The sequence below is a fragment of the Pongo pygmaeus genome, chromosome 23 (genome assembly GCF_028885625.2).
Source record: "Pongo pygmaeus isolate AG05252 chromosome 23, NHGRI_mPonPyg2-v2.0_pri, whole genome shotgun sequence".
Lineage (NCBI taxonomy): Eukaryota > Metazoa > Chordata > Mammalia > Primates > Hominidae > Pongo > Pongo pygmaeus.
Window position 1 is genome coordinate 61,676,935 of NC_085931.1, and position 132,016 is coordinate 61,808,950.

At 54.9% G+C, this 132,016-nt stretch overlaps 9 protein-coding genes and 2 long non-coding RNA genes across 44 annotated transcripts; 5 read left to right on the top strand and 6 right to left on the bottom strand.

Annotated features, from left to right (window-relative positions):
* Window positions 1–5,123: 5,123 nt before the first annotated feature.
* LMF2 (lipase maturation factor 2) lies at window positions 5,124–9,779 on the bottom strand. Its single transcript, XM_054468983.2, has 14 exons — window positions 9,608–9,779; window positions 8,816–9,069; window positions 8,669–8,697; window positions 8,316–8,533; window positions 8,066–8,244; window positions 7,705–7,846; window positions 7,418–7,552; window positions 7,244–7,349; window positions 7,072–7,168; window positions 6,817–6,999; window positions 6,577–6,745; window positions 6,357–6,468; window positions 5,943–6,039; window positions 5,124–5,846 (listed from the first exon to the last, which is right to left on the bottom strand). The coding sequence occupies exons 1-14, from the start codon at window positions 9,699–9,701 to the stop codon at window positions 5,538–5,540; spliced, it is 2,124 nt and encodes a 707-aa protein (XP_054324958.2). The 5' UTR covers window positions 9,702–9,779; the 3' UTR covers window positions 5,124–5,537.
* Window positions 9,780–9,932: 153 nt separating this feature from the next.
* On the top strand, window positions 9,933–24,900 carry NCAPH2 (non-SMC condensin II complex subunit H2). 5 transcript variants are annotated; one of them, XM_054468985.2, is made up of 20 exons: window positions 9,933–10,443; window positions 17,617–17,718; window positions 18,595–18,650; window positions 18,745–18,829; window positions 18,909–18,977; window positions 19,141–19,220; window positions 19,301–19,446; window positions 19,819–19,902; window positions 20,367–20,497; window positions 22,166–22,237; window positions 22,971–23,037; window positions 23,169–23,276; window positions 23,414–23,467; window positions 23,609–23,679; window positions 23,771–23,843; window positions 23,926–23,997; window positions 24,099–24,148; window positions 24,249–24,350; window positions 24,445–24,594; window positions 24,663–24,900. In XM_054468985.2, the coding sequence occupies exons 1-20, from the start codon at window positions 10,336–10,338 to the stop codon at window positions 24,801–24,803; spliced, it is 1,821 nt and encodes a 606-aa protein (XP_054324960.2). In that variant the 5' UTR covers window positions 9,933–10,335; the 3' UTR covers window positions 24,804–24,900. The 5 variants fall into 5 exon arrangements, with proteins under 5 accessions (XP_054324960.2, XP_054324961.2, XP_054324962.2 ...); XM_054468986.2 differs by having other exon boundaries at window positions 23,929–23,997; XM_054468987.2 differs by having other exon boundaries at window positions 10,209–10,443; window positions 18,625–18,650.
* A 98-nt stretch (window positions 24,901–24,998) lies between these two features.
* Window positions 24,999–31,667, bottom strand: LOC129022772 (thymidine phosphorylase). 5 transcript variants are annotated; one of them, XM_063662729.1, is made up of 9 exons: window positions 31,104–31,656; window positions 30,744–30,946; window positions 29,966–30,064; window positions 29,022–29,151; window positions 28,601–28,719; window positions 28,023–28,185; window positions 27,688–27,918; window positions 27,190–27,583; window positions 24,999–25,854 (listed from the first exon to the last, which is right to left on the bottom strand). In XM_063662729.1, the coding sequence occupies exons 1-9, from the start codon at window positions 31,315–31,317 to the stop codon at window positions 25,041–25,043; spliced, it is 2,367 nt and encodes a 788-aa protein (XP_063518799.1). In that variant the 5' UTR covers window positions 31,318–31,656; the 3' UTR covers window positions 24,999–25,040. The 5 variants fall into 5 exon arrangements, with proteins under 5 accessions (XP_063518799.1, XP_063518800.1, XP_054324974.1 ...); XM_054468989.2 differs by lacking the exon at window positions 24,999–25,854 and having other exon boundaries at window positions 27,194–27,360; window positions 27,443–27,583; window positions 31,104–31,667; XM_063662730.1 differs by lacking the exons at window positions 27,190–27,583; window positions 28,601–28,719; window positions 29,022–29,151; ... (1 more) ...; window positions 30,744–30,946; window positions 31,104–31,656 and having other exon boundaries at window positions 28,023–28,179.
* A 355-nt stretch (window positions 31,668–32,022) lies between these two features.
* Window positions 32,023–34,204, bottom strand: CIMAP1B (ciliary microtubule associated protein 1B). 11 transcript variants are annotated; one of them, XM_054468992.2, is made up of 7 exons: window positions 34,079–34,204; window positions 33,571–33,713; window positions 33,172–33,375; window positions 32,793–32,897; window positions 32,539–32,660; window positions 32,314–32,454; window positions 32,023–32,162 (listed from the first exon to the last, which is right to left on the bottom strand). In XM_054468992.2, the coding sequence occupies exons 2-7, from the start codon at window positions 33,677–33,679 to the stop codon at window positions 32,082–32,084; spliced, it is 762 nt and encodes a 253-aa protein (XP_054324967.1). In that variant the 5' UTR covers window positions 33,680–33,713; window positions 34,079–34,204; the 3' UTR covers window positions 32,023–32,081. The 11 variants fall into 11 exon arrangements, with proteins under 11 accessions (XP_054324967.1, XP_054324968.1, XP_054324970.1 ...); XM_054468993.2 differs by having other exon boundaries at window positions 33,981–34,152; XM_054468995.2 differs by lacking the exon at window positions 33,172–33,375.
* LOC134739239 (uncharacterized) lies at window positions 32,502–50,695 on the top strand. 3 transcript variants are annotated; one of them, XR_010125845.1, is made up of 6 exons: window positions 32,502–32,589; window positions 41,488–41,769; window positions 44,585–44,668; window positions 47,153–47,385; window positions 48,144–48,331; window positions 50,256–50,695. It is a non-coding gene; the product is annotated as an uncharacterized LOC134739239 (long non-coding RNA). The 3 variants fall into 3 exon arrangements; XR_010125844.1 differs by lacking the exon at window positions 50,256–50,695 and adding an exon at window positions 42,153–42,269 and having other exon boundaries at window positions 48,144–50,055; XR_010125843.1 differs by lacking the exon at window positions 50,256–50,695 and having other exon boundaries at window positions 48,144–50,055.
* A 2,785-nt stretch (window positions 50,696–53,480) lies between these two features.
* On the top strand, window positions 53,481–57,309 carry KLHDC7B (kelch domain containing 7B). The gene has a single exon (XM_054468984.2). The coding sequence runs from the start codon at window positions 53,481–53,483 to the stop codon at window positions 57,144–57,146; it is 3,666 nt and encodes a 1,221-aa protein (XP_054324959.2). The 3' UTR covers window positions 57,147–57,309.
* Window positions 57,310–58,309: 1,000 nt separating this feature from the next.
* On the bottom strand, window positions 58,310–72,777 carry SYCE3 (synaptonemal complex central element protein 3). Of its 3 annotated transcripts, none has more exons than XM_054469002.2 (3): window positions 72,686–72,777; window positions 62,601–62,709; window positions 58,310–58,600 (listed from the first exon to the last, which is right to left on the bottom strand). In XM_054469002.2, the coding sequence occupies exons 2-3, from the start codon at window positions 62,707–62,709 to the stop codon at window positions 58,443–58,445; spliced, it is 267 nt and encodes an 88-aa protein (XP_054324977.1). In that variant the 5' UTR covers window positions 72,686–72,777; the 3' UTR covers window positions 58,310–58,442. The 3 variants fall into 3 exon arrangements, with proteins under 3 accessions (XP_054324977.1, XP_054324976.1, XP_063518808.1); XM_054469001.2 differs by lacking the exon at window positions 72,686–72,777 and adding an exon at window positions 68,833–68,956; XM_063662738.1 differs by lacking the exon at window positions 72,686–72,777 and adding an exon at window positions 62,840–62,912.
* A 6,340-nt stretch (window positions 72,778–79,117) lies between these two features.
* On the bottom strand, window positions 79,118–88,703 carry CPT1B (carnitine palmitoyltransferase 1B). Of its 4 annotated transcripts, none has more exons than XM_054469639.2 (19): window positions 88,594–88,703; window positions 87,821–87,980; window positions 87,347–87,486; window positions 86,879–87,056; window positions 86,558–86,659; window positions 86,220–86,357; window positions 86,057–86,134; window positions 84,516–84,623; window positions 84,358–84,442; window positions 83,540–83,735; window positions 82,872–83,057; window positions 82,216–82,321; window positions 82,019–82,135; window positions 81,388–81,552; window positions 81,171–81,305; window positions 80,904–81,056; window positions 80,303–80,416; window positions 79,610–79,702; window positions 79,118–79,455 (listed from the first exon to the last, which is right to left on the bottom strand). In XM_054469639.2, the coding sequence occupies exons 2-19, from the start codon at window positions 87,959–87,961 to the stop codon at window positions 79,372–79,374; spliced, it is 2,319 nt and encodes a 772-aa protein (XP_054325614.1). In that variant the 5' UTR covers window positions 87,962–87,980; window positions 88,594–88,703; the 3' UTR covers window positions 79,118–79,371. The 4 variants fall into 4 exon arrangements, with proteins under 4 accessions (XP_054325614.1, XP_054325615.1, XP_054325618.1 ...); XM_054469640.2 differs by lacking the exon at window positions 88,594–88,703 and adding an exon at window positions 88,432–88,583; XM_054469643.2 differs by lacking the exon at window positions 86,220–86,357.
* Window positions 88,704–89,007: 304 nt separating this feature from the next.
* Window positions 89,008–93,256, bottom strand: CHKB (choline kinase beta). 3 transcript variants are annotated; one of them, XM_054469645.2, is made up of 11 exons: window positions 92,600–93,256; window positions 92,291–92,399; window positions 91,787–91,900; window positions 91,458–91,591; window positions 90,587–90,682; window positions 90,380–90,438; window positions 90,212–90,293; window positions 89,996–90,104; window positions 89,749–89,852; window positions 89,473–89,554; window positions 89,008–89,302 (listed from the first exon to the last, which is right to left on the bottom strand). In XM_054469645.2, exons 1-11 carry the CDS (start codon window positions 92,821–92,823, stop codon window positions 89,228–89,230), a joined length of 1,188 nt encoding a protein of 395 aa, XP_054325620.1. In that variant the 5' UTR covers window positions 92,824–93,256; the 3' UTR covers window positions 89,008–89,227. The 3 variants fall into 3 exon arrangements, with proteins under 3 accessions (XP_054325620.1, XP_063519152.1, XP_063519151.1); XM_063663082.1 differs by lacking the exon at window positions 89,473–89,554; XM_063663081.1 differs by lacking the exon at window positions 89,473–89,554 and having other exon boundaries at window positions 90,212–90,438.
* Window positions 92,748–106,639, top strand: LOC129023121 (uncharacterized). Of its 4 annotated transcripts, XR_010125920.1 has the most exons (8): window positions 92,748–93,168; window positions 93,643–95,953; window positions 96,568–96,677; window positions 96,882–96,991; window positions 97,310–97,495; window positions 97,997–98,162; window positions 102,393–102,556; window positions 105,099–106,639. It is a non-coding gene; the product is annotated as an uncharacterized LOC129023121 (long non-coding RNA). The 4 variants fall into 4 exon arrangements; XR_008496677.2 differs by having other exon boundaries at window positions 93,643–96,677; XR_010125919.1 differs by lacking the exon at window positions 102,393–102,556.
* Window positions 106,640–110,459: 3,820 nt separating this feature from the next.
* On the top strand, window positions 110,460–121,948 carry MAPK8IP2 (mitogen-activated protein kinase 8 interacting protein 2). Of its 4 annotated transcripts, none has more exons than XM_054470049.2 (12): window positions 110,460–110,717; window positions 111,609–111,714; window positions 113,305–113,580; window positions 113,712–113,805; window positions 113,924–115,150; window positions 115,456–115,531; window positions 115,650–115,822; window positions 115,913–116,022; window positions 116,794–116,901; window positions 117,185–117,255; window positions 120,612–120,710; window positions 121,108–121,948. In XM_054470049.2, exons 1-12 carry the CDS (start codon window positions 110,653–110,655, stop codon window positions 121,178–121,180), a joined length of 2,478 nt encoding a protein of 825 aa, XP_054326024.2. In that variant the 5' UTR covers window positions 110,460–110,652; the 3' UTR covers window positions 121,181–121,948. The 4 variants fall into 4 exon arrangements, with proteins under 4 accessions (XP_054326024.2, XP_054326025.2, XP_054326026.2 ...); XM_054470050.2 differs by having other exon boundaries at window positions 110,461–110,717; window positions 113,927–115,150; XM_054470051.2 differs by having other exon boundaries at window positions 110,462–110,717; window positions 114,059–115,150.
* The last annotated feature ends 10,068 nt before the right edge of the window (window positions 121,949–132,016 follow it).

Below are 132,016 nucleotides of genomic sequence, written 5' to 3' on the forward strand. Positions count from 1 at the left end.
TTCTGGTCTCTGTTCCTGCTTTTCCTGCTGGGCGGGCCACATGGCTAGAATCATCTCACCAGCCAGGGCCTCTGCCCGTGGTTCCTGTGCAGCTCTGGAGAGCTGCTCTTCCCGTCCAAAGGTGTGCGATCCCCTACAGTCCACAGTTCCCAGTTCTCCCCTCCACGTGCATGGGAGCAGTACACCCCAATCTCATCTCTTTTTTTGTTTAAGAAACCAGGTCTTGCTCTGTTGCCACGCTGGGAGTGCAGTGGTGCAATTAGAGCTCACTGCAGCCTCCAACTCCTGGCTCAAGTGATCCTCCTGCCTCAGACCCTTGAGTAGCTGGGACTACAGGTTCAGGCCACCACATTTGGCTACATTTTAAAATGTTTTTTGTAGAGAGAAGCTCTTGTATGTTGCCCAGGTGGTCTTGAACTCCTGGCCTCAAGTGATCCTTCTGTGGCTTCCCAAAGTGCTAGGATTACAGGAGTGACCGCTGTGCCCGGTCGTCTCACCTTTTGACATGGAGCTCCAGCCTTGGGAGGCAGATGCTGAACCGTGTCCACAGCGCCCCCTTCTGGAAATTCCCCACAAGCCATGGTTTTGGACAGCTCCAATGTCTGGGACTATGGGATTTCAGGCAGAAGTCTCTGCAAAGAGCTGTACCTGTCTTCATTCCTTCCTAGATATTAATTCACTTCCAGACACACACTGAGCAGCTACTATGAGCTATTACGGTGCTAGCTCTGCAGACAGACCTGCAGTGAAGACAGACGCCAACCCCACCCTCACACAGCCAATCCTATGCTAGTTGGTTCTGTAGAACCACCACTGGGTTTCCAGTTGGTCTGGGTTATCTGATGAACTCAGAGACTTTCCCTGTCTTCTGGACACTCCACAACAGTCCAATCACCTGCGGGGACCCTGACCTCTGCAAACCTCCGTGGGGTGGTTCCTTGGTTGGCCGTCCTCCTCTGATGGCCCCGCCTCCCTGCCGAGCCCTGGGATCCTCCTCCCTGGCTCCTGCCTCCTCTCTCATAGGATCTCATTTGTTCTGACACATTTATTCTCAAGCTCAGTAGTTACTCTTGAATATCGTTTATAGAGGTGTGTTTCCTTGAAGTAAATATCCAACCATGTGTTATATAATGGGTAAAAATAACTAAAGTAGAAATGTGCATATATGAATCAGCACAAAATAACTAAAAAAAATCCCATCTCCAAAATCACTGACTATTGACAAATTCTGGACCTACTTCCCCGTTTTTTTTTTTTTTTTTTTTTTTGAGATGGAGTCTTGCTCTGTCGCCCAGGCTGGAGTGCAGTGGCGTCTCGGCTCACTGCAAGCTCCACCTCCTGGGTTCACGCCATTCTCCTGCCTCAGCCTCCCAAGTAGCTGGGACTACAGGCGCCTGCCGCCACGCCTGGCTAATTTTTTCTATTTTTTTTTGGTAGAGACGGGGTTTCACCATGTTAGCCAGGATGGTCTCGATCTCCTGACCTCGTGATCCGCCTGCCTCAGCCTCCCAACGTGCTGGGATTACAGGCGTGAGCCACCGCACCCGGCCTATATTTATTTTTTCTTGAGATGGAGTCTTGCTCTGTTGCCCAGGCTGGAGTGGTGTGGCACGACCTTGGCTCACAGCAACCTTTGCCTCCCAGGTTCAAGCGATTTTCCTGCCTTAGCCTCCTGAGTAGCTAGGATTACAGGCACACACTACCATATCCGGCTAATTTTTTTGTACTTTTAGTAGAGACGGTCTTGCCATGTTGGCCAGGCTGGTCTTGAACTCCTGACCTCAGGTGATTTGTCTGCCTTGGCCTCCCAAAGTGGTGGGATTACAGGTGTGAGCCACCGTGCCTGGCCCAGACTCTCTTTTTAAAATTACGATTGTATTACATAACTATTTCTTCTCAATAGTTGTTATACACGAAGGCAGTACCTCATTCCCCTAATGGACCTTACTTAGCTATCACCTCATAAACAGTTTCCAGCTAATGAGTATAATATATAGAGCAGCCACAAATGTCTCTATGCAAATTTTTCTTTTTTTCTTTTTTAGATGGAGTTTCACTCGTTGCCCAGGCTGGAGTGCAATGGCACGATCTTGGCTCACCACAACCTCCGCCTCCTGGGTTCAAGCGATTCTCCTGCCTCAGCCTCCTGAGTAGCTGGGATTACAGGCGCCTGCTGCCACGCCCAGCTAATTTTTGTATTTTTAGTAGAGACACAGTCTCGCCATGTTGGCCAGGCTGGTCTTGAACTCCTGACCTTGGGAGATACACCCGCCTCGGCCTCCCAAAGTACTGGGATTACAGGTGTGAGCCACCATGCCTGGCCTAAAAATTTATTTTTGACCAATGCAAGTGGTTTTATTCTTTTTTTTTTTTTTGCATTTTACTAGTCCCAGCCTGTGCGTGTTTCCTCCCAGTGCGCAGCCTATATGGTTCTTTGACCAAACGGTGTCTTAGTCACTGCATCTGTTAGAGACTCAGCTTCTCATCAAATCAGTTCTATATAGGCTGGGCACGGTGGCTCACACCTGTAATCCCAGCACTTTGGCAGGATGGTGGGGGGTGGATCACTTGAGGTCAGGAGTTCAAGGCAAGCCTGGCCAACATGGCGAACCCTGTTTCTACTAAAAATACAAAAATTAGCCAGGTGTGGTAGCGCACACCTGTAATCCCACACAAAAGCTTGCATATCCAATGTTCACAGCAGCACTATTCACGTAAGAAAGGCGGAAGCCATGCAAGCGTCCATCGATACATGAATGAATAAGGACAGGGAAAACGTGGCCCCTCCGTACCCTGGACTGAATCAGCCCTAAAGGAACACAACGCTCATACGTGCTATGATGTGGATGTGCCTTGAAAACATCGTGCTGAGTGAAAGAAGACAGGCACAAAGGTCCCACGTTACTGATCCAATTTACAGGAAATGTCCAGAGTAGGTAAATCCACAGAAACAGAAGATAGATGAATAGTTGCTTAGGGCTTGGCAGGGAGGGGTCGGAGGGCAACAGCTAAAGGGTTCAGGGTTTCTTCTGGAGGAGATGAAAGGTTCTAAAATGGCCTCTGGCCGAGGCGCCATGGCTCACGCCTATAATCCCAGCACTTTGGGAGGCCGAAGTGGGCAGATCTCCTGAGGTCAGGAGTTTGAGACCAGCCTGGCCAACATGGTGAAAACCCATCTCTACTAAAACTACAAAAATTAGCTGGGTGTGGTGGTGCACCCCTGTAATCCCAGCTACTTTCGAGGTTGAGGCAGGAGAATTGCTTGAACCCAGGAGGTGGAAGTTGCAGTGAGCCGAGATTGTGCCACTGCACTCCAGCCTGGGTGACAGAGTGAGACTCTGTCTCTAAATAAATAAATAAAATGGACTCTGGCGATAGACGTGCAACTCTGTGAATAAACTGAAAGCCACTGAATTGCGCACTTGAACTGGTGAATTGTGTAGCATGTGACTTACCAAGACAGCTGCTACACAAAACAAAACACAGAAGACTTTCATCAAGTGAGCTGGAAAGCTTAGGAACATCAAGCCGGGCGTGGTGGCTCACACCTGTAATCCCAGCACTTTGGGAGGCCGAGGCGGGCGGATCACGAGGTCAGGAGATCGAGACCATCCTGGCTAACACAGTGAAACCCCGTCTCTACTAAAAAAATACAAAAAATTAGCCAAGTGTGGTGGCGGGTGCCTGTAGTCCCAGCTACTCGGGAGGCTGAGGCAGGAGAATGGCGTGAACCCGGGAGGCAGAGGTTGCAGTGAGCCGAGATCGCGCCACTGCACTTCAGCCTGGGTGACAGAGCAAGACTCCGTCTCAAAAAAAAAAAAAAAAAAAAAAAGGCTTAGGTAGGAACACCAGCTTGGGCAACATGGGGAGTGTGGGTGGTGATGGCAGCCTGAGGCAGGAGGATCATTTGAGCTCAGGAGTCTGAGGCTGCAGTGAGCCACAACTGCACCACTGTGCTCCAGCCTGGGCAACACAGAGTGAGACCCTGTCTAGAAAGCCAAGAAGCCTAGGAACAGGTATTTTAGTTTTAAACATATTACTTTTTTTTTTTGAGATGGAGTCTCACTCTGTTGTCTAGGCTGAAGTGCAGTGGCATGATCTTGGCTCCCTGCAACCTCTGCCTCCCAGGTTCAAGCGATTTTCCTGCCTCAGCTGTGGAGTAGCTGGCATTACAGGCACCCGCCACCATGCCCGGCTAATTTTTGTATTTTTAGTAGAGATCGGGTTTCACCATGTTGGCCAGGCTGGTCTCGTACTCCTGACCTCAGGTGATCCACCCACCTCGGCCACTCAAAGTGCTGGGATTACAGGCGTGAGCCACAGTGCCCAGCCTATTATTAAGCCATGGCTGACTTCTCGATTGTTTATTCCACGTATACGAGCCCCTTGAAGACATCTGAGAGTTCACGCCACAGGCTGTGTTTGAGCACGGGGCTCTATCTGGGTGGGCCAGATGGAGGTCAGCGACGTGAGGGAGCTGGGTACACTGGGAGCTGCCCAGGGGTCTGGCGGGAGAGCAGGAGGCAGGGGCTGTACCAAGGACGGGCCAGAGGCAGAGGAAGCTGTGCTGCGAGTTTCCAGGGTGGGCGGTGACCTCTGATTGATAACCTGACCCCAAATGGAAACCTGGACGGTGCCCTGACTGCTGTCTCTGCTGCTGTCCCCTTCCCAGGATGGAGGCTGGGGGCATCAGATGCACCTTTCCTCCTCCGTCCTAACTCAGGGCCTCCAGCTACCCTCCCCCCGGCCTCACTCTGCAGAGGAGCCTCTGCTAACCTGCCCACCTCATCTCTCCTTCACCCCTTGCCCACTCTGGCCCTTCCGTCCTTTCCTGAGGCCAGGAAGTGGGAGCTTGAGGGAAGTGAGGAACCGGCTCCACCACCGACCTTGGAGTGTGGAGCTGACAGGTCCACCGGGCTGTGCCAGGCCTGAGGTTCCTCTGTGATCAGGCAGTAGGCAACACCAAGCCAGCCTCTTCAGAGAGAATGCCAAGGACGGGGCAGGAGGGTGCCCGGGGAGCCACGCCGTGGGGGAGCCCGACGGTGCTCTGGGCGGCCCACTGCCTGGGGCAGGGGAGACAATCCCATCCTCAGGCCTCCTGGGAAAGCAGCACCAGGCACACAGCCAAGCACAAAAGACGCCTTTATTGGTGCCCAGATCTAAAGGGCAGGATGGGATGGTGTGAAGATGACGTGGAAGATGATGGTGCTTCCCCTCTGACACGGGGGCTAGGGTGGGGGGCTCTAGACTCAGACCCCCACAGCCCAGGGCAGGGGAAGGGTCTTGAGCTAGGTCGTGTTTCCCTCCTGGGCCAATCACAGAGGCAATAGTGGGAGTCCTGGGGAGGGGCGTGGCTGGCGTGGGGGTGGGGCCTGGAGCCCTCAATGCAGCACCCTGCAAACCCCAGGGGCAGCCCCCCAACCTGTGCCTGGCCCTGCAGGGTCAGCTAAGGCACAGAGGCTGGGTCCTGTCCTGCCGGAGGCCAGAGTAGTCCCGGGCACCTGGCCCTCTCAGGACGTGCAGCTGGGAGAACACAGCTACTTCTTTCGCCGGGTGGTCCGCAAACTGCTGGAGCAGGGGTTGGGGGCTGGGGTGGCCTGTTCGGAGGCAGCTCCAGAGTCTTTCTGGGGGGCTGGCCTGCGCTTCTCCCCGCTGGCTCGTGCCAAGAGGGAGGACTGGAGAGAACAGGTTGCTAGCAGGGCCTGCACAACTCTGACAGCCCCCACGGCCACGAGGAGCCCCCAGAGCAGGGTGGGGGCCTCCAGGGGAGACAGCTGAGTGCGAGTCCAGTGGAGGGCCTGGGCCAGGGTGCTGTTGGTGCTGTGGGTGCGAGGTGGGCTCTTGTCCTGTGGAAGGGAGGTTGGGGAAGTGCTTACTGGGTCCGCCCTGGGAGGCTGGGGTCACCCCTGCCACCTTCCCCAGCCTGGCTGACACCCCCTTACCTGTAGCCCAAACTGCCTGAGCAGCGTCTCCAGCGTGGGGTCCCCCAGGGACACGGATGGGAAGAACTCTTCCACCCACTGGCGCCGCCACCACTGGCTGGAGCGGGACCTGATGTTCAGAGGCTGGCGGCACCCCGGGCTCCACACCCCCACCCCCCGGTGCCCGGCCTTACCCCTGATCCTCAGGCTCCACACTCTACCCGGTGCCCAGCCTTACCCCCTGCTCCTCAGGCTCCACACCCCCCCCCCGCCGGTGCCCGGCCTTACCCCTGCACCCTGGGCTCCACACCCCACCTGATGCCCGGCCTTATCCCTGCTCCTCAGGCTCCACACCCCCTCCCTCGGTGCCCCTGCCTTACCCCTGCTCCCCAGGCTCCACACACCCCGCCTCCCCGCCCCGGTGCCTGGCCTTACCGCTGCTCCCCAGGCTGGGAGAACCAGTACTTGTAGCGCTGGGCTCGGACATAGGTGGGCGGCTGCTTGTGGAAGGGATACCTGGCCACTTGGCTCTGGACGAGGCGGATCACTGCAGCGAGAAGGGTCAGCATAGCCCCCGCAGTACCCTCCCTGCCCCTCCCCTCCTCACCCTGCCCCTCCCCACCCGGGCTCCACCCCTCCCCAGCCTGCTCCGCACCTGGCTCCTTGCCCTGCAGCAGGCGCAAGACCAGGCTCGTGAACCACGGGCTGTGCGTGTGCGGGCCCAGGGCTGCAAACCACATCTGCCAGTCCAGGCGTGGCTGGTGGGGCGCCACAACCGGGGGCGGCCGGCTCAGGTTCCCAGGCTTGTACATAAACTCGATCTCCTGCCAGGCAGGCCGAGGTCAGCTGGGCCCACTGACCTGGGCCCCACCCTGCCCGCCCTGGGAGGGCTCACCGTCCAGTGGTGGCCGTCGTAGCTGCCCTCCAGCACCACCTCAGGCCGCCCACCAAGCCCGGTCATGCGGCGGAAGAGGCCATAGGAGTTGGCCAGCTGCAGGTGCTCCACGGCGCCAAACAGGCGGTGGGCCCCGGTCCAGAGGCGCCCGTGGGTCCCGGGCTCCACGTAGGAGTACGGCACCTGGAGGCAGGTGGGAGGTTCTCAGGGCTGCCCTGCCCCCGGCCCGTCCCCCAGCCCTGCAGCGCTACCCACCAGGCTGATCAGGAACAAGGCCACGGTCGCAGTGCCCACAAGGGACAGTTGGACTACAGCGCTGAGCTTCTGTAGCCAGCCCCGCACCTGGGTCCACCTGTGGGCAGGGACCCAAGGTCATCAGGCCGGCCCTGCACACCTGTGCCCCCTCCCTGCTTCCTGGGCCATGTACCTCCAGAGGGCACTCAGCAGCTCCCAGACCAGGGAGGCCACGCCCAGCCACACGGTGGGCAGCGTCAGTGTCTTCAGCCACTGAGAAAACTGGTGGAAGGTGAAAGCTGGTGGAGGAGGGGGGTGTGAGGACTGGTCCGCCCCTGCCCTCTGGCCCCCACAAGTCGGCACTCACTGGTTCTGGAGTGGATGGTGTGCTGCTGCCAGTCAACCTCCAGGCCAAAGTAGTGCACAGTGCCATAGGCCAGAAGCCCGTAGACGGCTAGTTCCAGCAGCAGCGACAGGGTGGCCAGCAGAGCCTTGGGCCAGGCTGTGGGGCAGGACAGTCATGGGTCAGCAGAGGGTCCCCAACCAGGGGACTGGGGTGCAGCTAGAGTGGGAGTCCTGTGGGGATCTTGGAGGGGAGAACCCCTTGGAGGGCAGGGGGCTGGGGACATCGGGCCCAGGACAAGTGACACGCACAGGTGGCAGTCTTCTTGCGGCTGCCGTGGCCAGGCTCAGCAGCCAGGTGTTGGTCGTCCAGCAGTGCAGTGGTAAGCACCAGCGTCATCAGGTTGAAGAAGTTGTAGTTGCCGGTGATGATAATCAAGACCTGCAGCAGCACCTGGGGGCGGCCCGCTCTCAGTGCTCCCGGAGACTGACTCCTGGCCCCATGGCGGGCACCCACCTCCACCCTGCGGGGTGCATCCCTCTGCTACAAGGCCTTCCCAACAGCGGTTGCCAGCTGTCCCCGGGAGCCACCCTGTCCCTAACAGGGCACGCTGAGCAGCGCTGAAGGCCGAGCCCTGTCTGCCTCTCTCTGACAGCTGCGGCCCTCACCCACCTGCGAGTAGAAGGCAGCCAAGCGCAGGCGTCGAATGGGGGCGAAGAACAGGGGCGGCACGGCGATCTCAATCAGGAAGGTGGCCACCACGCTGAGCTTGTGCAGCCAGACGGGCAAGTGGTGTGCGAACCAGGCGGCGGGCGTGGGCAGGCACTGGGTCTCGTAGTGGTAGGTGAGGGCTGCAGGCAAGGGCAGGAGTCAGGGCTGGCCGAGCCCCTAGACTACCCCAGGTCCAGGCCGGGCCCCTCACCAGTGAGCCCCCACCATGCGGGGCAGCGGCTGGTCAGCTTGACTACGCCTGAGGCGAACATGAGGCGGAACAGCAGCCAGCGCACCAGCCAGAAGGGGAGGTCTTCGTGGGGCAGGGCTCCTGCCTGCCTGCCCTGGGGGGCCTCCTTGCGGTGGGAGGCTGGCCTCAGCGGGGCCACCAGCACGGCCAGGAAGCCAGTCTCTAGCAGCAGAGAGTCCCTATAGGGAGAGCAAATAGCACCAAGAGCCCCTCCCCACACAGCTGCTTCCCTCGGAGAGTCCTCCCAGAAGGGGCAGAGCCCTTCCCCACCCCCCACCCAGCCTCCCACAGCCCCAGGCCCAGCCATCACTCACCACTGGAAATACAGGAACACCTGGCCCACCTGCAGAGAGAAGGGCTGTTAGGGAGCGGGTGTGTCTGTGGACTCAGGTAAGGCGGGGGGGGTGGGGGGGGGTGGCGGGGGATGGGGATGGAGTGAGCTGGTCACAGGTCCCACTTGCCTGGCAGGCCGACAGGTAGGCGGCCCAAAGCAGCAGGTAGATGACGGGGTGGCGCAGTGGGCTCAGCAGCAGGGCCCCCAGGGCCAGTACTGCGCCCAGCAGGCTCAGCAGCTCCAGGCCCTGGGCCGTGTCCAGCCCCAGTCTCGGCGCTTCCCACAGCAGCGTCGGGGTCTCCCACAGCTGCTGCCAGCGCCCCTTGCCCTGAGGCCGCAGCGTCCTCCTTGCAGGTAGGATGCCCTCGGGGCCATACAGGCCTGTGGGAGGGCACGTCATGGCCAGACCTTGGACAGCCCTTGCAGACTAGACTACCTGAGTCAGGGCCTGCAGACCCCCCAGCCTAGGCCAGAGCATGCGGATACCTCCATCCCTAGGTCAGAGGCCGCAGTCCCTCCAGAGCCCGTCCCCCAGGTCAGGACCTGTCAAAACCCCGTCCCAGGGCTAGAGGCCTGCTCAACTAGCTGAGTCAGGGCCTCCCACCCAGCAGAGCCCACTGCCCTCTTCCAGGTCTCAGCCCGATCTCCTACCTGCCCCACCAGGTCTGGGAGGAAGCCTCCCTCCCGCCTCAGAGTTCTGTCTCCTACCCCAGGTCAGAGTCCAGAGCCTTACGGGAAATGGATCACCGCACATCTTCCCACCCCCACAGCGGCATGCAGGACACGAACCGCCGCCCCCTACCCCACGCCAAGGCCTGGCCCTCACTCCCAACCCCAGACTGCGTGAGTGCCGGACACAGAAAAGAGGACATAAGGTCCCGCGCCGAGGCTGGGGGTGTCCCACCCTGGGTGCCTTCACCTGGGATCTGCGTGTAGAGGGAAGCGAAGGCAAACATGAAGACGACCGCCACGCCCTGGAGGAAGAGCTGCCGCGGGAGCCGGGAGCCCGCCATGTCCGCTACGCGTCCCGCTAGAGCAGGGCCCGCCCTCCGCGTCCGCCCGCCCGCTGCAGCTCCAGGCCCCGCCCCGCCTCGCCCGCGGCAGCCCCAGGCCCCGCCTCCTCACGGCCCCGCCCACCCAGCCCGCGGCAGCCCCAAGCCCCGCCTCCTCACGGCCCCGCCCGCCCAGCCCGCGGCAGCCCCAAGCCCCGCCTCCTCCGCCCGCCCGCGGCACCTGCAGGCCCCGCCCCTCCCCGCCCCGCCGGCGGCAGCCCCAGATCCCGCCTCCTCACCGCCCCGCCCGCCCGACCCGCTGCAGCCCCAGGCCCCGTCCCGCCCCGCCCCGCCCGACCCACGGCGGCCCCAAAAGCCCTCCCGTCCAAACTGGTGGCAGCCCAAAGCTCCGCCCATCGCCCGCAGGCTTCGACCCCGCCCCGCGACTCTTCCGGTGCGCTCCCGCCGCGCGGCACGGGGGTTTGCCTCTCCGGCTTTGGCCCACGTTACGTCATAGACATGCGCGCGACGCCGCGCCTACGCATTTTCCTGGGCGGGAACAGCAAAATGGCGCCAGAACTAGTGGCGGGCTGAGGACGCCGTACCCCTCGCAAGGCAGCCCTGCGGTCCCTTTGCCGCCCGTTCCCTCCCGGACATGGAGGACGTGGAGGCGCGCTTCGCCCACCTTTTGCAGCCCATCCGCGACCTCACCAAGAACTGGGAGGTAGACGTGGCGGCCCAGCTGGGCGAGTATCTGGAGGAGGTGAGGGCAGCGGGGGAGTGACGCGGGGTGGGCCGGCGGGTGGGGCTGCGGGGCGGGGGCTCCGGCCCGGGGCTGTGGGCGCCCCACTGCCACCACGCCTATGGCCATCTGGCGCTCTGGCCGCGCTGGTCCTCGGGCTCCCTGCTTCTTTTCAAACTCCATCTCTGCCTCCCCAAATCATCCCTTGTTGGATTAGCGTGGACCTGTCATTGCAGGTCTCTACCCGTCAGCGAGCCGTGAATGATTGAGTGGGTGGTGACCAGCCGTTTCTCTAACGTAGTGGAATAGACTAGAAAGCATTGTTGCTTTTGTTGCAGTTATTGCGAGCATGCTTGTGTGTTTGAGAGGTCTGGATCACGATGTCAGAGGGATTTTTTATCTTGGATTTTCAAACCAATTATCAAGCTATTGCCATGCTGCATCCTGTTAGCAATTAGTGTTTCTTCCATGTTTCACAGCCCTGTCTAGATCTCTGTTAAGCTGTCTGCTCCATATCTGCGCTTCATTTTTACTCCTCAGCCCAGCTCAGTCTGGCGTCCACGACACTTAAATGTTTCTTGTCTTGATCAGCAGTGATCTCCATCCTACCAAATCCAAGGGACATGCTCAAATCAGCATTTGTTGGACTGGCCACTCCTTCCTTTTTGAAACATGCTGGTAGGATTTTTTTTGCCTATTTCATTGCCTGCTTTTTCTCTTCTATCCACTCTGTAAGTGTTGAGTTCCTCAGGACAGGGCCTGGGTCATCTTCTGATGCATTTTCTCTGAAGTGTCATTTATTTCTATGATTTTAAGTATTGCCCGTATTAGGACAACTACCAGATCTGCAGCTCCATCCCAGATCTTTTCTCCAAATCTACTTTACATATCCAGCTGCTCTCTTGGCATCTACTGAGTGTCACGTAAACATCTCATTTAACATATTTAAAGTGGAACTCTTCATTTTTCTGCTTAAACCCCAGCCTTTCCCATCTTGGAAAATGACACCACTGTTCAACCAAAGGTAAAAGCTAAATGTGGCTATAGTGAAGCTCCACGCTTAACATCCAGTTCACCCATGAATTCCATCAGTTATACCACCAGAATATCACTTGAATTCATCTGTTCTCCATTTTATTTGGTCTAGGCCTCCATTGTCTCTGGCCTGGATTTGTGTAAAACCTTCCTATTTGGGTTCCCTTATCCCTGTTTTTGTCCCGTCCAATTCGTGCTCCAACCAGCAGCAAGTGTGACCCTTAAAAATTAAAATCCGGCCACAGCACTGTTTTCTGCGTAAAACCCCTCAGTGGCTTTCCATTATGCTCAGAATAAAACCCAAATTTCCTCCTCTGAACCTGGCTCTGCTCCCCATTTTAGCCTTATTTTGGGCTGTTTTGTATCTTGTTCTTTTTTTTTTTTTTTTTGAGACGGAGTCTTGCTCTGTCACCCAGGCTGGAGTGCAGTGGCGCTATCTCGGCTCACTGCAAGCTCCGCCTCCTGGGTTCATGCCATTCTCCTGCCTCAGCCTCCTGAGTAGCTGGGACTACAGGCGCCCGCCACTACGCCCGGCTAATTTTTTGTATTTTTAGTAGAGACGGGGTTTCACCGTGTTAGCCAGGATGGTCTCGATCTCCTGACCTCGTGATCCGCCCGCCTCGGTCTCCCAAAGTGCTGAGATTACAGGCGTGAGCCACCGCGCCCGGCCGTATCTTGTTCTTTTGAACCAGTCAACCTATGGCCCTCCATGCTTTTTCTTGGTGGAAGGTCTTCATGCTTTCTGCCCCCACTCGGGAATGTTCTTTTTTGTTTTTATTTATTTATTTATTTATTTTGAGACGGAGTCTCGCTCTGAGACGGAAGTGCAGTGGCGCGATCTCAGCTCACTGCAAGCTCCGCCTCCAGGGTTCACGCCATTCTGCCTCAGCCTCTGGAGTAGCTGGGACTACAGGCACCTGACTCCACGCCCAGCTTATTGTTTAATATTTTTAGTAGAGACAGGGTTTCACCGTGTTAGCCAGGATGGTCTCTATCTCCTGACCTCGTGATCCACCTGGCTCGGCCTCCCAAAGTGCTGGGATTACAGGCGTGAGCCACCGCGCCCGGCCTCTTTTTTGTTTTTAAATAAAGAGAGACTTCATATGGTAAGGAAAAGGAGAAAAAAAATCAGAGAGGAAGATCTTACTATGTTGCCCAGGCTGATCTCAAACTGCTGTGCTCAAGCAGTCCTCCTGCCTCAGCTTCTCAGGTAGCTGGGACTATAGCTGTGCACCACCACGCCTGGCTGGGAATATTCTTTTAATGACTGAGTCTGTTTTCTTTTCTTTTCTTTTCTTTTTTTGAGATGGAGTCTTGCTCTGTTGCCCAGGCTGGAGTACAGTGGCAGACTCTTGGCTTACTGCAACCTCCGCTTCCCAGGTTCAAGCAATTCTCCTGCCTCAGCCTCCCAAGTAGCTGGGATTACAGGCATGCCCCACCACGTTCAGCTAATTTTTGTATTTTTAGTAGAGATGGGTTTCGCCACATTGGCCAGGCTGGTCTCAAACTCCTGACCTTAGGTGATCCACCCAGCTCTGCCTCTTTCCAAAGTGCTGGGATTACAGGCGCCCGCCACCACGCCCGGCTAATTTTTTTTTTTTTTTTTTTTTTTTGAGACAGGGTCTTGCTCTGTGGCCCAAGTTGTGAGTGCAGTGGCGCGATCTCGGCTCACTGCAAGCTCTGTCTCCTGGGTTCACGCCATTCTCCTGCTTCAGCCTCCTCAGTAGTTGGGTTTACAGGTGCCCACCACCACGCCCGGCTAATTTTTTTGTATTTTTTAGTAGAGACAGGGTTTCACTGCGTTAGCCAGGATGGTCTCGATCTCCTGACCTTGTGATCCGCCCACCTCGGCCTCCCAAAGTGCTGGGATTACAGGCGTCAGCCACCGTGCCTGGCCCCAGCTAATTTTTGTATTTTTAGTAGCGATGGGGTTTCACCATGTTGGCCAGGCTGGTCTTGAACTCTTGACCTCGTGATCCGCCCACCTCATCCTTCCAGAGTGCTGGGATTGCAGGTGTGAGCCACTGTGCCTGGCCACAAGCCATTCTTCAACTCATTTACCTGTTTGTGGCCTGTCTCCACCCTAGAATGTGAGTTCTGCCAGGGCAGGGACCATGCTTATGCCCTCTTTTGTCTGCTTAGTAGAGTGCCTGGCACATAGGTGTGGACGTTAAAGTGTTTGTTAAATGCACATGAGATCTGATGACCAAACTTCTCGGCTCTCATGCATAGTTGGCTGAGAAAATACAGGGAACTGTGCTGGGCAGAGCTCCTGTGAATTCAGGTTTTCACATCAAGCAGGGTCCGTGGGGACACCTGTTCACTTCGTAAATCTCCTTCCTGGCTTGGTCAGCTCCCTTCCTGCTTTCTTATGTCTGCTCTTCCAAACCTCTGCTGCTTGAAGTCCTGATTTCCTGGTTTCTAGTATTATCTTTTTCCTTCTTTCATTTTCCACACACTACCATGATGTTCTTTTTCTTTTTTTTGTCTTTTTTTTTTTTTTTTTTAAGATAGGTTCTTGCCCTGTTGCCCAGGCTAGAGTGCAGTGGTGCAGTCATGGCTTACTGCAGCCTCGACCTCCCAGGCTCAAGTCATCCTCCCATCTCCCAAGTAGCTGGGACTGCAGGCACGTGCCACCGCACCCGGCTAATTTTTTGTGTTTTTGGTAGAGATGGGGTGTCACTGTGTTGCCCAGGCTGTTCTCAAACTCCCAAGCTCAAGCGATCCACCTGCCTTGGCCTCCCAGAGTGCTGGGATTATAGGTGTGAGCCATTGCACTGGCCACAATGTTCTTCTAATACTGTCAGGATCCTACCCTCTTCTATCCATTTATTTATTCATTGTTGTTAGTTGTGAATTGTGTGCCAAGAACCATGTTAAACTTTGAAAAAATAGTGCCAAGCAAAGCAAATGATAATCCCCACTATGGTAGGACTTCCACTGTCATGGGAAGACAGGTCCAAGAGAGTAACAACATGGAGGTGTAATAAATATGCATTTGGTGTTTACTTGTGTTAAGCACCTGTTTTATGTGCTTTACACATATAAATGCAGAGTCCTCACAAAAACCCTGTTAGTAGAGGCATTAGAGATGCACCCTGAATGATAGTGGTTAGTGGCAGATCAGAATCTACCCTCCACCGCTGCACGTGACTGTGTAGTCACAAACTGATGGCCAGGCGTGGTGGCTCACGCCTGTAATCCTAGCACTTTGGGAGGCCGAGGCAGACGGATCATTTGAGGTCAGGAGTTCGAGATGAGCCTGACCAACATGGTGAAAACCTGTCTCTACTAAAAGTACAAAAAAAATTAGCCGGGTATGGTGGTGCACGCCTGTAGTCCCAGTTACTTGGGAGGCTGAGGCAGGAAAATCACTTGAACCTGGGAGGCAGGGGTTGCAGTGAGCCGAGATTGCGCCACTGCACTCCAGCCTGGACGACAGAGCGAGACTCTGTCTCAAAAACAAAAACAAAAACCGACCAACTAACCAACCAAAAAAAAAACACCAGAAACTTACAAGGGATTTGAAAGAAAATGTATGGTCCTTTGGAGAGTTTGGGGGACTTTGTTTGGGATGAAAGCAGTTACTTAATTTTGGTGAGCTAAAGAATGTTTAGCTCCAGGTGGAGAAAACCTGGTGTTGGAAGGATTGGAGTTTTTACAAAAATTAGCCGGCCGCCTATAATCCCAGCTACTGAGGAAGCTTAGGCAGGGAGAATTACTTGAACCCAGGAGGCAGAGGTTGCAGTGAGCTGAGATTGCACCCCTGCATTCCAGCTTGGGCGACAGAGTGAGACTCCGTCTCAAACAAAACAAAACAAAACGGAAGGTTCCGAATTGGGAGCACAGAGCAGAGGAGGGCAGGCGGCTGGAGAGGGAGGCTGGCCAGCATTGGAGGCCTCCCTCTGGCTCCGTTTAGGATTTTAGGTTTCTCCTGCCATTCTTAGGAAAAACCCAAAATCCTAAACAGAGGCACTGAGCAGGGTGTGGAGAGTGGACGGGAGGGGAGCAAAGGGCAGGAGGAGCCGTGTCAGTGCAGAGGCGAAAGGGGAGGTGGTGGGGCCAGAATGGGGGTGACTGTGGAGAGGAACCCCTGGGTTTCTGGGCAGGTGGGTTGGGGGGTATCTGGAGTTCAGTGTGGATGCATTCAGTATGAATCTTGGTGAAGACATCCAAGCGATGTTAGAAGAAGGCAGCTGAACATGTGGGTTTGGGCTCAGATGGCAGGTCCAACCTGGGGAGGTGAGAAGACAAGTGAAGCCTGGTGGTGTCTTGGGAGCGGGCAAGCCTGCCAGGCTGAGGGTCACTGGAGAGAAGGGCCACCTCTGCAGCTCGGCTTCCGGGCTGCCATCTCCTCCACGTTCCCTTCTTTCTGGCCCAGCTCTTCAGGTCCTGAAAACCCCCAGGGTCCTCACACTCTGTAGACGGCCATGCTGCTGTTTCCTCTCCCTTTCTCCCAGATCTGACAAACACCCTTTATCCTTCAAGAGCTAATGGAAGTGACTCCCCTTGGGGATGGCCTCCCAGCCTCTCCCCCTCCTTCATGCTACCATGGTGCCTGAAATCTTGCCTCTCCCCAGCACGTGCCGTGCTTTGGCCATGTTTAGATCATGCTCATTTTCCTGAAGAGATGTGTCCAGTCTCTGCTAGCTGCCTACACGTTCCCTCCATCTGTCTGGTGAGCCTCTGCGTTTTTCAGGCTTAGCTTTGACATTATCTACGCATGTGTTCATCAAATATTTACTGGACACCAGTGTCAGGCACTGAACAGAAGGCTGGAATTACACTAATGCTGCTCACACAGTTCACTAAGGGACACGATCACACTCATGGAGCGGCACGGAGGCCCCAGGAATGGAGGGGCTCTGAAAAAGAGTTTGCATGGGGACAGCTGGGGGTCTGTGTTCCAGGCAGATGGAAATGCAAAATTGAAGAGCTGAAAAGACACCTAGGGGCTTCAAAGTGTCGTTTGTGGCTGGGCACGGTGGTGCATGCCTGTGATCCCAGTGCTTTGGGAGGCTGAGGCAGGAGGATCGCTGGAGTTTGAGACCAACCTGGGCAACATAGAGAAGCCCTGTCTCTACAAAAACTTTTTTTTTTTTGAGATGGAGTCTGGCTCTGTCACTCAGGCTGGAGTGCAGTGGCGCCATCTCGGCTCAATGCAAGCTCCGCCTCCCGGGTTCACGCCATTCTCCTGCCTCAGCCTCCCGAGTAGCTGGGACTACAGGTGTCCGCCACCACGCCCGGCTAATTTTTTGTATTTTTAGTAGAGACGGGGTTTCACCATGTTAGCCAGGATGGTCTCAATCTCCTGACCTCGTGATCCACCCGCCTTGGCCTCCCAAAGTGCTGAGATTACAGGTGTGAGCCACCGTACCCGGCCTTGTTTTTTTTTTTTTTTTTTAAAGTGTCATTTGCTGAGAAGGAATACAGGAGATGAGCCAGCGTTGGGGAAGATCTTGGGTTAAGTATGGAAGTAAAGTGTTTGGGGACATTTGAACGTACTCTGCAGACAGTTATGAATGCAGCCCCAGAGCTAAGGAGAGAGCTGGTCGGGATGGGTTTGGGGCTCATTGGCTCATGATTGGCAGCTTGGGCATGGGATGAAGGAATGTGTATGGCGGGGGGTGTGTGGGAAGAAGAGAGGCTGAGGTTGGAGTGCCTGGCACACTGACGTTTAAGGGGTGACAGAGGAGCTGGGGCTCTGGGAGGCTGAGGGGGGCAGAGGAAGGATGACGACTCACCTGTAACTGTTTCCTGAGTTCTCTGCTCAGAGGATGGAGACCTCAGCATTTTGTCTCTGCCTTTCCTTCCCCTGAGGTTCCCTGTTCTTCTCTGCGTCAGGGGTCTTCCTGCTGGAGTCTGTCAGCCTCCGGCGCCTTGTGGAGGGAGCCGCTGTGCTGCCCTGGTTGTTTGTAGACAGTGTGCCCTGGGGACCTTCCACTTCCAAAACAGGTTTTTGTTATAGGAAGTAGGGGGAAACACAGAGACCTGTCTCTCCCCCGAAATACCAGGGACAACCGGTGAGCCCACAGCAGAGCTAGAGCTGCCCGTCTCGGGAGGTGCTGGGCAGAGACCAAAGATGGGTGGGGCTGCCCTGGAGGAAGCGAGTGCAGACTGGGCCTTGGATTCCCCCTGCCCTTGTGTTGTTTCTTGCAGCTGGATCAGATCTGTATTTCTTTTGATGAAGGCAAGACTACAATGAACTTCATTGAGGCAGCGTTGTTGATCCAGGGCTCTGCTTGTGTCTACAGTAAGAAGGTAGGCCGTGCTTGACGCTGGTTTTGGCATTTTGGTGGCCAGTGGGACTGTAGTCAGCTCTCCTTCTGGGGCAAGCGCAGTGGTCGTCCCGTCTGTGACCTACCTCCCTCTCTCCTCAGGTCGCAGCCAATTCCTCAGCACCTTCCAACACCAAGAACGATTTTTAATTGAAAATCACACAGCCAGGCAGGGAGGGTCTTGTGTGCTGTTGGGCTCTGTTGTCTCGGGGGAATGACACCTGCTGTGTGCACTTGGGCACAGCCCAGGGTGCCAAATGCACCCACCTTCCACTTCCCCGTCCCCTACTTGTGGGTACTTCATTGTCAGCACCTAGAAAATCCACAACCACCACCCTCATGGTGGGGCCTCTGTTCTGTGGAGGAGAAGGACAGGAAGTGAGTGAAGGGCTCTGTCCTGCAGGCCCCGTGGCGGCAGGAGCTGGGACAGGGTGGGGCCAGGACAGGAGCAGGGGCTGGGGTGATGCTGGCGGGAGCACATGGGCGGAGGAGCAGCAGGGTGCAGGCCATCAGCAGAGTGGGTGCCAAGCACGAGCGGCCTCGCCACCAAGGGCCGTGTGAGGCACACTTGTGGGTACCACAGTACCGTCAAGGTCACACGTTGAGAAGGCCACGCTCGCGGCTGCGTGGACCATAGCGGGCAGAGGAGAGATGTGGGTGGCCTCAGCTGGTAAAGTAATTCTCATGAGATTCCTGGTTTGATTTGAGAATTATTTTTGGAACCAAAATTGGTGGTTTCTTGTACTGGAGGTTTGGTGGTGGTGGCCAGGCCTCGTGGAGGGCACCGATGGATAGCTGGGAAGGCCTTGGGGGTGGGCCCCTCCTTTCTGGGTCCTCACTGCCTGCATCTGGTCACCAGGTGGAATACCTCTACTCACTTGTCTACCAGGCCCTTGATTTCATCTCTGGAAAGAGGTGAGTTGTGCAGCCACTCACTGTGCTGCCCTGCGTGTGGCCAGGGAGGCCCCTGCAGCTCCTGGAATGCCCATGGGATGTGCCTCTCTCTCAGGCGGGCCAAGCAGCTCTCATCGGTGCAGGAGGACAGGGCCAATGGGGTTGCCAGCTCTGGGGTCCCCCAGGAGGCAGAGAATGAGGTGAGTTTCTTGGGCATGTGGCCCCCGCCCACTGTGTGTTTGCCTGGGCTCCGCCCCCACGAGCTCTGTCTCCCTCCAGTTCCTGTCGCTGGATGACTTCCCTGACTCCCGGACTAATGTGGATCTCAAGAATGATCAGGCGCCCAGTGTGAGTCCTGGCCTGGCCCCTTTTAGGTTGGGGTGAGGTCAGCACTTTCCCTGGGGCTGTGTTGAGCTGATGGGGTGTGGGAAGGTGTCATTGCCCCATGTGGGTTCTGTTCTCCGCTGGAGTGGAAGGGTGCCTGGCTCACCCACCCTCGGCCTCCATGCAGGAGGTCCTCCTCATCCCCCTGCTGCCCATGGCCCTGGTAGCCCCTGATGAAATGGAGAAGAACAACAATCCCCTGTACAGGTAGGGATCTGAGCCCAGCGACAGAGAGGGAGGCCTGCCTGGGAAGGGTTTCTACAGCAGGCGTGTTTTCGCCAGCACAGCCGTCAGGGTGAGGTCCTGGCCAGCCGGAAGGATTTCAGGATGAACACGTGCGTTCCCCACCCCAGAGGGGCCTTCATGTTGGAGCCAGAGGGCATGTCCCCCATGGAGCCAGCGGGCATTTCCCCCATGCCAGGGACCCAGAAGGGTGAGGGCTTGGATGCGGGGGGCTTGGTGGGAAGGAAGGAAGGGAGGGTCTTCTGGTTGGACTCGTGGGGTGCCCTGTGCTTGCCACCTCTGGTCTTGGGAGCTCCCTGTCTCTGGGTGCCCGCTCTAGTCTAGACAGGTTGGCTGGTGCTCATCCCACCCGTCTGCTGTGCCTTGATTCCAAGTTAACATGGTCTCAGTGCCAGAGACCTGGTGCCTGGCTCAGGGCCCTGCTGTCTTCCCCCAGCCCAAGGCCTGGAGTCTGCTGGGCTCTGCCCTTCTGCTGGCCCCTTGGAGAGGCTTGTTGAACACCGGGCAGGGACCACCTTGGAGAGGGGCTGGGCTGACCTTGTCCAATCCCTGTCTCTCCCAGACGCCGGGAGGACTGAGGAGCAGCCAATGGAAGTTTCCGTGTGCAGGAGCCCTGTCCCAGCACTCGGCTTCTCCCAGGAGCCAGGTGAGAAGAGAGCTCCCCGGTGGGACTGGCAGGGCAGTCAAAGAGGGGACCAGGGAGGCAGCACCCAGTGGACACGGCTCCAAGGGGCTGCTCTCAGCTGCCAGCCTCATGCCCCTTCTGTGGCCCATGGGAATAAGGCCTCGCCCCGGGGAAGCAGCCACAGTCCCCGGCCTTACCTGAGCCTCAGCCCGTCTTGGTTCACTGACTGCCCTCTGACCGCCCTCCTGGGTCTCCTCTCTGGGCAGATGTGGATGGCTGCATTTAAAGAGGAACATTTGCTAAGAAATAAAATGAACCAAGCAGAGCACAGAGCACGGGAGCACGATGAGGACGGCGCGAGGCACCTGCCGAATCCTCTGGGCTCCATGACTAAAGCTGAGGGAGGAAGTGGCCATCAGGGTCCCTTTGGTGCCGTCTGGTCTCGACACTCCTTGGAGCTGATCACTCTCTTGCTCCCTGCCCAGGCCCCTCTCCAGAAGGCCCGATGCCCCTGGGCGGGGGTGAGGACGAGGATGCAGAGGAGACAGTAGAGCTTCCTGAGGCCTCGGCCCCCAAGGCCGCTCTGGAACCCGAGGAGCCCAGGAGCCCGCAGCAGGTGGGACCCACATGGAGGCCTGCAGAGCCTGAGCTGTGAACGGGCAACCCTGGCTCTGGGGCCCAGTCGCCTTGCACAAGGAGGACAGTGCTATGGCCTTGGCCCCAGGCCATTGGTCTGGGGCAGAAGCCCACCCGTCTTGCAGCCCGTCCTGCAACCAGCCCTTTTGAACAGCAGCTTCTGTGTTCCTCCCCTCTCTGAGCAGAACTGATGCTCCTCAGAGTAGTGAGCTGGCGTCCAAGGGTTTGAGCCCTGTCGAGCTCACAGCGACCTGGGATGGCCGCTGGTTGCCAAGGCGCCTCTCTGCAGTCGGGCTGGTAGGAGGGGGTGTCTGGAGGCCATTGCTGCCTCCCTTAGCCCCAGGGTCAACTGTACCCAGCCTAGAGCCAAGAAATCCTTCCTTTATATTCATTAAAACAAAATCAACCTGATGCATACAGAGGAAATGTTAACGTTTCTTCACTCTAGTTGGTAGATGACGTGGATATTTGTCATATTCTATTCATTTTTACTAGTTTTGAGGAAGAGTACCCCGTGACCACTGTTTGTGTGTTTTTTTGTTTGTTTTTTGAGATAGAGTCTCGCTCTGTTGCCCAGGCTGGAGTGAGTGGCGCGATCTTGGCTCACTGCAAGCTCCGCCTCCCGGGTTCACGCCATTCTCCTGCTGCAGCCTCCCGAGTAGCTGGGACTACAGGTGCCCGCCACCATGCCTGGCTAATTTTTTGTATTTTTAGTAGAGACGGGGTTTCACCGTGTTGGCCAGGATGGTCTCGATCTCCTGACCTCATGATCTGCCCGTCTCGGCCTCCCAAAGCGCTGGGATTACAGGTGTGAGCCACCACGCCCAGCCCACTGTTTGTGTTTTAAAGTTTTTCTTAGGGTTTTTGTTTTAATGCCCACAGAGAGTACTAGCAGGGTTTATTTTTACCTTATCTTATTTTTTTTTTTTTTTGAGACAGGGTCTTGCTCTGTTGCCCAGGCTAGAGTGCAGTGGCCTGATCTTGGCTCACTGCAGCCTTGACTCTCTCTAGGCTCAGGTGATCCTTCCACCTCAGCCTCCCGAGTAGCTGGGACTATAGGTGTGTACCACCACGCCTGGCTAATTTTTGTATTTTTTGTGGAGACAGGGTCTCACTGCATTTTTTGTGGAGACAGGGTCTCAAGACAAGCCCAGGCTGGTCTTGAACTCCTGGGCTCAAGTGATCCGCCCGCCTTGGCCTCCCAAAGCACTGGGATTATAGGCGTGAGCCACTGTGTCCGGCCCCTGTAGGTTTTTGTTTGTGTTTTTTTTGGACGGAGTCTTGTTCTTTTGCCCAGGCTGGAGTGCAGTGGTGTGATCTCGGCTCACTGCAACCTCTGCCTCAGCGATTCTCCTGCCTCAACCTCCCGAGTAGGTGGGATTACAGGTGTGTGCCACCACACCCGGCTAATTTTTTTTGTATTTTTAGTAGAGGCAGGGTTTCACCGTGTTGGCCAGGCTGGTCTAAAACTCTTGACCTCAGGTGATCTGCCCGCCTTGGCCTCCCAAAGCGCTGGGATTACAGGCGTGAGCCACCATGCCCGGCCCTTGTAGGGTTCTTGATGTTGACCCAAGGTGGAGTTCCTGGGGTACCCAGAGCCTTGAGTGGAGAAAGGGGAGAAGTGAGGACCCTGTGACTGTCTTTGCAGAGTGCTGGCCTGCCCAGGAGGTACATGCTGCGGGAGCGAGAGGGGGCCCCAGAGCCTGCATCCTGCGTGAAGGTAGGAGTGTTGGGGCCCTGACCCCCAGCAGGGAGGGATGGGCAGATTCGAGGACTGGCTGCCTGCCCATCATGCTCTTGCTCCTGCTGGCCTGTGGTGTTCCCAGCCTGTGGCCCTTTGCACTTGCTCTCTTAAAGACCCCCTCATGTGACTCTGGTCTCCCACCCTCCCTCGAGTGTTCCCCTCTGTGATCCAGGATTTGAGTGTGGTCGCCTCTGCCCCAGGCTGTCACTGCACTTGTTGCCTGGGCTTTGGGAAGGTGGCTGTGCACCCTCTACTCTTCCTCTGGGAGGGCGGCTGTGTACCCCTTACTCCTCTGGGAGGGTGGCTGTGTACCCTCTTTTCCTCTGGGAGGGTGGCTGTGTACCCTCTACTCCTTTGGGAGGGCGGCTGTGCACCCCCTACTCCTTTGGGAGGGCGGCTGTGCACCCCCTACTCCTTTGGGAGGGCGGCTGTGTACCCCCTATCCCTCCTTTGGGAGGGCGGCTGTGTACCCCGTCCCTCCTTTGGGAGGGTGGCTGTGTACCCCCTACTCCTCCTTTGGGAGGGCGGCTGTGCACCCCCTACTCCTCCTTTGGGAGGGCGGCTGTGCACCCCCTACTCCTCCTTTGGGAGGGCGGCTGTGCACCCCCTACTCCTCCTTTGGGAGGGCGGCTGTGCATCCCCTATTCCTTTGGGAGGGATGGCTGTGCACCCCCTACTTCTCCAGCGTCGTCTTGTGCTCTGTGCCCAGGAGACTCCAGACCCCTGGCAGAGCCTGGACCCCTTTGACTCCCTGGAGTCTAAGCCCTTCAAGAAAGGTAATTAGGCGGAAGGTACCTTCACTCAGGTACCCCTGGCTGGGTTTCCCAGGGCATGAGGTAGGGGGGTGGGTGTGGGCTTTGCACCCTGATCCCCCAGCGGCTCTAAGACAGTCCCTGTTTGCCCCCAGGTAGGCCTTACTCTGTGCCCCCCTGTGTGGAGGAGGCTCTGGGACAGAAGCGCAAGAGGAAGGGCGCTGCCAAGTTGCAGGACTTCCACCAGTGGTACCTGGCTGCCTGTGAGTGGGTGTGGTGTGCACTCCGGACCCCTGGGAGCTGGGGGCTGGGCCAGGGCAAGTGGAGGAGGATCAGTGCCCTTTTCCCAATGCTGTGGGCAGCTCTTGGCCTGGCTGGTGCTGAGCACGTTCTTTCACAGATGCTGACCATGCTGACAGCAGGAGGCTTCGGCGAAAGGGTCCGTCCTTTGCAGGTGAGGCTGAAGTCCTCAGGGAAGACAGTTTTACTCTCCTTCCCCTACCTCTACCCCCACCTGGTGTCACCCAAAGCCTTGGGTGGACTGGCACGGGGCCTGGGAAGGACGAGGGAGCCCTCACCAGGCCTTTGTCTGCAGACATGGAGGTCCTGTACTGGACACACGTGAAGGAGCAGTTGGAAACTCTCCGGAAGCTGCAGAGGAGGGAGGCAAGTCCTAGCTGGTCAGCTGTGATCTAGGACTCTGTGGCAGCCCTGATGGGAGGTGACAGTGCCCCTCACAGATGCTTTCTCTGGACAGGTGGCTGAGCAGTGGCTGCGGCCTACAGAGGAGGACCACCTGGAGGATTCCCTGGAAGACCTGGGGGCAGCAGGTGGGTGCCTGCCAGGGGGTGGGATGGGGCTCGGCACCTGCTGACTAGCTGCCTGTGTGCTGTTCACTCTCCCACCTCCCAGCAGATGACTTTCTAGAGCCTGAGGAGTATGTGGAACCCGAGGGAGTAGACCCCAGGGAAGCTGCTGGCCTTGGTAGGTGGGCAGCGGGCTAGGAGTGCTGAGGGGCCACTGGAGCTGGGGACAGGGGAGTGTGTGGCCCCTCAGCAGCCCAGCTCACAGCTACCCCTTCCCAGACGCAGTGCCGATGTCCCTGAGCTACGAGGAGCTGGTTCGAAGGAATGTGGTAGGCCTGGATTAGAGGGGTACGGGGAGGGGAGGGGGATAGGTGAGAGGCGCCCAGGCCCCTGCTTGGGAGGCAGTAGCTCCTGCTGATCCTCCCCTAGGAGCTCTTCATCGCCACCTCTCAGAAGTTTGTCCAGGAGACAGAGCTGAGCCAGCGCATCAAGGACTGGGAGGACACAGTGCAGCCTCTGCTCCAGGAGCAGGTGAGGCGGGGCCGCTGAGAACCAGAGCTGTGTGCCGCAGGTCTGTCCAGGGCCTTGCCTGTCTCCGCAGCCAACTTGCCCCTCCCCTGTGCAGGAGCAGCATGTGCCCTTTGACATCCACACCTATGGGGACCAGTTGGTCTCACGGTTCCCCCAGCTCAATGAGTGGTGTCCCTTTGCGGAGCTGGTGGCTGGGCAGCCGGCCTTCGAGGTGTGCCGTTCCATGCTGGCCTCCCTGCAGCTGGTGAGTAGCCCGGGATACGTGGGAGGGGGAGACGGTCCCCAGACCCTGCTGATGCGCCCCCCCTGCAGGCCAATGACTACACGGTGGAGATTACCCAGCAGCCCGGGCTGGAGACAGCTGTGGACACCATGTCCCTGAGACTGCTCACGCACCAGCGAGCCCACAAGCGCTTCCAGACCTACGCGGCCCCCTCCATGGCGCAGCCCTGAGTGGGGAGCACCAAGGCAGGGGTGGGGGAATGTGTACTGAGGAGCCGTGCGTCTGTTCCTGGCTGGCCCGGCCTAATAAAGCAGTGTTGCCATCTCATCTTCCCCCTAAAAACCCTTCTATGTACACCTGTTCTGCGCAGAGAAGAAGGCTACCTGGCCTCCCTGGGCTGTTGGTACAGATCACACACGCACAGATTAAACGCACCCATTTAATGATGGGGCCCAGGCTGCAGCGGCTCAAGACAGGACACTGCGGAAAGCCGCCATGTGCCGCCGCACACTGTCTGAGATCTGCTCAGCCGACCTGCTCCGGCCGTAGTAATCCGTGAAGAGGCCGTCAGGGTTGAGCAGGTAGATGGCAATGGAGTGGTCCACGATGTAGTCCTGGTCCTCATCCTTGGGGCCGGCACTGTAGTACACGCGGTAGCTGTGACTAGCCTGGGCAACCTGTTCGGTGGAGCCAGTCAGACCCAACAGTCTTGGGTGGAAGTCCTGGACATAGCGGGCCATGGCTTCAACGTCGTCCCGCTCGGGGTCCACAGTGACAAAGACGGGCTGCACTGGCGGCAAACCAGGCTCTGCTTCTAGCTGCCGCACCACCTGCACCAGCTTCTCCAGCTCGTCTGGGCAGATGTCAGGGCAGTGAGTGAAGCCAAAGTACATCAGCACCCACTGGCCCCGGAAGTCAGCCTTGCAGCGAGCCTGGCCTCTGTGATCCAGCAGGTGGAAGTCGCCCTGGCCTACAGCTGCCTGGCGCAGGGCTTCTGTTCGCTTTTGCTGCTGCAGCCTCTCCTTCTCAGCCCTCAGGGCCAGCCAGGCCCCACTGAGTCCAGCCCCGAACAGGGCTGTGATCAGCAGCCGGGTTCGAAGCCCAGGGCCCTGGGGCTGGCCCTGCCCACCTGTCTCTGCAGGGCCCTTCCTTGACAAAAGCCAGGACCTCAGATGCAGGGCCTGGCCTCCCAGCGTCCCAGGGAGGACTGGGGGCTTGAGCTGAGAGAGCCTGTGCCAAGCTGTGGGGCTCCGAGTCAGCAGCAGCATGGATCTGATGCTCCTGGAAACAAGCACAGGCGTCAGGAGCCAGAAGGGAAGGCCCAGGACAGTGCCTGGGCTGCCCTGCGACTGGAGACCAGCCACCCATTCGAAGGACCCAGCCCACATTCAGGCTTAACAGGTGTTTGCGGCTGCTCACCTGAGTTCAGAACTCCACCTCCACCAAACATCCACACCTGGGCAACCACACCTGTCACTCCTGTTCTCTACCTGGGATCACCAGCTTGTCACCACACCCTGCCCTGCACCTGCATCTCAGCAAGGTGAACCTCTTGCTGACTGAAAGCATTCCAAGTGCATGCCTTGCCTGGACTCCTAACCACGTTATCTATTTGCAATAAACCCATTTCTTAAAAGGAGGTGGGTAACTCTCTGGCTTGCAATCCCCGAGAGCAACCGATTCCTCCAACACTTTTCTGTTACCTCGAACCACTTCAACCAACCGTGGCCTTCCTCCACACTCCCAGCAGAAAACCTGCACGACCTACCGCCGGATCTCGGACTCTGCCCGCCGGTTGTGTTTAACCTCTCCTGGCAGAAACGCACGACACTTCTACCGGCCACAAAACCCCACCCTCCTCACATTCAGGCTTCCCAGCAGCTCCTCCGGGCTCACAGCTGACGCCCTGCCTTTGCGTTGGTGACCTTTGCGCCTTTCCCACGGGCCCCCCCAGAAAGTTTGCTAGGTGGAGGTCTCAGGACTCCCCGTCACTGCCCCCCTCCTGCTGAGGGCACCCTCCCGAGGGCTCACTGCACCCTCCGCCCGGACGGTTCTGGGTTTGTGCCCTCCCCACCAAGGCCAGCGCCCTCGTGGCCAGAAAGGTCCCAGGACCACCCGAAGCGCCGCGCGAGAGCGTTATAACTGTGCTTGGCCGCGAGAACACCGGTGCCTGCTGGGAGCCTCCCCCGGGCGCCCCAGCCTCGCTCCGGCCTCCAGCGCGCCCTGGGGTGTGCCCCGCCAGCCCCGCGCAGTAGCCGGAGCTGGGAAACTACCCCGGAGTCCAGCGAGTCCCCAGGGCTACCTCCTCCCCTCCCGGCCCCGGCGTCCGCACCTCGCGGCGGGGCCGCGCGTCAGTGCACCAGGCCCGAAAGGAAGCGCCGACCTCCAGCTCCCTGCGCTCCGCCCCGCCGGCTCAGGGAAAGTGGACGCCACACGCTCGCAGCCAGGGCGCAGGCGTCCCCGAAGCTGCGCATGCGCAGACGGGCGCAGCCCCTGACAGGCTTTCAGCGCGTGCGCGGAAGGCGGAGCCCGCCGGAGATCACGTGTTCGCCGAGACGGCCTCGCCTCCGCGGCTCTCTATCCCTCCCTTCCCGCCCCGGCGCGCCAGGCACTGACAAGGTTTCGCGGCAAGGGAGCTTTATTGCTGCGGCGGCAGAACGAGCTCTGCGAAGGGCGAGGGGGCGGCGAATGGCGCGCGGTCGGAGAGTATGAGCGCCTCCTGCAGGGCGCGGCGCTGCGGGCCGCTGAGCGCGGGGCCGTCCCGGTGCACGCGGAGCCAGGGCGTCCCTGCAGAGCGAGGGGCGGTCAGAGGCCGCGCGGCCGGAGCTGGGCGGGGGTGCGGGGCCAGCAGGGCGGGGGCGGCGCTCACCACGGCGCAGCCTCTGACCCACGTCGACCAGCAGCTCGGCGCCGACCCCCAGGCGGAGCGGCTCCCCAGCGCGGCTGCGCCCGGCCCCGAGCTCGTGCAGCACCAGCGCCAGCGGCAGCGCCCGGACCAGCTCCACGGTGCCTGCGGGGAGAGGGGCTAAGAGGCGCGGGCTCGGGAAGGGGCGGGGGCTCAGGAAGGGAAGGGGATGGCGGAGGCGGAATGACGGGGACTCCCCCGACGCTCACCATCTGCGGGCGCCAGCAGCTCCTCCTGCTCCCGGGCGCGAGGCAGCAGCTGCCGGCGCTCTGCGGGGCTTCCGGAGCACAGGGCTCGGGCCAGACCGGGATCCACGCCCTGCGCCGCCAGCATCCGCTCGAAGCGGCCAAGGGCCGAGCCGTCGTCCAGCGCCGCGGCCACCCGGGCAGCGCCCTGGGCCTGAGTCCCCGCGTGTCCGCTGAGCCAGAGCAGGGCGCCCCCTGCGGGCGGGAACGGGGCTTAGGCGCGGCCGGGTCGGGGCGGCCCTAGCGGGAAGTCCCCCCCCCGCCCCCGCCTCCGCTCCCCTGCACCCCGTCCCCCTCACCGAGCGTGGTGACCAGGTCCCTTAAGTCTGGCGGGCCTGCGCCGTCCATGCAGAGCAGCGCCTCCTCCACCTCCAGGGCGTGGCCCACGCAGCGGCCCAGGGGCTTGTCCATGGCGGTCAGCGCTGCCGCGACCCGAAGCCCTAGGCTGGCTCCCACACCAACCTGCGGAGAGGAGGCTCAGCGTGGACCCCCCATGGCGGGGCCTCCTGCAGCCGGTTCTTTGTCGAGCTCCAGACCCTGGTTGCCAGCCGCCCAGGATGAAGTCAGGGAAGGGTTGGGGTGGGGAACAGAGAACAGTGAAGTGCGACACCTCGCCATGGGGCCAGGAGGAACTTGTACTTGGTCTGGGTGAGGGACGCCACAGAGGGCTTCCCCAGGCCCAGGCCGGGCTAGCCTGGACCTCTAAAGTCACAGCAGGTTGGGGAGCCGTGAAGGAGGGAGCGACTTCGAGCAGGAGAGGGTGGGAGTGGGCTTAGGCAGGACTGCTGAGTGCAGGGAGGCAGTGGGGACGGGAGGGGTGAAGGGTAGGCTGGGCCCGCATCAAGACGCTTGCCCAGGGAGAGGCCACACCGCTCACCAGCGTCTTTGCCAGCTCCCGGGCCTGCTCCTGGTTGGGGAAGACGGCGGCCCCTCCGAACTTAACGTCCACCACCAGAGCGGACAGTCCCTCCACGAGCTTCTTACTGAGGATGGAGGCTTTGGGGGAGGCAGAGGAGGTTGGAGACAATGGAGAACCTGGAGCTTCCTGAGAGAGTTCGGGGATGCCGACTTTGGGGTCAGGGGCCCTGAGCATTGAGGGTCAAGTCCCTTATTATGGGGGTGGCAGCACCTGGTGGGTTGAGTATCAGGCCACCCCACATGGTGGTGGTCAGACATCTTGTGATGGGGGTAGCGGGGCACACGGTCAGGTGACAGGTAACTCCTAACGAGAGGCCCCTGACTGAGTTTGGAGGTCAGGGGTCTGTAACATGCAGAAGCAGGCCATGGAGTCAGGTCACCTGTGATGAGTGGCAGGCTGTCCACGGTGGCTGTCACATCTCTGGCTGCATATAGGATTCCGTCTGCAGGGACCAGCTGCTCACTCTGACCCACGATACAGCAACCCGCCTGCTCCAGCAGCACTTGCATCTGGTCAGACATCCCCTATCCTCAGTGACTTCTGGTAAATGACTTAGCAGCCTTTTTTTTTTTTTTTTTTTTTCTGAGAAGAGTCTTGCTCTGTTGCCCAGGCTGGAGTGCAGTTGGCACAATTTCGGCTCATTGCGACCTCTGCCTGCTGGGCTTAAGTGATCCTCCCACCTCAGCTTCCCAGTAGCTGGGACTACAGGTGTGCACCACCACACGTGGCTTTTTTTTTTCTTCTTTTTTTTTTTTTGTAGAGATCAAGTTTCACTATATTACTCAGGCTGATCTCCAACTGGGCTCAAGCGATCCTCCCTCCTCTGCCTCCCAGAGTGCTGGGACAGGGTCTCACTCTGTTCCCCAGGCTGGAGTGCAGTGGCATCGTCACAGCTCACTGCAGCCTAGACCTCCCAGCCTCAAGTGATCCTCCTACCTCAGCCTCCTGAGTAGCTGGAACCACATGCGTGCACCACCACACGCAGCTAATTATTTTGTAGAGACGGGGTTTTGCCATGTTATCCAGGCTGGTTTTGAACTCCTGGGTTCAAGGGATCTGCCCTCCTCGGCCTCCCCAAGTGCTAGGACTACAGGTGTGAGCCACCGTGCCCCGCCAGCCATCTATGATTTTGACCAACTTCCCTTTTTATGATCCTGATCAAAGTTCCACTGATGATTTCGGCCCAGGTCCAGTGACTCATGAGTAACCTTGACCAGTATCCTCATTAGTGACCCTAATGATCCACCAGTGATCCTTTAGTGATTCTGGCCAGGGTCTCCATGATCAACCTGGATCAATGACTGATCCGTGGCTCCCCCGTACCTGCTCTGGGCTCTGGATGACATTGAATCCAGGAATAGACTCCAGCTTATCCAAGGTGCCTCCTGTGTGCCCCAGACCACGTCCGCTGATCATTGGCACCTGGTGGTCAGGGATGCTGAGTACCCTGCACAGTACCCCTCCCCCACCTCCATGCGTCCCTTCACCTTCCCTGGCTAGGAGTGCAGCTGTATTTAGAAAGTATTTAAGCAGCTGTAGGGGCGCCCAGCTGGTGAGGGAATGGAAAGGAAGTTTTCTTGTTTGAGAAGTGTCAGTAGGGGAGGAGGTTGGTACCCGTCCCTGGGGAAACAAGGCTTGGGGCAGAGGGAGAGAAGTTGTCATCTCCTCCCTTGGGGGAGCTGTCTGGGGATCCAAGGGGAAAGGGGTCTGAATTCCATCAGTGGCTCTTTTTCCTGCTCCAAGGGGCCTGGTCTGGAGCCGGGGGGACCCAAGGGGAAAGGGGTCTGAATTCCATCAGTGGCTCTTTTTCCTGCTCCAAGGGGCCTGGTCTGGAGCCCGGGGGACCCAAGGGGAAAGGGGTCTGAATTCCATCAGTGGCTCTTTTTCCTGCTCCAAGTGGCCTGGTCTGGAGCCGGAGGGCCCCAAGCTCTGTGCTGGGGAGTGGGATGGGGAGAACTGTGCTGGGGAGCAGGGTGGGGAGAAGCCTGGGTACAGTCTTGGAGGCACTGGGCCAGGCTGGAGGTTGGGAGCTGCCTGTGGATGGACTGGTTGCTGCATGTGCGGTCATAGGCTCCCGTCTGGAAAGGAGGTGGTCTCTAACCTTGCAGCCACATGCTGCCAGGGCAGGTGCGAGGACCAGGCTGACCTTGTCACCCACACCGCCTGTGGAGTGCTTGTCCACAAGCTGTTGGCGCCAGGCCTCTGGCCACTCCAGCTGCTGCCCCGACTGGGCCAGGGCCTGGGTCAGCACCGAGGTCTCCTCCAGATCCATGCCCCGAAGTCGGATGGCCATCAGCATGGCCCCTGGTATGTGAGGGTACACGTGAGGATGGCAGCCTACAGCGGTGGGGCACCCTGGGGCTGGTGCTGGTAGTGGGGCACCGTCGCACCCCCAGGGACCCAAAGTCTCTCGGGCTGACCTCCCAGTCGGGGTCAGGAACGCCCAAACCTCCCCACGCACCGATCTGTGCGCCCTGCGCGCTCCCGTTCACCACAGCGGCCACGAAGCCTCTGATGTCCGCTTCGCTCAGGCGGCCTCCGTCTCGCTTCATGCGGATCAGCTCCGGGAGCTGCTTGGGCTCGGGCGAAGGGTCGGGAAGTCCCTGGCTCCCCTCCCCAGAGAAGTCACCTGGCGCGGGTGGGGCCCCGGTTCCCGGAGTCATCGAGGCCGCCATCGCTCCGGGCCTGCGGGGATGCCTGACACGTCCGGGGTCTGCGGCCTCCCGGCGTCGGTGTCTGAGCCACGTGCTCCTGTCCCGACCCCTTTCCCGTGTTTCTCCGGTGTCCGCCCCTCGGTCCCGTGTCTGTGTCGCCCTTGTCCGTGTCTGGCTCCCGCTTCCCCGCCTCGCGACTTCAGCCCCGCCCGTACCTGCTCTGGGCGGCTGCACTCGCCCGCCTGCTCCGGATCCCAGCCCAGGTACCCGGCCTCGCCCGCGGGTCGGGACCGTGGGGTTCGCGCACAGCGGTCCACTGCGGGCGGCGGGGCGGCGGCGCCCCAGGACAGCAGGCGGGTGGGGCCGCCTGGAGGGCGGGGCTCGGCAGTCGCCGCCCCCGGGAAGCCTTGCACGCCGCGCCCTGGCCCATCCCCCGGTGCCCCGGACACGCGGGACTTCCGGGCCGTCGGGGCCCGGGGCCGTCGGCGGGGGTGGTCACTGGCCGGTCCCGCCCGCCGTGAGTCTCGGGCGTCTGTGGCTCCCGAGAGTCCCCCTCCCGCCCTCGGTGGGGTCTAGATGTTCGGACGCGGCGCAGCCCTGGGGTCCCGGCCTCGCCCGACGCTCGGGCCCCGCCCGCTGGGTTCGGAGTTGGGACACGGCCCCAGCCCTGGCTCCACCCCTGGCCTCGCGCCAGGACGCGCAGAGAGAGAGAGAGAGAGAGGCGGACACGATGCGGACTCGCAGACTTTAAGCAAACAAGTGTGGGGCCGCTCCCGCCTGGCGGGTCAGTTGTCCGCGTCGGTTACCAGCGGGGCCAGGTAGTCCGAGTGCCGGATCCCGAAACTCCAGCCGCCGGGCTTCCGGTGCTGCGGGCCCGGAGACACCGCTGACCTCGCGGGGCCGGCGTCCTCTCCGCGCCGGGACCCCTGGACCCCCGGGGACTCTGATCCCGTCACTCCGACCTCAGGCCCTCCCCACTCTCCTGACTCTGACCCTTGACCCTGGGCTCCAGGCCACCTGATCCACGTTGTAGGCCGCGGGCCCTGGCTTCCGAGTGTTGTCTTGGGGGAGCGAAGTCCGCGCCAGAATCGTGAACTGGGGGGCCCGGGACTTGTAGACCCCTGGACTCACGACGTGGTAGGCGCAGGGGCCCGGGGTCTGCGGGAGGGCACAGGGTGCTGGCTGCCGCCTCCACTGCCGCGGACCAGGGACCCCCTGCGTCCGCCCCGGCCCCTTCCCCACCTTGCTGAGGTCCTCGAAGAAACTGCCAGCCGCTCTGCGGCCGTAGATGGAGTAAGTTGGGGCGGAGACTTTGCCGATGACGCGCGGACCCAAGAGCGAGGGCACAGTATAGGCCGCGGGACCTGGGGAGGAGGCAGGGCTCGGGGGTGGTGGGTCTCCGCGGACAGGCGCGGGGTGGTCCCAGCTCCCGGAGGGCGGTCCCCGGTCTCGAGTGGGAAGGCCCACGGTTCTGGGATGGGCCGTTCTGGCCTCACCTGGGCTCTGCTGCTCCTCCCGGACACCCCAGTTTCGGGGAGCAATGGTGTGCCGAGGCGCACTGGGGTACGTCGCGTTCCCCGCTCGCTCCGGGAAGTACCTGCCTGCGGGGTGGTTCAAGGGTGTGGGGGGCTGGAACTGCGTGGGGGCCTGGTGGGTACCCGAGATGGGGTCCTGGGACTAGGGGGGAGTCTGAGCCACGATTTGTCAAAGCCCCGTGGGGTTCGGGGTTTGAGATTTGAGATCCGGATATGGGGGTACCGAATATGTGGTGTTAGGGTATCCGAGGGGGACTCGGGGCTCAGGTGGGGGGTTCCCAGCTGGGCCTCCCTGGAGGCAGTTCGGCGTTGGGGTGGCCAGGGGCCCGAGGGTCCTGACCAGGTCCCGGAGTGAGGAAGGGCGCTGAGCGGCGCGGGCGGCCGTAGATGGAGTAAGCGGGGGCGCCGTCGGGGCCGCGCACGGTCATGCGGGCGGGCACCAGGTGGCCGGGCCCGGGGCCGCACGTCGTCTGCTGCGTGGGGAAGCGCGCGCCGAAGGTGAAGGCGGGGGCGCGGGGCCGCGACGGGTCATGCAGGACGTAGCCTGGGAGCATCCGAGTCAGCGTCTGGCCGGGCCCAGCCCCAAGCCCCGTCTGGAACACGGACCCTCCCCCGGCACAGACCCCCTCTCCCCTCTAGCAGGCACGGTTCAGCCCCAAGCGCAGACCTCCCTGGTCTCTTCCCCTTCCCTCCCCCAGGCGCCGTCCCACCCCTCGATCCCGGGGCCTGCCCCTTCTACCGGTGTTGGACGGCAGCTTGTATTTGGGCCCGGGGCCTCCGTAGTGCGCCGCGATGGGGCCGCGGGGCCGGTGTGGCCGCCAAAGGCCCACCCAGGCGTCCGAGCCCATAGCGCGGGTAGGGGGCGCTTACGGCTCGCAGCACCTGCGGACAGAAGGCGGTGGCCGCGGCCCCTGCACCCCAAATTCTTGGGGAGCGCACTTTCCCACTACCCTGGGATTAGCGCGGGGCGGGGCGGGGCCTGGACCGTATCCCTGGCACCAGCAAAACAAACGCGAGCTTCTTTCCCGCGTCTGCGGAGCGTGGGGCCGGGAGCGGATCCAGGGCCATCACCCGGACTCCAGGCGGGTTAGGCAGGGAGGTGAACTCGCGGGGGCCAAGTCTAGACCCAGACTTGGTGAAGGGAATCACCTGGGGGTGGGGTGGGGGCAGGAGATTTTCATGCTGTTGGGAAAGGGTGCCCCGGGAAGGGCCTGCGTGGGGGATCCGGTGCCCCGAGGTGCACTGACCTGTTGTGGTAGCTCCTGGCGTGGGAAAACAAAGCGACGTGGCTGGACACCGCCGCTCCGCCCCGCCCACCTCCCAGACCCCATTGTGGCCCTTTCCCGCTTCCTGGCAACCGCATTGACTGCCTACCGCCCCCCCCCCAACCTGGCTCCGCCTCCCCCCTCCCCACCACCCAGTGCCGCCGCTGGGCCTCTCTGTGGGTTCTGTGGCACGGGTGGGATAGTAGGCTGGGCCACCCAGAACGCTGGCTTCACCCTTACCCGTTTCAGTATACGCATTCTGGAATAGGACAAATCTGCAGACAAAAGCAAGGATGGGAATAAAGGAATTGAATAATGCAAAGCACACACTCCATTTAATTATGTGTAGAGAGAGGATTTCTTATCTATTAAGTCCATGAAATATTCGCAAAAAACAATCATGTATTGGGCCACAAAATAATCACACAAAGTGATAAAAAGATGTGACACATGATTACAATAGAATACAATTCTAGGCAAACAAAATGTAAAAAAAGAAGAAGAAAACTCAGCCTGGGCAATACAGTGAGACCCATCTCGACAAAAAACTTTAAAAATTAGCTGGGTGTGATGATGTACACCTGTAGTCCCAGCTACGGGGTCGGTGGCTGAGCGGGGAGGATCTGTTGAGTCTGGGAGTTGGATCCTGCAGTGAGCAGTGATCCCACCACTAGACTCAGGCCTGGGTGACAGAGTGAGACCTTGTCTCAAAAAAAAAAAAAAAAAAGGGAGAGAGAGAACAGGAAGCAGGAGCAAACAAATATTTTGAAATTGACAAATCTTTTAAAAAAAACCCTGGATCAAAACTTGTCAGACATAATCTGAAGTTACAAACTGTAGCAGCAAGAGCCGCAGACAAAACTCCTCAGACACCAAGTTAAAGAAGGAAGGGGTTTATTCGGCTGGGGGCATCGGCAAGACTCCTGTCTCAAGAGCTGAGCTCCCTGAGTGAGCAGGGAGCTCACTGTCCCTTTTAAGGGCTCACAAGTCTAAGGGGGTGCGCGTGAGAGGATCATGATCGCTTGAGCAAGCAGGGGGTATGTGACTGGGGGCTGCATGCACGGGTCATCAGAACGGACCGGATTGAACAGGGATTTTCACAGTGCTTTTCCATACAATGTCTGGAATCTGTAGATAACGTAACCGGTGAGGTCAGGGGTCAGTCTTTAACTACCAGGCCCAAGGTGTGGCGCGGGGCTCTCTGCCTGTGGATTTTATTTCTGTCTTTTAGTTTTTACTTTTTCTTTCTTTGGAGGCAGAAATTGGGCATAAGACAATATGAGGGGTGGTCTCCTCCCTTAAAACTACATATCAAACACTACCAAGGTAGATTCCCTTCCTACCAAACTCCTATAGGAGGCAGCTAAAGCTGTGTTCTTGTGGGCGGAGGATTACCCAGGTGCCGAGGCAAGAGACTGAAGGCACAAACTGTTTCAGTATAATAAAGAAAATAGTTAGAGTAAGAATAGTTATAATACAAATTAGATATAGAGATGATCATGGACATTATCAATCATTAGTATAGACATTAGTCATTAACTTTTAATATTACTCTTTGTTGCATTACTAATATAACCTAGGAATAACCGGCGGGTATAGAGTCAGGTGCTGAAGGGACATTGTGAGAAGTGACCTAGAAGGCAAGAGGTGAGCCCTCTGTCACACCCGCATAAGGGCCGCTTGAGGGCTCCTTGGTCAAGCGGTAACGCCAGTGCCTGGGAAGCACCCGTTACTTAGCAGACCGCGAAAGGCAGTCTCCTTTCTTTGAAGGAGTCAGGGAACACTCTGCTCCACCAGCTTCTTGTGGGAGGCTGGATATTATCCAGGCCTGCCCACAGTCATCCGGAGGCCTAACCCCCTCCCTGTGGTGCTTCAGTGGTCACACTCCTTGTCCACTTTCATGCTCCTCCCGTACTCCTGGTTCCTCTTTGAAGTTCACAGTAGATAGCGGTAGAAGAAATAGTTAAAGTATTTGATCTTTCTTACAAATGCATAGAAGAAAACACTGACGTCTGCTGCCTTACCTCTCTGCTTCGGCTACCTAAAAGGGAAGGGGCCCCTGTCCTGTGATCACATGAGTTGCTTCACCTTGTCAATCACTTAGAAGATTCACCCTCCTTACCCTGTCCCCTTGTCTTGTATGCAATAAATATCAGCCGTTTGGGGCCACTACCAGTCTCCTCCTCTTGATGGTAGTGGTCCCTGGGGCCCAGCTGTTTTCTCTTTATCTCTGTCTTGTGTCTTTATTTATTACAATCTCTCGTCTCTGCACACAAGGAGAACACCCACTAAGCCCTGTAGGGCTGGACCCTACATGTTCTGAGGAAAATTTATAGTCATTTTAAAATGACTTCATTATGGCCGGGCGCGGTGGCTCACACCTGTAATCCCAGCACTTTGGGAGGCCGAGGCGGGCGGATCATGAGGTCAGGAGATCGAGACCATCCTGGCTAACATGATGGAACCCCGTCTCTAGTAAAAATACAAAAGAAATTAGCCGGGCCTAGTGGCGGGCGCCCGTAGTCCCAGCTACTCAGGAGGCTGAGGCAGGAGAATGGCGTGAACCCAGGAGGCGGAGCTTGCAGTGAGCGGAGATCGCACCACTGCATTCCAGCCTGGGCGACGGCAAGACTCTGTCTCAAAAAAAAAAAAAAAAAAAGACTCATTATTATTATTTTAGACAGAGTCTCACTCTGTCACCCAGGCTGGAGTGCTGTGGAGCATCTCAGCTCACTGCAACCTCTGCCTCCCAGGCTCAAACGATCTTCCTTTGTCAGCCTCCCAAGTAGCTGGGACCACAGACATGCACCACCACACTCGGCTAATTGTTTTGTATTTTTGGGAGAGACGGGGTTTCACCATGTTGCCCAGGCCGGCCTTGAACACCTGGGCTCAAAAGATCCGCCGGCCTTGGCTCCCTAAAGTGCTGGGATTGCAGAAGTGAGCCACCCAGCCTCGTGACTACATTATTAATGAAGAAACAATTCAAGAAGCTTAGTATATATCTTACAAATGGAAAAAAAAAAAAAACATAAAGGAATGAAACAGGAACTAACACAAAGTAGTAGATAAAATATAATAACTATATATGTATATTTTTGAGACAGAGTCTCACTCTGTCGCCAGGCTGGAGTGCAGTGGCACAATCTCGGCTCACTGCAACCTCCGCCTCCTGGGTTCAAGCGATTCTTCTGCTTTATCTTCCCGAGTAGCTGGGATTACAGGTGCCCGCCACCATGTCCAGCTAATTTTTGTATTTTTAGTAGAGATGGGGTTTCACCATGTTGGCCAGGATGGTCTCAATCTCTTGACCTTGTGATCTGCCCGCCTCGGCCTCCCGAAGTGCTGGGATTACAGGCGTGAGCCACTGTGCCCAGCCACTCAGAGAGTTTTGTAATGGTTCTTTTCATAGGCATGTGCGCATGAAGGCCCCCACCCCTTCTTAACCTCTTATTTTGTTTGGGTTCGACACAAGTGACTCCATCTTGATATTGGCAATTTTTACGTTTCCTCTAAAAATACAAAAATTAGCTGGGCATGGTGGCAAGTGCCTGTAATCCCAGCTACTTGGGAGGCTGAGGCAGGAGAATCACTTGAACCCGGGAGGCGGAGGTTGCAGTAAGCTGAGACCGTGCCATTGCACTCCAGCCTGGGTGACAAAGTGAGACTCAGTCTCAAAAAAAAAAAAAAAAAATTCTCTGAAGACATCACTGATCAGTTATCCTGTGGTTAGGTTTTGATTGTCCCTTCCTGTCCAGGTTGACTTGGTGCCTCCTGTGCTTAGGTTTTGATTGTCCCTTCCTGTCCAGGCTGACTTGGTGGTTAGGTTTTGATTGTCCCTTCCTGTCCAGGTTGACTTGGTGGTTAGGTTTTGATTGTCCCTTCCTGTCCAGGCTGACTTGGTGGTTAGGTTTTGATTGTCCCTTCCTGTCCAGGTTGACTTAGTGCCTCCTGTGCTTAGGTTTTGATTATCCCTTCCTGTCCAGGCTGACTTGGTGGTTAGGTTTTGATTGTCCCTTCCTGTCCAGGTTGACTTGGTGCCTCCTGTGCTTAGGTTTTGATTGTCCCTTCCTGTCCAGGTTGACTTGGTGCCTCCTGTGCTTAGGTTTTGATTATCCCTTCCTGTCCAGGCTGACTTGGTGGTTAGGTTTTGATTGTTCCTTCCTGTGCAGGCTGACTTGGTGGTTAGGTTTTGATTGTCCCTTCCTGTCCAGGCTGACTTGGTGGTTAGGTTTTGATTGTCCCTTCCTGTCCAGGCTGACTTGGTGGTTAGGTTTTGATTGTCCCTTCCTGTCCAGGTTGACTTCGTGCCTCCTGTGCTTAGGTTTTGATTATCCCTTCCTGTCCAGGCTGACTTGGTGGTTAGGTTTTGATTGTCCCTTCCTGTCCAGGCTGACTTGGTGGTTAGGTTTTGATTGTCCCTTCCTGTCCAGGTTGACTTCGTGCCTCCTGTGCTTAGGTTTTGATTATCCCTTCCTGTCCAGGCTGACTTGGTGGTTAGGTTTTGATTGTCCCTTCCTGTCCAGGTTGACTTGGTGGTTAGGTTTTGATTGTCCCTTCCTGTCCAGGCTGACTTGGTGGTTAGGTTTTGATTGTCCCTTCCTGTCCAGGTTGACTTGGCGGTTAGGTTTTGATTGTCCCCTCCTGTCCAGGCTGACTTGGTGGTTAGGTTTTGATTGTCCCTTCCTGTCCAGGCTGACTTGGTGGTTAGGTTTTGATTGTCCCTTCCTGTCCAGGCTGACTTGGTGGTTAGGTTTTGATTGTCCCTTCCTGTCCAGGTTGACTTGGTGGTTAGGTTTTGATTGTCCCTTCCTGTCCAGGTTGACTTGGTGCCTCCTGAGCTTAGGTTTTGATTATCCCTTCCTGTCCAGGCTGACTTGGTGGTTAGGTTTTGATTGTCCCTTCCTGTCCAGGTTGACTTGGTGGTTAGGTTTTGATTATCCCTTCCTGTCCAGGCTGACGTGGTGGTTAGGTTTTGATTGTCCCTTCCTGTCCAGGCTGACTTGGTGGTTAGGTTTTGATTGTCCCTTCCTGTCCAGGCTGACTTGGTGGTTAGGTTTTGATTGTCCCTTCCTGTCCAGGCTGACGTGGTGGTTAGGTTTTGATTGTCCCTTCCTGTCCAGGCTGACTTGGTGCCATGTTGGGAGAATGGCCAGCAATTTTAAGTCAGTGTCAAAACCATTTGAACCACATTTGAGCAGCTGGAAGGAAATTTGGAAGGAGTAGCTATTGGGTTAAGTCGGCCTTTCATTTTTTCAGTCCCACAGGTGTTCCCTATCCTATCAAAGTGCTGCACCAGCATTACTTGTTAGCAGTTGTACTTTTGCAGTGGTTGGGCAGGTGCAGGGTTTTAAAAGAATCACACAGAGGGAAGTAATATGATGAACTCAGTTTGCAGAATGATTTTATTTTTTTATTTTCTTCTATCCATCTATCTATATTTTAATAGAGACACTCAGCTATTTTTGTTTTTGTTGTAGAGAAGACGTCTTACTTTGTTGCCCAGGCTGGTATCAAACTGACTTCAAACAATCCTCCTGCATTGGCCTCCCAAAGTTCAGGGATTATAGGCATGAGCCACTGTGCTTGTCCCTATATTTCTTAAATATAGTGTAAAAATAGTATAAACTGTATGCTCTTAAATTACTTGATTTAAGTGCTTTTTTTCTTTATGCCAATTAAATAGAGCTCTTTGTAAATTAAAATCACATATAGACATAAAGACACAAAAACATAGACAACACAAAGATCTTGTGGCTTTTCACTTGAAAATTTTAGTTATAAAACAGTAGGCCAGGCGTGGTGGCTCACGCCTGTAATCCCAGCACTTTGGGAGGCCGAGGTGGGCAGATCACTTGAGGTCAGGAGTTCGAGACCAACCTGACCAACATGGAGAAACCCTGTCTCTGCTAAAAATACAAAAATTAGCCAGATGTGGTGGTGCATACCTGTAATCCCAGCTACTCGGGAGGCTGAAGCAGGAGAATCGCTTGAATCCGGGAGGCGGAGGTTTCAGTGAGCCGAGATTGCGCCATTTCACTTCAGCCTGGGCAACAAGAACAAAACTCTGTCTCAAAACAAAAACAAGCAAAAACAAAAACTGTAAAACATAATAATATAAATTCACGGGTGTGTAAAAGGACAGTTGGATTTAAATTACGTTTTTGATAAAACAGAAAAAGTTAAGGTTACCTGTTCAGATGGCTAAAGCTTTGTGATTTTCATTACCCTACTGGTAATCCTCTGAACAAGATGGGAAGATGAGACCGGGCACGGTGGCTCATGCCTGTAATCACGGCACTTTGGGAGGCCGAGGCAGGTAGATCATTTGCAGTCAGGAGTTGGAAACCAGCCTGGCCAACATGGTGAAAACCCATCTCTACTAAAAATACAAAATTAAACGGGCATGGTGTCAGGCACCTGTAATCCCAGCTACTCAGGGAGGCTGAGGCAGAAGAATCGCTTGAACTCGGGAAGTGGAGGTTGCAGTGAGCCAAGATTGCACCACTGCACTCCAACCTGGGGGACAGAGCGAGACTCTGTCACAAACAAACAAACAAACAGCTCCTCAAATGAATATAAATATTTAATTCCAGTTAGATTTCCAATGTTAAAAATAGGAAAACACAAATTTAAAGCTCATATGCAAAAATGTGTTCAATTGTCAAAAAAATTCTAAAACAGGAAAAGAATAAAAGAGGTCTTAGATATTAACCGCATGCGATGGTTAATTTGATGCCCCAGCTTGGCTGGGCCACACGCCCGTGGCAGGTCTGTGCGTTCCTGGCCCCTTCCTTGCTCCTGAAGCGCAGCCATCGCGGCATCTTTCTGCATTTGCTGCTTCTGAATCCCTTTGCGTCCTCTTTTCTTGACTTCCGCTGTTAACGTCATCTTACTAGGTAATGATTCTCTATGTTAATGTTTTTCCTGTTCACATTCCTGGTGTGGCTGTTCCCTTCTGTTTGGAACTAACTCAGTTATGATAGAGATTTTCGGAGGTGAAGATGAGAGAGGTTCAGTGAGTCTATCAGGCAAGAGTAGAAATGGATTTATTATGGGGAATATTACAGAATCACTGGATGAGTTGGTGGTATAATAGCTGAGAGGTGGCCTTTGGGACTAATGAGCTTAAGAGGAGACCTGGGTAGCTGTGATTCTGAGATCAGGAACCTGCCGGGAATCCTGACGCCGCGCCCCTGCTGCCCAGGCCTCCCCCAGCAACGGCTGAGTCTCCACAGCCCTGCTTCCAGCAGAGTCAGCGCAGGGCAGAGGCCTCCGAGTCATTTCTGCCTTTCACATCTTACACAACTGCACTGAATCCAACAGCCTCGCCCAGAACTCTGGCTGCAAGGGAATCTGTAAAACACAGTATTGCCGCATTTGTATTTTAGGTTCTAAAATACAGGAAAATAAATAAAAGGAGATGAGAATGGAAGCTGAACACAAGGGACCACATCCAGCACAGTGGAAAATCAAGAGTTCTGATGTGAGCACAGCAGGCTCCTGATGTGAGCACAGAGATGTCATCTGCCACCCAGTGATGTTCATGGCAGACGCAGTGGAGAGGTCCGGGTCGGAGATGCTGAACTGGGAGGCGTGCACAAGCCGTGGGAACAAGCCGTGCACAAGCCGCTTAGTGCAGGGGTCACCGAGTCCAGCCACCTCCTGTTTCTGTAAGTAAAATTGTATTGGGGCCGGGCACGGTGGCTCCCGCCTGTAATCCCAGCATTTTGGGAGGCCGAGGCGGGCGGATCACGAAGTCAGGAGATTGAGACTATCCTGGCTAACACGGTGAAACCCCGTCTCTACTAAAAATACAAAAAATCAGCTGGGCATGGTGGCGCGTGCCTGTAGTCCCAGCTACTCAGGAGGCTGAGGCAGGAGAACGGCATGAACCCGGGAGGCGGAGCTTGCAGTGAGCCGAGATCCCACCACTGCACTCCAGCCTGGGTGACAGAGCCAGACTCCATCTCAAAATAAATAAATAAATAAAATATAAATAAAAATAAAAAATAAAATTTTATTGGAACACAGCCACATCCTTTTATTTTTTAAGGTTGGTTTTGTGCAGACTTGAGTAGTTGCAAGAGACTGTATGACCTGCAAAGGCAAAAATAGCCACAATCCAGCTCTTCGCACAACAACTTCTCTGCCTTTGACTGAGAGTGTGCACGTGAGTAAAGAGCTCCAGGGCCCTGCAGCACTCCCGGGCTGGAGATGTGGCAGAAACAAGCACTCTGATATGTGGATCATAAACAAGCGACAGCCTCTGATGCTCAGCACTTAGGCGTCTCAGCCAACTTTCATGAGTTAGGTTGTGGGATGTTTGATGAGTGTAGCTTCTTGAGTTTCTGTCGTCCTCACCAGGGACCCTTAAGCTGGTGGACTCGTATTTGACATCTGCGGTGAGGCCCTGTTGGATTCCAGGAAGACTTAATTTTCCCAACTATAATAGATTACTGTGAAACCCCAGCATAATTACCTTACATGAGCTAAATATTAAAATAGAGACCAGGCCTGAAGAATCCCTGAGCAGACAAAACCAGTTGTAACTGACCTCAACCTTGCCTAAATGGAAAACATAAGTGAAACTTAACTGGAGTCATTTCTGATAAATGATTATGTTAGGCAGAAGTAAAACTCAACCCCAGCCAATCCTAAGCAGCCAGCTAACGCTCGATTGCGTAACTAGGGACTTCCCAGCTAGACAGACCAAATAAGGAAGTTGCATAACTCTAACCATTTAAGGGATTTCTTCAGTGTGCCTCCTGGTTTTCTTAAATAGACAGACAAATACTTATCTCTGACACTTTTGTCACTGGCCTGAGAAAAAAAGTGTTTACGGCCGGGCTCACACCTGTAATCCCAGCACTTTGGGAGGCCGAGGCGGGTGGATTACTAGGAGTTCAAGACCAGCCTGGCCAAAATGGAGAAAGCCCGTCTTTACTAAAAATACAAAAATTAGCTGGGTGTGATGGAGCGTACCTGTAACCCCAGCTACTCGGGAGGCTGAGGCAGGAGAATTGCCTGAGCCCAGGAGGCGGACATTGCAGTGAGCCGAGATCACGCCACTGCACCCCAGCCTGGGGGACAGAGCAAGACTCCGTCTCAAAAAAAAAGGAAAAGAAAATAAAAACAAGTGTTTATATGAAGTATTTTCTCAGAAAAAGAGTAACTAACCCAAATACTTTTCAAGTCCATGTGGCTTGATTAATCTTTAATAAATAAGAGTATTGGTGATTTAGTAAAAATGGATATTCTACCTAGCTTTGTTAATCAAATAAACTCATATTATCTCTGTTACAAAATTTGTCAACAAGCAAAATAAACTGAGATGACAGTTATTTATTTATTTACTTATTTATTTTGAGACGGAGTCTCGCTCTGTTGCCAGGCTGGAGTGCTGTGGTGCAATCTCGGCTCACTGCAACCTCTGCTTCCTGGGTTCAAGCAATTCTCCTGTCTCGGCCTCCCAAGCAGCTGGCACTACAGGTGCGTGCCACCATGCCGAGCTAATTTTTGTGTTTTTAGTAGAGATGGGGTTTCACCATGTTGGCCAGGATGGTCTTGATCTCTTGACATTGTGATCTGCCCACCTCGGCCTCTCAAAGTGCTGGGATTACAGGTGTGAGCTACTGCGCCTGGCCGACAAACAGTTCTGTTGAATGTTATAATATGTCTTCCTGAAGACAATTTCCAAAATATTTCTGGTAACTTGAAACGTTAAAATTATACTAAATTGTCCAGGCACAGTGGCTCACACCTGTAATCCCAGCACTTTGGGAGGCTGAGGTGGGCAGATCACCTGAGGTCAGCAGTTGAAGACCATCCTGGCCAACATGGTGAAACCCTGTCTCTACTAAAAATACAAAAAAAATTAGCCGGGCGTGGTGGCGCATGCCTGTAGTCCCAGCTACTCAGGAGGCTGAGGCAGGAGAATCGCTTAAACTCGGGAGGCGGAGGTTGCAGTGAGCCGATATTGTGCTACTTCGCTCCAGTCTGGTGACAGAGTGAGACCTCATCTCAAAAAAAAAAATTATACTAAATTATATTAAATGATAGATATCCACTAAATATCTAGATCACTTCCAAACAAGATAAACTACCAAAACATCAATTGCTGAACATAAGTTTAAGCTTCTGTATTTTTGACTTCTTATGAAAGAGGAAGTGGTGATATTTGGGTCTGCTGGGTAAGGATGTCTGTGCTGTGAGGAAACATGGTATTTAAACATTACAAAATCATGTACTTCCTAATTCTCACTAGATATTAGGTTCCTAACGGTTAAGACATTTAATTAATGTATGCAATTAAAACTACTACAAGTAGCAAGGGTAAAAGGCGACAACTGTCTATGAAAATGATTATAAATATGAAAGATATACAGAGAAAGTAAGATGTGTTTTTAATAGGGAAAAGTATACAAGGTGTATGTTTTCATTAAGAAAAAAATTAATTTTGTCTTTTTTTTTCAACTTTTACTTTAGATACAAGAGGTACACGTGCAGGTTCGTTTCTTGGGTATATTACATGATGCTGAGGTTTGGGGTAAGAATGATCCGATCCCTCAGGTACGGAGCATGGTACCCAGTAGTTTTTCAGCCCTTGAAAAACTTGAGCCTCTCTCTCTCCCTCCTCTGGTGTCCCCAATTTTTTTTTTTTTTTTTTTTTTTTTTGAGATGGAGTCTCGCTCTGTCCCCCAGGCTGCAGTGCAGTGGCGCGATCTGGGCTCACTGCAACCTCCGCCTCCCGGGTTCAAGCGATTCTCCTGCCTCAGCCTCTTGTGCAGCTGAGATTAGAGGTGCCCGCCACCACGCCTGGCTAATTTTTGCATTTTTAGTAGAGACAGGGTTTCCCCATGTTGCTCAGGCTGGTCTCAAACTCCTGACCTTGTGATCTGCCTGCCTCGACCTCCTAAAGTGCTGGGATTACAGGCGTGAGCCACCACGTCTGGCCAGTAGCCCCCAGTTTTTACTGTTGCCATCTTTATGTCCACGAGTCACTCCATGTTTACTTTCCACTTATAAGTGAGAACATAAGGTATTTGGTTTTCTGTTCCTGTGCTGATTCACTTAGGTTAATGAGTAATTTTGTCTTAGAGCAAGATGACTGACTGTTCTAGAATAAAAAAGAGGAAAATGAGTAAGACAAAAACTCAACAGATACAGAAAGTTGTAGATCTGTGAAGGGAGAATTTTGTGTGAGGTCAAACTACTAAGATTATATATTTTATTCATAGCATTAAAAAATAAGCTCAGTAATGTATTAATGCAAAGTTAGAATTCAATTTTCTTTTTTTTTTTTTGAGACAGAGTCTCACTCTGTCACCCTGGCTGGAGTGCAGTGGTGCAATCTCGGCTCACTGCAAGCTCTGCCTCCTGGGTTCATGCCATTCTCCTGCCTCAGCCTCCCCAGTACCTGGGACTACAGGTGCCCGCCACCACGCCTGGCTAATTTCTTTTGTATTTTTGTATTTTAGAGACAGGGTTTCACCGTGTTAGCCAGGATGGTCTCGATCTCCTGACCTCGTGATCTGCCCTCCTCGACCTTCCAAAGTGCTGGGATTACAGGCGTGAGCCACCGCCCCCAGCCTCAACTTTCTTTTTTTAGAGATGGGGTCTTGCTATGTAGCCCAGGCTAGAGTGCAGTGGCTGTTCACAGCCGTAATCATAAATCATAGCACGCTACAGCTGTGAACGGCTAGGCTCAGGTGATCCTTCTGCCTCAGCCGGCTGAATACCTGGGACTACAGGTATGCACCCTCCCACCTAGCTTAGAATTCAGTTTTCTTTCTGTAAAAAGGACAAAGCCTTCTTGGAATCTTAGTCTGCTCTTGATTATGAAGGTTTTTTTTCTTTATCTTTTAAGTAGTTGGCCTAGAAGACAAAGATTTCATGTTTTATCAAGATAATTTCTTAGGCTTTATGTTATCTTTTATTAGGTCTCTGGTTATTTTTCAAAATGTGAATCTTTTCAATATTAAAAAGTTGTTTTTTTTTCCAGCTAGGTCACTTTCTGTATTTGCCTTTAAAGTCTTCTGTCCCTTTGGCATTGTTTCACAGTGGCCTGTGATCCCGTTTAGTCACGTGTTTTAAACCTTTTGACATTTGACAACTTCCTTGAATCAACTTTGAGAGGCTCCAGAAGGGTCCTTGGAATATCTCAAATGAATTTATTTTCTGTCCTTCTAAAAGGAGAGATTGGCCAGGTGCGGGCGCGGTGGCTCACGCCTGTAATCCCAGCACTTTAGGAGGCCAAGGTGGGTGGATCACCTGAGGTGAGGAGTTCGAGGCCAGCCTGAACAACATAGCAAAACCCCGTCTCTACTAAAAATACAAAATTACCCAGGCGTGGTGGTGCATGCCTGTAGTCCCAGCTACTCCGGAGGCTGAAGCAGGAGAATCGCTTGAACCCGGGAGGCAGAGGTTGCAGTGAGCCAAGATCGCACCATTGCACTCCAGCCTGGGCAACAGGAGAGAAACTCTGTCTCAGGAAAAAAATAAAATAAAATAAAATAAAAGGCCTGGTGCGGTGGCTCACGCCTGTAATCCCAGCACTTTGGGAGGTCAAGGTGGCGGATCACGAGGTCAGGAGATGGAGACCATCCTGGCTAACGCGGTGAAACCCTGTCTTTACTAAAAAATACAAAAAATTAGCTGGGCGTGGTGGCGTGTGCCTGTAGTTTCAGCTACTCAGGAGGCTGAGGCAGGACAATTGCTTGAACCCAGGAGGCAGAGGTTGCAGTGAGCCGAGGTTGCACCACTGCACTCCAGCCTGATGACAGTGCAAGACTCCGTCTCTAAATAAATAAATAAATAAATAGAGAGATGCTAAACTAATTTGGCTTATTTGATATGTTAAATTGCATGGTAAGCATTATCAAATACAGATGATGTTTAACTTTCTTAGGTTACATTTATATAGGTATGTATTATTAATATAAATGCCCCCAAATTATATTAAAATACCTAAAAATCTGATATGTTCTGGTATCAGTTATCATTCTAATTGTTATCTCAAAATGTTTTATTAAAACTGTCAAATTTCCTTGGCAGTTGCATAATACAGAATTGCACCTGTGATCCCAGCTACTCGGGAGGCTGAGGCAGGAGAATCACTTGAACCCGGGAGGCGGAGGTTGCAGTGAGCCGAGATCGCGCCCCTGCACTCCAGCCTGGGCGACAGAGCGAGACTCCATCTCAGAAAGAAAGAAACAAACAGGGCTCGGCGCATCGGCTCACGCCTGTAATCCCAACACTTCGGGAGGCCGAGGTGGGAGAATCACGAGGTCAGGAGTTCGAGACCAAGCTAGCCAACATGGTGAAACCCTGTTCCTACCAAAAATACAAAAAATTACCTGGGTATGGTGGCGGGCACCTGTAGTCCCAGCTACTCAGGAGGCTGAGGCAGGAGAATGGCGTGAACCTGGGAGGCGGAGCTTGCAGTGAGCCGAGATCGTGCCACTGCACTCCAGCCTCAGCGACAGAGCCAGACTCCATCTCAAAAAAATAAATAAATATATAAAAAGAATGGGAGTGACTATAAAAGAGATTGTATTTCAGTAGAAAACTACAGTGCATGCATTATCACATTCTGGTCCTGTTCATGTTCTTTGAGGTTTTGTTTTCTCCCCGTAAACTGGATTGAATCCCGACTTTCCCTAGCTTCACTAAAATCTACAACTTCCCTTTTCCGAAGCCCGGCACACTGAAAGTAGATGACTTTAATTTTCAGAATAATCACTACAGCAGATCACGTCTGGACGGCCTTTGTGCCTGCTGCCAGGTGGGCCACTTGGAGAGTTCATCAGAATACCTCCTGATGACAACACCAGGGACTTTTTTATTTTTATTATTATTATTTTTTTTTGAGGTGGAGTTTCTCTCTTGTTGCCCAGGCTGGAGTGCAATGGCAAAATCTTGGCTCACTGCAACCTCCACCTCCCAGGTTCAAGCAATTCTCCTGCCTCAGCCTCCCAAATAGCTGAGATTACAGGTGTGCGCCACCACACCCAGCTAATTGTTATATATATATGTTTTTTTTTAGTAGAGATGGGGTTTCTCCATGTTGGCCAGGCTGGTCTCGAACCCCCGACCTCAAGTGATCCGCCTGCCTCTGCCTCCCAAAGTGTTAGGATTACAGATGTGAGCCACCGCGCCCAGTCATCACCAGGGACATTTAACTGACATCTTCATTCCATCATCTGAAGAGGCTCCAATCTCTGGGCTCAAAAAGTAAGATCATAGTCACTGGTAGTCAAAAAAAAAAAACAAAAAAACAAAACAAAACAAAAAAAAACGAACAAGGCTAAGGTCATAATTTACTCCAAAGATTAACCTTTGTTAAATTATTTTGTTTCCATGGAACAATACTTTGAATTCCCATCATGCAATGCAATCTGAAATGAATAACTTAGCCCCAACAGTGTTCCAAACTAGAAGCTCTTGATACCTTAGGAGCTTAACAAATAAGAGCTTGTGTTCTTGATAAGAAAATTTCCTTATCAATACATTAGAAATTGTTTTCCAAAATTTAAAGACTCTTAAGAAACAAATATAAGTCTCTCATGAGATAGACGACGCCGTTGGTTGATTTAATGGGTTAAATCTTGGCTCCTGGGGATCTCAGCTGCGGGGAGTTGTTTAGTCCTTGGCGGTTATTCTTACAGTCACTGTGTTTACCTAATTCCTGCATTGTATCCTCTCAAGGGTTTCAACACTTTCCAGCAGCCACTCTAACATCAAATGATTGCCATCAGGATTAAACAATTTACAGAATTCAAGACCCCACCACCCAGGTCTAGGATGGTGATCACCTGTACATGACTCTTCACTCCAGTGACTATGCCACTCAGTGGTAATGGAGAGCAAAGCTCTACCATCTGGTCATCCTCTCAGCTTGCCCAGTGGGGATTTGTTGAAGCAAAAAAAATTTTTTTTTGAGATGGAGTCTCGCTCTGTCACCCAGGCTGGAATGCAGTGGTGCGATCTCAGCTCACTGCAACCTCTGCCTCCTGGGTTCAGCGATTCTCCTGCCTCAGCTTCCCGAGTGGCTGGGATTACAGGTGAGTACCACCACGCCCAGCTAATTTTTTAGTGGAAATGGGTTTTCACCATGTTGGCCAGGCTGGTCTCCAACTCCTGACCTCAGGTGATCCACCCACCTTGGCCTCCCAAAGTGCTGGGATTACAGGTGTGAGCCATTGCACCCGGCCTGTTTAAGTAAATTAAAATGGAGACCAGGCCTGAAGAATCCCTAAGCGGACAAAACAATTTAGGTCACTTAAGTGACTTCAGCCTTGCTTAAATTGAAAACATAAGTGAAACTTAACTTGAGCCTTTTTGTTTGTTTTTCAGTAGAGACAAGGTCTTGCTATGTTGCCCAGGCTGGTCTCAAAGACTAGTCATCTGCCCTGCCTCGGCCTCACACCCAAAGTGCTGGGATTACAGGCATGAGTCATTTCTTTTTTTTCTTTGTTGAGACAGAGTCTTCTCTGTTGCCCAGGCTGGAGTGCAATGGCGCAATCTTGGCTCACTGCAACTTCTGCCTACCGGGTTCAAGCAGTTCTCCCACCTCATCCTCCCGAGTAGCTGGGATTACAGGCACTTGCCATCATGCCCAGCTAATTTTAGTATTTTTGTAAAGATGGGGTTTCACTATGTTGACCAGGCTGGTCTTGAACTCCTGACCTCAGGTGATCTGCCCACTTTGGCCTCCTACCCAAAGTGCTGGGATTATAGGCGTGAGCCACCATGCCTAGCTGAGTTGTTTCTGATAAATGCTTCCATTAGACAGAGATAAATTTTAATCTACCCAATCATAAGTAACCAACTATCATGATTATATAACTACTGACTTTCCAACAGGATAAGCCAAAGAAAGCAATTCTATAACTGTAACCAATCAAATAATTTCTTTATTGTGCTTCTACATTTTCCCAATAAAAACTTGCATTTGTTATTTTGTCTCTGGAATACTAAACCTCTTTCAGTCAGGTGTTCCCCAATTCATAAATTGCTTTTTACTCAAATAAACCCTTTAAAATTCTGTTGTGAGTCAGATGTTTCTTTAATGCGTGGTTGTAAAACATGCTGTTAGTAAGGAACATGGCTTAGATCTACATCCAGGTCCTAGTGCAGTTTCTTTTTCCGTCACCAGGGCCATCTTGCTGGCTTGCCACAGGTTACATGGTAATGACTGGGCATTATTCGTGGGAAACTGCACTGCGTAAGCAGGCCTGGCTAGGCCCACAGTAGGCCCCGGGCACATTTTCAGCTGCGAAGCGGAGGAATAACAACTGATGAGGTAGAAGGAGAACCAAGAGACGGTGAGAGAATGGGAACTGAGCTGAGAGAGCTTCTGGAAGGTTGCGGTGGTCTACGGCGATTCATGTTATTGAGAAACGGCGTTAGGCTGATTTCATGGGGCAGATGACATGGAAGAGCTGCTGAGGAAGATGCTGAGCTCCTGAGGTGAAAAGGGATGAGGACGCCTAAGAAGACACAAGCGCAATACCTAATACAACTTCCTGAAATTGTTTCATGTCACACGTTAAAATAATATGAAACACATTAAAATAATAAAATGATATGAATGTTTTATTTTATCTGAACTACGGTGATTTGTCTTCAGATTTTGAAATATAAAAGATTTTATTTTATTTATTTTTTAAGACAGAGTCTCACTCTGTCGCCCAGGCTGGAGTGTGGTGGTGCGATCTCAGCTCACTGAAACCTCCGCCTCCTGGGTTCAAGCGATTATCCTGCCTCAGCCTTCTGAGTAGCTAGTATTACAGGTGTCCGGCACCATGCCCGGCTAATTTTTTTTTTTTTTAAAGTAGAGAAGGTGTTTCACCATGTGGGCCAGGCTGGTCTTGAACGCCTGACCTCAGGTGAACCGCCTGCCTCGGCCTCCCCTAAAGTGCTGAGATTACAGGTGTGAGCCACTACGCCCGGCCAAAAGCCTTTATTTTTTGCTTTTCCTGCTTTTAACCATCCTCCTTTTTGGGGGGTTGGGGGGACCTAGTTATTAATAGAAAAAAACCCTTTGCTGGTGTCTTTTTTTCTTTGTTTGAGATGGAGTCTCGCTCTGTCACCCAGGCTGGAGTGCAGTGGCGCGATCTCGGCTCACTGCAACTTCCCGGGTTCAAGCGATTCTCCTGCCTCAGCCTCTGGAGTAGCTGGGATTACAGGCGCCCGCCACCACGCCCGGCTAATTTTTTGTATTTTTGGTAAAGACAGGGTTTCTCCGTGTTGGCCAGGCTGGTCTCGAACTGCTGACCTCAGGCGATCCAACACCTCGGCCCCGGGTCGCACTTTTTTGCCCGTTTTAGATCCCAGCCTCCACCTGCGGCCACAGCCGGAAATGCAGAGAAATTAAATTCGCGCCCCTGGGGCCGGCGGGGCTGGCGCTGGCTCACCCGCTCCCCGGGCCCGCCCAGTCTCCAGCTTTGCGCTCGGAGCCCAGGGGCTGCGGGTTCACAGTTGACCCGCGAGTCGCTGCTCACCCTCCAGGCGCGGCCCCGGGGCGCTCGCGCGCGCTGCCGGCGGAGCCACCATCCCTGACGCGTTCTCAGTTTACGGCAGAAAACGCCAGTCGGCGCGGGACCACGACTCCAGGGTTTCGCGGAAATAAATTTTAATCCAGTTTTGAAGCCACCACTTGGAGTTCCAGGGCAGTTGCACTCCGGGGGCGCGCTGCCCCCCGCCGCTTCCCGCCCCTTACTCAGTCTCTAATATTTATGGGTGTCATCTCCACCCTCTGAAGGTTTCTGGACCCCAGACTTAACCAAGAGGCAGAGCCTGAGACTGGGACAGAGAATAAGGGCAGAGTCTAGAAAGCCTTCCCTCAACTTGAGGTCCACCTTAAGGTATGGGGCCCACCCACACCCTCTCACTGTCATCTAATAGTCCCAGGGGGAGCTGGGAGGTGAGTTACCTGAGGCTCAGTAGGGTTCAGGCTGGGTGCCAGGGACACTCCTAGGCCATCTCCTTGCTGCTTGAGTAAGGGAGAAATCCCCAGGCCTACTGTGTCCCGGACGAAGGAAAAATACACACGGTACTTTCCAGGGAGCCCTGCCTTTGTCCCAGGGACTCCAGGCTCTTTTTCATGTCTGAGCCTCACCTGGCACCTGTCCCAAGACTCACTCCTGAGACGGGATTAAGTAAGAAGCAGGTGGAGGAGCCAAGGCTCCTCCCTCAGGAAGCAAGTGCTCACATCCAACAGAAGCACCTACATGCCGGCCTGAGCCAGGGCTAGGAGGTACCAGCCAGGATGTGGTCTTAAGGGCGAGTCCTCAGCTCAGATAAGGGAAGGCTGAGGACTGAGATGAAGACACCCAGAGTCTGGCTATTAGAGCACCTGTGGCCAGAGGGGGGTGGTTTCTAAGGGATCCAGGTGCTGGCTGATGTGGTAACTGGAGTAGGGGGCAGGCTGGGCTCAGGGCTTTCCAGGGGCACAGTGAGAGTCTCATCTGGGCAGTCAAGACACTCTCGATGGGTGCAGGGGGTCCAGGAGATCCTAGAAGGTCTAGGTGGGCTGAAATAAGCCTGGCCATAAAGAGAGAAATATGTTTGGATTTTATTTATCCCATTTATTTTTTTTTCTCTTGACTTGAAAACCCTATCCCATGTCTGGTGAACCCAGAGTAAGGAGTCCAGAAGCTGCTGGAGGAGGAGCTATGGGAGCCTCAGCCTCCCCTCTATGCCCCCTCCCTGTGCCTCAATGCAAACCTCCACAGCACCCCTGCAATGATATGCTCACTGCCAGGACCCATGCCCAGGGTCTCCCTCTTCAGCCCGAGAGACCACCGTCAGGCACAGCCTGCACCCCTCCCATGCTGGCCTACAGTGGAATCAGCCTCTCCGGTTTCTGGTGATTTCATCAGGGCCGCATCACATTGCTAGAGCTAGAGATAACATCTCCCTGTGGGTAACCCTTCCCTGCCAAGCCCCTTGAAGCTGGACCCAGGCTGAGAGGAGGGACTCTGGGGTGTGGAATGAATTTAGGGGTGTGAGGGTCTACCAGGCAGAAGCAGGTTGGCTGTGATGACAGCACAGAGCTCAGGAAAGCTGCCTGAGGACCCTGGGGCCTACGAGGAGGAGAAGAGGGCAGGAGCTGGTGGGGTGCTTGCAGAGACCGTGGGCTCCTATCCTGCCATAAGCCTCGCTGTCTCCTGATGTCTGCAGCCAGGCCCTACTGACACCCCCCGGCCTGGGTGCAAGCAGAGACCCCACCCTTCCCAGGCCCTGGAGGACTGGTCCACCTTAACTGGGCAGCCCTCGGGGCAGGCGCTGGCCGGTGCCCCAGCCCAGGCCTCTCTGTGCTCTGCATGCACTGCCAGCCTGCCATCGGGCCCCTTGCAGTGGGTTGCAGCCCTGAACCATGATCCAGGGCACCTTGGAGCCAGATGGTCCCCTCTGGGGCTGGGAGTGGGACAGTGACAATGACTGGGATAGTGCTGTGCTGGCCCTCCTGGCGCTGGCTGTGGTGGCTGCCACAGCGCTGGCCTTACACTGGTTTGGCTCCGGGCACGACCAAGAGGCGGCAGAACCGGCGTCCACAGCCCTCGGGGCTCAACCTCATCAGGCAGGAGGAGCTGAGCTGGCCCTGCAACCGAAGTGCAAGGTCAGTGATGGCAGCGAGGGGCAGAGCCCAGGGCAGGGGAAACCAGAGCCCCCAGGACGCGGCCAGCAGAGCCCTGTCCCTGCTGCAGCGCCGGGCGGGGGCCTGGCCGCCATGGCCCGGCTTCCACTCAAGACAGCTGTCGAGGAGGCCCGCAGAGGGGCATTAGGACAGCAACGGGGCAGTGCCACCCCCGCGGCCCCCCGAGCGGAAGGAAAGGAGCCTCCCAGGCCAGGCACTGCCCTCTTGGGCAGGAGCGAAGCAGGGGGGATGTCCGCCCCGCTCCTGATCCACTTCACTCCTCGGAGCCCTGGCAGCGAAGCGGAGGCGCAGGCGGAGACAGGTGGTGTCAGGGCGTCCTCTCGCCAGGCCGCGGGCCCCGCGGGGCAACAGGACACTGGTCCCCGGCAGGCGGGCGCGGGGCCCTCAGGCTCGCTGGGAAGAGGCCGGGGCCGGCGGCGGCGGATGGACGCTGGCTCGGGAGACAGAGCCCGCCGCCCCCGGAAACTGGACCCGCTCCGCCTGGGCGCCGCGGGCAGTGTGTGGGACCCGGTGGATGAGGCCGCCGCCCTGGACGCCCACGCGCGCGGCCTCCCCACAGGACCCCCACTCGCCCAGGAACCCGCACCCCCGGCGCTGCCCGCGCCCCGCGCCCCGCAGCCTGGGTCTCAGACGGAGGGCTCTGGGGCCAAGGGTGGCTGGAGCAGGGAGGCTTCGGGGGTCCCTGTCCCCGGAGGAGGCTGGCCCTGGGTCAGCAGGGAGGTCCTGGGCACCCGGAGCTTTGGCCCAGCCCCAGGCTCCACGCGCCCCTGGCTAGAGAGTCCGCCTCAAGGTCGCCCACTCTCGTCCCAAGGGCCGGGTGCCACAGGGGCCTACGATGCGGGCGAGGCCGGGGCTGACAGCTCCCGAGATGACAGTCCTGCCGCTGACCTGGGGCCCACCCGGCCCCCGGAGCAAGCAAAGCCGGCCGCAGCCTGCCACAGCCGCGCCCCTTCCCGGAGCCGTGAGCCTCGCCCGCGTTCCGCCTCCCCGCCCGCAGCTCCCGGCCCGGGGTTCCCACCTGAAGCCCTGACTCTCCCCTCTCCTTCAGATTCTTTGCCCCTGGGGGTTACCCAGGGTCCTTCTGTGGGCGAAAATCTCAGAGCGGCGCCAGCCTCAAGTTCAGCCTCAGCCCAAGTCTTAACTTCAGCTCCAGCCTCAGTCCTAGCCCCAGCCCTGGCCTCATCCCCAACATCAGCACCAACCCCAGCCACCACCTCAATCTCATCCCGCACCTCAGCCCCAACCCCAGCTCCAACCTCAGCTCCAGCTTCAACCACAGCCCCAGCCCCAGCCCCAAGTCCAGCTACAACTCCAGCCCCAGCTCCAGCCCCAACTCCAGCTCCAGCCGCAACTCCAGCCCCAGCCCCAGTCCCAGTCCCAACCCTCACACCCCCATCCCCAGCCCCAACCCCAGCTCCAACTCCAGCCCCAACCCCAGCCGCATCCCCCGCCTCAGCCCCCACCTCAGCCCCCACCTCGGCCCCAACCCCAGCCACATCCCCTGCCCCAGCTGGCGGGTCAGAGCCTCAGGAGAGTGTGGCTCTCCCCAGGCGCTACCAGGAGGGGCAGGTCTCAGCCAGCTGGGGAAACCTTATTGCCATGGTTCTTAGAAGCCACCCCTTCCCCAGGCAAGACAGGCCCCAAGGGAGTGTCCCGAGGGCGGTTCCTGGGAGCCCCGTGGATCCCAGCCCTTCCACACACTCTGAGGACAGACACGGCCCCTCTTCTTCAGTGGGGACAGTCATGGGGACAGGTACAGGGGGCCTGGTTGAGGCTGGAGGTCAGCCACAGACAAGAAGCTCCGAGACCAACGGAGCGCCCAGCCCAGACCCTCCCCCAGGCCTAAGAGGAGAGGGAACCAGGGAGAAAAGTCTAGACTCGCTGCCCCAAGTCGCGATGCCCAGGGGCCCCGCACAGCCCCCCGCGCAGAGGCCGTCTGGCCCCGCGGCCTCCTCCTCTGTGAGGCGCTCACAGCCGGCACCCCAGCTACGGAAACGCAGCAGGTGCGACATCGCCCCGACCTCGGAGCAGGAGGTCAGGCCGGCCGCCTCAGGGGACCCTCAAGGGGAGGCGCCGGGGGAGGGGGGCAGCCCTGCCGGCCGCAGCGGGGCGCTCACAGAGAAGCAGAAGGAGGCCCGGAAGCTCATGGTGTTTCTGCAGAGGCCCGGGAGTTGGGGGGTGGCGGAGGGTCCCCGGAAGCCCAGCTCCCGGGCCCTGGAGCCCACCACGGAGGCAGCCCTGCGGCGGCGGCTGGACCTGGGCAGTTGCCTGGACGTGCTGGCCTTTGCCCGGCAGCACGGGGAGCTCGGCCTGGCGCAGGAGACCTACGCGCTGATGAGCAACAACCTGCTGCGAGTGCTGGGGGACCCGCGCCTCTACCGCCGGCTGAGCGCGGCCGACCGCGAGCGCATCCTCAGCCTGCGGACCGGCCGGGGCCAGGCGGTGCTGGGCGTCCTCGTACTGCCCAGCCTCTACCAGGGGGGCCGCTCGGGGCTCCCCAGGGGCCCTCGTGGCGAGGAGCCTCCTGCGGCGGCCCCTGTGCCCCTGCCTGTACCTGCGCACCTGCATGTGTTCAACCCCCGGGAGAACACCTGGCGGCCCCTGACCCGGGTGCCCGAGGAGGCCCCGCTCCGGGGCTGCGGTCTCTGCACCATGCACAACTACCTGTTTCTGGCGGGGGGCATCCGTGGCTCCGGTGCCGAGGCCGTCTGCTCCAACGAGGTCTTCTGCTACAACCCTCTGACCAACATCTGGAGCCAGGTTCGGCCCATGCAGCAGGCCCGAGCCCAGCTCAAGCTGGTGGCCCTGGAAGGGCTGCTCTATGCCATCGGTGGCGAGTGCCTGTACAGCATGGAGTGCTACGACCCGCGTACAGACGCCTGGACCCCACGCGCGCCACTCCCCGCAGGCACCTTCCCTGTGGCCCACGAGGCTGCGGCCTGCCGTGGGGACATCTACGTCACGGGGGGTCACCTCTTCTACCGCCTGCTCAGGTACAGCCCCGTGAAGGATGCTTGGGACGAGTGCCCATACAGTGCCAGCCACCGGCGTTCCAGCGACATCGTGGCGCTGGGGGGCTTCTTGTACCGCTTCGACCTGCTGCGGGGCGTGGGCGCCGCCGTGATGCGCTACAACACGGTGACCGGCTCCTGGAGCAGGGCTGCCTCCCTGCCCCTGCCTGCCCCTGCCCCACTGCGCTGCACCACCCTGGGCAACACCATTTACTGCCTCAACCCCCAGGTCACTGCCACCTTCACGGTCTCTGGGGGGACTGCCCAGTTCCAGGCCAAGGAGCTGCAGCCCTTCCCCTTGGGGAGCACGGGGGTCCTCAGTCCATTCATCCTGACTCTGCCCCCTGAGGACCGGCTGCAGACCTCACTCTGAGTGGCAGGCAGAGAACCAAAGCTGCTTCGCTACTCTCCAGGGAGACTCTCCTGGGATAGGTCTGAGAGGCCGGCGCTCAGGGAAGGGGCTGGGATCAGAACTTCCTGCTCTTGTTTCTGGACAACTTTCCCCTTCTGCTTTAAAGGTTGTCGATTATTTTGAAGCCCAGACTCCCTCAGCCTCTTTCTGTCCGTCACTCCACACTCAAACTGTTTCCTGACTCAATTCCGTACCTGCTTACAGCCCCTCTCAGCTTGCTCACACCCCCCTGTCTGTGGGACTCCCCGTTCCCTAGAGCTAGGGACTGATGCGTCCCCACAGACAAGGACTTGGCTTGCTGGAGCTCTGCTTAGCCGAGAGACGAGGGGGTAGAAAACATTCACTCTTCCTATGCTCTGTCAGCAGGACAGGGAGCAAAAACGTCCCCAGGCAATGCCCTCGCCTCTGGGACTTTCTGCCTGTCCTAAGGCCTCCTCAGGTACCAACCCCATAGCCATCTGGGTCTGTTTGGCACTGTGGATTCTCAAGGGCCTAGAACCCTTGCCTCTGAAACTGGTCTGCTGGTGCTGCCCTGCTGTCTGCAGCGCCTGCCCATACCCCCAGCCCATACCAGGCCAGGCCCACTCCAGGCTCACCACCCTCTGTAGCCTTGTGGGGCTCTCCCAGCCCCTCCAGAAGCCCACCCCACTTCTCACCAACCCCCCATCTCTAAATGAGGCCTGAGCGTCACCCTAGTTCTGCCCGTTTTTAGCTGTGTAGACTTGGACAAGACATTTGACTTCCCTTTCTCCTTGTCTGTAAAATGTGGACAGTGGACATCTGTCACCCAAACGAGTTGTGGGAGACAAGATCGCAGCTGTAAGCACCTCTCATGGTGTCCAGGATGCACAGCACAATCCATGATGTGTTTTCTCCCCTTACACATTTTGAAACCCATGCTAGAAAGGTGAATACATCTGACTGTGGCCCACCCCAACCTTCAGCCTGGATGTCCCTGTCTGGGCCCTTTTTCTGTTTTTTTTTATTCTATGTTCAGCACCACTGGCACCAAATACATTTTAATTCACTGAAAGCACCTGCAGCTTGCACTTGTCGTGTTTTGTTCACAAGGTTTGATATGCAGCTGGGTGGATCATGGCACAGGAGAGAAGAGGTCCTTGGGCTGTGCTTAAAAATAAGTTTATTAAGAAACAAGTACAGTGCATACAGCTATTCATGTGAATGCCAGCTCCATCCCCCAGTGACCTCTTCATACGGGCAGAGGGTGGCATGGTAGCTGTGGTGGGCCAGTAGGGTCTACGGCCTTTGCTTGGTCTCATGCAGCAGCTCTTGCCAGTTCTTCTCCATCTCCTCCTTGCAGTTGACGAAGGCATCCTCCAGCCGACGCATGGACTCGGCCAGCGTAGGGTTGGTGCGCATCACTACCATATCATAGGCCATCCAGGTTGCCTGCACTGCAACAAGCAGACAGGACTGGTCAGGCCACAGGGAGGAGCTGCAGCTCTAGGGTACCCCAGAAGGGTCAGATGCCTCCAGCTAGGCTCAGCATCTGGAGGCCCAGATCCTGCTGAGGCACCCAGTTACTCTAGGGAGAGACAGCTGGTAGGCTACTTGTTACAGGCTCATAAAAACTCCCTACAAACATCCACAGTGAAACTTCCCAGTCTCATGCAAGGCATAACTTCTGGATACACCAGACATGATGTTAAAAAGCTAGAGGCTGGTCTGATATGAAATATGAGGAGAATTAGAGCAAACCGCAGCTCCTTACCTACATGCGGTTCACAGCCAGTGGCTGCAGGTGACCCCTAAGGAGTCATCTACCCAAGCTCACACACTCAGGTAGAGCTGATTGTTTCCAGTCCTGCAAGGCCCAAGCCTCATGTCACCTTATGTTCAGTGGCCTGGGATGCCTGGGCACCTCTATGCTTTCGTTGAGGCCCAGGCCTGGGGCTTCTCCTCTTGGGAAGGTGTCCTTGACCATCTACCAATGCACTGACGGATTCTCTTGCTCTTTCCCTCTCACAGCAACTTGAAGGTAGCATTCCCTGGGCCTATAGGTGAACACATGCTTCTTGTGTGAACTCAAAGGAAGTGTGTGCAGAAATCCCACCTCCAACCTTTTCTCTGCATAGTCCACCGGCTGGTGTGGTTCAGCCCTCTGCAACTATACAAAACAAAGGTCATCTCCCCTCTGCACGACAACCAACTGTACATAGCAAACACATCCCCTTAAAATTCCTCTTTGTGGAATCCTAACAAGCATCCCAGATCATTCTGGTGCAGGGAGGCTGCAGACTACCTGGACAGCAGGTGCAGCAGGGACCTGGGAGCCAGAGCAGAGTATGCCTCCCAGCTCTCCACCTGCCAACTATGTGACCTGGAACAAGTGGCTTAAATATATCAATCTCGGCCGGGCGCAGTGGCTCATGCCTGTAATCCCAGCACTTTGGGAGGCCAAGGGGGTGGATCACGAGGTCAAGAGATTGAGACCATCCTGGCCAACATGGCCAGTGTTCCTGGCCCATCTCTACTAAAAATATAAAAATTAGCCGGGTGTGGTGGTGGGTGCCTGTAGTCCCAGCTACTAGAGAGGCTGAGGCAGGAGAATCGCTTGAACCCAGAAGATGGAGATTATATATATATAAATCTCAGTCTCCTCATCTTTGGAGACCCTACCAATCTCACGGCTTACTGTGAGAATTAATTAATTAATTAATTAAATGGGTGACAGATGTAAACTGCCTGGCACACATGTTATGGACTGAATGTGTCCCTCCCAAATTCACCTGTTGAAATCCTAACCCCCGACGTGCTGGCATTAGGAGGTCGGGTCTTTTGGAGATGATTAAGTCCTAAGGGTAGACCCTCCTGAATGGGATTAGCACCCCTTAAAGAAGAGACACAAGAGCTTACTCTCACTCTATGCAAGGATATGTGAGGCTCTATGTGAGGGTACAAGAAGGTGGCTGGCCGGGCAAGGTGGCTCGTACCTATAATCCCAGCAATTTGGGAGGCTGAGGTGGGTGGATCACTTGAGCTCAGAAGTTTGAGATCAGGCTGGGCAACATGTTGAAACCCTGTCTTTACAGAAAATACAAAATTTAGCTGGGCGTGGTGGTGTGCAACTGTAGTTGCAACTATTCAGGAGGCTGAGGTGAAAAAAAGGATCCCTTGAGCCTGGGAGGCGGAGGTTGCAGCGAGCTAAGATTGCACCACTGCACTCCAGCTTGGGTGACAGGGTGTGACCCTGTCAAAAAAAAAAAAAAAAAAAAAAAATCCCAAAGTGCTGGGACTACAGGCCACCGCACCCCGGCCATAACTTGTTCTTTTGAGTGCAAATTAAATCACTGTTTCTTGGCTACAGTAATCCTCTAGACAGGACCAGATTATAACTTTTCCTCATATTTTTAGTTCGTGCCCTAATGGAATAGGTTCCTTTTCTGTTCTAATGCACAAATTACTCTTATAATTGTCAAACTTATCTCTCCTCATTTTGCTTCCAAGGAAACTAAAATCATGGTATTCTGAAGATGACCAAACATATGAATCTCCCTCATTTGGCAACACACTGGGCCCGGATCTGTTACACTGCAAATGCTCTGCTGCTAAAATGATACAAGCACCCTCCCTCTATGCCCAGGGCCTATCACAGAAGAGAGAGTCTCGCTCTGTCACCCAGGCTGGAGTGCAGTGGTATGATCTCGGCTCGCTGCAAGTTCCGTCTCCTGGGTTCAAGTGATTCTCCTGCCTCAGCCTCCCAAATAGCTGGGATTCCAGGTATCCGCCAACACGCCCGGCTAATTTTGGATTTTTATTAGAGATGGAGTTTCACCATATTGGCCAGGCTGGTCTTGAACTCCTGACCTTGTGATCCTCCTGCCTCGGCTTCCCAAAGTGCTGGGATTACAGGCATGAGCCACCGTGCCCAGCCTGTAGCAGATTTATATAAAAATGCAATACGCGGCTGGGCGCGGTGGCTCATTCCTGTAATCCCAGCACTTTGGGAGGCCAAGGCAGGCAGATTACGAGGTCAGGAGATTGAGACCATCCTGGCTAACACAGTGAAACCCTGTCTCTACTAAAAATACAAAAAATTAGTGGGGCGTGGTGGCAGGCGCCTGTAGTCCCAGCTACTGGGGAGGCTGAGGCAGAAGAATGGCGCGAACCCGGGAGGCGGAGCTTGCAGTGAGCCGAGATTGCGCCACTGTACTCCAGCCTGGGCGACAGAGCGAGACTCTGTCTCAAAATAAATAAATAAATAAATAAATAAATAAAAATTTAAAAATAAATAAATAAGTAAAACCAAGCTGTGCTCTGATCACCTTGGGAACATGTCATTAGGACCCCCTGAGGCTGTGTCATGGATAAGCATCCCCAAACTTGGCAAAATAAGCTTTCTAAATTAACTGATACGTGTCTCAGCTATTCATAGTTCACAAGTACATAGGCAAAAAATTGCAAACATTTCTAAGGAGAAATTTTCTAAAGTCTGCTCTAGTGAATAAAAACTATTTGGCCAGGCACCCTGGCTCACACCTGTAATCCCAACACTTTGGGAGGCCAAGGTGGGTGTATTGCTTGGCCAAAGTTGGTTCAAGCCGTGAGGAGAAGGAGAAATTGGGTATGCCTCATTATACCTGCCTCTCTTTTGGAATTCAGGAAAAGTTGACCAGCATTAACATGAACACAGACCTTAAGTTTGATAAGAAACCTTTACAATCTATTCCCTCTGAAGCCTGCTACCTGGAGGCTTCATCTGCATGACAAAACTTTGGTCTCCACAACCCCTTATCGTAATAACCCAGACATTCTTTTGTATTGATTCCAGGTCTTTAGGCAATAACTCTTTCAACCAATTGCCAATCAGAAAAAATTTAAATCTATCTATAACCTGGAATCATCCCCCTCTGAGTTGTCCCAGCTTTCCAGATCGAACCAATGTATATCTTTTTTTTTTTTTTTTTTTGAGATAGAGTCTCGCTCTGTCGCCCAGGCTGGAGTGCAGTGGCACCATTTCGGCTCACTGCAAGCTCTACCTCCCAGGTTCACGCCATTCTCCTGCCTCAGCCTCCCGAGTAGCTGGGACTATAGGCGTCCGCCACCACACCCGGCTAATTTTTTGTATTTTTAGTAGAGACGGGGTTTCACTGTGTTAGCCAGGATGGTCTCGATCTCCTGACCTCATGATCCGCCCATCTCGGCTTCCCAAAGTGCTGGGATTACAGGCGTGAGCCACCGCGCCCAGCCGAACCAATGTACATCTTACAGGTACTGACTGATGTATTCTCTCTCCCTAAAACGTATAAAAGCAAGCTGTACCCTGCCAACCTTTAGCATATGTCCTAAGGACCTCCTGAGGCTGTGTCACAGGTGCATCCTTAACCTTGGCAAAATAAGCTTTCTAAATTGATTGAGACCTGTCTCAGATACTTTTGGGTTCACATATCCTACCTGAGATTTTCTCCATCTCTTCTAATAGCTTTTCCAAGTCCTTATTCAGATCTGACAGCATTTTCAGCATGTTGTCATAGTTTCTTTCCTCAGGGTCAGCATCAGCCATCTAGGCAATGCACAGAAAGAAGCTGCAGTGAGACAGACCTACATTTCAATTCCAGCTCCACTGGTTATAACTCAGTGATTTCTCCAAGGAATTCTTTCCCCGTCTCTCAGATTCAGACAATACCACGTACTCCACAGGGCTGTTGTGAAGGTTAAATGCGAACATGTCTAAAGGCCCCAGCATAGCATTTGGCACATACAAGTTGTCCTTCCCCTTTCTTCCATCCTTGCCATACAAACGTAGCTGAAGGCTGGAGTGATTAACACAGAAAACATCTTCATCATAATGAAAAAAGTCTGTCATAATGGTGACATGGAATTTTTTCTGGCAAAACCATATTGACTACCCACTAAGATGCAAGCTATTATGTTGATATGTTACAAAGATACAATTCCTGTACCTAAGGAATTTCTAGTGCAATATGGGAGTAAGTCACACACACCATATGACAAACCAGGATGTGACAGATGTCAAAGCAGTTAATGTAATAATTACAGACATCAAGTGATGGGAGCCTGGAGGAGGGTACGTTTAATTTTAAAATATGAAATGATTCATACATTTAAAAAAATTATAATCAACTTAACTTTCCAGAAGAATTCTCCTGGGCATTAGAGGCAGTGCCTCATAGAGACTGTCCTGGTTCTGGAATTGAGCTGCCTGGCTTCAAATCTTGGCTCCACCACATATCAGCAGTGTTACCTTTGGCAACTTACACATCTTCTCGACAAATTTTTGGTAATGTTTTTAAGTTTTTTTTTTTTTTTGAGACAAAGTTTTGCTCTTGTTGCCCAGGCTGGAGCACAATGGCGCTATCTCAGCTCACCACAACCTCTGCTTCCTGGGTTCAAGTGATTCTCCTGCCTCAGCCTCCTGAGTAGCTGGGATTACAGGCAAGTGCCACCACGCCCAGCTAATTTTGTATTTTTAGTAGAGACGGGGTTTCTCCATGTTGGCCAGGCTGGTCTCGAACTCCTGACCTCAGGTGATCTATCCACCTCGGCCTCCCAAAGTGCTGAGATTACAGGTGTGAGCCACCACACCCAGCCAAGTTTTGTATTTTTTAAACGGGAATTATTAGTAGTACCTATATCTTGTGGAGTTTTGTGAGGATTAATTGAAATAAATTATATACTGTTCAGCACAGTACCTACCATAATGAGCACTTAATAAATCATATCTGTTGTTATTTAAAATGTTGAACAGTAATTACATCACTCCAGATCCTCTCACCTTTATTAATATACATTAATTCATTCTGTTAATATTTGATGCTCACCTATTTATCTACAAGGCCCTAGTAAGAAAGGAGAGAAATAGATAAATAATGTTGTAAGAGCTGCCAGGGAACTTGTAACCTCATGAAGGTGAAGGAATGAGCCAGGTAAACATAAAACAGGGAGAGATGGGCCACAGATGCGGTGGTATTGTTCCCACTGTGCATGTGGGGAAGCCTTCCTGGTCTTTACTTCAGAGTTAAAGGCCTCCACTCAGTTCTCCTGTGACTTCCTGGGCCTCCCTCATCACGGTGCCTCTTAGCTGGTATGTGATTGTGGATTCCTCTACTTCCGCAACTAGACTGTGGGGTCCTGGAGAGCAGAGGCCATGTTTCCAATGAACTATTCCTAGTGTTCATCTCAGAGCTAGGAAAACAGCAAGTGCTTAATAAATGTTGGCTGAATAAAGGAGTTGACCATTGTAAAGCTCTAATTCTGAAAGAAAATCATGATAGTGGCCAAGCACGGAGGCTCACGCCTGCAATCCCAGCACTTTGGGAGGCCGAGGTGGGTGGATCACCTGAGGTCAGGAGTTTGGGACCAGCCTGGCCAACATGGCAAAACCCCATCTCTACTAAAAATATAAAAATTAGCCGGGTGTGGCAGCAGGTGCCTGATCCCAGCTACTGAGATTACTGAGGAGGCTGAGGCAGGAGAATCGCTTGAACCCGGGAGGCGGAGGTTGCAGTGAGCCGAGATTGTGCCATTGCACTCCAGTATGGGTGACAAGAGCGAAACTTCATCTAAAAAAAAAAAGAAAGAAAATTATTATCTTTCCCCTCTTGCCATCCTCCCTGTTAAGGGTAGAGATTCTGAGGGAGGAGCAAAGGGCCCTCCAGGAGGCCTGACAGGCAGATCTGAGAATAAGGGTGCAGGGTCAGGGTGTATGGTCTTTCAGGATCTGTAAAGGAGCTACTTCTGTGAGCATGGAGCCATTCTACGTGCAGGGACTCCGTCCTGCTTTTTGGTAAGTAGGAATAGTTTGCTAAGAGTGAGTGGGGAGGTACAGGCAGGTGGCAGGGCAGGGGGCTAATAGTGGGTGATGGGAGGAACAAATGTCTGGAACACCTTCCTTGACCCTCTCCTATAGCTATTCCCTCTCCTTCCTTTCACAGCCAGGCCTCACACGTTTGCCTGTCCTCCTCACTCCACTGTCATCTGGCATCTGTCTCTGACATTCACTGACAATGCTCTCACCAAAGTCATAACTGGCACACCCGGGGCACTTTCTGTCTTTCTTTTATTTAACATCTCTGCAGCACTGACATTTGGCCATTTTCTCCTGCTCAAAATTCTCTTGATGTTTTAACCTTGTTCTCTCCAAACTCTGTCCACCTGTGGTAGTTCCTTCCCTGCTCTTTCTTGGCTCTCTCCTTTGCTGGCTCTAACGGGTCAAGGAAGATCCTTTCAGCCCCTTCTCTTCTCACTACACACTCTTTTTCTTTTTTTTTCTTGAGACGGAGTCTCACTCTGTTGCCCAGGCTGGAGTGCAGTGGCGTGATCTCAGCTCACCGCAACTCCGCCTCCCAGGTTCAAGCAATTCTCCTGCCTCAGACTTCCAAGTAGCTGGGATTACAGGTGCCCGCCACCATGCCCGGATAATTTTTGTATTTTTAGTAGAGACGGGGTTTCGCCATGTTGGCCAGGCTGGTCTCGAACTCCTGAATCTCAGGTGATTCGCCTGCTTCGGCCTCCCAAAGTCCTGGGATTACAGGTGTGAGCAACTATGCCTGGCCAGGACTTCGATTTTTATTCTGAATGAGATGAGGAAACACTGGAAAAATCTGACAAAGGTGATGTGATTTGAATAATGACTTAAAAGGATCACTCTGGCTTCTATGTTGAGAATAGACTTAGGGGTGGAAAGCGTGGAACAGGGACATCATTTAGGAGGCAGCTGCAAAACTATGCCTGGCCAGGACTTCGATTTTTATTCTGAATGAGATGAGGAAACACTGGAAAAATCTGACAAAGGTGATGTGATTTGAATAATGACTTAAAAGAATCACTCTGGCTTCTATGTTGAGAATAGACTTAGGGGTGGAAAGCGTGGAACAGGGACATCATTTAGGAGGCAGCTGCAAAACTCCAGGTAAGGAATGATGAGGGTTGGACCAGAGTGTTAGAAGTGGAGGTAGCGGCCAGGCTTAGTCGCTCATGCCTGTAATCCCAGCACTTTGGAAGGCAGAGGCGGGGGATCACAAGGTCAGGAGTTCGAGACCTGCCTGGCCAATATGGCAAAACTCCATCTCTACTAAAAATACAAAAATTAGCTGGGCATGGTGGCGGGCGCCTGTAGTCCTAGCTACTCAGGAGGCTGAGGCAGAAGAATCCCTTGAACCCAGAAGGTGGAGGTTGCAGTGAGCCGAGATTGTGCCACTGCACTCCAGCCTGGGCGACAGAGCAACACTCTGTTTCAAAAAAACAAAAACAAAAATAAATAAAAAGTGACCACTGGATTTGACAATCTGGAGGTCACACTGGCAATCTTGACAGGAGCTGTTTTCATGGAGTGGCTGGAACAAGAGCCCAATTGAAATGTTTCTAAAGAGAGGGAAGGAGAAGTAGAAACTGGTGAGTTTTACTTCAAAGAGAAGCAGAGAAACATGCCAGCACCTGGAATGTAATGTAGAGTCACAGGGGTATTTTGTTTTAAGTTGGGAGATATTACACTAGTGTCAAAGATTACAGTATTTGGGCATGGCAGGCCCAGGCACGGTAGCTCATGCCTGGAATCCCAGTGCTTTGGGAGGCTAAAACAGGAGAAATGCTTGAAGGCAGGAGTTTCAGACAAGCCTGGGCAACAGTCTCTACAAAAAAATTTAAAAATTGCTGGGTGTGGTGGTGCACACCTGCAGTCCTAGTTACTCAGGAGGCTGAGGTGGGACAATTGTGCCACAGCACTCTAGACTAGGCTACAGGGGAAGATCTGGAAGATCCCCTCTGCAAAAGAAAAAAAAGGGCTCAGTAAATTCAAGATATTTGTTTTGGGTGTCACTGGTCAACTTGGTGAGATGTTTCAGGAGAGCCATAAAAGTAAAAATATTTTCATGAATTAAATAATTAATGGATCATTAGACAAAATGGATTGTGTGTACAGATTTAGATGGGAAGGGGAGAAAAAAACAGGAGGTAACCAGAAGGTGATACAGAGTCAAGGTTTTTTGTTTTTTGAATTCTTCATGTTTCTAGCCTGTGTGGAAAGAGCTAGCTGGACAGAAAATCCTGAAGAATCAGAAGAAAGGGTAACTGATGGTGCAGGGACTGGTCTCAGACAAGTAAAGGGTCGTTTCACCCTATGCAGGTGACGGAAGGTAAGTAAAGGGTCGTTTCACCCTGTGCAGGTGAGGGAAGGTAAAGGGCCATGTCACGCTGTGCAGGTGGGGGAAGGTAAAGGGCCGTGTCACCCTGTCAGGTGAGGGAAGGTAAAGGGCCGTGTCCCCCTGTGCAGGTGAGGGAAGGTAAAGGGCCGTGTCCCCCTGTGCAGGTGAGGGAAGGTAAAGGGCCGTGTCCCCCTGTGCAGGTGAGGGAAGGTAAAGGGCCGTGTCCCCCTGTGCAGGTGAGGGAAGGTAAGTAAAGGGTCGTGTCACGCTGTGCAGGTGGGGGAAGGTAAAGGGCCGTGTCCCCCTGTGCAGGTGAGGGAAGGTAAGTAAAGGGCCGTGTCACCCTGTGCAGGTGGGGAAGGTAAAGGGTCGTGTCCCCCTGTCAGGTGAGGGAAGGTAAAGGGCCGTGTCCCCCTGTGCAGGTGAGGGAAGGTAAGTAAAGGGCCGTGTCCCCCTGTGAGGTGGGGAAGGTAAAGGGCTGTGTCACCCTGTCAGGTGGGGAAGGTAAAGGGTCGTGTCCCCCTGTGCAGGTGAGGGAAGGTAAGTAAAGGGCCGTGTCCCCCTGTGAGGTGGGGAAGGTAAAGGGCTGTGTCACCCTGTCAGGTGGGGAAGGTAAAGGGCCGTGTCCCCCTGTGCAGGTGAGGGAAGGTAAGTAAAGGGTCGTTTCACCCTGTGCAGGTGAAGGAAGGTAAAGGGCCGTGTCCCCCTGTGCAGGTGAGGGAAGGTAAGTAAAGGGCCGTGTCCCCCTGTGAGGTGGGGAAGGTAAAGGGTCGTGTCCCCCTGTGCAGGTGAGGGAAGGTAAGGGCCGTGTCACCCTGTGCAGGTGGGGAAGGTAAAGGGTCGTGTCCCCCTGTGCAGGTGAGGGAAGGTAAGTAAAGGGCCGTGTCACGCTGTGCAGGTGGGGAAGGTAAAGGGCCGTGTCCCCCTGTCAGGTGAGGGAAGGTGAAGGAGGTAGAGATAGAATAAGGTAGGTAGAGGTGAAGGTAGGATGTTAAGGGGGGATTTCAGGCCTGATGGTCTCTAACTCCCTAATAAATGGCAATGAAAAGTTTCTTCTTGTAGCAACAGACATTCTTGGTTTGAGGAGAACCATAGAGCTTTATTAAAGCTGTATGCCTCCCTAGGGGCACTTAGGCACGTGGCTGAGGCCACGTGGCCACAGTGTCCTCAGGACCCTAAGATGGCACAGAGACAATGGATGGAGTGTGGAAGGCCTGGGAGCGTGAACATACATGCAGTGGATGGACAAGGCAAGGACACTGAGGGCACAAGTATGAGAGTGGCTTAAGGGGTGGTTGATGGTTGGGGTGAAGCAGAGGCATAGAAAAGACATGTAGTTTCCATAAGTGGGGCGTTGGGGTGGCCGCAGGTAGATTTGGGGATAGAGCATGAGACTGCTAGAAGGATGGAGGCTGTGGCCGGAGTGGCACTGGATCTCAGAAGAGGGATGGGTCTGAAAAGGAGATCCAGGGAGAAGGTGTGCGAGCTGATGTGGAGGAAGCAGCCACAGGGTTAGAACTCACGGCATTTCTTGGCTGATGAGGTTGCCTGGGATGACTGGGAATGGGTGGAGAAAGAGGCCTGAGCCCGCACCAAAGCACAGTGGAACGGGGCTTAGGACGGGCGGCGGGAGTGTAGGGCCGGAGGAGTGTGGGGCGGGAGGGGTGTGGGGAGGGAGGGGTGTGGGGAGGGAGGGGTGAGGGGTGAGGTGGGGTGAGGGGTGAGGGGTGAGGTGGGGTGAGGGGTGAGGGGTGAGGGGTGAGGTGGGGTGAGGGGTGAGGGGTGAGGTGGGGTGAGGGGTGAGGGGTGAGGGGTGAGGTGGGGTGAGGGGTGAGGGGTGAGGGGTGAGGGGTGAGGGGTGAGGTGGGGTGAGGGGTGAGGGGTGAGGTGGGGTGAGGGGTGAGGGGTGAGGGGTGAGGGGTGAGGTGGGGTGAGGGGTGAGGGGTGAGGGGTGAGGTGGGGTGAGGGGTGAGGGGTGAGGGGTGAGGTGGGGTGAGGTGGGGTGAGGGGTGAGGTGGGGTGAGGGGTGAGGGGTGAGGTGAGGTGGGGTGAGGGGTGAGGGGTGAGGGGTGAGGTGGGGTGAGGTGGGGTGAGGGGTGAGGGGTGAGGTGGGGTGAGGGGTGAGGTGGGGTGAGGGGTGAGGGGTGAGGGGTGAGGTGGGGTGAGGTGGGGTGAGGGGTGAGGTGGGGTGAGGGGTGAGGGGTGAGGTGAGGTGGGGTGAGGGGTGAGGGGTGAGGGGTGAGGTGGGGTGAGGTGGGGTGAGGGATGAGGGGTGAGGTGGGGTGAGGGGTGAGGGGTGAGGGGTGAGGGGTGAGGGGTGAGGTGGGGTGAGGGGTGAGGGGTGAGGGGTGAGGGGTGAGGGGTGAGGTGAGGGGTGAGGTGATGGGTGGGGTGAGGGGTGAGGGGTGAGGGGTGAGGTGAGGTGGGGTGAGGGGTGAGGGGTGAGGTGATGGGTGGGGTGAGGGGTGAGGGGTGAGGGGTGAGGTGAGGTGGGGTGAGGGGTGAGGGGTGAGGTGGGGTGAGGGGTGAGGGGTGAGGGGTGAGGGGTGAGGGGTGAGGTGAGGGGTGAGGTGATGGGTGGGGTGAGGGGTGAGGGGTGAGGGGTGAGGTGAGGTGGGGTGAGGGGTGAGGGGTGAGGTGATGGGTGGGGTGAGGGGTGAGGGGTGAGGGGTGAGGTGAGGTGGGGTGAGGGGTGAGGGGTGAGGGGTGAGGGGTGAGGGGTGAGGTGAGGTGGGGTGAGGGGTGAGGGGTGAGGTGGGGTGAGGGGTGAGGGGTGAGGTGGGGTGAGGGGTGAGGGGTGAGGGGTGAGGGGTGAGGGGTGAGGTGAGGGGTGAGGTGATGGGTGGGGTGAGGGGTGAGGGGTGAGGGGTGAGGTGAGGTGGGGTGAGGGGTGAGGGGTGAGGTGGGGTGAGGGGTGAGGGGTGAGGGGTGAGGTGGGGTGAGGTGGGGTGAGGGGTGAGGTGGGGTGAGGGGTGAGGGGTGAGGTGAGGTGGGGTGAGGGGTGAGGGGTGAGGGGTGAGGTGGGGTGAGGTGGGGTGAGGGGTGAGGGGTGAGGTGGGGTGAGGGGTGAGGTGGGGTGAGGGGTGAGGGGTGAGGGGTGAGGTGGGGTGAGGTGGGGTGAGGGGTGAGGTGGGGTGAGGGGTGAGGGGTGAGGTGAGGTGGGGTGAGGGGTGAGGGGTGAGGGGTGAGGTGGGGTGAGGTGGGGTGAGGGATGAGGGGTGAGGTGGGGTGAGGGGTGAGGGGTGAGGGGTGAGGGGTGAGGGGTGAGGTGGGGTGAGGGGTGAGGGGTGAGGGGTGAGGGGTGAGGGGTGAGGTGAGGGGTGAGGTGATGGGTGGGGTGAGGGGTGAGGGGTGAGGGGTGAGGTGAGGTGGGGTGAGGGGTGAGGGGTGAGGTGATGGGTGGGGTGAGGGGTGAGGGGTGAGGGGTGAGGTGAGGTGGGGTGAGGGGTGAGGGGTGAGGTGGGGTGAGGGGTGAGGGGTGAGGGGTGAGGGGTGAGGGGTGAGGTGAGGGGTGAGGTGATGGGTGGGGTGAGGGGTGAGGGGTGAGGGGTGAGGTGAGGTGGGGTGAGGGGTGAGGGGTGAGGTGATGGGTGGGGTGAGGGGTGAGGGGTGAGGGGTGAGGTGAGGTGGGGTGAGGGGTGAGGGGTGAGGGGTGAGGGGTGAGGGGTGAGGTGAGGTGGGGTGAGGGGTGAGGGGTGAGGTGGGGTGAGGGGTGAGGGGTGAGGTGGGGTGAGGGGTGAGGGGTGAGGGGTGAGGTGAGGGGTGAGGTGATGGGTGGGGTGAGGGGTGAGGGGTGAGGGGTGAGGTGAGGTGGGGTGAGGGGTGAGGGGTGAGGTGGGGTGAGGGGTGAGGGGTGAGGGGTGAGGGGTGAGGTGAGGGGTGAGGGGTGAGGGGTGAGGAGGGGTGAGGGGTGAGGGGTGAGGTGGGGTGAGGGGTGAGGGGTGAGGGGTGAGGGGTGAGGTGGGGTGAGGGGTGAGGGGTGAGGGGTGAGGGGTGGGGTGAGGGGTGAGGAGGGGTGAGGGGTGAGGTGAGGTGAGGGGTGAGGGGTGAGGTGGGGTGAGGGGTGAGGTGGGGTGAGGGGTGAGGGGTGAGGAGGGGTGAGGGGTGAGGTGGGGTGAGGGGTGAGGTGGGGTGAGGGGTGAGGTGGGGTGAGGGGTGAGGTGAGGTGAGGGTGAGGGGTGAGGTGGGGTGAGGGGTGAGGTGGGGTGAGGGGTGAGGTGGGGTGAGGGGTGAGGTGAGGTGAGGGGTGAGGGGTGAGGTGGGGTGAGGGGTGAGGTGGGGTGAGGGGTGAGGGGTGAGGGGTGAGGAGGGGTGAAGGGTGAGGGGTGAGGTGGGGTGAGGGTTGAGGGGAGGGGTGAGGGGTGAGGAGGGGTGAGGGGTGAGGTGGGGTGAGGGGTGAGGGGTGAGGAGGGGTGAGGGGTGAGGTGGGGTGAGGGGTGAGGTGGGGTGAGGGGTGAGGGGTGAGGAGGGGTGAGGGGTGAGGTGGGGTGAGGGGTGAGGTGGGGTGAGGGGTGAGGTGGGGTGAGGGGTGAGGGGTGAGGGGTGAGGTGGGGTGAGGGGTGAGGTGGGGTGAGGGGTGAGGTGGGGTGAGGGGTGAGGTGGGGTGAGGGGTGAGGGGTGAGGTGGGGTGAGGGGTGAGGGGTGAGGGGTGAGGAGGGGTGAAGGGTGAGGGGTGAGGTGGGGTGAGGGTTGAGGGGAGGGGTGAGGGGTGAGGAGGGGTGAGGGGTGAGGAGGGGTGAGGGGTGAGGGGTGAGGAGGGGTGAGGGGTGAGGTGGGGTGAGGGGTGAGGGGTGAGGGGTGAGGGGTGGGGTGAGGGGTGAGGTGGGGTGAGGGGTGAGGTGGGGTGAGGGGTGAGGGGTGAGGAGGGGTGAGGGGTGAGGGGTGAGGAGGGGTGAGGGGTGAGGTGGGGTGAGGGGTGAGGGGTGAGGGGTGAGGGGTGGGGTGAGGGGTGAGGTGGGGTGAGGGGTGAGGGGTGAGGAGGGGTGAGGGGTGAGGGGTGAGGAGGGGTGAGGGGTGAGGAGGGGTGAGGGGTGAGGTGGGGTGAGGGGTGAGGGGTGAGGGGTGAGGTGGGGTGAGGGGTGAGGGGTGAGGAGGGGTGAGGGGTGGGGTGAGGGGTGAGGAGGGGTGAGGGGTGAGGTGGGGTGAGGGGTGAGGGGTGAGGGGTGAGGGGTGAGGGGTGAGGTGGGGTGAGGGGTGAGGGGCGAGGCGGGTGAGGGGCGTTGGGGGAGGGGCACGGGCTGTGGAGTGAGTGGAGTCGGGTCGAAGTCAAGGGTCTGGTTTGAGGTTGGTGCCACCGCGAACGCTAGGACAGGGTCAGGCGGAGCCCAGCCCTCAGGGCGCGTTGGGAGGGCCGGGGCCCGGCGCGGCCTCGCTCACCTCCAGCTTGGCCCGCGCTCCGGTCCTGCTCTGGCGCCCCCAGCGGCCGCTTGAGGAACAAGGCCGCTCCCCGAGAGGGATGCCCCGCCCCTTCCGTTAGCGAATCCGCCCCGGAAGTGGCCTCTCGCCCTCATTGGGTGTCCTTGGGAAAAGGGGCGGGGCATTCCGCGCTGCTCCCACAGGTCTGCGGCGTCCGGGTCTGGGACTGGCAGCAGGTGCGGTGCTGGGGACGTCCTGAGGTTGAGGGAGAATCCTGCGGAGATGACATTTTGCCCCCACCTCCTTCTTGAGCTTAAGGATTTACACGCAGGGCCCCGTTTGCCTGCTGGGTCCCCAGTGTCCAGGACAGCGCCGGGTACCAAAGGTGCTGGTAAACATTTGTCGAATGAGTCGCTGAACGCCCAGCTATTTCCACTGTCACAGCGATCATGTGTGGCGGACATTATGTGGCATGTATCTTACAGAGGAGGCAGCCCAGGCTCAGGGAGACGAGGCAGAGGTGCACGCAGGTCTATGTGGGCTGGAAAGTGCTGGGGTCTCCCGAGCGCTCATGGTCTCCAGGCAAGAACTGGAAGCAGAGCCACTCAGCACCTAGAGGGGCAGTGACAGAAAGCTCTGGCTGGGAGGAGGCTGACCAGAGGCCAGTCTGAGCTCAGCCTTTTTTCTCAGAGGGACATGGGCACCCTAGAAGGGTGGTAAGTAGGCGAGTGGCAGAGTTAAAAGGTCTCTGACTGCCGAGGCGGGTGGCGACGGGGCCGGCCGTTGCTGTTGTTTGGCTGAGTGGTGCACAGGGTCAAAGCCATTCCAAGGTCGACTTGACAGGGCTTGGTAATGTGGGAGGGAGGGAGAAAGAAGGAACGGGCTAATGGCCGGGGTGATACCACTGGCAGAGATGTGGAAGAGTGGGAGAAGCTAGCTTGGAAGGTTAACTTTGATTTTGAACACCTTGTGTTTGAGAATCCTGACAAACCTGAGACCCCCTGAATTTTCTCTCAGGGATTCTGATTCTTAGCAGCCTGATTGCAGAGGAGGAAAAATGGCTGGGGTTGAGCCAGACAGTTCTGGGCAAGGAGTGAGCATTTGCCTGTTTATTGAGGAGGCTGCTGCCTGGGCCACACTCCCTCTGCCAGCGACCAGGTTCCTGCCCCGGTTGAACCCGGTTTTCTGGCCATCCCTTTCCACCTGTGAGCTGCTCTTCATACTTCCATTTGGTTATACAGCCCAGAGCCGATTTCTGTTACAGCAGCCTGGAGAAACATGAATAGGGAATAATTCTTTTTTTTTTTTTTTTTTTTGAGACAGAGTCTTGCTCTGTTGCCCAGGCTGGAGTGCAGTGGCACGATCTCGCCTCACTGCAACCTCTGCCTCCCAGGTTCCAGTGATTCTCCTGCCTCAGCCTCCCTAGTAGCTGGGATTACAAGCACACGCCACAACGCCCAGCTAGTTTTTGTATTTTTAGTAGAGACGGGGTTTCGCTATGTTGGCCAGGCTGGTCTTGAACTCCTGTCCTCAGGTGATCCACCTGCCTCGGACTCCCAGAGTGCTGGGATTACAGGTGTGAGACCCTGTGCCTGGCCCGAATCAGGAATAATTCTGATGGCTAATGAAGACGGCTTCCGGGAGAGTAGGAGAAAGGGCAGAGGATTCCAGGCAGAAGGCCCATCTAGGGCAAAGGCGAAGGTGTGTGGCTCAGCCTGCCTCCTTTGGGGAATGGCGAGTGTGTTCTGGGCTCAGGGTTCTTGGTAAGGGACAGAGAAGACTCAGGAAAGATCAGTTGAGCTGGAATGTGCAGGCTCTTGAGTACCCTGCTCAGGAGCTGGGGGTGGGCGACCCTGCAAACTCCAGGCCATGAAGCCCAGGAAGATGTCAGGCTGGTCTTTCCATGCCCTTGTGTATCTGAGACCAACTGTCACTAAATGTTTCCTTTACACTCTGGACACACAACTAGACTCTACTTCTCAGGCTCTCTTGAAATACAAGTCTTTAGCCAGAGGGTGTGGAGGGAAATGCTGTATATCACTTTGAGGTTGAGGTCATCTAAGCCTCACACAGGTGGCCCCCTCTCTCTCTCCCCACGTACTTATGATGCTGATGCCCAAGGCAGCTTGAGAACTACTTGCTGAAGGCAGGGCCTCTGTCACCATAGGTCCTTGAATAACAGTATGGAGCAGAGCCCTCATCTCAGCCAACTGGATTTTATCTGACCAACAGTCCAGCTTCTATTGGGTTGAGCCATGAGGTTTCGGGATTTATGTTATGGCTGCTAGCTTTTATTAATGCAGACCTGCAGACCTATGGGACACGGGGAACTAATTGGGGTTTGGTGGGTTGTCACCAGAGGTTTATTTATTTTTTTAAGACAGGGTGTTGCTCTGTTGCCTAGGCTGGAATGCAGTGGGTCAGTGATGGCTTACTGCAGCCTCAATCTCTCAGCCTCAAGTAATCCTCCCAACTCAGCCTCCCGAGTAGCTGGGGCCACAGGCTAGTGCCACCATGCCTGGCTAATTTTTTTTTTAATTTTGTAGAGATGGGGTCTCACTATGCTACCCAGGCTGGTCTCGAACTACTGGGCTCAAGACCTCCCAAAGTACAGGGATTACAGGCGTGAGCTACCATGCCCAGCAGTCACCAGACGTTTATACCCTGGTTTACCACTGTTGTTCCTCATCTCACTATTTTAACCCAGAACAAATCAGATAAAAGAACTTTAATGCTGAATTTTGATGTTAATTAAAAGCTAGCTTGTTGGAAACTCTGTTCACTGCTATCTCAGGATGGGGTGAGCTGATGTCCCCAGAAGCCTACCAAAACGCAGGCACCTTCCCAGGGCAGGCTTGCTGGCACCTGAACAGGTAGAGGTCTCTGGAAATACTTTCGGAAGCTGAAGAACGCTCTGATATGGAATGTAACATTTTGTAGGCAGAGGTGTACTCTTTTTTTTTTTTTTTTTTGAGACAGAGTCTCGATCTGCCAGGCTGGAGTACAGTGGCACCATCTTAGCTCACTGCAACCTCCGTCTCCTGGGTTCAAGCGATTCTCCTGCCTTAGCTTCCCAAGTAGCTGGGACTACAGGCATGTGCCACCACGCCTGGCTAATTTTTGTATTTTTAGTAGAGGCAGGGTTTTACTGTGTTAGCCAGGATGGTCTTGATCTCCTGACCTCGTGATCTGCCCGCCTCGGCCTCCCAAAGTGCTGGGATTACAGTTGTGAGCCACCATGCCCGGCCCCAAGAGGCATACTCTTATAAGCTCATGAAGACTTGAAGGAGGTGAGGAGCCTCTGTCCTGGGAATCCTCTCATGTTCTTTCAAGGTTTTAACTGTCTTCAAAACTGTTAGAAGGAGCCTAGATCTCTCCTTAGCTTTTCATTTATACTTTCAAGAGTCTGAGACATTTTCACAGCTATTTCTTATAGGCAAGTCAAATTCAACATTTAAAGATCTAATTTAATCATCCAATCACCCAATATAGAAAATATGAGTTATCTTTGATTCCTCCGGATTAGACTTGTCAGTCCTATGTTTGACATTCCAAGCTCCTTAATTCTACTTTCCCATAGCACTGCCTTAGTTTAAGCCACTCATTTCTTCCAGCTCCACCACCACCGCGAGCACTTCTCCAACGGGTCTCCTTGCTTCCACTGTTACTGCGTCCCACTTTGTTCTAACACCACCCTGGTTAGCCAGTGATCCCTTAAAATTAGGACAGATTATGTCACCCTCTGTTCAAAGCCCAACAGCTTCCCCCGTCATTCAGAAAATCCAGAATCTGGCCTACGAGGCCCTTGTCACTCCGATCTATCTGCCCGTCTTGCTCTTCCCATCCCTGACTCCACACTAGCCACATCCTTCATCACAGCAGACACCGCCCGCAAAGCTTTGGCTCTTGCTGTCCCTTCAGCCAGGAATACTCTGCCCTTAGGTATGGAACATGAGGGACATGAGGGACATGACTTGCTCCTCATCTCCTTCAGTCCTGTGGTCAAAGGACCCCAATCAGGAAGGCTTGCTTTTGCCACTGTCTGAAATTGCTACCCACCTCTCCTTTTGTCTCTCCACTTACTTTTCCTTTTTTTGAGACGAAGTCTTGCTCTGTCACCCAGGCTGGAGTGCAGTGGCACCATCTCCACTCACTGCAAGCTCTGCCTCCCGGGTTCACGCCATACTCCTGCCTCAGCCTCTCCGAGTAGCTGGGACTACAGGCGCCCACCACCATGCCTGGCTAATTTTTTGTATTTTTAGTAGAGACAGGGTTTCACTGTGGTCTCGATCTCCTGACCTCGTGATCCGCCCGCCTCGGCCTCCCAAAGTGCTGGGATTACAGTTGTGAGCCACCATGCCCGGCCCATGGTGTCTTATAAGTGTCTTACATAAGGGTACCATTTTTTTTTTCTTTTTTTGAGTCGGAGTCTCGCTCTGTCGCCCAGGCTGGAGTGCAGTGGTGCCATCTTGGCTAAGTGCAAGCTCCGCCTCCCGGGTTCACGCCATCCTCCTGCCTCAGCCTCCCAAGTAGCTGGGACTACAGGCGCCCGCCACCATGCCCAGCTAATTTTTTGTATTTTGTTTAGTAGAGATGGGTTTCACCGTGTTAGCCAGGATGGTCTCAATCTCCTGACCTCGTGATCCACCTGCCTTGGCCTCCCAAGGTGCTGGGATTACAGGTGTGAGCCACTGCACCTGGCCATAAGGGTACCATTTTTAATCTTTTATATAACATTTTTACTGTACCTTTTCTATGTTTAGACAAGTTTAGATACACAAAGACTTCCCATTGTATTACAGTTGCCTACAGTATTCAGTATGGTAACATGTTGTAATGGCATGAGGCCTAGGAGCAACAGGGTAAGCAGCACAGCCCAGGTCTGTAGTGGGCTGCACCATCTACGTTTGTGTAAATGCAACAGGGTGAGCAGCACAGCCCAGGTCTGTAGTGGGCTGCACCATCTACGTTTGTGTAAATGCAACAGGGTGAGCAGCACAGCCCAGGTCTGTAGTGGGCTGCACCATCTACGTTTGTGTAAATGCAACAGGGTGAGCAGCACAGCCCAGGTCTGTAGTGGGCTGCACCATCTACGTTTGTGTAAATGCACTCTAGAATGTTTGCACAACAAAATCGCCTAACAATGCACTTCTCAAAATGTATCCCCTTCATTAAGCAACCCATGCCTGTACTTGGTAAGTGGATTATTCCAAAAGCCTCCTGGTTTCCTGCCAGCTGCTCTGTCCCCTGACCACACCTGTCTCACCCAGCAGTGAATTCGACATGGGCAGGAATAGGACCTTGTTTACCACTGAATCCCCAGCACAGGGCCAAGTCTAATGTGGGTGTTCAACAGACACTAGTTCCTGGCTGGGCACGGTGGCTCACGCCTGAAATCCTAGCACTTTGGAAAGTCGAGGTGGGAGGATCACTTAAGCTCAGGAGTTCGAGACCAGCCTGGGCAGCATAGTGAGACCCCATCTCATGGGAAAAAAAAGAAAAAAACAAAAACAGATAAAGACACTGGTTCCTAAATGAAGGTCCAGAACTGAATCTAATTCACTTCTGGGTTCTTAGCACCCAAGATCTAGATTCATTCAAGCATGCAGCAGTAATTGAGGGCCTACTTATACTTTTCATAAAAATTATTTTTTATGGCCAGGCGCGGTGGCTCACACCTATAATCCCTGCACGTTGGGAGGCTGAGGCAGGTGGATCACCTGAGGTCAGGAGTTCGAGACCAGCCTGGCCAACATGGTGAAACTCTGCCTCTACTAAAAATACAAAAATTTAGCCGGGTGTGATGGCGGGCGCCTGTAGTCCCAGCTACTCAGGAAGCTGAGGCACGAGAATTGCTTGAACCCAGGAGGCAGAGGTTGTAGTGAGTCAAGATCGTGCCACTGCACTCCAGCCTGGGCAACAAGAGCAAAACTCCGCCTCAAAAAAAAAAGAATAATTATTTTGTATTTACTCTTAACATGATTTTAGCAGCCAAGCCAACCTCAGTGAAGGCGTATCTGTTGCTACAGATCATCCTGTGTGCCCTCTCACAGATATGACCACCTGGCGCCCCAAGACTTCAGGCCTGGGCCTGCAGCCCCTTTTCATGCTGAGAAGAAGCTGCGGGGCCCCTGCAGGGTTGTGCCTCAGCCAAGAGGGGTGCCCCTGCATGGGAGGAGGTGGGCCCACTCTCCAGCAGACAGACAAACAGAAATGGCCCCAGGGAACAGGTGGAGGTTCTGAGGCAAGAATTTATTCCAAGCAAACACGTGGGCGTGGACAGCTATCTCAGAGCCTACGTCACTCAGCAGAGTCACACATTTCAAAGCAGGTCACACAAGTCCCTCATGAACAGTCTTCCAGCTTTAGCCCTTCTCTTCCCACCTCTGTGGTCTGAGCTGGGGGAGGGGGAGGGCCTCCTAGTTCCCAAACAAAACACAGGTACCCAAGGGCTGAGAGAAAATTACACAGCCTTATTTTTATTAGTATCTACCAAGAAAAAAAAAATCAAAATTCCCTTCCTGCTCCAACCCCACCTCCACCACCTGGGCCCTCAGGGGGCAGCATCTGCCCAGCGAGGACCTGCTGCCAGAGCTGTCCTTGGAGCCTGGGCACCGGTGCACGGCCACCCCTCATGCCTGTGAGCTGCCACAGGTCCCTTCCTCCACAGTGTGGGGACGAAAGGGCAGCTGGCATTTCTCCAACCTTCAGCTGTCGGCCTTGGGAACTTGGAAAAGATCAGCGATGTCCAGCAGGGCTTGGCGGATATGGTTTCCAAAGCGCTGGGCGTTCTGTGGGAGCCAAGAGTTCAGATGCACCTTCAGATATGCACCCACCCCTCTGTTCCCACAAGCAAGGATGCCTCCCCGGCCAAAGACACCTGTGTTCCTGGGCAGCCCCAGGTGGCACCCCTTCCTCAGGCCTGAGCTGTGGTAGGAGACTCACCGTCTCTGAGCTTGAGAACTTGCTGGAGATGTGGAAGAAGATCGTGTTCTCGCCCGCGATCATGTAGGAAACTCCATAGCCATCATCTGCTACCTGAGGGCAACATGAAGGGTGAAGAAGGCATAAATCAAATCCTGAAGACCTGAAAGCCAAGCTGATATTGTACTTGTTCTTCCCACAAGAGTTGCAGGAATGGGCCCCAGCCCTAGACACTGCATTTTTCCTGAGGACCACCCCCAGGAAACCGTGAAAACCAAAGAATGCTGCCCAGACCCTGCCAAGGGATCTAGGACCTCCCAGTTTCCCTCAGGGGGCTTATCCTCTAGATCACTCCGTCTCTCTCCAGAGGGTTCTCTAGCCTTCTGACAAGCTAGCCCACGTGAAGGTTTCTGTGGGAGACAGCTGTACTCTCTTGGATAAGCAGACTTCAGAAGCACCCAGTGCACTGCCCAGTACCCTGGAAACCAGCCCCAGGCACGGTCATGCTCCAGCAGGGAGGTATTTGGGATGGGTGGGTCCCAGGTGCTTGGCTGCCAGAGTCTGTAGCTAACATTCTGCTTCCATACAGGTCTGGGGTTATGCTCTCCTCTAAGCCAGGTGCTCCTGCCTCTCGTCTGACCTCAGGGCCTGCACTCACCACTGAAACCCTCAGGGCCCTGGTGCTGCCCACCCACCCCCTTCAGGTGCACTCACAGGGCCAAAGCCACCTCCAGCGCCCAGGTGATTTGGGTGCTGCTCTGGGTCGAACATGCGGATCTGGGATTGGGGGATCTGGCTGGTGGAGAGACGCCAGGGTTCCGAGAGCACCTGCAACGGAGGCCGAAGCTGGTCAGAGGCCACACACCCAAAGCACCTGTCCGACACGTGGTGTCTGCGACCTACTCTGAGCCAGGCACGGTTCTGCTGAGGGTGCAGGAGCTCCCTGGCCACCATCCCGTGGTCCCCTACGCATCATGCCACATAAGGCTCGTGTGAGCTGCCCAGCCCTCCCTCTGCTCTGCCTGTCCCCCACATAGCCTCGCTAGTCTCAGTAGTGCTGTCATCACCTGACAGATCATACATTTGTCTGTTCCCTGTCACAAGGACACCAACACCACGAAGAGGATGTTGCTCCTGCTCAGTCCCAGGACCACAGGCCCAGGTGGGGTGTGGGCGGGAAAGCTGGCCCAGCCCTCCAGGGAGCTTCAGGGGAGCGAGCCAGACAGAAAACAGGCCATGCTCCATCATGAGATGGCCCAAGCCCTGCGTGTAGGAGGGCAGTGGGACAAAGAACACACCCAACAACAGTGCTGACCTCAGCAAGGAAAGGAGAGCTGACTCCTAGGTACTTGGAGACCAAGTAAAGGCAGAAGAGGTGCCTGTCGATCCCTGCCCCGGTCATGGCCAGGCGGTACATATTCTGGTGCTTCTTAGCAGCCTTCTGGAAAAGATCTCGCAGGTCTGCTTTCTGTAGGGCAGAAGTAAAGGGGTGAAGAGTAGCCCCGGCCCTCCAGGCAGACAGGAGGCAGAGGGGGCACCTCACCCGATGACTGTGACCCCCATGTGGGCAGAGGACACTCACCGTGTGGGACCCCTCCATCATGGCCTGCACAAAGGCTGTGGACTCACTGGTACAGGAACGCACAGTCTCAGTCCGTCCCTCCCGGAACATTCTGGTCATTGAGGCCTCATAGGTCAGGCAGAACTTACCCCTGTCCTGAGATATACAGAGGGGTGAATCTGGCAGGTGGACCCCGGTACCACCCTGCCCTCTCAGCAGCGGGAGGCGGGGCTCCTACCCGGAAGTGAGCCAGCTGCAGCGCGATCTGCACAAAGGCATCAGGGCTGGTCCGGCACTTCTTGATGAGGCCTTTGCCAAAGGGCAGGAACTGGAAGCAGTACAACTCCACGTCGTCTGCCAGCGCCTTGGCCACCTGGTAGGAACTCTCGATGACCGCCTGGCACTGCCAAGACATGGGAAGGGTCAGCTGAGGGTAGGGCTCTCCAAGCAGGACTCTGGGTCACGTCTAGGAGGCATGACGTTTAGCTGGTGGAGAAAGGGCACAGCCGGCCAAGACATCTTCAGGAGGAGGATACGCAAAAGACAATCTGAGGGAGAATCAGCCCCCAGAGGCCGGGCTGAGCTTTGTGGGGAAGACAGAAGTGTGAAAATGCTCCAGGGGCCTGTGAGTGCCTCCTCCCATCTCATGGACTTCTCTAAACACAGATGGCCCCAGGGGCGGCGGGTGGTCTCTGTCCTCCCTGAAGCCAGTTTGGACTCTACGGGTATCCTGAGACGTGCCCTGTGCCTTCCCGAGGGCTGGGCCAGGCAGTGGGGCCAGCAGGGGAGGAGGCGGCTCAGGCCTTGTCGGGGTTGTACCCACCCGCTGCTTTGTGGTCTCACACCTGCTCTGGGTGCTTCCAACCCACCTGTTTTGGAATGTCCCACTGCAGCCGCGTAGGAGGTGCGAGCGCGGGGTTCGGTTTGCCCAGGCAGTGCCCAGTCTCCGTGTAGCCCAGGTAGAAGCTGTCTGTGCCCAGGACAAACTGCAGGGAGAGGATGAGACTGAGAGGCCAGCCTCATCCCCTACAGCCTGCCCTGCAGGTTCCCTCTGTAAGGCTATTACCTCCCAGAGGTGCCCAATGATGGGAGCGTCTGCCCACGCATGCTCTGCATTGAGACCCAACTGGCCATTCTTGAAGGAGATGAGAGTGAAGGATTTGTCAAACCACCTGCAGGAAGAGTAGACACATGAAGAACCAAAGCTGGGAATGTCCAGAGGAGCCTGACCTGCAACCCCAACCTTTAACCCTAATTACTAACCGTATTCTCTCTTTTTTTAAAAATTGAGATGGAGTCTTGCTCTGTTGCCCAGGCTGGAGTGCAGTGGTGTGATCTTGGCTTCCTGTAACCTCCCGGGTTCAAGGGATTCTCCTGCCTCAGCCTTCTGACTAGCTGGGATTACAGGTGCCTGCCACCATGCCCATCTTCTAACCCTGTTCTCTATCCCAAACCCTAGCCTTTAACCCTAGCCACTATCCCTACCTAACCACTAATCACAATCCTAACTACTTTTAAGAAGGGGTCTCACTACGTTGCCCAGGCTGGTCTTGAGCTCCTGCGCTCAAGTGATCCACCTGCCTGGCCTCCCAAAGTGCTAGGATCACAGGTGTGTGCCTCTGCCCCCAGCTCATAACCCTACCTTCTTTTATCTTTACTCCTCTAACCATAACCCTAACTTTTAACCTTAAGCTATAACCTGTGGGGCTGGGGCTGCCGTACCTGTTGTAGCAGTTGCCATGTAGCAGGGCCTTGCCATACAGGCTGAGGCTGGCCTCATCTTCGGGGTCATAGCAGTAGGATTCCTCATCCAGGGCCACGAAGAAAGCGGCACGCTCAATGGCCTCCAAGGCAGCCTTATTCTTTCCAGAGCTAAAGAAGGCCTGGCGTGCTTGTGCCCACTCCACCCTGTAGCATGGGGTTAGGGTAAGCAGTGGGCACGTGGACTTGGGATGAGGGTGCCTCTGAGGGCCTGGCTGGACCTGGAGATGGGGGTGGGGTGCCAGGCTGGACCTGGAGATTGGGGGGTACCAGGCTGGACCTGGAGATGGGGGGTACTACGCTGGACCTGGAGATGTGGGGGTGCCAGGCTGGGCCTGGAGGTGGGGGGGTGAGTGCCAGGCTGGGCCTGGAGGTGGGGGTGTGTGTGCCAGGCTGGGCCTGGAAGTGGGGGGTGCCAGGCTGTTTTGGAGGGTGTCCCCACCCTCTGCACACCTCACCTGGCTGCCACCCGTCAGAGGTAGGTTATGCTGGCTGTCCTGCTAACCACAAATGTCCTCCCCTAGTCGTGCCTCCAGCATCCAGTTCCAGGGTGGCAGGCAGGGCCAAGCTCCTCTCCTCATGGAGCCCTGAACTCAGGGTGAGGACAGTCCCTCCCCACAGGCCAATACCTTCCTCCTGCAGTGAGGGCTGCCAGCTTCTCCTCCCCAGGCTGAGGTGGGGAGGGGTCGTCCAGGATCCTCTGGAACTGCATCTCCAGATCCTGAGGCTTGAGCAGACGGGAGCCCTCATAGAGCCACAGCTTGAAGAAGCGTCCCTTGTGGTAGACAGCCACGTGCCGGCTGTCCGAGAGGTGCTGTAGCACATCTGTGATAGAGGCCATGGGCAAGCTGAGGCAGGGCCCCCAGCTACATCCTGGGAAGGGCCCACCTCCCATGCACTAGGTGACCCCTGCAGACCCTGCTTTGCTCGGCCTCTGCCTGGGCCTTCCTGCCCCCTGGATGGGATCCGTGTGTCCTAAACCAGGCCCTGTGCTGGGTGCTTCCGCTATCTCTCACGTAACACCAACAACAATCCTATAAAGTATTTCACAGAAGAGGAAACGACGCACTAGGAGGTTGTGCAAACCACCTAAGGATACAGTGTCAGAAGCAGGGAAGGCCGCTGCCTCTGCCAGACCCCTGGGTGCGCCCCTCCCCTCCTCTGCCGGCTCCATGGCTGTGCCGGGTCTGTCCTAAGCTTTGGGCTGCAGCAGGACTCCTTTCACCACGCACACTGAGCCCCGGAGGGGAGGGGCTCTGCTCTGGGCCCTATGGGGTCCCTGCACCAGCATCATGCCTGTAAACAATGGATGTCTAGTATCTGTCACAATTGACTACTGTTCACAGTTTCAGGACCCTGAGACACTGGGGATGCTTGGTGATGAGCAGGCAGGAGGGCAGCGAGCCAGCCAGATGGCCCACAAGTAGCAGGGAGGGGGCTCAGTTACCTGTGTCCTTGCCCGGGATCCGAGTGGTGTTAAACATCCTCTCCATCTGGTAGGAGCACATGGGCACCATGCCCAGTGCCATCACCTGAGGGAAGGCCCAGCATGGCTCAGACTCAGGTCTCCTCTCCCATCCCACCTTCAACCCTGACGCAACTCACAGGCTTGATTTCCTCACGGTCCAGTTTACGGCGATACATGATCATGGCGTGGATGATGTTTCCCAGGCGGGCTGCCTGCACATCTGTATTCTTGATGAGCACAAGGTCCTACAGAGAAACAGAGCCTAGGGGGTGGGGGCCTCTGTCTGGATGTCACCTGGGTCTTGCTGACCCAAAGACCAATCTATTCGGGGGCCTGAGGTGTTCTGTCTCCCTCTTCCAGTACATCCTGCACATGCTGCTGGGGTGAACCTCCAGAAATGCACAACTGATCACAGTTAACCCTCTGCTCCAGCTTCAGCCTAAGCTGCTTTATTGTTTATTTTTTAGAGTTAGGGTCTTGCTCTGTCGCCCAGGCTGGAGTGCAGCGGGACAAGCATGGCTCACTGCAGCCTCAAATTCCTCGCCCTAAGTGATCCTCCTGCCTCAGCCTCCTGAGTTGCAGGGATTAGAGTCATGCACCACCACGCCTGGCTCTGAGCTTCCTTTTTATTTATTTATTTTTATTTTTAAATTTTTATTTATTTATTTTTTTGAGACAGTCTCGCTCTGTCACCCAGGCTGGAGTGCATGGTGCGATCTCGGCTCACTGCAAGCTCCGCCTCCCGGGTTCATGCCATTCTCCTGCCTCAGCCGTCTGAGTAGCTGGGACTACAGGCACCCGCCACCATGCCCGGCTAATTTTTTGTATTTTTGGTAGAGACGGGGTTTCACCGTGTTAGCCAAGATGGTCTCAATCTCCTGACCTTGTGATCCACCCGCCTCAGCCTCCCAAAGTGCTGGGATTACAGGTGTGACCCACTGCACCCGGCCTGAGCTGCCTTTTTATAAGCTATTTTATGTGCTTGTATTCTACTTCTTTTGCTTTGATAAAGGGGTTCTACCACTAAAAAGCAGTTTAAAACCTCTGGTATGGACAAGTTGTGTGTAAGTTCCTGGAAGGACAGCTTATGGAGGAGAATTCCAGTAGACTCTGGCAAGTCAAGTGTGCTTTGGACAGTGGGAAAGGAGAGAAGAGGCATGCCATACAGCCCAGGTGGCTGGGAGACCCAGAGACTCAGAAGGGCCAGTTACATGGGGCAGAGGCAGACTGTGACTTCCTGAGCTCTAAAAGAAGAAGCCTGGCCTTCATTCTGCTGTCCAGCTCTGCAGAGGGACACAAAGCAAGACATGTTCTAGACAATTCCCTGGTTATGGTGTCAGGACAGCTGGGAACTCATGGCCAGGAGGCCAGTGATGAAACCAAGGAGAGGTGACAGAGCCTGAGCTGGGCAGGAGCAAGGACCCCAGGACTCTGAGAGAGGCGGTGGCAGGCTGGGGGTCTCCACTCTCCTCATCCTCAGGATCCCCATTGCCCCTAAGCTGCTTCTGGACTCTTCTAGGATCTCCTCTCCCTCTTCCCTTTCCCTCAGGCCTCACTCCATAACCCCCACTTGCCGACGGAAGCTGCTACTAGAGCTCCGGGCTGTCCTCCAGGTCCTTTGCCTTGGAGCTGGGACAGAGCTAAGCACGCGCGGGGGCCTGGGGGCTCCAGTTCATACCATGACATAATAGTTGCTGTTCACCATGAGCGGGCTCCTGCCTCGAAGGTAGATGTACTCTTCCCACCAGTCACTCACCTGTGGGCAGGTGGAAGGTTAGAGCTGGGGCGGGGGCAGCCAGGACACATGGCAGGTGACAATGAGGCCAGGGGCACGAGCTTACATAGTTACTTGCCCACCATGACTTGAGCACCAGGTATTTCTGCAGCCTGGGGGCAGTCTTGTCCTGGAATTCTTTGGCCAGCATCTCCATGCGGTAATATTCCTCATCATCCAACAAGGGGCGCACAGACTCTAGGTACTGTCCAGCCAGTTATCATCACCGTGGGGCCAGATGGCGAAGGCTGCCTCTATCTTAATCCTCTTCCCACCTCTCCCTCCTCACCCAGCCCCATTATTCTCAAGCCCTTAAGGCCACTCTTTGCACAGAACCTTATATTTGGAAACATCTCCTGAATCCAGCCTCCCCTGCCCACTGGGATGCCCAAGCGAGGCCCTCACCCGCTGAATTGTGGCTGACACCCTGGGCACAGGAAGCTTGGGCAGAGATGTCTGGAAGCTGTAGAGCATAGGGTGCCGGCTGGATAGAAGGCGGATACACATCTGGGGGTACAGAGCAGAGTGCTGGGGTGGGAGCCAGTGGAAAAAATGGAAACCAACCAACAACTCCCTGAGACCCTCAGAGCCATCCCAGCCCCTCCAGGACAAACCACACACCAGGCACCAGTCCCCTGTCTGCCTCTCCCCTCTAGCTCAGAACTCCAAAGAAGTCCAAAGAGTCTCAACCCAGGTGCCTGAACCCCTCCACTGGCTGCTGCTCACAGCCCAGATCCTGGTCAAGTTGCTGGTCTTGCCATGCATCTCAAACATCCACCCATGGTAGCAGAGAAGCAGCTTCAGGGTTTGGCGGAAGAAGAAGATGCCCGTCACCCAGACGCCCGTGGAGAAGATGGCCATGCTGAGAAGTGCCCGGGTCTGCGGGGTCTGGTAGGGGCCACACCTATTGGAGAGGGGCAAGGGCTGCAGGGGTCCTCTTGAGGCCAGTCTCGGGTGGCTGTGAACTGTCTCGGGGGAGACACCAAGGGGAAGAACCTCCCTGGGCACACTCATGTCTGACTTCATCAAATAAGAGCTGATACAGGGCTAAGACAATGGTTGTCATAGGGGAGGGCTGCCCCGTGACTGCCAATGGCTACTGTCCTGTATCTGCCCAGCTCAGGAACCTCAGCCTTGGGAGCTGGGCCCAGCCCTCCCTGGTGACACCTGTGCCCTTCCAGTTTCACTCCTTACCCCTGAGGGAGGCATCTCTGGATGCAACTGACCAGCCCCAAGGAGACGTCCACGTTGCAGAAGGAGGAACCCACTGTTGCCATGATGACGACCAGCCAGCTGGTGGGGCTGCCAGGGTACACGCCCCTGAGGATGCCATTCTGTGGGCAGAAACAGGCACCCTTATGGAGCCAGAGGGCGTGAGGTTAGCCTGCCTGTGAAGTCTTGGGAACTGGCTCCTGGTCTTGGCCTGGAAGGCTTTCTCTCCTGATGCCCCGCTGTGCTCCTTCCTCCTCCACACCCACAGCTCCCTGTGTCCCACCACATCCTGTGCACCCCTCTGGTGTCTGTACTTCCACAACCCGTACCGGGCAGAAGTGCCAGCCAAGGAGGCAGTGAGGGACCCTAACAAAGCGGTTAACAGCTGACAGCCGGCCTCTGCCTCCGCTCTGAGAGCTCCGTTTTGCACCTGCTGGGAGTAGCACCTGTGCGCACCTTGATGCGGATCAGGCGTTTCTTCCAGGAGTTGATCCCAGACAGGTAGACGTGTTTTAGGGCCTCCCGACTGAGCCGGAAGTCGACCCCGTCTGGGGTCACCGTGAACTGGAAGGCCACGGCCTGGTGAGCTTCCGCCATCCTGGGGGTTGGTCGGCACCTAGGATGGGGGCAGATGGGTGCGCGGGCGCGCTTAGGCCGGCCCCGCCGCCAGCCGCGCCGAGATGCCCCCAGCCAGTCCGCGACCCCTCGCGCCCCCCACCCCGCGACTAGCGGCTCTCCCCGGCCCGCGCCCCCCGCCAGGCCAACCGCCGCCAAATCCTCGCGCCAGCCTTCCGGGTGGGCACAGCCACTGTGGTGCAGGGGGTTTGGGCCTTGAAAGCTCCAGGAGCCCCAAGGACGGTGAAGGGCAGCCTGGAGTTGGGGGGCGTCAGCGAGGGCGCGGGCAGGGGAGAGAGGCGCCCCTGGAAGTGGAGCCGGCCTGGACAGAGACAGGGTTCGGGAGCCCGCCCTTCCCCACCCGACCGCGCGGGCCCCAGCGCCGTCCTCGCCCCTGTGCAGGGCTGGGGGCCCAGATCTCCGCGGGCCGCCCTGCGCCGGCCCCTACTCACAGCTCGGGTTCGCGCCTGTCCGTGCGTGGGGCCAGCCACTCTGGCCCGTGTCCCCACGTCCTTCAGGCCTAGCCACCCCCGCCCCGCCCTCACCAGGAACCTGACACCTACTCCCAAATCGGGGTCGGGAAAAACGCGGGGCGGGGACCAGAACCCACCCACCTTCCGCGGTGGGAATTGCAGAGCGCGGCGGGGTTTCTGTGCGGTGAAGGTTGCTCAAAGGTCTGGGAGCCTGGGGGGCCCCAGAGTCTCGTGAGGATGGTGGCATTAGAGCTAAAAATAGCCAAATGTAGGGAAAAGGTCACCGATGTGTCAGCTGCTGCCTGTTCTGGGATCGCTGGTGCTCCTGGCGGCATCCCCACCTCAGGGTCGTCTTCATACCCCCATCACTCTCCTTCTCCCCAAGTCCTAGTATTTATTATTCCAAGCTGGAGCCGGGGGACTGGGGAGGGACAGGGGACCCCAATTGGCAGCATGAACCTTAACCACTTTCAATCCCAGAGCACTGAAGAGTCCCTTTGTGTGTACTGCTTGGTTTGGTACTTTCTGCTGCTGCTCAGCAGGGCCAGGACAGGGTGCGAAGAAGAAGCTTGTTTATTGTGTTACATACACAGCACGGGGCTCTGGCCTGCCAGCCATGGGGACCTACTCAAACTCAGGGAGAGGCCGGTCTCCTGAACCTCAGTTTCACTTGGGGGCTCAGCCCAGTCCCCAGGGCCTTCTGCTCGTTGTTCCTCCCTCCAAGGTCCTGCCCTGGAGGCTCCAGAAGAAATCCAAGGAGTGGGAGGGTGGAGAGTCAGGATGAGGAGTGGACACTGGTCAGCTGCCCCTTCTGCTGGAAGTAGAACTGGAACCGAGACTGGGCATAGTCCTAGGGAAGGAAACCCACCCCACACAGTGGTGAGAAGACGTGGCACCAGCATTTTACATCCACCTCAGGCTGCCCACAGCCACCCGGGACTCCCCAGGCCTTCTGGAAGAGTGTGGCTGCTGCTGCTCCCCAGTCCCCCAGCTAGCATTCCCATCCCCAGGGTCACTTACCAAGTAACCAAATTCTATGGTGGACATGGATGCCTGGAGGATGGACCACAGACCCCAGAAGAAATGGGATGCCAGAGCATACCTGGGGGGAGGGCAGGTCTAGCACTGCTTGGATCCCCTCACCCAGGTTGGCCAATCCCTACAGTTTTAACTTCTCCCCCACTGTCCTAACTCCACTCTCCACAGCCACCTTCCCTGCAGCTTGATAAATCTGCCTCTTCCCCAATCCCTCTTTCCTCTGCTCTGCCCTACCCCACCCCGCCCCTCCTTCCTCACCAACTGACTTCTGCCAGCAAATCTTCTTCCAGTTTTCTCTGCTCCTCTTGGGAGAGGGTCTCACCTTTCTTTGCCTCTGCCAGGTAATGGCGAATAAAATGCAGCTACGATCAATGGCCAAGAGTCAGGAATTGGGGAGACTGTGGAGTATTTCCCAGGTAACATCCTTTCTGGCCATTCCTTCCAGACTCCACCTCCCTCCTTCCTCACAGGATGGGTCCTGCTCCCCAGCCTCTGGCCCACATACCTGCTGTTCTTGAGTGGGGTAGTCTGTGGGCCTTGCTTTGTAGAAAGGCCATTCCTCGTGAGTATAATCATAAACCCACTCACAAAAATGGTTCCCAATGTCAAAGCCCCTGGGAGAATAAGGTGTACATTCAGTCCCCAAATGCCCTGGGCAGCTGGCCTGTTTTCAAGCACACTATGGGAACAGATCTATGGGAAGCCATCTTTCCAGCCTCACCTATAGTTATAACTGCTGTACTCGAAGTCCACCAGCATGAGGCTGTCAGCATTTTCTGGCTCTGAGAGCAGCAAGATGTTCCCTGGGGGAATGGGGTGAGGTTCTGCTCACTCCAGAGCCCTCTGGCTCTTCCATCTTGGGTTGGGAGACTCAGATGCCTTCTCCTACCTTCCTGGATGTCATTGTGGCAGAAGACGACTGGCGATGGGGTAGACTCTAGTAACTTCCTGCAGGGGTATGGGAGCATGGGTCCTGAGCAGGAGTGACTAGAGGAGGATCAGAGCCACCCTAACAGGCCAGGCCCTGACACCAGCCCTCAGCAAATACTGGAAGGGCAGACACCATTACCATTAGCCTTGTCCTGCCCGCCCTCACCTGAGGTTGCCCATCTCATCCTTCAGGCTGTACATCTCCAGCAGGTTCATTTCAGGGAGGCCAGTTGGGGGCAGGTCCTGGATCTGTTTTAGGTACCTGAAGCCCAAAGAATAGGATACACTGGCTCTGCTATTCTTTCCCACCCCTCTCCTATCTACCCCTCAGGCCAGACTACTGCACCCCTGCTCCTATCACTGTGTGACTTGTCCAGCAATCATTTCTTTTTTTTTTCTTTTGAAATGGAGTCTTGCTCTGTCACCCAGGCTGCAGTGCAGTGGTGCGATCTCGGCTCACTGCAACCTCTGCCTCCCGGGTTCAAGCAATTCTCCTGCCTCAGCCTCCCGAGTAGCTGGGACTACAGGTGCACGCTGCCATGCCTGGCTAATTTTTTGCATTTTAATAGAGACAGGGTTTCACCGTGTTGTCCAGGCTGGTCTTGAACTCCTGAGCTCAGGCAATCTGCTCACCTCAGCCTCCCAAAGTGCTAGGATTACAGGCATGAGCCACCGTGCCTGGCCTTGGCAATCATTTCTTTTTTTGTGAGGTTTTTTGAGACAAAGTCTTGCTCTGTCACCCTGGCTGAAGTGCAATGGCATGATCTCAGCTCACTGCAACCTCCGCCTCCTGGGCTCAAGTGATCCTCCCACCTCACCCACCTCAGCTCCCAAAGTTCTGGGATTACAGGCATGAGGCACTGCATGTGGCCTCCGGCAAGCATTTCAAAGCCTGTTCTGTGACAGCCCATGACATCAGTGACAGCCCATGACATCAGATCCACTCAAGTGGAGGGCTGGATAGAGCCCCGGACACATCCGCTGGCACGGAGGTTCAGCTCAGGTGTACAGGAGCCCTGAGGAAGCTCCTGACTCACCGCTCCATGGTCCCAAACAGCCAGTGGGGCTCCTTGGTGAAAGGCATCTCCATGCCATGAAATTGCGCCATCTTCGTGGCAATGGCTGCTGACAACACTGGCTCTCGAAGCTCTTGAGTTTTCAATGGCCGGCTCTGCACCCAGGAAGCTATCAGGGTGGTGATGGGGCTGGGGCAGGAGGGGGAAGGGCTGGGGCAATGGGGGGAGGTCAGGGTTTTGGGGGAAATTCCCTGCTTGGGGTGAGGGATGTGAAGGCAGACATTGGGCTCTGGGGTAGGGTTAGGGGGTGGAGGTGCCTTGGGGAGGAGAAGGTAGGACTGGGCTCATACTGGGATGTACTGTTCCAGCCGGCCCTCTGGGAAGACTCCGTACAGCTGGGGCCCCAGCGACCGCTCCGCAAGGATGGCAAACATCACGCTTTCTAGCACCAGGGAGTCCACGCCCTGAAAAAGGATGGATAGCAAAGGGGCCAAGGCAAAGTGGCACAGGGACACACATGAGGGCTTGCCTTCCTCCCACCAGAGCTGGGACTTCTGGTCCAATTGCCTGGAGGCTCTGGAGCACAGGCTTTAGCGTTGGTCTATTTTTATTCAGAGATGGGGGTCTCACTATGTTGTCCAGGCTGGTCTCGAACTCCTGTGCTCAAGTGATCCTCTCGCCTCAGCCTCCCAAAGCTCTGGGAATACAGGCCCAGGCTTCGGTGTAATTAGGTAAGTGTTACTCAGACCGTGAGCCTCGGTGTCCTCAACTGCACAATGGGAACACTACTACCCGCATCGCGTAAGCGACAGGCCCTAAAGCCACTGGCGCTGCGGCGCTCACACCCCCCTCACCTGCAGGATGGCTCCGTACAGCCGCAGCAGCACCTCCCGGGGCTCCTCGCCAACGCTGGGCAGGTGGTCCGGGAGCGAGCAGCGGAAGAGCAGGTTGCTGAGGCCTCCGCTGCAGACCCACACCAGGCGCGCTCAGCCCGCGGCCGGCCCTACCTGCCGCGGCCCCGGCCCCCTCCCGGCCAGGCCGGCCCCGCCCCGCCCCAGGCGCGGGCGCAAGAGGGGGGTGAAAACATGGAGCATCCTGAGGGCCCCGCGGCTGACCCCTGACCCCGATCCGCGCACCGGAGAGGCTGACCCCTGACCTCCCACCTCACGGGGTAAACCCTCAGCTCCTCGGGCTGCACTCGGCGCCAGGCCCCGCCCAAGTACTCCCGGCACCATTGGTAGGCTCGGCGCTCGGCGTCACGCGACAGCGACGAGGCGCGCCGCCGTTTTGGGGTAGTGTCCGGGCACTTAGACTGCTGCAAGCCGTCTTTGGCCAGGCAGCCGCCAACAACCCCGCTTCCGGCCACAGCTGTCCCCTCGGCCGCCATGGCGCGGGCTCGACCGGGCCCCACGCCCAGTTGCGCTCCGCTCCCTTCGGACGGGCTCGGTTCCTTCCGGCCGCGCTCGGCTCCTCTTCCGGCCGGCCTGGGCTTCTCCGGTCATACTCGGGTCTCTCCGGCTCTATTCGGCTCATGGCTGCGGCGCTCGGCTCTCTCCGTGCCCCGGCCCGTGGGCTCTTTCCGAAGGCCGAATTCCGCAGATCTCTGCCGTGCCCCGCCCCTATGGGCAAGGACCAATGGCCTCTATCTGGGCGGGGCCGCTGTTGGACGTCCTGGGCCAATCCGGGGCGCCGGGGGCCAATCAGGTGGCGGAGCGGCGAGTGCGCGGGCGAGGTAAGGCCCGGGCTTGGTAGCGTCCCGGGAGACCCGAGAGAAGGAGCTGTGTCTCTGCCCCGTGGGAGACGGAGGGACGGCGGGGCGGCGGCTGCAGCTGCAGCTCCGGCGCGAGGGCTCCCTTGCCGGGCCCTCTTCCCCGACCCCTAGGGCGCTCCGACGAGGAAGAGCCGCCCAGCGCGCGTCCGTCCTGAGCGTGGGTGAGGCCTGGAGGAGGCGCGTGCGCTAGGCAGGGCCGCACGGCGCGGGCAGAGTGCGGGATGCGGGCACCCGGTGGATACGCAGTAAACATTTGCTGAAGGAATGTGACCCTTGGGACAGTTCCGATGACTCCAGTTGCATAAATGCCCAGTCTACACGGGGACTCCCTGGCCGGTAGAGCCGCACCTCTGAATGAGGAGGCTTTTGCTGCCCTGCTTGAGATGTGCGTCTTCATTCATTCCCCTCTGCCTCTATCCTCCTCGTCTCTTCCAGGCCTAGAACCAATTACAGAGTCAAACCCAAGAGCAGAAAGTGAAGACTCGCAGCTTGCCGCAGCCCCCTCCTCGGCCTGCGCACCTCACATTGAGGGCGTCCTGATTTAAACGCGTGCCTCCTGCATTTCTGCTTCTGCCCCAGGCTAGAGCGGCAACCAGGAACGCTGGACCCACAGAGATCTGTGGCAATATCTGTCGAACCATGGTGTTCTGTGGGGAATCTGACTAGAGTATTGTTTGATAACCAGAAAGAAATCAAAAATTGGTGATCACAAGGCTAATGTCACTTGCTGCAGTGGAAAATCATGATCATTCTGTTTAAATCTGAGTCAGTTTTGAGACCTAGAGCCCATTAATTGACAAGGCGGCTTGGTTCCTCTCAGGAAGGATCTTACAATACCAGCATCTGAGCATATACCAAGAAATATTCCTGCAGTCCTTCCCTAAAGGGACCTAGAGCCACTTTAAAAAGTAACTGGGCCGGGCGCGGTGGCTCACGCCTGTACTCCCAGCATTTTGGGAGGCCGAGGTGGGCGGATCACTTGAGGTCAGGAGTTTGAGACCAGCCTGGCCAACATAGCGAAACCCCGTCGCTACTAAAAATACAAAAATTAGCCGGGTTTGGTGGCTTGTGCCTGTAATCCCAGCTACACGGGAGGCTGAAGCATGAGAATCTCTTGAACCCAGGCCTTGTTGCAGCGAGCCACTGCACTCCAGCCTGAGTGACAGAGCCAGACTCCATCTCAAAAAAAAGAAAAAAAAAACTGATTCTGGCTGGGGGCAGTAGGTCACACTTGTAATCCCTGCACTTTGGGAAGCCGAGGTAGGAGGATCGTTTGAGCCCAGGAGTTTGAGACCAGCCTGGGCAACATGGCAAGAACCTGTCTTTACAAAAATTAAAAGATTAGCTGGGCGTGGTGGCAGGTGCCTGTGGTTCCAGCTACTCTGGATGCTGAGTTGAGAGAATCACTTAAGCCCAGGAGGTCAAGGCTGCAGTGACCTGTGTTCACGCCACTGCACTCCAGCCTGAGCAACACAGTAAGACCGTCTGAACAACAACAACAAACACACCAAAAAAACTAGTTTACTTTGGAAAAGGGACTGTCTAGGTCTTTGAAGGGCTGATACAGGATCTGAGCTGACACTGTTTCCAGGAGCCCTGAAGCATCATGGCCCTCTCATTAGGGTGCAGGCTTATGGAAATCAGATGATAAGCAGAATTCCCAACCCAAGTCCTGTGGTTACTTCTCTGGTCTCAATGCATACTTGGGATGTTTGTACCTAGCAGAGGGCGGAGCTTGTACATTGATCCCAGGCCTTTGGTACCATATGTGAGGAAGAGCAAAGTAGAAGCCTTTGAAGCTCCTCACCCTACTGAAACCTTTCCAAGATAGTAAGTCAGAAACAATGCTGCATTCCAGGTGTAATTGCAGAGGTATTTCGCCCTCAAAGACTTATAAAGCAGTGGTTACCATTTCATCCCTTCAATTAACCTGAATGGCTCCTGCTAAATCTCGGTGGACTCAAGTAAATGATGATGTCCTGCACAAACTTAGCCAAGTCCGTGTCCCCGATCACACAGCTGTGCTAGGTGTGGTATCTTTACTGGAACCGATAAATGCACCTCTGGCTCTTGATAATGCAATTATTGACTTGGTGAACATTCTTTTCAATTCCCAGTGGTAAAGAGGATTAAAAGCAGTTCACATTTATATGGGAAGGACAGCTCTGTAAATGGTCTTGCTTCTTGCTGTTTGAATTCTGTTCTCTGTCACAATAGTCCTTAGGTAGCTTATCATTTATATTCTATATAGCATTGATGACGTCATACTAGTTGGACATGGTGAAGAAGGCCGTGCATGTCAGAGGATGAGCGAGAAGCCCTCAGAAGTTCTGGAGCCTGCCATATCAGTGACATTCTCAGGGGTGCAGCGTTTGAGGGCAAGCCAGGGACAAGTTATTGCATCCTGCATCCTTACAAGGAAGAAAGAGGCACAGCATTGATGCACCTGTGTGTTTTGGAGTCAGCATGCACCACACTAGAGGATACCTCTCTGACCCCTTTATTGGGTAATGGGAAAACTGCCAGCTTTGAGTGGGGCCCAGAGAAAAAGAGGGCTCTGCTAAAGATTTGGATTGGGAGATGGGCTTCCCTGCTGCCTAGATCCAATGGGTTACCAGGGGGCTTATTTGGGGTAGGAAGGACCCTATATGGCATCTCTGGCAAACTCCAACGGAAGAGTTGCAGTGCACTGTCCTAGAGTTCTTGGACAAGACCATGCTTCCTGCAGCAGAGAACTACTCACCAAGTGAGAGCAGTATCAGGCACACTACCAGACACCAGACCCAGGTAGAGACCGAGCATCTGCTGGTGGGACTTCAGTGACCATGCGACAGGGTCTGCCCAAGCGAGCTATTGTCAGATCCTCCAAGTCAGTAGGTCAGAGGCTCAGTAGCGTTGATGGTACAATGAAAAAGGTAGCCTTGGGCTTGGACCCAAGTGTGTCTAGTGGGTAACAGTCATTTACAGGAAGAGGTGGCAGTGTGGCCCCACATCTGCTTTGCACTGATATTTCTCCCTTAGCAGACAAGCATTCTGGTCTGGTTCGTATATGGGTCAGTTTGATGTGTTGATATGAACTGAAAATGAACCACAGGTACACTACAGTCCCATTCAGGGTGACCCTAAAGGACGATAATAGGAAGTCCTCCATGGGGCTGAGCTTCCAGCAGTTCATGTAGATATCCACTTTGTATGGAAGGAGTGGACAGAGTAGTGGCCTGAGGGAGGGACGCATATGAACTTCTGGGTTGTGACATCCTGCTGGCTGGTCAGGGGCCTGAAAAGAGCAAGAGGGGAAGATGGACCTACAGGAGTAGCCACACAATATGTGCATCTTTCTGCCTCGTGTTAATACTGCAGAGGAGTCGCTGAACAGCAGGGTGGATGGGATGTCAGTCAGCTGTGCCCCTGGCTACCCCTGTGCTTGAACAGAGGACTGTGAGTGGAGGCGTCATGCAGAAGGAGCACAGGTTAGTGTCCGCCAGCACAAGCCTTCTTTTCTCAAGGTTTGTCTCATGATTACTCCTGCTGAAAGTGATCAGTGCTGAGCCCCCGCTGAGATACCATCCCTAGAGCACCCCAACTAGTTACTTAGTGGCAAGTTGGTTACAGTCCTTCATCCTTGCTGGAGTTGACACCTGCTCTGGATAAGGGTTTGTCTTCTGTATCCACAGGGTCCCAGGCCAGCATCACTATCCAGGAGCTTCAAGCATGCTCCATGTACCAACATGGGATCACGGATCACATTGCCTCAGGCCAAGAAAGCCATTTTATAGTGAAAGAGGTATGGTAGTGTGTGGATTACCATGGGATCCACTGCTTCTCTAATATCCTGCGTTACGTAAAAGCAGCTAGGCTACTGGAAAGATGGGATGACTTCTTAAGGGCTTAGCTGAGGTCCTGGTTCTAGGACAGTATCCTGAGGAGTTGGGATATATACACTGAATCAGAGTCTAATATATGGTGCTCTGCCCCCAGTAGATACATCATGTGGATCCGAGAACAAAGACACAGGTCCAGGAACCCAAGTGTTGGGATTAGCTATTTCTCACCATCATTCCCAGTGACTCACACGTAGAATTTGTACATTCTGTCTCCACAGCCTTGGGATCTGCTGGATTAGAGCCTGTTTCCCAGGTAGGAACACTTCCACGAGGGCACTCCTGCTGGTTGCAGGAAGGATACCTCCACTGAGCCTGAATCTGCAAAGACCACCAGGTTACTCTCAGCTCCTCATACTGGTGGACCAGCAGGCCACAAAGGAGGGGATACTTGATCCTGATAAACGGTGAGAAGGTAGTGTGGCTGCTGCGTAACGGGGCAAGCAGGCATTGGTCTGGCACTTAGAGGATTCATCTAGGTCTGTCATGGTGCTTCCATGCCAAGTAATGACAATGAAAAGGTCTTTTCAGCAGCCATAGCCTCTAAGGGCTCAGATGCCTCAGGGTGAAGGTCTGGGCGGCGTCACCAGGCAAGCCATGGGGACAAGGTGGAATGCTGGTGAGGGTGAGGCCAAGGAGGAGGTGGCTGCTGAATGTCTGTTACTTGGGAGAAGCTGTAGCAGTGGGGATTCTATTTGTTCTGCTAAGCCTCTTGTATTAAGGCTTTTTCATTACGTTGTAACTAGCCTTTACTTTGAAGAATCGTAACAGAGTAGACTCAATGTTGTAGCTGACTAGATCTGAGGGGTGCAGGAGATGGTGTCTTGACTGATGCCCTCAGCCCACCTTTAACTGCAGTGGACACAGAGCTGCATCTCTGATGTGTGTCTTTGCACTTCCTGCTCCAGGTCTTCTCTGGCACCATGGCAGCCCCCTGAGCCTGTGCCGAGATCGTGCCACTGCACTCCAGCCTGGGCAACAGAGCTAAACTCCGTCTCAAAAAAAAAAAAAAAAGGCGAGGGGAATACATGCAAGAATGGACTGTGAGGATACAAAGCCAAGAATGAATTGTAGGTTAGTGCAAATTTATCAACATGGGTGCACTTCAAAGAGAATCTTTGATTCCATATTTTGGCTCAAGGCCTGGGAGTAGTTATGACTGTGCCTGGTTGGCTGAATGAAGCCTGGACTCCTTGGTGGTTTGCACTGATGGGAAGATGAGAATGTGGAGTGGATTTGTGATGTATGTGACATGACCTGGCTGCCATTCTCCTCTCTCTATCCCTTCATTAGACCATTGTGTAATTAAAAAAAATAGGTTATAAATTTCTTTTCAAGATAGTAAAGGGGTACAATCAACAACCCATGGAACAGGAGAAAGTATTTGCAAATCATGTATCTGATAAGGAGTTAATATCCACAATGTATAAGGAACTTACAAAACTCAATAGCAAAAAGCCAAATAACCCAATTTAAAAATGTGCAAAGGACCTGAATAGACATTTCTCCAAAGAAGACATGCAAATGACCAACAGTTATATGAAAGGGGCCCAACATCACTAATCAGGGAGATGCAAACACCACAACGAGATATGACAACAACGCGATCCACCTCGCACCTGTTAGGTTGGCTATTATATATTAAAAAAAAAAGGCAAGAGATAACAAATGTTGGCGAGGATGTGGAGAAAAGAGAACCCTTGTATACTGTTGGTGAAAATGTAGATTGGTACAACCATTATGGAATACAGTAAAAAATTAAAACAGAACTACCATGCAATCCAGCAATCCCACTTCTGGATGTATATCCAGAGGAAATGAAATCAATATCTTGGAGGATATCAGTACCAGCATATTCATTGCAGCATTATTCACAATAGCCAAATTAGGAAGCAACCTGAGTGTGTGTCGGCAGGTGAATGGATAAAGGCCAGGTGTGGGTGCTGGCTAGGGATTCTAAAATTATGGGAAAAGTGGAAAATTGATATTAGGAGACCATCTGCCCCTTTGGCCATGCTCTCTCTACTTCCTGTTTACAAAACTCACTCACTTTATCCTTAAGGGAGACCACTGTAAAAGTTCTAACTAGTTGCAGCATCCAGCTCAAAATTTAGGTTCTCTGACTTATATGCAATTTGCTCCTTCAGGTCCAGAGGTAGATCCTTGTGGTCCAGTGACTTATAAAAGATTTGTCATTCATCCTCCAACAAACTCAGTGTACACTAGTTTAATCCAATGATGTATAAACTAAAACATATTTTATGTGTCCCAAACATACAAAGAAAGATTAAGGGCCGGGCACAGTGGCTCATGCCTGTAGTCCCTGCACTTTGGGAGGCTGAGGTGGGCGGATCACCTGAGGTTGGGAGTTAGAGACCAGCCTGACCCACATGGAGAAACCTCGTCTCTATTAAAAATACAAAATTAGCCGGCATGGTGGCGCATGCCTGTAATCCCAGCTATTTGGGAGGCTGAGGCAGGAGAATCGCTTGAACCCAGCGGGCGGAGGTTTCAGTGAGCCAAGATCGCGCCATTGCACTCCAGCCTGGGCAAAAAGAGTGAAACTCCGTCTCAAAAAAACAAAACAAACAAAACAAAACAGAAGAGTAAGAATTGGGCAAATACTACAAAGACCCCATATTTAGACCCAATCTCTGGTCTGTGGCACTTGCCAAATCCTATTGAGCATAAATAGTGAAGTCCCCTTTCCTGGCAGCGCCGGCTCAGTTTTCTGGAATGTTTCTCCTTGTCTGTTACACTTCGTGTCCACATCTAGGAGGACACTGGAGAGGAAACTTCTTGGAGGCTGCATAGTTTCTTCTATGGGATCAAATGCCTCCTGGCTTTTGTAGGGATTACTTTAGGAGCTGAATTGTCAGAGGGTTTGACAAACTAGATTGTAGTTTCTTTGGTGATACGATTTCTCCACATTTTCAGTAGTGACATTCTAGCTTCATAACATGAGTTGGGAAGGTTTCTGCTTTCTGTTTCCTGAAATGTTTATGTAGGATTAGTATTATTTCTTCCTTAAATGTTTGCTAGAATTCACCAGTAAGGCAATCTGGATCTGGAGTTTTCTTTGTGGAAAGGTTTTTAATTGGTAATTCAACATCTTTAGTAATTATGAGGCCATTCAGATTTTTCTATGTCTTTTTGTTCCAGCTTTGGTAATTTGTGTCTTTCAAGAAGTTTGTTCATTTAATTTACATTGTCAAGTTTATTGGCATAAAGTTGTTTATAGTTTTATAATTCTTTTAATATCTGCTGAATCTATAATGATATTTGTGCTTTCGTTCCTGATAAAGTTGTTTATGTCTTCTTTTTTCTTGATTAGTCTAGCTAGAGGTTTATCAATTTTATGGAGTTTTTTAAAGAACCAGCTTTTGGTTTCATTGATTACCCTCAATTGTGTATATATTTTTTATTCCATTGATTCTGATCTTTCCTTCTAATTCACTTTTCTCTTTCTTTCTTTCTCTTTCTTTCTTTCTCCTTCTTCCTCTTCCTCTCTCTCTCTCTTTCTTTTTCTTTCTTTTCTTTCTTTCTGACAGAGTCTCACTCTGTTGCCCAGGCTGGAGTCCAGTGGCACTATCACAGCTTACTGCAGCCTTGACCTCCTGGGCTCAAGCGATCCTTCAGCCTCCTGAGTAGCTGGGACTACAGGTGTGTGCCACCACCTGGCTAGCGTGTGTGTGTGTGTAGATGGGGTCCCACTATGTTGTCCTGGCTGGTCTCGAACTCCTGGGCTCATGCTGCCCTCCCACCCTGGCCTCCCTGCTGAGATTATAAGCATGAGCCACCACACCTGGCTCATTTATTTTTCTTTCTTTCCAGTCTATTACTTTTAGCCTATCTTGGTGTTTATATTTAACATTTCATTTCTTGAGGTAGCTTATAGTTTGTGTCTCACTTTTTAAATACATTCTGATAATCTCTGCCTTTCAGTCTGAGTTTAGATCATTTCTATTTAATGTAATCATTGACATTATTGGGTTTAAATCTACCATCTTGCTATTTGTTTTATTTGTCCCATCTTACCTTTGTTCCATTTCCACTTCTTTTCTGCTTTCTGATGGACTGATCAAGTATGTTTTAGTATTCTGTTTTATTACCACTCTTAGCTTATTAATTGTGTCTTTTTGTAATTTTTAAAATGTTTTCTCTAGGATTTATAATATACATTTTTAACTTGTCGTAGTCTACCCTCACATGATGTTATAGCATCTCACGTATAATGTAAGAGCCTCCTTATAGCAGTGTGTTTTCATTTCTTCCTCCCGTCCTCTGTATTGGTGTTGTTATGTTTTACATCTGCATATGTTTTAGGGCTGGGTGTGGTGGCTCATGCCTGTAATCCCAGCACTTTGGGAACGAGGCTGGAGAATTCTTGAGCCCAGGCATTCAAGACCAGCATAGGCAACATAGTAAGACCCTGTCTCTACAAAAAAATAAAAAATTAGCCAGAAATGGTGGTATGCACCTGTAGTCCCAGCTGCTCGGGAGGTGGGAGAATCACATGAGCATGGGAGGTTGAGGCTACAGTGAGCCGTGATCATGCCACTGCACTCCAGCCTGTGCAACACAGTGAGACCCTGTCTCTAAAGAAAAGAAAAAGGAAGAAAATATGTGCAAAACCCACAAAACTATAAAGAATAGTCAAGCAGTTTGAAAAGAACCAAATGGAAGTTCTAAAAGGAAAGTTTTAATTTAGTTCGAATTTTAGTTGAATTTTAATTTCAACTAAATTAAAAAGTTAGTATGCAGCTTTAACAGAAGATTATAAATAACCAAAGAGAGACTTCATGAGCTAAAAGATAAATATGAATAAAGTATACAGAATGCTGCCTGGAAAGACATAGATATGGAAAACCTGGAAAAAGGGTTAAGAGACATAAAGGCTAGAATAGGAAAATCCAACATGAGCCTAATTAGAGTGCCAGAAGGAGAAGAGATGGACTGGAACAGAGGAAATATTTGAAGAGATAATGGCTATGAAATTTCTAAACTAATGAAAGTCACATAATTGATAAATTCATATAAATTTATATAATTGAGAACCTCATGCAGAAAAAAATACAAAATAAACCCACACCTAGATAGACCACATTGAAACTTCAGAACACCAAAGACAAAAGAGTCCTCAATGCAGCTGGAGATGCATGGAAAATGACCTTCAAGGGAGTGACTGAGAGATGACATTTTCTAGTGACAAGGAAAGCCAGAGGAGGACAATGGACGAGACCTTCGAGGTGATAATGGAAGCTAATGACCCAGAATTCTGTATCCTGTAAAAATATCTTTCAGGAACCAGGACAAAATGAAGACATTTTTGGACAAACTGAGTTTACTACCGAAGATTCTCATTGAAGAAACATTTAAAAGGTGTACTTCAGGCAAAAGGAATTCGTATCACAGGATGATCTGACAAGAAAAAAGGAATGAAGAATACAGAAAGAGGTGACATTCGGGTAAATCTAAGTAAACATTGATGGCTTAAAGCAACAGTAACAATTCCTATGGGTCTTGAAAAGAAAAATAATAGCCAGGCACAGTGGCTCACACCTATAATCCCAGTACTTTGGGAGGCTGAAGCAGGAGGATTGCTTGAGCCCGGGAGGTCGAGGCTGCAGTGAGCCAAGATCATACCACTGCACTCCAGCCTGCATGACAGTGAGACTCTGTCTAAAAAACCAGAAAAAAAAAAGGAAAAATAAAGAATATTAAAATGCATAATAATAAAATTTAAGTTGGGACTGGAGTAAACAGTTAAATACTTCTCAGGTCCTTGTATTGTTCAGGAAAAGGGTAAAACTATTGATTAACTTCAAGATTTGATAATTTAAGTATGAGTGTCACAAATAACAGGATGCCTTAGATTGGATTCCTTCAGAAGAAGTAGCTGAAACGAGGATTCACATGCAAGTAGTTTGTTTGAAGCTGCAGGAAATAAGGTGGGTGGGTGAGAAAGTGAGGCAGGGGAGGGAAGAAGTGCCATCCTCCCAGCTGCCTGGTCTCTTATCCTGTGGCCTGTGTAGCAAGATTGTACTTAGAACTTAGCTATTAGATCCAGAGGATAAAAACCGTTTTTGAGGCTGTGCATGGTGGCTCACACCTGTAATCCCAGCACATTGGGAGGCCGAAGCGGGTGGATCACTTGAGCCCAGGAGCTGGAGACCAGCCTGGAAAACATGGTGAAACCTTGTCTCTACAAAAAAAATACAAAAACTAGCCAGGCATGGTGGTGGGTGCCTGTAGTCCTAGCTACTTGGGAGGCTGAGGTGAGAGGTTTGCTTGAGCTTAGGAGGCGGAGGTTGCAGTGAGCCAAGATTACATCACTGCACTTCAGCCTGGGTGACAGAGTGAGACCCTATCTCAAAAAAAAAAAAAAAAAAAAAGACAGTTTTTGTTAATCAAATTAGGTAATTATGCTGGGAATTCCAGGATGACAAGTTTGTGGGTGTAAGAGGCCTGATAGCCGGCCAGGCGCGGTGGCTCATGCCTGTAATCCCAGCACTTTGGGAGGCCGAGGTGGGCGGATCACAAGGTCAGGAGATCGAGACCATCCTGGCTAACACGGTGAAACCCCATCTCTACTAAAAAATACAAAAAATTAGCCGGGCGTGGTGGCGGGCACCCGTAGTCCCAGCTACTTGGAAGGACGAAGCAGGAGAATGGTGCGAACCTGGGAGGCGGAGCTTGCAGTGAGTGGAGATCGTGCCACTGCACTCCAGCCTGGGCGACAGAGCGAGACTCCGTTCCCCCCTCCCAAAAAAAAAGAGGCCTGGTAAATCTCTGTTCAGGGTCTCCAATAACCTATCAGGGACTCTCCCTGTCAGGCAGAGCCCTGTCATCACCAACTTTAGTGCATCTTTGGGAGGAATTGGGGAAATCTGAGAAGCGCTCGCCAAACATTCTCCAGCTTGATAGCTCCTGGCATGCTTTGCTGGGCCTGTTCCCTTTGTGCTCATTGCAGTAAATGGAAAACTCTCCAAAATTTGTATGTCGGAGAGAGATTTGTCGAGGCTGCAGTGCTGTCCTCCTTGGGGCTATGACCTGCTGCAGTGCAAAGACTTTGATGAAAGTGTATAATCCTGTTGTTTATTCAGTTATTATGAAAGTGTCTTTGGGCATGTACGTTATATGAAGGAGTCTAGTAAGACATTCAGATTTCAGAGATTTAAAAAATTTCCTGGCAAGGCGTGGTGGCTCATGCTTGTAATCTCAGCACTCTGGGAGGCTGAGGCAGGCGGACCACTTGAGTTCAGGAGTTTGAGACCAGCCTGGCCAACATGGTGAGACCCCATCTCTACTAAAATACAAAAATGAGTTGGGTGTGGTGGTACACACCTGTAGTCCCGGCTACTTGGAAGGCTGAAGCAGGGAGAATGGCTTAAGCCTGGGAGGCGGTCGTTGCAGTGAACTATGATGGCACCACTGCACTCCAGCCTGGACGACAGAGCAAAATCGTGTCTCAAAAAAAAAAAAAAAAAATTCCTGATAGTAGCAGTCTATTTAAAAACTTCAACTGATGCATGTTATAATCATCTTCTGCACTGATAGAAATCTGTTTTCTGAAAGGTGTAATTATGTGTGAGATTTCTTTCTTAAACCAGAAGGATTTTTTCTTTTTTTTTGAGACGGAGTCTCGGCTCTGTCACCCAGGCTGGAGTGCAGTGGCGTGATCTTGGCTCACTGCAAGCTCCGCCTCCCAGGTTCATGCCATTCTCCTGCCTCAGCCTCCCGAGTAGCTGGGACTATAGGTGTCCGCCACCATGCCTGGCTAATTTTTTGTATTTTTAGTAGAGATTGGGTTTCACTGTGTTAGCCATTGTGCTCGATCTCCTGACCTTGGGATCCACCTACCTCAGCCTCCCAAAGTGCTGGGATTACAGGCGTGAGCCACCGCGCCCGGCCTACTGTCACTTTCTTTAAGGCATAACAGTGTTGTAAATGCCATGATTTTGGATGTCCTGTACCATCAGGTGAGAATTACCATTTTCTTTAACATAGGTTATGCTTGTTTGCTGATGGAAATGATCCAGAAGAGAAGGACAAGTTGACAACTGAGAGGACATTGAGGAAAGAGCGAGGTTCAGTGGACTGGAGGTTTGTGGCGGTTTCATGACACATGGACTGGAGATTTGTAGTGGTTTTATGACACAGCTCCTAAGTTCTTTGACACTCTTCCGATGGAGGGGTAGGGTCTGTGACCCCCCTCTTGAAGCTGGGTAGGCTTGCAACTGCTTTGACCAATAGGCACAGCAGCAGTGATGCTGTAGGACTTCCAAGGTTAGACTAGAAAAGGGCATGCCCTCCAAGGATCCTCACTCTGATGGGAACCAGCCATCATGTAAGAAACTCTGCCCTTGGCTGGGTGCGGTGACTCTTGCCTGTAGTCCTAGCATTTTGGGAAGCTGAGGTGGGTGGATCACCTGAGGTCAGGAGTTTGAGACCAGCCTGGCCAACATGGCGAAAACTCGCCTCTACTAAAAATACAAAAAAAATGAGCTGGGCGTGCTGGCAGGCACCTATAATCCCAGCTACTCGGGAGGCTGAGGTAGGAGAATCACTTGAACCCGGGAGGCGAAGGTTGCAGTGAGCCAAAATCACACCACTGCACTCCAGCCTGGGTGACAGAGCGAGACTCTTGTCTCCAAAAAAAAAAAAAAGAAAGAAAAGAAAAGAAACTACCCTGAGACCACCATGCAGGAGAGCCCAGTGGATATGCTGGTGACAGCCGCAGCAGACCCCCCGGCTCACACTCAGCATCCACTGCCAACCTTCTGAATGAACCGTCTCAGACCTCGAGCCACGCTCACCTCCAACTGCAAACAAACCTCAAGAGACCCAGGCAAGAACTTCCCACTGGAGCCCTTCCTGAATTTCCACCCCCAAAACAAACAATTATAAATAACAACTTAATTGTTTTAATCCACTAAATTTGAGGATAATTTGTTACACAGTAATAGTAATTGAAGCACATTTCTTATGGAGTTGAAAAAAAAAAAAAAAAAAAGGCTTGACACAGTGGCTCACGCCTGTAATCCCAGCACTTTGGGAGGCTGAGGTGAGTGGATTGCTTGAGCTCAGGAGTTTGAGACCAGGCTGAGCAACATGATGAAACCCTGTCTCTACAAAAAATAAAAACATTAGCCAGGTGTGGTGGCACACACCTGTAGTCCAACTACTCTGAGGAATGAAGTGGGGGAATTGCTTGAACCTAGGAGGCAGAGGTTGCAGTGAGCTGAGATTGCACCACTACGTTCTTGCCTGGGTGACAGAGCAAGACCCTGTCTCAAAAAAAAAAACAAAAAAACGTAGGTATTGTAGTAATGCAGCAAGAGACCAAGAAAAGTAGGAGGCAGTGATCAGAGACCTGGCTGCATAAAAGTCAAGATTCGGGAAATGGTGGCGTTAGGACGTCACCATGGTGAAGGTAGAGCTCTTAATTTTCATCTTTATTAAATACGTCTGTTTGCAGTTTTAACCATTGGCATATTTATTTTGTGTTTGTGATTTCTGTGAAATATGAGTACAATAAAGACTGATAGTTTGCATTTGTTTTCTAATCTCTCAGAAAGTTGTCAGAAAATGTTCTCTGACTTTTTAGAACTGCTGTGGTCAGGACTGTGGAAACTGTTGCGACTCCAACTCTCCCTTCTAAGTCCAGTCAATTTTGTGCTTTGTAATGTCTATGCCATTCGTGCACCACAGAGGGAAGAAAGCGTTAAAATGGTCACTTCACAACATCTTGATTTGTCATCGAAGGAGAAGGAGAAGGAGTCTGGAAGGACGCTGACAACGGGTGGTGGTCAGGGAGGAAAACCCAGTGCCCGTGGCCCACAGGCCGGAGGAGGAGAGAACTTCAAGGAGGGATATTCAGCTCCCCGTGGACCCCCATTTGTTCATCCATACAATGATGCTCTGAGGAGCACACGAGGAAGGTGCAACTTTGATAAAATGTGCATGATGTAAGGGGCATAAACCCCCTCAGGAAAGAGATGCTGCCTTTTCACTAATGTATCCCTGAGCTGCACAGAGCAGCCCTGGGGGACTGGGAGGCCATGGCCCCAGTGTGAGGAGCAGGGGAAAGGTGAGCCTTAAATGATCACCAACAAACAGGGCCTGTGTCTGGGGCTTACACACGACATGTGGTCCTCACAGCACCACTGCTCAGAGGAAGAAACCAAGATCTGGAGGGATTGAGTAATTTGCCCACATTCAACAAGTTGGTGCAAAATGAAGAGTGGCTCCCCTCTTTCAGACTTTAAGGCCGACGATCTTCCGTCTGTGCTCTGGGGGCAAGACGGGAGGTCCACAGATAAAATTGCGGGCAGTATCCCCCATCTCATGGTCTTTACACTCATGGGACCTGGGAGTGACCATCTTTTAAGCGGGAGGGAAGGAAGGGGAGAGGCTTGAGGAAGGTTTTGGGGGTTAGGATCTAAGATGAAATTTGAGACTATAAGACTTCAGATTGGATGCTGTGGCTCATGCCTGTCATCTCAGCAGTCTGGGAGGCCATCGCTTGGGCTTGGGCCCAGGAGTTTAAGACCAACCTGGGTAACATAGTGAGACCCTGTTTTTACAAAAACAAAATGCCAGGTATGGTAGTGTGCGCCTGTGCTCCTAACTACTCAGAAGGCTGAGGCAGGGGGATTCCTTGAGCCCAGGAGTTTGAGGCTACAGTGAACTAGGGACACACCACTGCACTCCAGCCTGGGTGACAGAGTGAGACCCTGTCTCAAAAAAAAAAAAAAAGATCTTAAGCTTGCTGCAGTTCCAGATGAAGGTAGATCCTGGAGGCCCCTTTTGTGGGAGAGGTCACTACAGTTGAGTATTAAAGACTGTTGACAGATCAGAAATCAAGGAACTGACTGACCAGGGTATTGGATGGGTCATTTATGTGGATGTCCAGATGAACCAGTTTGGTGAAAAGACTTGGGATCAAAAGGAAATCTGGAAAGTTGAGGTCAAACTCTCTGAAATCTGGGAAGAGATCTGGATTTTTTGGGAAAGGCAGGGAGTGGTTAATAGGCCCAGACTCCTTGAACCTTAGAAATGGGGAATGTTCTTAGTGCTTCTAAAATGGAAAAGACTGTTATGGCAAAGACCTGATGCCCCAGACTGGGTTAGAGACCATAAGCTCTCTCATTCATTCATTCACATGTCTGCTAAGCACCTACTGTTTGCCGGGCACCATGCTTGGAGTCTAGGGCATCACAGAGGGATGACAGCCAACCCAAGTCAAGAAGGCAAGCATAAACTAGTAAATGGCTTTTTTTTTTTTTTTTTTTTTGAGGTGGGATCTCACTCTGCCCTCCAGGTTGGATGCAGTGGTGTGAGCTCAGCTCACTGCGACCTTTGCCTCCTGGGCTCGGCCTTTGCCTCCTGGGCTTTTGCCTCCTGGGCTCAGCCAATTTTTTTTTATTTTTGGTAGAGACATGTTTCCAGGCTGGTTTCAAACTCTTGAGCTCAAGTGACCCACCCACCTTGGCCTCCCAAAGTACTGGGATTACGGGTGTGAATCACTGCCCAGCCAAGTAAATGCCATTCTTAGAAAAATACTGTAATTGGCATAAAATATAAATTGTGATGGGACACCAAAGAGTGCAGGCTCAATCAGGCCCTGGCCACAGGCCTCTCTCTGAGCTGGAAGGGCGATACCCCCCCTTCCCGACTTGCATGAGCTCCTTCTGCCATGTCGTTTCTGGTGTTTGTCACTCAAGTGCCTGGTCCTTTCCTAAGGAATAATTTTCCAGGCCGGGGTGGTGGCTCACACCTGTAATCCCAGCACTTTGGGAGGACAAGGAGGGCAGATCACCTGAGGTCAGGAGTTTGGGACCAGCCTGGCCAACGTGGCGAAAACCCATCTCTACTAAAAACACAAAAATTAGCTGGACATGGTGGTGATTGCCTGTAATCCCAGCTACTCGGGAGGCTGAGGCACGAGAATCGTTTGAACCCGGGAGGTGGAGGTTACAGTGAGCTGAGATCGTGCCACGGCACTCCAGCCTGGGCAACAGAGAGCAAGTTCTGTCTCAAAAAAAAAAAAAAAAAATTCCGCAGAACTAAGACATAAAGAAATCTTAAGGCACATAACTTTCATCAAGGGGGAAAAGGGATTGCACTCTTGTTGAAATGCCAGCCTCCTTCTTTAGCCAATATTTAGCCAGGTGCTGTGGTTCACACCTGTAATCCTAGCACTTTGGAAGGCTGAGGCGAGAGGATAGCTGAGCCCAGGAGTTTGAGACCAACCTGAGCAATACAGAGAGAGCCAGTCTCTCTCTCTCTCTCTCTCTTTTTTTTTTTCTTTTGAGACGGAGTCTTGCTCTTGCCAGGCTGGAGTGCAGTGGTGCAATCTCGTCTCACTACAACCTCCGCCTCCCAGGTTCAAGTGATTCTCCTGCCTCAGCCTCCTGAGTCGCTGGGACTACAGGCGCCCACCACCACGCCTGGCTAATTTTTTTGTATTTTTAGTAAAGACGGGGTTTCACCATGTTGGCCAGGATGGTCTCGATCTCTTGACGTCGTGATCCACCCGCCTTGGCCTCCCAAAGTGCTGGGATTACAGACGTGAGCCACCGCGCCCGGCCACCAGTCTCTATTTTAGGAAGAAAAAAAGTGTTCTGCAGTCTCTCCCTAGTTCTGCGCCCTCAACCCTGATCTCCCGCCTCCTCCCACAGCCACCCTCTCGAGCTCAGCTTCAACCATGGCCCTCCCCACAGGGCTCCATCCCAAGCCAGAGCGGGTCAGTTGCCTACACAGGGCCCAGCAACACGGTGCCCAAGAAAAAGTGTTTCCAGTGGGACGCACATCGCCTCCGTGGGTGCTAACTTCTCCCAGTGCCCGTCGGTACCCCTGTCCGGCTGTGCAGTCTCTACTGAGTGCTCAAAGTCCACTTTTAGCCCCAGCCAGCATCCTCTGAGTACCTTGTGCTCGATTCTGAATCCAGCCCTGCTCGGTGACCCTTGTGCAGACGTCCCCGGGCAGCCCCGGTCAGCACCCCGTGGGGACAGCTCCGATCAGCACCCGACGGCGGACAGCTCCTCCCGCGCCTCCCGCCTCGCCCGCCACCCCGCTCCGGGCCGCACCCGGGTTAGGGTTCCTGGGGGGATCCCGGGGGCGGCGGCGCAGCTCCTGGGGCCGCCCCGGCCTCTCGCCCAGAGGAAACAGCCCACGGTGAACCCGAGGCCCGCGGACCCCGGCGCTGCCTCCCCGGCCTCCCGCCCCGCGCGGGTCCTCCAGGGCGGGGCCCGACGCCCACCCGCCCGCCCCTTCCCTCCCGCCCCTCCCCGGGAAAAATCCTCATCGCACGCCCGGCCCTTCCCCAGCCAGCGCCCGGCAGTGAAGCCGCCGCCTCTCCTCCAACCAGCGTCCCCGGCCGCGTCCCTCCCCCGCCTCCCCCGCCGCCCTCCCCGCGCCGCCGCGGAGTCCGGGCGAGGTGCGCGGGGCGGGCGCCGCAGGGCGTGTCACGAGGTGAGCGGGGCGGGCCGAGCGCGGGCGCGGGGCGCGGCGAGGCTCCCGCACCCCCCGCTGCAGTCGCGGGCCTCTCCCGGAGAAGATGGCGGATCGCGCGGAGATGTTTTCTCTCTCCACCTTCCACTCGCTGTCGCCGCCGGGCTGCAGGTACCCCCTCGGCGCCCGGGCCGGGCGGACCCTCCGCTCCCTGCGCGCCCCCCGACCCCGACCCGGCCCGGACCCCCCGTCCCCGCCGCCGGCGCGGACCCGGCCCCGGCCCCCTGCGGTCCTTGAGCCTCGGCTCGGGCGCCCCACCCCCACCCCGCTCCCACTCCCTCCATCTTCGCCGCGCGTCCCCAGCCTCAGTGACCCCTGGGCCCCGCCGGGATTCGGAGCCGCGCCCGGCCTGGACGGCTGACCTGCCAAGGGTGGAGGCCCCGGGCCGACCCTCTGCGGGGGAGGATGCGGGCGGGATGCGGGCACACCCTCCCAGCGCGGCGTGTCCCGGTGGCCTTGGCCTCTTTCAGTGGACGCCAGACCTGGCCGATAGGGCCCGGCCGGGAGGGAGTGGAAATGAAGCCCGGAGTCCTGCGGGAAGGGACTGGGGTGGGGAGGACGCTGGGCCTCTGGGTTTAGGCCTCACTCCGCCGGAGAGGGGGAGACGAACAGGCCAGACTGTCCTCCCAGAGTAGGCGCGACCCCTCCCCATCTGCCGCTGCCGCCGTTGCAGCTCCCCCTCCCCTGCTCTGCAAGACCCTGGCCCCAGGGGCCTGGAGCTGCGAGTGGAGGGAGGAGAGGCTGCTGGCTCTCCAGGGAGGCGGGGTGGGAGGGGTGGGGGCAGGGTTGGCTCCTCCGGGCAGGCCTGGCTCAGATGGGGGAGGGGATCCACAGGAGAGCAGAGCTTGGGGGTCAAGATGATGGCAGGATGTGTTCCGAGAGCTGGGGGCTGTGGAAACCACTGGGCGTAGGAGCTGAGGTCTCCCTCTGCCCCTCCTCAGGGCCAGTTGCCAGGCAGGGAGTCCAGGGTTGGTGGCTCTCTGACCCTGGTCTCCTTTCCAGGCCTCCCCAGGACATAAGCCTGGAAGAATTTGACGATGAAGATCTGTCTGAGATCACTGACGACTGTGGCCTGGGCCTCAGCTACGACTCAGACCACTGTGAGAAGGTGTGGGGAGAGCTGGGGACTCAGACCGCTGTGAGAAGGTGGGGGGAGAGCTGGGGACTCAGACCACTGTGAGAAGGTGGGGGGAGAGCTGGGGACACAGACCACTGTGAGAAGGTGGGGGGAGAGCTGGGGACTCAGACCACTGTGAGAAGGTGGGGGGAGAGCTGGGGACTCAGACCACTGTGAGAAGGTGTGGGGAGAGCTGGGGACTCAGACCGCTGTGAGAAGGTGGGGGGAGAGCTGGGGACTCAGACCGCTGTGAGAAGGTGGTGGAAGAGCTGGAGACACAGACCCAGCTCAAGGGAGGGCCTCATTAGGCTCTTCTTAGCGTGCACTTGGGGTTTTAGGGTGGGTGTGAGCTCAGCCTTGAACCGGGGACTCCTCTGATGGCTCCTCCCCACTTAACCCTTGAGGTTTCCTTGGTATCAACTCTCTCTTATTCCAACACATTGCAGGCCTCATGCAGGGCCTTCCCCAGCATTCTCCCCGGCCCCATGGGTGGCCAGCCCAGGGCAGGGAGGTGCTCCTTTGCTTTGGGTGCCCTCTGTCCTCAGATCACTCCCAGAAAGATCTAATCCCTGGCAGCTGCCATCACAACCTTGTCCCCTCCGCAGCCCTGTGCCCTCGTCCGCAGCTCCATCTGTCTGTTTCATGTCTCCCTCTGCTGAAATCTTTTCTCGCCCATCTCCTGCTTCTCCTCCTCCCTGTCTCTCCACATTTCTGCTTTCATTTATTGAAGAACATTTCTGAGCAACTGCCATGTGGCAAATACTGGGGGCTTCTGGGTGCTGGGAGTGGAACAGGACAGCTGCTCTCTGGAGCTGCAACTTAGTAGGGGAGAAAGACTTGTAAGGGACAATGGCTGCCCACGTGTCAAGGGCTGCATTCCAACAGGGACATAAGTTCCACGAGGGGGGAGGGAACCCGATCCACACTGAAGGAATCAGGGAGAATTTCCAGAGGAAATGTCAACCATGCCCTGAGGTTAGCAGAGCCAGGCAGATGGGGTAGGTAGGAGGGAATGGAGGAGAGGAAGTGCCAGCATGGGGATTAACTGTGCCAGTGGCCCTGGGGTTGGTGCAAAGTTGGTGAATCCTCAGAGTGCAGGCTGTCTCTCCATTTATGCATTTGTTTGATGTTTGCTGAACATCCGCTGAGCCCCAGGTCTTGTTCTTGGGGGTGGGTGCAACAGTGTACAACATGGACATGACCCTGCCCTGGTGGGGCTTGCAACAGACCAAAAACTATGTCCAGTAACTGTAAGTTGTGTTAAAACGCTGCGAAGGGAACACAGTGCTGGTGTCAAATGTGATGGGGTTCTGCAGTTAGATGAGTCTAAAAGTGGGGCCAGGGCTGCTCTGAGAATCCCTGTCATTCAGCTGTAGAGTTTGGGCCCTTCGCAAGAACTGGAGTGATCCCGATGTGTGTTACGCAGAGTTTTAAAACATCGCCCTGTAGACAGAGGGGCAGAGTGAGCTGGAAGGGGCTCTCCTTTGACTGATACTCCCCGATTTCCCTTCTCCTAGCACCTGGGCCCCTGGGCTACTGCTGCCCTCTGGCCCAGCCTTGCTATCTCCCTCCGTCCTGCAGGACAGCCTCTCCCTGGGGCGCTCGGAGCAGCCGCACCCCATCTGCTCCTTCCAGGATGACTTCCAGGAGTTTGAGATGATTGATGACAATGAAGAGGAGGACGATGAGGATGAGGAAGAGGAGGAGGAGGAGGAGGAGGGAGATGGGGAAGGCCAGGAGGGAGGAGACCCTGGCTCAGAGGCACCTGCCCCTGGGCCCCTTATCCCCTCCCCTTCCCTGGAGGAGCCCCACAAGCACCGGCCCACCACGCTCCGTCTGACCACACTGGGGGCCCAGGTGAGTGCCCGGACCCACAGCTCCCTGGAGCTGAGCCTGGGTTCATAGCACCTGGGACTGCAGCCAGCCCTGCTCACCCCCTGGGAGCTGGAGGCCCTCCTCAGGACCGCCGTCCTGTATCTCCACCCCAGGACTCCCTGAACAACAACGGAGGCTTTGACCTGGTGCGTCCGGCCTCCTGGCAGGAGACAGCGCTATGCTCACCCGCCCCGGAGGCCCTCAGAGGTGAGGGGTGGTGGGCCCGCGGGGCACGGGGAAGCGGGGGAGGAGGGGAGGGAGGACGGACTGGCTGCTGGAAGAGGCCTGGGTGGTGCAGAGAGGGTGACCCCACCTCCCTGCCCAGCAGAGCTCCCGGGCCCCCTCCCTGCCACGGACGCAGGGCCCGGCGGGGCGCAGTCGCCAGGGCGCCCGGGTTGCGACTGCGAAGGGAACCGGCCTGCGGAACCCCCGGCGCCAGGGGGGACTTCGCCCTCCTCAGATCCCGGCATCGAGGCTGACCTGAGAAGCCGCTCGAGCGGCGGCCGCGGGGGACGTCGGAGCAGCCAGGAGCTGTCCTCGCCCGGCTCCGACTCGGAGGACGCGGGCGGCGCGCGCCTGGGGCGCATGATCTCGTCCATCTCGGAGACGGAGCTGGAGCTGAGCAGCGATGGCGGAAGCAGCAGCAGCGGCCGCTCCTCGCACCTCACCAACTCCATCGAGGAGGCCTCGTCGCCCGCCTCGGAGCCGGAGCCCCCGCGCGAACCCCCGCGCCGCCCCGCCTTCCTGCCCGTGGGCCCCGACGACACCAACAGCGAGTACGAGTCGGGGTCGGAGTCGGAGCCGGACCTCAGCGAGGACGCGGACTCGCCCTGGCTGCTCAGCAACCTGGTGAGCCGCATGATCTCCGAGGGCTCCTCGCCCATCCGCTGCCCCGGCCAGTGCCTGTCTCCTGCGCCGCGCCCGCCCGGGGAGCCCGTGTCGCCGTCCGGCGGGGCGGCCCAGGACTCCCAGGACCCCGAGGCGGCCGCGGGGCCCGGCGGCGTGGAGCTGGTGGACATGGAGACGCTGTGCGCGCCGCCGCCGCCCGCGCCCGCCGCGCCTCGACCCGGCCCCGCGCAGCCCGGGCCCTGCCTATTCCTCAGCAACCCCACGCGTGACACCATCACGCCGCTGTGGGCCGCGCCCGGCCGCGCCGCCCGCCCGGGACGAGCCTGCTCCGCCGCCTGCTCCGAGGAGGAGGACGAAGAGGACGACGAGGAAGAGGAGGATGCCGAGGACAGTGCGGGGCCCCCCGGGGGCAGGGGCACGGGCCCCTCGGCGCCGCGGGACGCCTCGCTGGTGTACGACGCGGTCAAGTACACGCTGGTGGTGGATGAGCACACGCAGCTGGAGCTGGTGAGCCTGCGGCGCTGTGCTGGGCTGGGCCACGACAGCGAAGAGGACAGCGGCGGGGAGGCCAGCGAGGAGGAGGCGGGCGCGGCGCTGCTAGGCAGCGGTCAGGTCTCGGGGGACACCTCGCCGGACAGCCCTGACCTCACTTTCTCCAAGAAGTTCCTCAATGTCTTCGTCAACAGCACATCTCGGTCCTCCAGTGAGTGAGAGGTGGGGAAAAGGGGGGTGGCCCAGAGGAACGTGCAGACTCCCTGGCCCCAGTCCCAGGGTCCCCCACAGTGCCCAGGGCCACCTGAGGGTCTGGCCGTGGTCAGGGCTGGGCGCCCTCTCCCACCCAGGACATGGCATGAGGTGGCCTGCTCTGCCTCAGTTCCTTCCCGCTCTTAGGACACCTACACCGGACTGCGGAGGGGACTTGGCCTCTGCCCAAGGCCAGGCCTCTGAGCACTACTCTGACTCTCTGTCTCCCTGTCTCCCCCGCCTCTGTCCTCCCGGGTCTCCCAGGCACCGAGTCCTTTGGCCTTTTCTCCTGTCTGGTCAACGGCGAGGAGCGAGAGCAGACTCACCGGGCTGTGTTCAGGTACGGCCTCCCTCCTTGCTGGCGGTGGCCCCCGCCTCAGTCCGCGTCATCGCAGGACGCCAGCGGACACGACTGTCAATCCCGCCCCCCTCCCCAGTGACCTCTCCCCCCACGGCAGGTTCATCCCGCGGCATCCAGACGAGCTGGAGCTGGATGTGGATGACCCTGTGTTGGTGGAGGCCGAGGAGGACGACTTCTGGTTCCGTGGCTTCAACATGCGCACGGGGGAGCGCGGTGTGTTCCCCGCCTTCTACGCCCACGCGGTGCCCGGCCCTGCCAAGGACCTGCTGGGTGAGGTCCCAACCCCGAGGAGAGGCTTTTCACCCCAGATCCTCCCCTCTGCCCCCGCCTGACCTGGGCCCTCTGTGTCCCCCTCCCCAGGGAGCAAGCGGAGCCCCTGCTGGGTGGAGCGCTTTGACGTGCAGTTCCTGGGCTCTGTGGAGGTGCCCTGCCACCAGGGCAATGGCATCCTGTGTGCAGCCATGCAGAAGGTCAGTGTGGAGGCCGGGCAAGTGCAGGCTGAGGGTCCGCGTGGCGGCCACACCAGCACTGCAGGCTGGCACAGAGCTTGAGGTTCCAAGGTCTGAGGTCTGATTTCCTCCAGGGAGGGTCTGGGGGATGCTGCAGGGGTAGCTTGGGGTGGGTACCCCAGGCCCTGGTTCAGAGGCCTGAGCAGGTGAGTCTAAGGCAGAGCACAGCAGCTGTCCCTCATCACCTCTGGGTCTCTGGGCCACAGATCTTCCAGGTGGCCCCGACTGCCATCAGCCCTTCCTCTTCCCATCTGGAATCAAGACCAGCCCTCACAGCCTCTTCGCTGGGAGCCTTCTACTCATCCACTCACTCAGTGGACGTTTAGTGAGCACCTGCCCAGGCACCAGTACTGAGACTGAGGCTGGGGGGCAGTAGGGAGCAGGGCAGAGCAGCCCTGCATCTGAGAGCTCCCTCGAGCTCTTGGGGCCAGGCAGTGAAGAGGCCAGGGTGGGTGGGGTCTGTGTTCCTGGCTCCTGAGCCAAGCGCAGCAGCCTGCCTGGAGGAGCAGAAGGAAGATGAAGCAGGCTGACTGCAGAGAGGCGACTGCTCTTCCCGAGCCTGAGGAGTGGCCAAGGCCATACCCCTATGTCTTCCAGAATTGCATCTTGAGGTCCTCAGCATGTGCATCCTCAAACATAAGCTAAAACGAGCAGAGGCGTAGTCCCACCAAGGGGAAAGAAAGGCCCTTGTGGGCTCCTCAAGACCCTCTTCTCCCCCAATTTCTTCTGTAGATTGCCACTGCCCGGAAACTGACCGTCCACCTGCGCCCTCCTGCCTCCTGTGACCTCGAGATCTCTCTTCGGGGGGTCAAGCTGAGTCTGAGCGGAGGAGGGCCCGAGGTGGGAGTGTGGGGGACTGGGGACCGGGGACTGGGGGGTAGGGTTAGGCCACGGAGTCCGACGGTGCCAGGCCTCAGGGGTGTCCAGTAGGCGGGAGGCAGGGGTGGCGCCAGGCCTCAGGGGTGTCCGGTAGGCGGGAGGCAGGGGTGGCGCCAGGCCTCAGGGGCGTCCAGCAGGCGGGAGGCGGGGGTGGCGCCAGGCCTCAGGGGTGTCCGGCAGGCTGGAGGCGGGGGTGGCGCCAGGCCTCCTTTGACACAGGGGCTTCTGCCCACCTCTGCTCTAGTTCCAGCGCTGCAGCCATTTCTTCCAGATGAAGAACATCTCCTTCTGTGGCTGCCATCCCCGCAACAGCTGGTGAGAGTCCGACCATCCCGGAGTCCCCCAACCGCCCCCACAAACCCTGAGAGTCCAACCGCCCCCCAAGTCCCCACAGACCCTGAGCCCCCACAAACCCTGAGGGCTGCCCGTACCCAGCCCTGAGAGCTCCACCTGCACCCACTTGGCTCTGTGAGCCAAGCCTGCAGTGGCGCCCGCTCTGAGCTGGACTCAGGAGGCGCGGGTCAGACAGGCTTGCATCTGGTCTGGGTGGAGAGAGGCACACGGGCGAAGGATGTGAGAAGCCTGTGTGGGTGCGGAGGACGCCCGAGTGGGCCTGGGGCTCAGGATGGCCAGCCTGGAAAGACAGCAGGTGACAGGGGTGGGGAGTGGATCTTCCTGGTGGGGTCCAGCTGAGCCAAGGGTGTGGGATGCACTGGTGGGGGGCTATAGGCTCTGGGGCCCACGTGTAACGGGAGCAGCTGGAAATGCTGGTGGAGACCTGGACCGTTTTGATTATGCCAAGGAGCTGTACTTAATCTTGCTGGTAATGAGGCCATAGAAAGCTCCTAATGGAAGGAGGTGACACAGTCAGGTTGACGTGCTGGCTCTGGCTGCTGTGCCGACTGCATTGATGCAGGTGCTGCTGGCAGGGGACCTGGTGGCTGCTGAGGTTATACAGGTGCCATGTCCTGAGACCAAGTGTGCAGATGCAAGAGGCATTGAAGAGGTAGTACAGGCAGGACCTAGGTTGACCGGCTGTAGAGGGTGACCTGGAAGAGACCAGGGTGACGTCTCCCTGGGGGATGGTTGTACTGCAGCCCACACACCGAGAGGGGATGAGGGATCAATCACAACACGGTGAGACTGAAGCGGCCGTTGGTCCCATGGGTCTGGAGTTTAGGAGGGAGACCTGGAGGGAAGATACCAGGTCAGAGCAGGTGATCACTGAGACAAGAGGGGAATGGCCAGGCAGGGTGAGGGGAGGAGGGGAGGAGGGGAGGAGGAGGTGCTGGCATAGGAGCAGCAGGCCAAGGGGGGCTGCCAGCTTCCCTCCAGGCACAGGCCCCTGCCCTCTGTGTCCCAGCACCCTGGAGGAAGGAGATCGGGGACGAACCAGAGAGGCAGAGCCAGCCAGAGGCTGGAAAGGACTTGCAGGGAGTTGGAGGAAGCAGGCTCACAGGCAGGCAGGACGCAGCAGGGCATGGTGCTGCCAGGACTGAGGCATGGGACAGACGTCAGTGCATCTTGGGGGCCTTGTGGACTCTCCCTGTGGTCAAGAGTGAGGGTGCTGCCTGCTGGAAGATGTGGAGCCCTTTTGTGTCATCCCCGCCGAGTGCGGAGATGGTCTGCTGGGATCCATGAGGAGACACTGCTCAGTGGGGTGGAGAGGTGGGACACCGTGCAGTGGTGCAGACCAGACAGTGGGGCCAGCTCTGGGGTGGAGAGGTGGGACAGCGTGCAGGGGTGCAGAGCAGACAGTGGGGCCAGCTCTGGGGTGGAGAGGTGGGACAGCGTGCAGGGGTGCAGAGCAGACAGTGGGGCCAGCTCTGGGGTGGAGAGGTGGGACAGCGTGCAGGGGTGCAGAGCAGACAGTGGGGCCAGCTCTGGGGTGGAGAGGTGGGACAGCGTGCAGGGGTGCAGAGCAGACAGTGGGGCCAGCTCTGGGGTGGAGAGGTGGGACACCGTGCAGTGGTGCAGAGCAGACAGTGGGGCCAGCTCTGGGGTGGAGAGGTGGGACAGCGTGCAGGGGCGCAGAGCAGACAGTGGGGCCAGCTCTGGGGTGGAGAGGTGGGACACCGTGCAGTGGTGCAGAGCAGACAGTGGGGCCAGCTCTGGGGTGGAGAGGTGGGACAGCGTGCAGGGGCGCAGACCAGACAGTGGGGCCAGCTCTGGGGTGGAGAGGTGGGACACCGTGCAGTGGTGCAGAGCAGACAGTGGGGCCAGCTCTGGGGTGGAGAGGTGGGACAGCGTGCAGGGGCGCAGACCAGACAGTGGGGCCAGCTCTGGGGTCACTGGGACAGCGGACGCTGCCAGGAGAGGAAGAATGACCCAAATTTCTCGTCAGAAGGAAACTGGGTGAAGCTCAGGCCTCAGGCTGGACACGGCCCCAGCCAGAATTCCATGAGAGGAAGGTTGGTCAGTCGAGTTTGGGGTTTGGGGTCAAGATGTGGCAGGGGTGTGGGAGTAGGCAGAGGAGCTGCTGCCCTGGCCCAGACCTTCCTAATATTTGTCACCCCAGACCCCCCATCCCCGGTCCCTCGCCATGAGGAGGCACGGAGGAAACCGCGTGAGGTGAACGGTGAACTCGTTTCGTCGTGGCGGTGGTGGTAGGTTAGGAGAGCATGGGGTGTGCCGTGTTGGGATCTGGCATTAGGATGTCTGGTGTTGGGATCACAGATTGTAGCCTTTTCTCCCAGGGCTGCCCAGCCTGCCTGTGTGTCCTAGGCAAGCTCCTGAACCTCTGTGCCTGGCTCTCCATCAGGGCCCTACCTCAGAGGGCTGTCGTGAGGCTTCTGTGAGTTAATCGAAAGGGCTGAGGATGGTGCCTGAGTAATGCAGGAAGCCAGATCTGCGGGTTGGCGCTTATTACCATGATGACTTGAACGCGGCATTTGAGGCGGGCCCTGTGCTCTGTCTGTGGACAGCGTGCGCACACTGTCCTGGCAAGCAGACCATCATGTGGCTTCCCATTTGGTGGAATCGCAAAGCCCCGAAGCCATGGGGAAATGGACGGGTTGGCCAGTTTCAGGGGTGGGGGTGGGGCAGCGTCCTGCTGCAGAACTCTGACTGCCTCTCCCTCTGGACGACGATTTTTGATTTTTGCTAATGTCTGGGATGAGAAGACAGCACAGGTGGAGGAGCTGGGCAGTGACTCCATGAGTGAGGCCCCACAAGGAGCTGCTTTCCAGTGGGAGCGAGGGGTAGACTGGAAGAGGGTTTTACAGACCAGGGGTAACGTCCAGCCCCACCTTGGAGCTGGGCAAGGGGCTGTCAGTCTGCTAGGCCCACAGGAGGAGGCCTGAGTTGGCAGGAGACATGGTCTCCAGTAGCCAGGCAGAGGCCTTGCTCTGTGGTCCTGGGGCAGGCCCTGAATAGGGCCACAGAGGGCGGCAGTGCCAGCTCAGAGAAGGGAGATGTGTCCTCAGCGTGGGCTGGACGCCCCAGTCATGGAATTAACTCAGAGCATGAACTCTTGGTAGGTGCCCAGCCCTGTACTTGGGCTGAAACCAAAAAAAGACAACTTCAGATCTCGAAATTGTGCAACCCCCACACTCCTGTCCCTTACCCTCTCCCCAAGCCCTTTGTTCCTGCCTCGTCTCTCTACATCATTTGTGGGGTGGCCAAGGCTGGGCCAGGGCTCTGACGTGCCCTCCACACTGACTTGCCTGCAGCTATTTCGGCTTCATCACCAAACACCCGCTGCTGAGCCGCTTCGCCTGCCATGTCTTTGTCTCCCAAGAGTCCATGAGGCCGGTGGCGCAGAGTGTGGGGTGAGTGGGGCACCAGGGTGCGGGGCGCAGAGTGGGTGCAGGGGTACGGAGGTGGGGTGCGGAGGCGAGCAGGTGGGGGCAGGAGCCTGGCAGGGGAGGTCTGGGGAAGGAGAACCAGATGTGCTGTGTAGAGAGGGCAGTGGTGGGTGACAGTTTGGGGTCCCGGGCATGGGGTGGGAACAGGCACAGACACATGGCCCAGGCACTCTGGCATGGGTAGGATTGCTGGGCCGGGAGAGCTGAGGGTCACACTTGGGGGTGACATGGCTGTGCCCGGGTCGGGGGTTATGGATGGCTGCGGAGGGAGGAAGGAGGGAGAGCTCAGAGGCGCTGTGGAAGGCGGTTTGGGGGTTGAGAACCGGCCCTGAGTGGCTGGTGGAGGACTGTCTTTCCCCAGCCGCGCCTTCCTGGAGTACTACCAAGAGCACCTGGCGTACGCCTGCCCCACGGAGGACATCTACCTGGAGTAGCCCGCCCACCGCTCTGTCTCCTGGCCGTCTGCTCCAGGCGCAGCTGGGGCTGAGGATGTCTCAAGAGGCCACGATGGCTGTGGCAAGGACTGGACTGGGGGGACGTGGGACCTTACGCTTGTGGGGGTCTGCGGGCTGGGAACTCTCGTCCTTGGTCCCCAGGGCGCAGCTGTGGGGGCTGCGGGGGAGTGGAGCCCCCGTGCCCCCGCTTTTCCTCAGATCCGTTCTTTCTCTGTGTTGTCCTCCTCCTTCCCTCCCCAGTCTCCCTTTTCTCTCTCCTGGTGTCTCTGCCCCTCTCTGTGCCTGCAAACCTTATCCTCTACTCTTCACTTTGGGGTCAGAACTTCGGGGGTGTGGAGGAGGTGCGGCTCTAGGGACGGGTAATGTCGGCTTCCAAGTGATGCCCTCCTGCTACTCCCCTGCGATTTGTAAGGGAATTTTAATTTTTATAGTGAATCTCAAGGGATCATCCCATCCTTAACCACAGGGACAAGAGGGGCCCCCTCGCCCCAGCCCCACCCCACATGGAGCTCAGGGGGAAGCAGGGAGGGGTTCCCAAAAGAGCCCTGCGGAGGCTAGGAGTGGTTCTTGATGCTCACCTGAAGCCCCTAGACGCTGCTAGGAGGGGGGGCCCCTCCTGGGCCCCCAATACTCCGCTTGCCGCTGCTAGCGCACCCCTGCAGTCCAGCGTGCATCCGCCCCACGCACGCCCCGTGCTGTGTTCCTGGGCCCTGCCCATGGCCTCAATAAACTCTCTGCTTGGTGTGACATTGGCTGTTTCTAGGGGGTGCTGAGACACGGGGCCAGGAACCCAGGGGCTGCCCATTGTGGTAGGGACAGAGTCCCCAGTGGCGGGGGTGTCGTGGGAATCTCACCCTTTTAGTTCTGTCCGAAATTGTGCCGGGGTCCCTGCGGTGCTGCTCTGGGGCCTCATCTGAGGTGCCGTATCTAGAAGCACCTTTGGGAATTCTCCCCAGATACACTCGAGGAATCCGAGGCTGTGCAATGGGGTGTCCTTTCCACGTGCACGGAGTGGGGGCCAGCATGGCTCAGGTCAGTGTGTAGTGGGGGCATGAACTCCTTGAAGAACAATCTGGCCGGGCGTGGTGGCTCACGCTTGTAATCCCAACACTTTGGGAGGCCGAGCCGGGCGGATCACCTGAGGTCAGGAGTTTGAGACCAGCTTGGCCAACATGGTTGAAACCCTGTCTCCACAAAAAATACAAAAATTAGCCAGGTATCCTGGCGCACACCTGTAATCCCAGCTACTCAGGAGGCTAAGGCACGAGAATCACTTGAACCTGGGAGGCGGAGGTTGCAGTGAGCCGAGATCGCACCGCTGTACTCCAGCCTGGGCGACAGAGGGAGACTCCATCTCAAAAAGGAGAAGAAAAACAATCTACTTAGATCTTAAAATGGATATTTAAAAAATTCTCCAGAGAAAGCCAGAAGAAAATAGGTGACTTTTTCACTACGTGCTTAGGTGACTGCAGATGCCCAGCGATGTTCCCTCCCAGGCCCTCCTGGGTGAGCCCGCCTCCCAGGCAGGGGTCACCATGGCCGGGGTCCCTCTGTCTGAGCCCAGGATTCGTGCATCACCAGGAGGACAACAGTTGAAGGTTCCCTAGTGAGCTAAGGGAAGTATACACAAACTTACTACATACACATTAGAAAGTGCTGTCCGTAAAAAACACGTCTCTACAGAGCCAACAAGCAGAGAAATAGCTGTCCAGCGTTAGGAAGTGCGTCATGATCCAGAGGTTCAGCCCGTGTGCAGTGTACAGACCCGAGGCCCCAGAGGGACCAAGGACGCAGACCAGCGGCACGACGGAAACGCAGAACGTTTATGAGAAAACTTTCCTACTAATTGAGATAAAGCTGTAAAGAGGCAGATATCCCCACTGGGTGTGTACGTTTGAAACTTGTTCTCCCTGGGCTAGGGCATTCGGGGTGTGGCCCTCAGTCCCCTGTAGCTGCTGCCTGGAAACCTTTGCCACCCACCCACCTCCTCCCTCTGCTCTTCCACTCAGGTGAGAATTCTCCAAGCCCTTCCCTCCGGCGCCCCCGTCCCGCCCCTGTCCGGCCCGGCCCCGCCCCCCAACGTGTCTTCAGGTCTCTTTCCCTCCAGCCGGCCCTTAGGACGGCTGTTGGACGTGCTCGTGAGTCCTTCACCTGTCTGCCTGCCACCTCTCTGCAGCTCCTTCTCCAATCTCATGGAGAGCTTGGCCGCCCTCCACGCCCCATCCCGGGCTTGGTCGGTTCTGGGGTGTACCTCTCTGGCTTCATCCCTCCCACAGTTTCAAGGGTTTCCCTGTGCTCAGGCCCCTGGCGGCCGCCCCCTGTGCAGACCACTGGGCAGATCCAGCTGACCTCCAGGGGCACTTCCTCGGCTCATCACTGGGCCGGTGCTCTGCAGAATGAGCTGTGAGAGCCACTGTAGCTGGCCAGAGGGTGCCACTCACAGTCACTTCAGACTCACAGGAGCCTTCGCCCCGACCCCTGCATTCATCTGTGTTCTGTTTTATGTGTTTTCCCAGTCACCTGAGCTGCAGGTCTTGGTCACCCCAGACTCCTCCCTCCTGTCACCCTTATCCTCACCCCAGCACCTTTACGTCTGCCCCTGGCTCCATTTCCCCCTCCTCTGCCTGGACCAAACCACCCCGACTTTCCTGGATCTTCGTGCAACAGCTCCGGCCGCTGCCTCACCGCACCTGCAAATCCACTCTCACCCACACCCAGGCCAGGGTTTTTCAACAGAAGCCTCAGCAGATCCCTCTCTCTGGCCAGCTCTGAAGCAGGTCCCTGTTGAACCTCAGCATGACTCGCCCCCACCCCTGCATCCCACTTCCGCTTTGGGAGCCTCTGGGTTCCTGGGCATACCTTCTGCCCTTCCCTGTTTGTCACTGGGTGACCTCCCGTTCTTCTGGGCGCTCCCGGGCCCTGGTCTCGGGCCTTCTGAGGACTTGCTTCTGGCTGCTCTCCTAGTAACAGCTGCTGACTGTGAGCCCAGAGAGCAGGCGTGGCTGTTGACCTTAGGTCCTCCCAGAACCTGGCGGATCGCCTGGCTGGCAGGCAGGAGGCGCTGCATGATGCCTCCAACTTCCGCCAATCTAGCCCAAGGATGGCATCCTAAATAAAACGCGTTCTACAGAAAAGTGTTTATTGCATTCTTCTTTGAAATAATGTAAGCATAAAAGTAATCTAAATATTGACCAATAGGGTTAATTGATTAAGGTATATTTACCTAATTGAAATATTGGGCAGATGTGAAAAAAAGTGCCAATGTTTGTATTTACACAGAAAATTTCTGTTATGCTATTAAGTGAAAATAAATTTCTGGGCACAGTAGCTCATGCTACTGTGTAATCTTAGCAATTTGGGAGGCCGAGGTGGGCAGATCCCTTGAGTCTGGGAGTTCGAGACCAGCCTGAGCAACAAAGTGAAACCCGTATCTCTACAAAAAAAAAAAAAAAAAAAAAAAAAAATTATCTAGGTGTGGTGGCCCACACCTGTAGTCTCAGCTACTTGGGTGGGTAAGGGAGGAAGATAGCTTGAGCCTAGGAGGTTGAGGCTGCAGTGAGCCATGATCATGCCACCGCACTCTGGCTGGAAAGAGCAAGACCCTGTAACCATAATGAAAGAAAAGAAGAGAGAGAGAAAGAGAGAGAGACGAAAGGAAAGAAGAGAAAGAGAAAGAAAAAAAGAAAGAGAAAGAAAGAAAGAAAATAGGCAGGGTCATATGTAGCATGCTAGAAACTATGTGTTGAAAAATGCTGAAAGGAAACACAAAAAATGTTAAAATTCATTTTTGGCCGGGCGCGGTGGCTCACGCCTGTAATCCCAGCACTTTGGGAGGCCGAGGCAGGCGGATCACGAGGTCAGGAGATCAAGACCATCCTGGCTAACACAGTGAAACCCCATCTCTACTAAAAATGCAAAAAATTAGCCGGGTGTGGTGGCGGGTGCCTGTAGTCCCAGCTACTCGGGAGGCTGAGACAGGAGAATGGCGTGAACCTGGGAGGCAGAGCTTGCAGTGAGCTGAGATGGTGCCACTGCACTCCAGCCTGAGCGACAGAGCAAGACTCTGTCTCAAAAAAAAAAAAAAAACAAAAAAAAAAACAAAACACCTAATTTTTGCTGAAGTTGAGCTAAGGGTGTTTCTCTTCCTTTTTTTCCTGCAGCAAATATGTCTTAATTTTTTGAAGTATTATTTGCTACTTATTAGAGACCTCCAAGTGCAAATAGAAATATCCACAGAAAAACTAAAGATAAATAAGTTAAGATAAATGAATCAAACTCAAACAAAAAAGTTATTTTGGCTACAATAAAAATACCACCCCAAAAGATTATCATAAGGCTTAAATGAATCTGCCAGTCAGACAGGCCAAGGGTAGTGCTTGAGTAAGTTATTATTTTTATAAACACTATAAAAGTAGGATTTCCCTGTTTTAAAAAATATTACTTTCCCTGGCCGGGCATGATGGCTCGCGCCTGTAATCCCAGCACTTTGGGAGGACGAGGCGGGTGGATCACCAGGTCAGGAGATCGAGACCATCCTGGCTAACACGGTGAAACCGCGTCTCTACTAAAAATACAAAAACAAAATTCGCTGGGCATGGTGGCGGGCGCCTGTGGTCCCGGCTACTCGGGAAGCTGAGGCAGGAGAGTGGCATGAACCTGGGAGGCGGAGCTTGCAGTGAGCGGAGACCGCACCACTGCACTCCAGCTTGGGCGACAGAGTGAGACTCCGTCTAAAAGAAAAAAAAAAAAATTACTTTCCCTATAAAGAGTAACACATATAATTATAGACATTTTGGAGACGGCAGATGATAGAAGAAAGGCTAAAATCAACTGTATTTTTACAACCCAGAGATAACTGTTTCTAATATTTTGGTGTATTTTTTCCAGTCTCCTTTCCACATGAGGGTTGAAGGCAGAGGGAGGTTGGGGGAATCGAGAAGAATTTAAGGCAAAAGATAAAAGCAACATAGCAGAGGTTGTTGAAGGCATACCTTGGAGATTTTGCAGGTTTGGTTCTAGACCACCACAATAAAACTAAGATTGCAAAAGTGAGCCACACAAATTTTCTGTTTCCCAGTGTTTATAAAAGTTATGTTGGCCAGGAGTGGTGGCTCATGCCTGTAATCTCAGCACTTTGGGAGGCCAACGCAAGCGGATCGCTTGAGCCCAGGAGTTTAAGACTAGCAGGTACAACATAAAAAAACCTGGTCTGTATATATATTGTATACATGTATATTTCATAGATGTACATGTATATAAGATATAGATATACATGTATATAATATATATAAATACATGTATATTGTGTGTGTGTGTGTGTATATATATATATATTAGCCGGGTGTGGTGGCATGTGCCTGTAGTCCCAGCTATTCAGGAAGCTGAGGTGAGAGAATTGCTTGGGCTTGGGAGGTTGAGGCTGCAGTGAGCTGTAATCACACCACTGCACTCCAGCGTGGATGACAGAGTGAGAACTTGTCTCAAAAAAAAAAATTATGTTTCCACTATACTGTAGTCTATTGAATGTGCAATAGTTTTTAAAGTACATACCTTAATTTGAAAATACCTTATTGAGGCTGGGCACGGTGCCTCACAACTGTAATCCCAGCGCTTTCAGAGACCAAGGTGGGTGGATCACCTGAAGTCAGGAGTTCGAGACCAGCCTGGCCAACATGGTGAAACCCCATCTCTACTAAAAATACAAAAAAAAAAAAAATAGCCAGATGTGGTGGCAGGCGCCTGTAATCCCAGCTACTTGGGAGGCTGAGGCAGGAGAATTGCTTGAACCCGGGAGACAGAGGTTGCAGTGAGCCAAGATCGCGCCATTGCACTCCAGCCTGGGCAAAAAGATCAAAACTCCATCTCAAAAAAAATGAAATAAAATAGGGCTGGGCTTGGTGGCTCACGCCTGTAATCCCAGCAATTTGGGAGGCCAAGGCGGGTGGATCACGAGGTCAGGAGATTGAGACCATCCTGGCCAACATGATGAAGCTCCATCTGTACTAAAAATACAAAAAAATTAGCCAGGCGTGGCCAGTCTCAGTGGCTCACACCTATAATCCCAGCACTTAGGGAGGCTGAGGTGGGCGGATCACGAGGTCAGGAGATCGAGACCATCCTGGCTAACATGGTGAAACCCCATCTCTACTAAAAATACAAAAAATGAGCCAGGCATGGTGGCGGGCGCCTGTAGTCCCAGCTACTTGGGGAGATGAGATCATGCCACTGCACTCCAGCCTGGGTGACAGAGCAAGACTCCATCTTAAAAAAACAAAATTAGCCAGGCGTGGTGGCACGTGCCTGTAGTCCCAGCTACTTGGGAGGTTAAGGCAGGAGAATCGCTTGAACCCGGGAGGCGGAGGCTGCAGCGAGCCAAGATCATGCCACTGCACTCCAGCCTGGGCATCAGAGCGAGACTCTGTTTCCAAAAAAAAAGAAAGTATCTTATTGCTAAAAAAAATGCCAGTGATCATCTCAGCCTTCAGTGAGTCATAATCTTTTTGCTGGTAGAAGGTATTGCTTCAGTGTTGATGGCTGTTGACTGATCGGGGTGGTCGTTGCTGAAGGTTGGAGCGGCTGTGGCAATTTCTTAAGACAATGAAGTTTGTCAGACTGACTCTTTCATGAAAGATTTCTCTATAGCATGTGACACTGTTTGATAGCATTTTATTCATAGTAGAACTTCTTTCAAAATTGAAGTCAATCCTCTCAAACACTGCTGCTGCTTTATCAACTAAGTTTATGTAATATTCTTTTTTTTTTTTTTTAAGAGACAGGGTCTCGGTCTGTCACTTAGGCTGGAGTGCAGTGGTACGATAATGGCTCACTGCAGCCTCGATATCCTGGGTTCAAGTGCTCCTCCCACCTTAGCCTCCCGGGTAGCCAGGACCTAAAGCAAGTGCCACTGTGCCTAGCTAACGTTTTTTTGGAGAGATGGGGTCTCACTATGCTGTCCAGGCAGGTCTCAAATTCCTGGTCTCAAGCGATCCTCCCACTTCAGCCTCCCAAAGTGTTGGGATTACAGGCCTGAGCTACTGCACTCAGTCCTGTGTAATATTCTAATCCTTTGTTGTCATTTCAACAATGTCCATAGCATCTTCACCAAGAGTAACTTCTATCTCAAGAAACCACTTTCAGCCAGGCACGGTGGCTCATGCCTGTAATCCCAGTAATTTGGGAGGCCGAGGCAGGAGAATCACTTGAGCCCAGGAGTTCAAGACCAGCCTATGCAACATGGTGAGACCCCCGTCCCTACCTAAATAAATAAATAAACAAGAAATTTTTTAAAAAACTTTATTTGTCCATAAGAATCAATTCTTCATCTGTTCAAATTTTATCCTGAGATGGCAGCAATTCAGTCGCATCTTCAGGCTCCACGTATAACTCTAATTCTCTTGCTATTATAATACTTTCAACACATTTGCAGTTACTTCCTCCACCTGGACCTGTCACCTCAAAGTCATCCATGAGGGTTGGAATCAACTTCTTTCAAGCCCTGTTAATGATGATATTTTGACCTCTTCCTGTGAATCATGAATATTCTTTTTTTTTTTTTTGAGACGGAGTCTCGCTCTGTTGCCCAGGCTGGAGTGTAGTGGCGGGATCTCAGCTCACTGCAAGCTCTGACTCCCGGGTTCAAGTGATTCTCCTGCCTCAGCCTCCCGAGTAGCTGGGACTACAAGTGCCCGCCACCATGCCCGGCTAATTTTTTGTAATTTTACTAGAGATGGGGTTTCACCATGTTAGCCAGGATGGTCTCCATCTCCTGACCTTGTGATCCGCCCGCCTCGGCCTCCCAAAGTGCTGGGATTACAGGCGTGAGCCACCGCGCCTGGCCATCATGAATATTCTTAATGGCATCTAGAATGGTGAATGCCTTCCAGAAGGTTTTCAACGGACTTTGCACAGATCCATTAGAGGAGTCACTGTCACTGCTATGGCTTTATGAAATGTTTTTTTTTTTTTTTTGAGACAGAGTCTCACTTTGTTGCCCAGGCTGGAGTGCAGTGATGTGATCTTGGCTCATTCCAACCTCCTCCTACCAGGTTCAAGCGATTCTCCTGCCTCAGCCTCCTGAGTAGCTGGGATTACAGGCGCCCACCACCACGCCTGGCTAGTTTTTGTATTTTTAGTAGAGATGATGTTTTGCCATGTTGGCCAGGCTGATCTCTAACTCCTGACCTCAGGTGATCTGCCCGCCCCAGCCTCCCAAACTGCTGGGATTACAGGCATGTGCCACCATGCCCGGCCTGAAATTTTTTTGAGATGGAGTTTTGTTCTTGTTGCCCAGGCTAGAGGGCAATGTGGCATGGTCTCGCTCACTGCAATCTCTCTGCCTCCCAGGTTCAAGCGATTCTCCTGCCTCAGCCTCCCAAGTAGCTGGGATTACAGGCGCACGTCATCATGCCTAATTATTTTTGTATTTTTAGTAGAGATGGGGTTTCACCATGTTGGCGGGGCTGGTCTCGAACTCCTGACCTCAGGTGATCCACCTGCCTCGGCCTCCCAAAGCGCTGGGATTACAGGTGTGAGCCACCGTGCCCGGTCATGAAATGTATTTCTTAAATGATATGACTTGAAAGTAGAAATGGCTCCTTGATCCATGAGCTGCAGGATGGATGTTGTGTTAACAGCATGAAAACAACACTGATCTCCTTGTACAGCTCCATCAGAGCTCTTGGGTGACCAGGAACATTGTCAATGAGCAGCAATATTTTGAAAGGAATTTTTTTTTTTCTGAGCAGTAGGTCTCAACAGTGTGCTTAAACTATTCAGTAAATCAGGCCATACATAGATATACTCTCTTCTAGGCTTTGCTGTTCCATTTATAGCACAAGGCAGAGTGGATTTAGCATCTTTCTTTTCATTTTTTTTTTTTGTTTTTGAGACAGAATTTCACTATTGTTGCCCAGGCTGGAGTGCAGTGGCGCGATCTCGGCTCACCGCAACCTCCACCTCCCGGGTTCAAGCGATCTTCCCTGCCTCAGCCTCCTGAGTAGCTGGGATTACAGGCACCCGCCACCATGCCCAGCTAATTTTGTATTTTTAGTAAAGATGGGGTTTCTCCATGTTGGTCAGGCTGGTCTTGAGCTCCCGACCTCAGGTGATCTGCCTGCCTCGGCCTCCCAAAGTGCTGGGATTATAGGCGTGAGCCACCATGCCCAGCCTAGCATCTTTCTTAAGGGCCCTGGGATTTTCAGAATGGTAAATGAGCATTTAACTTAAAGCCACCAGCTGCATTAACCCCTAACAAGAGAGTCAGACTGTCTTTTGAAGCTTTAAAACCAGGCATTGACTTCTCTCTAGCTATGAAAGTCACAGACGGTACCGAGTGCGGTGGCTCACGCCTGTAATCCCAGCACTTTGAGAGGCCGAGGCAGGCAGATAACCTGAGGTCGGGAGTTCAAGTCCTGCCTGGCCAACATGGTGAAACCCCGTCTCTACAAAATATACAAAATTAGCCAGGCGTGGTGGCGCATGCCTGTAATCCCAACTACTCGGGAGGCTGAGACAGGAGAATCACTTGAATCCGGGAGGCGGAGGTTGCGGTGAGCCGAGATTGCGCCACTGCACTCCAGCCTGGGCAACGAGCGAAACTCCGTCTCCAAAAAAAAAAAATTGTGTACATTGAAAATCTATTGTTTACTGTAGCCACCCTCATCACTTACCTTAGCTAGATCTTCTGGAGAACTTGCTGCAGCTTCTCCATCAGCACTTGCTGCCTTACCTTGCACTTTTACATTATGGAGACAGCTTCTTTCCTTAAACCATATGATCCAACCTGTGCTACCTTCCAGCTTTTCTCCTGCAGCTTCCTCATCTCTCCCAGCTTTCATAGAATCAGAGAGAATTAGGGCCTTGCTCTGGATTAGACTTTGGGTTAAGGAAATGTTTTGGCTGGTTTGATCTTCTATGCAGACCACTTAAACTTTCTCCTTATCAGCAATAAGGCTGCCACGGTTTCTTTCTTTGTTTTTCTTTTTTTCTTTTTTTTTGAGACAAAGTCTTGCTCTGTCGCCCAGGCTAGAGTGCAGTGGCACAATCGTGGCTCACTGCAATCTCCGCCTCCAGGGTCCAAGTGACTCTCCTGTCTTAGCCTCCAGAGTACCTGGGATTAGAGGCGCACACTGCCACGCTTGGCCAATTTTTTGTATTCTAGTAGAGACTGGGTTTCACCATGTTGCTGCATCCACAAGGAAAGCTCTCGTCCTTCACGCAAAGGAGCCAAGGAGGCTGGAGGGGACATAAATAAATGCACTCCCCTCTTCATTACTACTGACCCCTGCACCAGGCTCAGGGCTGCAAAAGGGAGGGAACACATCAGACAGCTGAGAGGCAGTGTCCAGGATGCAGCAGGGGGTGAGGTTAGAGTTGAATTAACGCCTGGGGCCAAAATACATAATTTGCATGAATGCAGAGAACAATGTGGCGTGTGCCCGCCCCCCAAACCCTAAAACTGATAGCATTGGCTACCTGGGACTGAGATGAGCGGGCATTACTTGAGTTTCTCTAATGAATATGCATTACTTTCGTAATTAAAAATATTCAGAGGTGCCAGGCACAGTGCCTCACGCCTGTAATCCCAGCACTTTGGGAGGCCGAGGCGGGCGGATCACCTGAGATCGGGAGTTCAAGATCAGCCTGACCAACATGGAGAAACCCCGTCTCTACTAAAAAATACAAAATTAGCCGGGTGTGGCTGCGCATGCCTGTAATCCCAGCTACTCGGGAGGCTGAGGCAGGAGAATCACTTGAACCCGGGAGGCGGAGGTTGCGGTGAGCCGAGATCGCGCCATTGCACTCCAGCCTGGGCAA

Excerpts from the sequence above, each read along its gene's own strand:
- SYCE3 (XM_054469002.2), bottom strand. The coding sequence starts at position 62,709 with ATGGCTGATGCTGACCCTGAGGAAAGAAACTATGACAACATGCTGAAA. Across the intron at positions 58,601-62,600 it reads AGAGATGGAGAAAATCTCAG|TGCAGGCAACCTGGATGGCC; the intron begins GTAGGATATGTG and ends TGCTTGTTGCAG.
- MAPK8IP2 (XM_054470049.2), top strand. The coding sequence starts at position 110,653 with ATGGCGGATCGCGCGGAGATGTTTTCTCTCTCCACCTTCCACTCGCTG. Across the intron at positions 113,806-113,923 it reads CGCCCCGGAGGCCCTCAGAG|CAGAGCTCCCGGGCCCCCTC; the intron begins GTGAGGGGTGGT and ends CTCCCTGCCCAG. Across the intron at positions 115,532-115,649 it reads ACTCACCGGGCTGTGTTCAG|GTTCATCCCGCGGCATCCAG; the intron begins GTACGGCCTCCC and ends CCCCCACGGCAG.
- KLHDC7B (XM_054468984.2), top strand. The coding sequence starts at position 53,481 with ATGATCCAGGGCACCTTGGAGCCAGATGGTCCCCTCTGGGGCTGGGAG.
- CHKB (XM_063663081.1), bottom strand. The coding sequence starts at position 92,823 with ATGGCGGCCGAGGGGACAGCTGTGGCCGGAAGCGGGGTTGTTGGCGGC. Across the intron at positions 90,105-90,211 it reads TACAGCAGTTATAACTATAG|GGGCTTTGACATTGGGAACC; the intron begins GTGAGGCTGGAA and ends TTATTCTCCCAG. Across the intron at positions 89,853-89,995 it reads ACCCCACTCAAGAACAGCAG|CTGCATTTTATTCGCCATTA; the intron begins GTATGTGGGCCA and ends CATTGATCGTAG.
- CPT1B (XM_054469639.2), bottom strand. The coding sequence starts at position 87,961 with ATGGCGGAAGCTCACCAGGCCGTGGCCTTCCAGTTCACGGTGACCCCA. Across the intron at positions 87,057-87,346 it reads CAGAGATGCCTCCCTCAGGG|GTGTGGCCCCTACCAGACCC; the intron begins GTAAGGAGTGAA and ends CCTCTCCAATAG. Across the intron at positions 80,417-80,903 it reads GCTCTCCTTTCCTTGCTGAG|GTGCTCTCGGAACCCTGGCG; the intron begins GTCAGCACTGTT and ends CCTCCGTTGCAG.
- CIMAP1B (XM_063662733.1), bottom strand. The coding sequence starts at position 33,679 with ATGGGCTCGGACGCCTGGGTGGGCCTTTGGCGGCCACACCGGCCCCGC. Across the intron at positions 33,376-33,570 it reads CAAGCTGCCGTCCAACACCG|GCTACGTCCTGCATGACCCG; the intron begins GTAGAAGGGGCA and ends GGATGCTCCCAG. Across the intron at positions 32,898-33,171 it reads CTTCCTCACTCCGGGACCTG|GCAGGTACTTCCCGGAGCGA; the intron begins GTCAGGACCCTC and ends ACCACCCCGCAG.
- NCAPH2 (XM_054468985.2), top strand. The coding sequence starts at position 10,336 with ATGGAGGACGTGGAGGCGCGCTTCGCCCACCTTTTGCAGCCCATCCGC. Across the intron at positions 10,444-17,616 it reads TGGGCGAGTATCTGGAGGAG|CTGGATCAGATCTGTATTTC; the intron begins GTGAGGGCAGCG and ends TGTTTCTTGCAG. Across the intron at positions 24,351-24,444 it reads AGCCTCTGCTCCAGGAGCAG|GAGCAGCATGTGCCCTTTGA; the intron begins GTGAGGCGGGGC and ends TCCCCTGTGCAG.
- LOC129022772 (XM_063662729.1), bottom strand. The coding sequence starts at position 31,317 with ATGGCGGCCTCGATGACTCCGGGAACCGGGGCCCCACCCGCGCCAGGT. Across the intron at positions 30,947-31,103 it reads CGCGCAGGGCGCACAGATCG|GGGCCATGCTGATGGCCATC; the intron begins GTGCGTGGGGAG and ends CTCACATACCAG. Across the intron at positions 27,919-28,022 it reads GGACCTGGTCACCACGCTCG|GGGGCGCCCTGCTCTGGCTC; the intron begins GTGAGGGGGACG and ends TCCCGCCCGCAG.
- LMF2 (XM_054468983.2), bottom strand. The coding sequence starts at position 9,701 with ATGGCGGGCTCCCGGCTCCCGCGGCAGCTCTTCCTCCAGGGCGTGGCG. Across the intron at positions 7,000-7,071 it reads CCTTGTTCCTGATCAGCCTG|GTGCCGTACTCCTACGTGGA; the intron begins GTGGGTAGCGCT and ends ACCTGCCTCCAG. Across the intron at positions 6,746-6,816 it reads ACGACGGCCACCACTGGACG|GAGATCGAGTTTATGTACAA; the intron begins GTGAGCCCTCCC and ends CCTGCCTGGCAG.